The 144,179-nt window shown below is 44.2% G+C and overlaps 1 protein-coding gene across 1 annotated transcript; it reads right to left on the bottom strand.

Moving 5' to 3' along the window:
• Positions 1-78,608: 78,608 nt before the first annotated feature.
• Positions 78,609-143,707, bottom strand: DAGLB (diacylglycerol lipase beta). Its single transcript, XM_077449013.1, has 15 exons — positions 143,457-143,707; positions 128,878-129,029; positions 122,912-123,086; positions 117,029-117,290; positions 112,620-112,742; positions 99,676-99,803; positions 97,544-97,670; positions 97,339-97,422; positions 94,541-94,618; positions 92,298-92,378; positions 90,866-90,993; positions 88,126-88,194; positions 87,966-88,038; positions 82,252-82,502; positions 78,609-79,796 (listed from the first exon to the last, which is right to left on the bottom strand). Exons 1-15 carry the CDS (start codon positions 143,549-143,551, stop codon positions 79,598-79,600), a joined length of 2,025 nt encoding a protein of 674 aa, XP_077305139.1. The 5' UTR covers positions 143,552-143,707; the 3' UTR covers positions 78,609-79,597.
• Between the last annotated feature and the right edge of the window lie 472 nt (positions 143,708-144,179).

Genomic DNA, 144,179 nt, shown 5'->3' with positions numbered 1-144,179 from the left:
ACGATGCCATGCCGTGCTTGCGCTGGTATGTTTGGGGGACAGGAGCCACACTGGGGCGGATGTTTTGTCAGCTCTGCAGGGGCAGGCCGAGAGGTGGTTGACGCCACGCCAGCTTAAGCCAGGAATGGTGGTTTGTGACAATGGCACCAAGCTCCTCTCCGCCCTCCGACAGGGACAACTGACCCATGTGCCCTGTGTAGCTCACGTCCTTAACCTGGTGGTGCAGCGGTTCTTGGGCAGGTACCCCGGTTTACAGGATGTCCTGAAGCAGGCCAGGAAAGTCTGTGTGCATTTCCGCCGATCATTTAATGCCTGTGCTCGGCTGGCTGAGCTCCAAAAGGAGTTGAACCTGCCCAAGAACCGCCTTATATGTGACATGCCCACCAGATGGAACTCAACGTTGGCCATGCTGCAGCGGCTGCACACGCAGCAGAGGGCCATCAATGAGTACCTGTGCGACTACGGCACCAGGACAGGGTCAGGGGAGCTCGGTTTTTTCTCACCACGCCAGTGGGGCATGATCAGGGATGCATGCACTGTCCTGTCACCGTTTGAGGAGGCCACAAGGATGGTGAGCAGTGACAGTGCATGCATCAGTGACACTGTACCTCTTGTCCACCTCTTGGAGCATACGCTGCATGGAATAATGGACAGGGCACTTGAGGCAGAACAGAGGCAGGAAGAGGAGGACTTCCTTGCCTCTCAAGGCCCCCTTTATCCAGACAGTGTTCCTGCTGTGCCACTCATCACACAGGAAGAGGATGAGGAGGAGGAAGAGGATGATTGTGTCAGCATGGAGGTGGAGGCTGGCACTCAGCATCAGCAGCAGCAGCAGCAACAGCAGCAGCAGTCTTGTAGGGATGATTTACAGTCCCAAGAAACACATGGACTTGTACGTGGCTGGGAGGAGGTAGCTTCGGATCATGTTGTCCTTAGTGACCCAGAGGACTCCGGACCGAATGCCTCAGCTAACCTACGCTGCATGGCCTCCCTGATCCTGCAAAGCCTGCGGAAGGATCCTCGTATTCTTCGGATCAAGGAGAGGGACCATTACTGGCTGGCCACTCTCCTTGATCCACGGTACAAGGGTAAGATTGCCGACCTTATCTTGCCATCGCAGAGGGAGCAGAGGATGAGACATCTCCGGGAGGCCTTGCAGAAAGGTCTGTGCAACGCGTTCCCAGAGACTGGGAGGTTACAAACTCCTGGTCCTGGACAACGTGTTGCTGAGGCATCGGTCAGAAGGAGCGGTGGAGAAGGTGGCCGTCTGACTGATGCTTTCAGACAATTTTTTAGTCCGCAGCCCCAAGGTATGATCGGTTCCAGCACCCATCGCCAGCGTCTAATTTACATGGTGCAGGAATACCTAGGGGCAAGGTCAGACTTGGACACCTTTCCCACCGAAAATCCTCTGGCTTACTGGGTCTTGAGGATGGATCACTGGCCAGAGCTTGCACAGTATGCAATTGAGCTACTGGCCTGTCCTGCATCCAGCGTTCTTTCAGAACGCACCTTCAGTGCTGCTGGTGGCTTTGTTACCGATCACAGGGTGCGCCTGTCCACCGAATCAGTTGATCGACTGATCTTCATCAAGATGAATCAGTCTTGGATCACCCACAGCTACCAAGCACCTGAAGCTGATGTAACAGATTAATTTTTTTTGAAATATCACATCCCTTCAAGACTGCCTATGCTGATGCTGAGTGACTGTCCTGTTATGTTGATTGTCTATCCTCTTCCTCCTCCGCTGATATGTTGGAAGAACATTTCTGGTTCTGGTTGATGCCATCAGCCCAATTTTTCTGCCCCTGTTTAACAGGGGCGTTTAAGTACAATTTTTGATGCAATGCTTTGCAGCAGGGCTAATTCCTGCAATCAAACAAGAGTATATGGGAGAGGTTGCAGTGTGGTGGCACCAGCACCAGTGCCTAAGGCCCAATTTTTCTGCCCCTGTTTAACAGGGGCATTTAATTACAATTTTTGATGCAATGCTTTGCAGCAGGGCTAATTCCTGCAATAAAACTAGAGTATATGGAAGAGGTTGCAGTGTGGTGGCACCAGCACCAGTGCCTAAGGCCCATTTTTTATGCCCCTGTTTAACAGGGGCGTTTAATTACAATTTTTGATGCAATGCTTTGCAGCAGGGCTACTTCCTGCAATAAAACTAGAGTATATGGCAGAGGTTGCAGTGTGGTGGCACCAGCACCAGTGCCTAAGGCCCAATTTTTCTGCCCCTGTTTAACAAGGGCGTTTAAGTACAATTTTTGATGCAATTCTTTGCAGCAGGGCTAATTCCTGCAATAAAACTAGAGTATATAGGACAGGTTGCAGTGTGGTGGCACCAGCAGCAGTGCCTAAGGCCAAACTTTTCTGCCCCTGTTTAACAGGGACATGTAATTACAATTCTTGATATAATATTTCACAGGAGGGCCCCTTCCTGTGCCCACCCAGAGTAACGGTGAGGACTTATAGTGTTGTGGCACCAGCACCACAACCACCAAAGGTCAATTTTTCTACCACTGTTCAACAATGGCATGTAATTACAATTCTTGATATAATCGTTCACAGCAGGGCGCTCCAGCGCCCACCAAGAGTCACTTTGAGGGCTTACAATGTTGTGGCAAAACCAACACCTTGTTCCGCCATTTCTGCAGAGCATATAGGGCAGGCCCCTACTTTCAAACATCCAATTTACAAACATCTCCTACTTGCAAACGGAAGGAGACAACAGCAAGTGAGATGAAAAAAGATGGACGACAAAACAAATTATACAGGGGTGATAACCCTTCCCTATGTTTTCCAAAAAGCTTAAAAATAGTTTTTTTGACTGGAGCTACACTTTAACCACTTCCCGACCAGCGCACGACGATGTACGTCGACAGAATGGCACGGGCAGGCATATTGGCGTACATGTACGTCCAATATTCGTTGCCGCCGTGCCATCGGGAGCGCGCCGCCGGCGGCGCGCTCCCGCGCTGGTCGGGACCCCTGTGAGTCCGGTCGCGCGACCCGCGATCGTCTCACGGAGCGGCCGAATGGAGGAAATGCTGTATAAACAACATTTTTCCATTCTGCCTAGCAACTAGTGACGCTGATCTCTGCTCCATGTGATTGGAGCAGAGATCAGTGTACACTAAATGAAAGCCCAACCCCCCCACAGTTAGTAACACACCCCTAGGAACACTTAACCCCTACACTGCCACCCACTGGTTAACCCTTTCACTGCCATTGTCATTTACACAGGAATCACTGCATTTATATAGCAGTGATTACTGTATAAATGACAATGGTCCCAAAAATGTGTCAAAAATGTCCGATGGGTCCCCCACAATGTCGCAGTCACAATAAAAATCGCAGATCGCCGCCATTACTAGTAAAAAAAAAAAAAAAATTATTAATAAAAATGCTATAAAACTATCCCTATTTTGTAAACGCTATAACTTTTGCGCAAACCAATCAATAATCGCTTATTGCGATTTTTTTTACCAAAAATATGTAGAAGAATACGTATCGGCCTAAACTGAGGGAAAAAAATGTTTTTTTATATATTTTTGGGGGATATTTATTATTACAAAAAGTAAAAAAGAATGCGTTTTTTTCAAAATTATCGCTCTATTTTTGTTTATAGCGCAAAAAATAAAAAACGCAGGGGTGATCAAATACCACCAAAAGAAAGCTCTATTTGTGGGGAAAAAAAGGACGTTAATTTTGTTTGGGAGCCACGTCGCACGACCGCGCAATTGTCAGTTAAAGCGACGCAGTGCCGAATCGCAAAAAGTGGTCTGGTCTTTGACCAGCAAATTGGTCCCGGTCTGAAAGTGGTTAAAAATGTACCAGTTGAAAATTACAAACAGATTCAACTTAACACAACAAACCTACACAGTCCCTGTCTTGTTTGCACTGCCTGTATACTGCTGTTCTGAGTATATAGGGCCTGGGGGCCACACGCATTTCCTTTTTTTAATATGGGTACAGGGTTCCCCTTAATATGCGTACAAGACCCAAATAGGCTGGTAATGGGCAGGGAGGGCTACCCATGCCATTATTCTCAATGATTTTCAACCATATTGCAGGAACCAGATATAACATTAAAACCGCAAGCAGTTTTAAATGGTGTTATTTCCGTTTAATGTCATTTTGTGCAGGGACTGTTCCAAACACGGGAAACACGTGGCACTTCACAGGCATACTACAGACACCCCCCAGGCACCATATTTAAAGGAATATTTCACTTTTTTTTTTCACTTTAATCGTCATTAAAATCAGTGCTCCCGCCAAAACGGACATTTTTAAAAACATTTTAGGCATTGACCCATGTCCCCTGGGGCAGGAGCCAGGTCCCCAAACCCTTTTTAGGACAGTATCTTGCATATTAGCCGTTAAAATTAGCACTTTTAATTTCGAACGTTCGAGTCCCATAGACTTCAATGGGGTTCTAAAGTTCGTTCGAATTTGGGGTCCGTTCGAAAGTTCTGGTGCGAACCGAACCGGGGGGTGTTCGGCTCATCCCTACTGATGGCTTATATGCATGTTCTTTGCCATAAAAAGTGTTTGGAGGGTCCTGCCCCAGGGGACATGTATCAATGCAAAATAAAGTTTTAAAAACGGCTGTTTTTTCAGGAGCAGTGATTTTAATAATGCTTAAGTGAAATAATAAAAGTGAAATATTCCTTTAAATTTAATACCTGGGGGGTGTCTATAGTATGCCTGTAAAGTGGTGCATGTTTCCTGCGTTTAGAACAGTCTGACAGCAAAATGACATTTCTAAAGGGAAAAAGAGTAATTTAACCACCTCAATACAGTGCACTTACTAGACCAGACCAATTTTCAGCTTTCAGCGCTCTTACAGCTTGAATGACAATTACTCAGTCATGCAACACTGTACCCATATGAAAACTTGCGTCCTTTTTTCCACACAAATAGAGCACAAATAGAGCTTTCTTTTAGTAGTATTTAATCACTAGTGGGTTTTTTATTTTTTGTGCTATAAATAAATAAAAAACGTAAATTTTGTGAAAAAAATGCCTTTTTCTTTGTTTGTCATAAAATTTTGTTAATTAGTAATTTTTCTTCATAAATTTTGGCCAAAATTTATACTGCTACATATCTTTGGTAAAAATAACCCAGATTAGTGTATATTATTTCGTCTTTGTGAAAGTTATACAGTCTACAAACTATGGTGCCAATTACTGAAAATTGATCACATCTGATCAGGCCTTCAGTACATCAGGTGTATTTCTTGAGACACTAACAAGTCAGGAAAGTACAAATACCCCCCAAATGACCCCTTTTTAGAAAGTAGACGTTCCAAGGTATTAAGTAAATAGCATGGTGAGTTTTTTTAAGTTGTAATTTTTTCCCACAATTTTTTGCAAAAATCAAGATTTTTTTTTTTTTTACTAAATTGTCATATTATCAGGTTATTTCTCACACACAGCATATGCATACAACAAATTACACCCCAAAATACATTCTGCTACTCTTCCCAAGTATGGTGATACCACATGTGAGACTTTTACACAGCATGGCCACATACAGAGCACCAACATTGAAGTGGCACTTTCAGAGGTTCTGTGTGCAAAAATGACATATCTCATTTCACAGCCACCTATTACACCTTTGAAGGCCCTGGAGTACCAGGACAATGGAATTGCCCATAAAATGGCCCAATTTTGGAAAGCTAACACCCCAATGTATAATCTGGGAGGCATAATGAGTCTTTTGAACGGTTCATTTTTTTCCAGAAGTTTTGGAAAATGTGGAAAAAAATTAAAATGCATTTTTTTTTACACAAAGTTGTCAATTTATAAGATATTTCTAACACATAGCATGTATATAGCAAAAATTATACCCCAAAACACATTCTGCTACTCCTCCTGAGTATGGCGATACCACATGTGTAGGACTTTTACACAGCCTGGCCACATACAGAGGCCAAACATTGAAGAAGTACCTTCAGGCGTTCTAGGAGCATAAACGACACATCTCATTTCATTCCTACCCATCACACTTTTGAAGGTCCTGGAGCACCAAGACAGTGGAATTGCCTACAAAATTACCCCATTTTGGAAAGCAAACACCCCAACATATATTCTATGAGGCATGGGCTGCAAATAGGTACTCGGGTACTCTGATGGGCTGCAGATAGGTACGCTGGTACTCTGATGGGCTGGTGACAGGTACTTGTGTACTCTGTGGCCTGGTGACAAGTACTCGGGTACTCTGATGGCCTGGTGACAGGTTCTCTGATGGCCTGGTGACAGGTACTGGGGTACTCTGATGGCCTGGTGACAGGTACTGGGGTACTCTGATGGCCTGGTGACAGGTACTAGGGTACTCTGATGGCCTGGTGACTAGTATTTGGGTACTCTGAAGGGCGGTGATAGGTAATCAGGTACTCATATGGACTGTGACAGGTACTCGGGTACTCAGATGAACTGTGATAGGTATTCGGGTATTCAGATGAACTGGGACAGGTATTCGGGTGCTCAGATGAACTGTGACAGGTACTCGGTTACTCTGATGGGCTGGGACAGGTATTCGGGTACTCTGATGGGCTGTGACAGGTACTCGGGTACTCAGATGAACTGTGATAGGTATTCGGGTATTCAGATGAACTGGGACAGGTATTCGGGTGCTCTGATGAACTGTGACAGGTACTCGGTTACTCTGATGGGCTGGGACAGGTATTCGGGTACTCTGATGGGCTGTGACAGGTACTCGGGTACTCTGATGGACTGTGACAGGTACTCGGATGGGCTGTGACAGGTATTCCGGCACTCGGATGGACTGTGACAGGTACTCGGACACTCGGATGGACTGTGACAGGTACTCGAGTACTCTGATGGGGTGTGACAGGTACTCAAGTACTCTGATGGGCTGTTACAGGTACTCGGGTACTTTGATGGACTGTGACAGGTACTCGGGTACTTTGATGGGCTGTGACAGGTACTCGGGTACTCTGATGGGCTGTGACAGGTACTCGAGTACTCTGATGGGCTGGTGACAGGTACTTGAGTACTCTGAGGGCCGGGTGACAAGTACTCGGGTACTCTGATGGCCTGATGACAGGTTCTCTGATGGGCTGGTGACAGGTACTTGAGCACTCTGATGGCCTTGTTACAGGTACTGGGGTACTCTGATGGCCTGGTGACAGGTACTGGGGTACTCTGATGGCCTGGTGACTGGTATTTGGGTACTCTGAAGGGCGGTGATAGGTACTCATATGGAATTCAGATGGACTGGGTGCTCAGATGAACTGTGACAGGTACTCGGGTACTCAGATGGACTGGGACAGGTACTCGGGTACTCAGTTGGGCTGTGACAGGTACTCGGGTACTCAGATGGACTGGGACAGGTACTCGGGTACTCAGATGGACTGGGACAGGTACTCGGGTACTCAGATGGGCTGTGACAGGTATTCGGGTACTCTGATGGACTGTGACAGATACTCTGATGGACTGTGACAGGTACTCGGATGGACTGTGACAGGTACTCGGATGGACTGTGACAGGTACTCGGGTACTCTGATGGGCTGTGACAGGTACTCGGGTACTCTGATGGGCTGTGACAGGTACTCGGGTACTCTGGTGGGCTGTGACAGGTACTCGGGTACTCTGATGGGCTGTGACAGGTACCCGGGTACTCTGATGGGCTGTGACAGGTACTCGGGTACTCTGATGGGCTGTGACAGGTATTTGGGCACTCGGACTGTGACAGGTACTCGGGTACTCGGATGGACTGTGACAGGTACTCGAGTACTCTGATGGGCTGTGACAGGTACTCTGGTACTTTGATGGGCTGTGACAGGTACTCGGGTACTCTGATGGGCTGTGACAGGTATTCGGGCACTCGGATATACTGTGACAGGTACTCGGGCACTCGGATGGACTGTGACAGGTACTCGGGTACTTTGATGGGCTGTGACAGGTACTCGGGTACTCTGATGGGCTGTGACAGGTACTCGAGTACTCTGATGGGGTGTGACAGGTACTCAGTTACTTTGATGGGCTGTGACAGGTACTTGGGTACTCAGATGTACTGTGACGGGTACTCGGATGGACTGTGACAGGTACTTGGGCATTCTGATGGACTGTGACAGGTACTTGGGTACTCAGATGGACTGCGACAGGTACTCGGATGGACTGTGACAGGTACCTGTGTACTCTGATGGACTGTGAGTGACAGGTACTATGATGGGTGGTGACAGGTCCTCTTTATTGAGGAGGGGGAGCAATCAGTGTGATTGGTGTGTACACTGTAAGCGGTAACGAGATGTTACCGCAATCTCCTCCTCACACACGATTGGTGTGTGAGGAGGAGAACCGTGTAACATCTCGTTACTGTGGTTTGTTTACATTTAGTGATCGGGTGTAAAGGATCACAGCTGATCACGTGGGTAAACAGCCAGCCAATGGCTGTTTACCAGTGTCGGTGACGAGCAGTGTTCCCAGGAACATGCTGTCACTGATGTGCATGCGCAGCGCGCTCTTGATCGAGTGCACGCGCCGGGCACAGTGGGGGTGTAACCATCTGTGATCGGCCGTGACTTCATCACGGCCGATCATGTGGTAAACAGCCATGCCCAATGGCTGTTCACCCCTCCTCGGTGGCGAGCGGTGTCTCCATGACACGCCGCCACCGAAGAAACAGGGATGCGCTCGCACGATCGCGCGCATTCCCTGTTTAAATGGGAGGATGTCATATGACGCCCTCCCGCCACAAGAGATGTGCCGCCTGGCCATCATTTGACGGCTGGTGGTCAGCAACTAGTTAAACTACTTGCGGCTATAATGAATTGTCGGGCTACCCCAAAGCACCCTCCCAATGTTGGGGGGGCGCTCTTTTGTTCCCCCTCTTTTCCTGTGGCCTACCAGGTTGCATGCTCAGATAAGGATCTGGTATGGATCTTTGGGGGGACCCCACACCGTTTTTTGGGGGTTTTTTGGCACGGGGTACCCCTTTGGGGGAATCCCATGCCATTTTTATCAATGAACTTTTATGTGTATTGCTGGAACGACATTTCATTATAGCTGCAAGTAGTTTTAAATTACTTTTTTCCTATAAATTTCATTTTGCTGTCAGACTGTTCTAAACACAGGAAACATGCGCCACTTTACAGGCATACGATAGACATCCCCCAGGTACAAAATTTAAAGGAACATTACACTTTTATTGTTTCACTTTAACCTCCTCCCACCCGCCTGGCCGTCCCTGGATGGCCTGGTGTTTACTTCCGCAATGCGCGCCGCCGGGGGTGCGCATCGCGGAAGTATTGTATTCGCCGTGTCTCCCGGAGACAGGCAAATACAGATCGCCGTGAACGGCCAATCAAAGCGGCCGTTCACAGCGCGATCGCAGCTGCCAATGGGAGATGATCTCATATGTAAACATATGAGATCATCTCCCATTGCAGTGTCTCTCCCTCCTCACACAGAGACAGCGTGTGTCAGCCCCAGTGCCAGTGTCAGCCCCAGTGCCAGTGTCAGCCCCAGTGCCAGTGTCAGCCCCAGTGTCAGCCCCAGTGCCAGTGTCAGCCCCAGTGCCAGTGCCATCTGTCAGCCCAGTGCCATCTGTCAGCCCCAGTGCCAGTGCCATCTGTCAGCCCAGTGCCATCTGTCAGCCCAGTGCCATCTGCCAGTAGTGCCAGTGCCGCCAGTGCCACTTGCCAGCGCCAGTGCCTGCTGTCAGCCCCAGTGCCGTCAGCCCCAGTGCCGCCAACGCCAGTGCCACCTGCCAGTGCCACCTGCCAGCGCCACCTGCCAGCGCCAGTGCCACCCGTCAGCCCCAGTGCCGTCCGTCAGCCCCAGTGCCGTCCGTCAGCACCAGTGCCGTCAGTGCCGTCAGCCCCAGTGCCGCCAGTGCTGTCAGCCCCAGTGCCACCTGCCAGTGCCACCTGCCAGTGCCACCTGCCAGCACCAGTGCCACCTGCCAGTGCCATCTGCCAGCGCCAGTGCCATCCGTCAGCCCCAGTGCCGTCAGCCGCCAGTGCCAGTGCCACCTGCCAGTGCCACCTGCCAGTGCCACCTGCCAGTGCCACCTGCCAGCGCCAGTGCCATCCGTCAGCCCCAGTGCCAGTGCCGCCAGTGCCACCTGCCAGTGCCACCTGCCTCCACCAGTGCCGCCAGTGCCGCCAGTGCCACTTGCTAGTGCCACCTGCCAGCGCCAGTGCCACCTACCAGCGCCAGTGCCATCCGTCAGCCCCAGTGCCGCCAGCCCCAGTGCTGCCAGTGCCAGTGCCAGTGCCACCTGCCAGTGCCACCTGCCAGTGCCACCTGCCAGCGCCAGTGCCATCCGTCAGCCCCAGTGCCGTCAGCCACAGTGCCGTCAGCCCCAGTGCCGCCACCTGCCAGTGCCACCTGCCAGTGCCACCTGCCAGCGCCACCTGCCAGCGCCAGTGCCATCTGCCAGCCGCAGTGCCATCTGCCAGCCCCATTTGCCAGAGCAATTAGCCAGAGCAAATAGCCAGCACCATCTGCCAGTGCCATCTGCCAGTGCCATCTGCCAGTGCCAGCCCCAGTGCCAGCCCCAGCCCCATCTGCCAGCCCCATCTGTCAGCCCTATCTGCCTCCAGTGCCATCTGCCTCCAGTGCCATCTGTCAGTGCCACGTGTCGTCAGTGCCACGTGGGGTCACTTTGTGGGCATTTCCATTGTCCTGGTGCTCCAGGGCCTTCAAAACTGTAATAGGTGGTTGAGAAATAAGATGTGTAATTTATGCTCCTAGAACGCCTGATGGTGCTATTTCAATATTGGGCCTCTGTATGTGGTCAGGCTGTGTAAAAGTCTCACACATTTGGTATCGTTATACTCAGGAGGAGTAGTAGAACGTATTTTGGGGTGTCATGCTATGTACATGCTATGTGTTGGAAATTTCTTATAAATGGACAACTTTGCGTAAAACAAATGCGTTTTCATTTTTTTTCCACATTTTCCCAAAACTTCTGGAAAAAAAATGAACCATTCAAACGACTCATTATGCCTCATAGATTATACGTTGGGGTGTTAGCTTTCCAAAATGGGGTCACTTTGTGGGCATTTCCATTGTTCTGATGCTCCAGGGCCTTCAAAAATGTAATAGGTGGTTGAGAAATGAAATGTGTAATTTATGCTCCTAGAACGCCTGATGGTGCTATTTCAATATTGGGCCTCTGTATGTGGCCAGGCTGTGTAAAAGTCTCACACATTTGGTATCGTAATACTCAGAAGGAGTAGCAGAATGTATTTTGGGGTGTCATTTGTGGTATACACATGCCATGTGAGAGAAATAACCTATTACATTGAAAATTTTGTGAGAAAAAAATAAAATAAAAAAATCTTCATTTTGCAAAGAATTGTGGGAAAAAGATGACAACATCAAAAACCTTACCATGCATCTTAGTAAATACCTTGGAATGTCTACTTTCAAAAATGGGGTCATTTGGGGGGTATTTGTACTTTCCTGACTTGTTCGGGTCGCAAGAAATGAGATAGGCCACCAGTACATCAGGTGTGATCAATTTTGTGCGATTCGCACCACAGCTTGTAGACTCTCTAACTTTCACAAAGACCAAATAATATCCACTAATTTGGGTTATTTTTACCAAAGATATGTAGCAGTATAAATTGTGGCCAAAATTTATGGAAAAAAAATTATAATTTGCAAAATTTTATCACAGAAACAAAGAAATATGTGTTTTTTTTCAAAATTTTCGGTCTTTTTTCATTTATAGCGCAAAAAATAAAAACCCCAGAGGTGATCAAATACCACCAAAAGAAAGCTCTATTTGTGGGAAAAAAAGGACACAAAATTCATTTGGGTACAGTGTTGCATGACTGAGTAATTGTCATTCAAAGTGTGAGAGCACCAAAAGCTGAAAATTGGTCTGGTCAGGAAGGGTGTTTAAGTGCCCAGTAAGCAAGTGGTTAAGCAATATTAAAATCATTGCTCCTGAAAAAAATGGCTGTTTTTGAAACTTTTGTTTTGCATTGATACATGTCCCCTGGGGCAGGACCTGAGTCCCCAAACACTTTTTATGACAATAACTTATTAACCTTTAAAATTAGCACTTTTGCTTTCTCCCATAGACTTTTAAAGGGTGTTCCGCAGTGTTCAAATTTGCTGCAAACACCCCAAATTGTTCGCTATTTGGCGAACGGACAAACAGCCAATGTTCGAGTCAAATTCATGTTCAACCCGAACATAAAGCCCATCCCTAACAGGGAGCAGTAGATCAGTGTCCTGTCACAAGGCAGAACAGGGAAATGCCTTGTTTACAAAGGCATCTCTCCGTTCTGCAGCTCCGTGACATGATCGCGGGACACCGGTGGACATAGTCTGCAGGTCCTATGGGCACGGAGCTCATGGCGTGTACATCCCTTTGCGCAGCCGTACCATTGTGCCAACGTAAATGTTCATGCGGCGGTCGGTAAGTGGTTAAATGGACTGTAGAGTGGTTCTGCAAAATGCAAAATGCAATAAAAAAAATGGCTAGGTGTGAACCTAGGGTCAGGGCCAGTTCATACTGTGGCGTTGCAGGAATGTGGGTTCCCGCATCGCATACAACTCGTAGGCAGTTCCCACTGCCATATGGTCCCTAACGCCACGCAGCGATACACTAAGGGAACCAATAAGCTCATAACCATCCTCAAATATCAAAAAAAAATCATATTACATACAGTAATCACTTTTTTTTTTTTTAAATAACAAACATGTTATACTTCCACTGTGCAGCTCGTTTTGCACAGAGTGGCCCCAAACCTGCTCTTCTGGGGTCTCTCGGCGGCTGTCTCTGCTTCCTCCCGGAGGTACTTCTCACATTCATCCGAGCTCCCTCGCATGGTGAGAAGCACCTGCGGGCACGCTCCCGTGTATCACGCGGCCACGCCCCCCGGCACGCCGCGTCATTGGATGTGATTGACAGCAGCGCGAGCCAATGGCTGCGCTGCTTTCAATCCATCCACTCCAGCCAATCAGTGGCCAGGCTGAGCGGTGAAGAGGACGGCGGGGTGAGCATGGGAATGCATTAAGGTGAAAAAACATTTACCTTTACAACCCCTTTAAGTCTAATAAATCTGATAACCCTATATACCTACATTAATAAATAATTATAAATCAAGGATACCCAAACCGGAAGAGGTGCATTATATTATAAACTCTGGTCATAATATTAAAAATCCTTCTACGAATTAATTAATTAGAATACCTCTACATTCTCTTGAAGAGATGATAATAATAATGGGGCCTAATATCCACACATCATTACAAAGGATAATATCCATATCAACCAGGGCACATACTTAGAGTGCGTGCGAATCGCACATCTCTAACTTCAGACCGTGGTGTCCACACACATCGCAACCCGTGTATGAGATTCGCAGACACTCTGTTTTTGCCTACACAATCCCTGCATTATGCGGCTAAAAATAAAACCATACATCATTTGGAACACAAAAAAAAATTATAAAAAATCAAAAATAAAATAATAAATAGTAAACCAAAAATGAATGAATTAATAATCACTAATGAAACAATTTAGGTCAAGTTCTATATTCATTCCATTCGGACTTAAAGTATTAGTGAGAAAGATCCATTCTGTCTCATGTTTTGACCGCTCTCGTATGATATTACTACCCCTCCAGGCCTCGTGAATCTTATCGATTCCCCATAATTTCAGACCACTAGGGTCCCTGCCATGCTTTTGTCTGAAATGGAGGGAGACACTATGATCCTTATAGCCAATTAAAATGTTATAGATGTGCTCAGAGACCTTCTTTGTAAGAGTTCTTTTAGTTCTGCCAATGTACATTAACCCACATGGGCACTCCAAAGCGTACACAACATGGCTGGACATGCACAAAATAAATTCCTTTATCTCAAATTCTCTTGCATTGGCTGTGCATCTAAATAGACTTAAACCCCTCAGGTGGGTATGGACTTGCCGGCAAGATTTACATTTACGGCACGCATAAAAACCTGCTCGGTCCCACAACATCTGTGTGGAGGAGGGTCTGATACTTTTTTTTTTTAATGTTTCTTTTTTGGTACCTTTTTAAAGTCCGCTCCAATGGTCATATACTTTTTAATACGTACAGGGTTGTTATTTTTAGGTTTGTGCAAAAATAAGAGTGTTTGCCTATTATGTAATGATGCTTGTTGATAGGCCCTTTTGAAGGAGGCATGAGAGTAGCCCCTCTGCAAAAGTCTATCACGGAGTTGTTGAGCTTGAAATTTGAAATTCTCCTCATCAGAGCAATTTCACCTTATCCGTAGGTACTGGCTAAAAGATATCAATCTTATCAGTGTCTGGGGGTGAAAACTTGCTGCATGCAAAATGCTATTGCCTACCGTGGGTTTCCTGTAAAGGTTCCTACTTAGATTGCCATCGCTATCACCAGGCTCCAGAAGACGTCGCTCTGACGAAACGCGTAGGGAGTGGCCAGGGACGTGCACCTTCACACTGTCAGCAGCAGCAGCGGGCGGCGTAGCTGTTATACACACGCGATTGAATTTTAACTGTATTGTGAGTAATTTTCTTTTATATGAAAAAAAAAGGTTACAAAACGGTTTTGCACTATGGATATACTTTTATCTCCTCCTTCATGTACCTAACCATGGAACACACTTGGAAGTGAAGGGCGAACCTTCCCCCAGCACATCAGTAGCAGAGTCCAAAAAGCAGCACAGTGGCTTATACTGTGAAGGCTCGGCTAACCCTCTGAGGGTGTTTTATCTGGTGAGCGCAAATATATTCCCTCAGCACTGAGTGGCGCACCGGGGAGGAATGTTCTTAGTCTTCCTGCACTAGTCACCTTATCCCACTACCAGCTCTAGAAATACTGCAACATGCGATTTTCTAGCAACTTCTGGATGCGATTTTGGAAAAACTTTTATGCATATTAAAGGACATTCTTCTTGTGTTTTTGCACAATTACTCCGCACTATTTTTTCTTGCACAAGTAGTTGCACGACACTTGTTTAAGACTGTTAATCAGCACTTTTATTAGAGTATTTTTTGCACAATTGTAAAATTTGTTGTTTATTTTATTGTTTATCTGGTACCTGTGTGTATTTTAGCAGAAAACATATATACAGTATCACACAGTAATATATATGGTAAACCAGCACCCACACTGATATATAATATGTAATATGTAAACCAGCACCCACACTAGATATATAAGTAACTTTTTTGTTAAACACGAACAGTTTTTCTAATAATTTTAAAGCACTCATTTGTACGCACTTAGATGCACAAAAATAGGGTTCTGGCGTCAAAGCTTAATTTTAATTTTCTATCCTTTGCCCCCTCCTTTATGTAAAGGAGGAGGATCTAGGCATAGGCAGCTTTAACCCTCTAAGAATTTGCTCAGGAATTTCCTTTCTTTCTTGTTTGTAACAGTCACAGAATCAGTCCGTAGCGCAACTTTATTGATTTATTCGTAGGCCTGAGGTACTTGTTTATCCTCTCAGGTGTGCCGTCCTGGAAGATGACTTGAGAAAGGTACCAGTTACTTACCGGTAGCTGTCTTTCTGGGAAATCTTCCAGGACGGCAGGTCTACTTCCCGCCCGTTGGAGGAGGGAAAATTGTAGAACACTAGAAGGTGAGTACCTATGAGGAATGATTTCCCTTGTGAACCGGGTTCAGGAGTTACTTCTCTACAAACTGAGGATCAAGGGGAAGGGTGGGGACTTAAAACAGCTGTCGATTGATTGTGTTTCCTGTAGGGAGGAGCCTCTCATCTCTCAGGTGTGCCGTCCTGGAAGATTTCCCAGAAAGACAGCTACCGATAAGTAACTGGTACCTTTCACACACTTTAACCACTTGTCGACCACCTTATGACAATATACGTTGGCAGAATGGCACGGGCAGGCAAAGTAATGTACCAGTACATTACTTGCCTCCCGCGGGCATCGCACCCCCCCCCCCAGTGCCTGAGGTGGTTGGCATAGTTCCGGGAGCGATCTGTGCTGAGGGGGAGTCCACTGATTCATGGCCACCCCCTTGCGATCGCCCCCGGCGAATGAGAAACTTCCCCTGCTTCTGTAATGTAAACAGAAGCAGCGGAAATGATGTAATCTCTCCTCGTGGAGCCTTTTCGTTCCGGCTCCCGAAGAGAGAAGACATCAATGTGAGTTGCACCAACACTACACTAACAGTAGAACACGCAGGCACACTTTTCACTCCCCAATCACCCCCACGATCAACCCCTTGCACCCCCTGTCACAGCGACACCAATAGCATTTTTTTGTTTTGTTTTTTACTGATTACTGCATTGTTGCATTGTGACTGTTATAAGTGGTAGGGCAGTTAGGGTTAGCCCCCTTTAGGTCTAGGGTACCCCCCTAACCAAGGTTTAACCCTGTGATCACCCCCGTCCCCAGTGTCACTTAACGATCGTTTTTCTGATCGCTGTATTAGTGTCACAGGTGACTCTAGTTAGGCAGGTAAGTATTTAGGTTCGCCGTCAGCTTTGTATAGCATCAGGTACCCCCATATACTACCTAATAAAGGTTTTAACCCCCTATTTGCCCCCAAGTTAACCTTTTCACCAGTGATCAGGGCACCTGCCGTTTATTACCTAATAAAGGTTTAACCCCCTGATCACCCGGCAGGTGATATAAGTTAGGTTTTAGGGTTTGCGTCACCCCAGGTAGCGTCAGGTTAGTGACAGTACCGCTAACACCCCTGCACACAGTATACACCTCCCTTAGTGGTATAGTATCTGAACGGATCGATATCTGATCTGATTAGATCTATACTAGCGTCTCCATAAGTTTAGGGTTCCCAAAAATGCAGTGTTAGCAGGATCAGTCCAGATACCTGATAGCACCTGCGTTTTTCCCCTCTGCCCAGCCCAGCCCACCTAAGTGCAGTATCGATCGATCACTGTCACTTACAAAACACTAAACACACATAACTGCAGTGTTCGCAGAGTCCGGCCTGATCCCTGCGATCGCTAACAGTTTTTTTTACCTGTGAGTCTCACTAGTGTACCACTAAATTGAGAGCCCAAAATGGCAAATCGAAAGTACACTAGTGAAGAGGCCTACGCGTTTCTGAGCATGACAGATAGTGAAGAGGAAGTCTCTCATCTGTCAGATTCAGGCTCAGAATACGATCCTGTAGATGACAGCGGCTCCATGACAGATAGCTCTGACGATGGAGTTGTGGTCCCTGCCAAGGTCAGGTGTACCAGACCCCGATCTTCTTCTTCTGTCATTGAGGTGCAAGAACCTCAGGTCACTCGTATGGAGCAGAGCAGTACTAGTGCTGCTTATCCTTCTGGTAAACTGGCAAGCACCAGCAGCCTAGTACACCCTGGACTTAGCCAAACCAGCACTGCAGTATCACGTGGTGATGTGGCGAGTCCCATAAGTGCAATTCAAGCTGGTGAGGTGGCAAGCACAAGTAGTGTCCCGCTGCCACCAAGAAGACGAACACAGGCCCGTTGTGCCCATAGTGCTCTTCCTGCTGCATTTGTGAATCCTAATTTGGAACCCACCACTTCTGCAGCACCCGTACTTCCCACATTCTCTGGCCAACCCGGTATTCAGATGGAAACAGTTGAATTTACCTCACTTGATTTTTATTTGCTGTTTTTCTCTACAGATCTATTGTGGACCAAAGCAATTTGTACGCAGGTCAACACTGTACGCTGGTCAACACATCGCCACTTTTCCCCAGTCCTCCCTTGCCAGAGAGAGTGGAAACCAATTACGGTTTCCGAATTTAAGCTCTTTCTGGGTCTTTCCCTCAACATGGGCATAACCAAAAAGAGTGAGTTGCAGTCATATTGGTCCACTGACCCAATTCACCATATGCCCTTGTTCTCTGCTTCCATGACCAGGGCACGATACAAACAGATCTTGTGGTTCATGCATTTCAATGACAATGAACTCAGCCGTCCTTGTGGAGACCCTGGATATGATCGGCTCTACAAAATTCGCCCCCTCGTAAACCACTTTAACCAACGTTTTGCAGACTTGTTTACTCTCCATCAAGTTGTCTGTGTTGAGTCCCTGTTTACGTTTTCTGGCCGTTGTCATTCAAACAATACTTTCCCAGCAAGTGTGCCAGATATGGGGTCAAGATATATAAGCTCTGTGACAGGGCCACAGACTATAACTGACTGCCCTGACTACATAGGAAGATCTGGCAAGATTGTGTGGGACTTGGTGTCACCCTTATTCGGAAAGGGTGAATTATTATACCACTTTTTAGTCAGTTGTTTGATCAGCAGATTGGAGCATGTGGCACCGTGCAACCTAATCGCTAGGGCTTTCCACAGCGGCTTGTCGATTCCTGACTTAGGCTGGGAAAGAGAGTCTGCTTCAAGTGTAATAATTTGCTCGCTGTGAAGTGGAGGATAATAAGAATGTTTTCGCTCTTACCTCCCTTCATGCAGACACGAAGGTCCAAATTCCTACGGAGACTGGTGTTGTGGAGAAACCCCTCTGTGTCCACGAATATAACCAAAATATGGGAGGGGTGGACCTCAACGACCAGTTGTTGGTTCCGTACCCAGTTGCCCGTAAGGCCAGATGCTGGTACAAAAAAGTGTTTGTTTATTTCAATTGGCTTTGCTGAATGCTTATGTGCTATACAGAGCTTCAGGACGGACTGGATCCTTCCTTAAATTCCAGGAAGAGATCGTCAACCCTTTTGTTTCCAGACGGTGCTCCACCTCACCTTCCCCAAACAAATGCAGTAAGCCTGGGTGCATGAGAGGCATTTTACTTATGTTTTCCTGAGTACCCCTACCCAAGGAACCCCCCAAAGAAGATGTCGTGTCTGCAGCAAGCGCGTGACACCTGCTATTTTTTTCCTCCTGTCCTGACAATCCTGGTCTTTGCATTGGTGAATGTTTTCAACGCTACCATACACTATTGAGTTTTAGCGTAGGGTACAACACCGCACAGACTAGGCACACTTTCACATGGTCTCCCAAGATGCCTTTGGATTTTGAGAGACCCAAACTGCTGGAACCGCTGCAACCTTTACAACTGTTTTAGTTACAAAAAAAAGTGTAAATCTTTTTAAAAAAAAAGTAAAAAAAAAAAAAAAAAACACAAAAAAATATATAAAAAAAAAAAAAAAAAATAGTTGTCGTTTTATTGTTCTCTCTCTCTCTCTATTCTCTCTCTATTGTTCTGCTCTTTTTTACTGTATTATATTCTGCAATGTTTTATTGTTATTATGTTTTATCATGTTTGTTTTTCAGGTATGCAATTTTTTATACTTTACTGTTTACTGTGTTTTATTGTTAACCATTTTTTTATTTTCAGGTACGCCATTCAGCTGCAGAGCAGATTTATTTATCTTGACAGCAACAGCGTTTGCTCCCATGATACATAAAGCCGTGACTCCAGTGCTGTCGGAGGAGATTTCACCACCACAGTTAAAAAAAAAATAGCATATATGCTGAAGCATGGGGGCAGCAGGGGCGAAGGAGCGATTTGCTCTTACCTTTTGGGGCGGATGCCCCCATGCTTCGGCATATATAGATTTTAGGCACAGATTGTGCTAAAAAATTTGTTATTTTTTACTATTTGTATTTGCAAATATGGTAAGTCTTACTGTTATACTGTAATGTTAATGTTTTATTGTTAACTATCATTTGCTTAGCAGGTACACCATTCAGTTGCAGTGCAGATTTATTTCAACAACGATACATAAAGCTGTGACTCCAGCGCTGTAGGAGGTGATTTCACCAACACAGTTAAAAAAAAGAGCATATATGCCTAAGCCTGGGGGCAGCAGGGGTGGAGGAGCGGTCTGCTCCTACCTTTTGGGGGGGATGCCCCATGCTTTGGCATATATAAATGGTGCATGTATGCCCAACATTAGAAGTGGGTGGATGAAGGGAGGTATTCTAATGGTGGGTATACCCACCGATCAATCTCTTTTTTTCGTTCAGCCCACAGGCTGCATAAAAAAAAAAAAAGATTACAATATATGCCCAACAAGGACCAGCAACATACTGGTATGTTGCTGGACTTTGAGTGGTTATACCAGAATGATACCTGCAGATTCAGGTATTATCTTGGTATGATTCTTTTCAGCCAGCAGTCGGCTTTCATGTAAAAGCAATCCTAGTGGCTAATTAGCCTCTAGACTGCTTTTACAAGCAGTGGGAGGGAATGTCCCCCCCCACCGTCTTCCATGTTTTTCTCTGGCTCGCCTCTGTGCGATAAAATGCTTTCCCAATGGCGCTGTTTATATCCGGAAAGTCATGAAATGCTCGTAGATTCGGGTTTCTTAGGCCATAGAGATGATTGGAGCCATTCTGGTCTCTGATCAGCTCTATAGTCAGCTGGCGGAACCACCAGCTGCATTCTCGGGTTCCCTGTTGGGACATGGGAGCCAGAGAAAACCATGGAAGATGGTGAGGGGGGGGGCATTCCCTCCCACTGCTTGTAAAAGCAGTCTAGAGGCTAATTAGCCACTAGGATTGTTTTTTCATGAAAGCCGATCGCTGGCTGAAAAGAATGATACCAAGATGATAACTAAACCTGCAGGCATCATTCTGGTATAACCACTCAAAATCCAGCAACATACCAGTACATTGCTTGTCCTTGTCGGGCATATATTCCAATGTTCTTTTTTTCATGCAGCCTGTGGGCTGAACAAAAAAAAGAGATTGATTGGTAGGTATGCCCACCATTAGAATACTGCTGTTTATTCACCCACTTCTAATGATGGGCATACATGCACCTTTTTTTTTTTTTTTTTTTTTTTTTTTTTTATGTATTGGTTTAAGCACCTCCTACAGCGCTGGAGTTGCTGATTTACGTATAGTGATATCAAACTCTGTTGCTGTCAAGATAAATAAATCAGTGCTGCAGCTGGGTAGCATACCTGAAAAGCAAACAATGGTAACAATAAAACATTAACTCAATAAAACAACTTGATTTTTTAATGCAGTCTGTGCCTAAAAATATATGCCAAAGCATGGGGGCAATCCGCCCCTAATGTTAGGAGCAAATTGCTCCTCCACTCCTGCCCCCATGCTTCAGCATACAGTATCTCACAAAAGTGAGTACACCCCTCACATTTTTGTAAATATTGTATTCTCTTTTCATGTGACAACACTGAAGAAATTAAACTTTACTACAATGTAAAGTAGTGAGTGTACAGCTTGTATAACAGTGTAAATTTGCTGTCCCCTCAAAATATCTCAACACACAGCCATTAATGTCTAAACCACTGGCAACAAAAGTGAGTACATCCCTAAGTGAAAATGTCCAAATTGGGCCCAATTAGCCATTTTCCTTCCCTGGTCTCATGTGACTCGTTAGTGTTACAAGGTCTCAGGTGTGGGGGGAGGAGCCACACGACGGTGCCAACTATTAACTTGCTGTGAGGCTCCATGCAGCACCTCGAGCGGGGATGTTTGTAAGCCCCATTATACACAAATTTCAGCCTGCTTATGTGGCTGTATTGCTAAAACCCTATGCTGCTGCTGCTGCTGCTGTGTATGCTGACCTGGCCGCTATGACTTGATACACGCCATTGGATATCAAGACTGAGACTGAAACTTGCTACTTGCCATTTCCTTTGAGATCTCTGGCTGGATCCCCCCCCCCTCGCTTTGGACTTGTTATCCGCGATGTGTGCTGCGGGGGGCGTGCTGGTCCGGAAGGAGAGAGGAGAGGCAAGGACATTCAGGCAGCTGTGGCAATGATCCTGGCTCCCTGCCTGTGAGAGAGGCCAGGGGGCGGGTGCGCCTGAGGGTGGTCAGACTGTCAGCCGGAGCCCGTGCTTCTTGGCTTGGCTGTGCTGTGCCTGTGCTTGGAAGGAAGCTGTCAGGATGCCTGAGGGAGTCGGCGGATGCCGTCCTCCTGTCTTGCTTATGAGAGAAGCTAGGTGGGCGACCGAACCTGACACCAGTGGGTGTAGCGTGGAAGTTGTGGTGTGTGTCAGTGTGGTGCAAAGGGAGAGCCAGTCCTACAAAGAAGCCCCAGAGGATTGGAAGAGCTTGGTCGAGGAGGAAGCAAATCATAAAGCAGGGATCAAGACATGGATTGGAGGAGGTCTGAGGTCTGAAGAGGGGCTGTTGCAGTATTTCTCAATCAAGATCTACAGAGGGGACCCGTCAGAAGCACTGACAAGAGGAGTCCTGTGAATTGTTTAGGAACGGTTAATAAAACTTGCTAAAAATAAATAACTTTAGCGGATATACATACAGACCGCCCCTCTCATTCATTACTCTGCATTAAGCGGCGTAGAGACCTGCAATGCATACCACATACTACGAACGCTGACGCACAATCGAAGTACAACCCACAGCATTATAATTACAGGACCTCTTCCACCGATCAATCGAACAGAAGAATTTCAGTGCAACCAAGCACAACCTTTGTTTAGGTCTATTTCTCACTTGTCTTGTTTTTTCCCCCAAACAAGTCAGCAAACACCCCCTAAAAGGCTTATACTAATATAGTATTTCTTTGAACATAAGAGGCAAAATGTATATCAATATAATATACAATAATATACAATATATATATTGGTATAGATCTGAGTTGCTAACCTCTACTCCCTTAATTGCTTAATTGCTAATGTTTCTTGTAACTGTGCATGAATTAGAATAGTGCACGCAAGGGGAACTGTAGGATGGAAGTAGTAGCGAAGGTATTTTGAAGAATAGTATAAATAGATAAGGTGGGGTACTATATATAGACCATCAGTATAGTCACTACTGTTACTGCCGACTTCCTTAGTATCAGCTACCTGTTGATCCCCCTATATCTACCATGTATCATTCAGTCTCTACAATTTGATAATAAAATCCATTTCTTGAGATAGTGAATGAATAGAAGGAATAATAATCCGGGAAAAGAAAACATGGGGAGAAAGGGGGCAAAAATGAATCAAGTAGAGAGTCAGAACTGTAACTCTATAAAAACATATATGGTACAGGATAAAGCTGATCAAAAAACGGAACAAATAGCTGGAAACACAATTGAAAATATAATTGAAAATCTTGAGACAATAACCTCATCCCCAGAAGATCAAAGGAACAAAAGCCCTGGGCCTAGGGAAGATGTAAGTAGGCCGAAGGATCAACAACAGAAGATGGCAGGAGATAAAGATGCAGATAGCTTCCCACAAAGCAAGATATGGCTGAAATGATGTCTCGTTTAGAGCATATGAATAAAGGTGAACTGAATGCTACTAGAAGGGACATACAAAATGTATTGCAAAGGGTTGAAGAATCTGAAGAACACCTTGATGAACATAAAAAAGCAATTTTGGATTTCCGGGCAAGAACAGAATCGGATTGGCTGCAAATGAGGAACATACGTTACAGATTAGAGGATCAAGAGAACCGCAGTAGAAGGAATAACTTGAGGATACGGGGTCTACCTGAGTCCGTGAAAAACAGTGATCTTGAAAAAATGCTCCGTGAGGTGTTCAATAAAATACTAAATAAAGAAATATAATCCCCTATACATTTTGATAGAGTTCACCGGATACAAAAAGCAAATATGCTACCAATGGATGGAGTAAGATTTTTTATTTCATAGTAAGTAAATCTTGCTATTACAACAAGTCTCATGCGGCATTTTTCAAATCCAAGTTAACAATAACAGGGACATGATCCGAGAGGGTGATTGACTTCACCTCTGCCTTTAGTAACCCCTCTAACAATTGATTGACCAGAAATTTATAGTTGATTCTCGAATACGAGGAGTGTATCTGAGAGTGATATGTATAATCCCTCCCCCTAGGATGCACAATTCTCCAAGCCTCCACAAGTTGCTGCCGGTGTAGCTTATGTTTTACTTCCTTAAGATGTTTACCCTCTGAGCGTAGGGATAGGGGCTGGGTAACAAGGGTTGGATCAAGCACAAAATTAAAATTAAAATCCCCTGCCATAATTACCTTCCTTTCTTAAAAATTATCTAGCTTATTCATTACTTTACTGAAAAAGGAACATGGGTGGATATTAGGACAGTATATGTTTACCAAAGTATAATCAATATTAAACATAGAACCCTTGATGAACAGATACCTTCCTTCAGAATCGGATTCCATAGCATTTAAATTAAACAATGTATTTTTGTAAAAACCTATTGCAATTCCTTTAGACCTTGAAAGATTATTGCTCATTATACCATTTGATATTTATTATATCATGTGTTATTGATTTAGTGATCTTTTGTACTGTATTACCATCATACCTTTGTTACATGTTTATATCCATGTTTACCTAGTTGTATCTTGCGGCTATCAATAAAAATCCAAGGATGTTCACCAAACTACTCTTTTGCAATCTCGTGCCTCATATAAAGTCTCACCTCCTTGTTCTTTTTTCTTTTGATCTTTCTAGAAGAGATTAATTTTAAATGGTCATCCAAGGTCGGATTGAACTCTAAAAATTTCTCAGTCTAGTTTTATGGATATTCCCCTGATAAGAGATCTAAAGAAATAGCAATAGGTTTTTACAAAAATACATTGTTTAATTTAAATGCTATAGAATCCGATTCCGAAGGAAGGTATCTGTTCATCAAGGGTTCTATGTTTAATATTGATTATACTTTGGTGAACATATACTGTCCTAATATCCACCCATGTTTGTATTGGGGATCCTGTGCTTGGATGTTCACTCCGCGTGCTGTGTAGCCTCCTCAGCTCCGGGGACAGAAAGCCCACATTAATGGCTCCTTCCAACTCCAGCAGTACATCAGTACATACCCCTCAATCCCAGCTCCATATGAGCTATTTAGCCTCAAAATCTTCCTTCTTTCTCCTTTCTTTGTAGTTGGAGTTCCAACTAGAGCTTAGTATTTTTTCATAATTATTACAGAATAGTGGATGCACCTGCTCCTGATGAAGTGTCTTAGTAACACGTAACGTGTTGAGCATTGATAGGATGCACCATGTTTTTATTTAATTCAACAATCATTGCTACATGTACTCTATAAATATCTGCTATTTTCTAATCCATATACAGAGTAATTACTCCATACATGGGTTACTAGAATGTGCTGCTATTTTGCTTTTATAATGTGTTTATATTTATATGAACTGTTTGGAATATGTAGTCATATCCTTATTTCTATGTATTCATGAACTGCATTTTATCCATTTGTGTGTATATATTCAATGGCCTTGCTATATATTTCATACTGAGTGAGATTGTATACCCTCTTTATGACAAATATACAAATGGTAAGCCATTTGTACGTGTATTACCCTATTTGGTTGCCACCTGCCTCACACAAAGTCACGTCTCCCTCCTTATGTTCATCTGGGCATACTCCCAGGGATTGGCTGTGTCAGGTCACCTTGAGGCGAGGTGACAGATGCACACCGTAGGGATCAGGAGTGCAACGCAAGGTTGTGGACCCTATGGCTGACTGCTGCAGACGGGAGACAGATCCCACTGGGGTTAGAGCGTAATATTCCCTGGGGCGCGGAGTCTAAGAGCCAGCATGTGTTCACCAGAGCCTCTAGTGGTGAGGATGGACTTGGCTGCAACTGGCTCCAGGTCGCGACCCCCAGGGTCCCCCAGCTCACACCCACAGTAGGCAACAGGAGGATAGGGATAGTGAGAGACAAAGCCAAGGTCGGGGCCACAAGCAGACAGGAATAGTTAGGGACACGCCAAAAGGTCAGGATCACAGGCAAACAGGGATAGTCAAGGACATGCCAAAGTCGGTAACGGAACAACAGAAGAGCACACGGCAGGTAACAGGAAGCTAACACACAAAGGTTGATCAGCAGCGTTGGCCTGCAGTGCACAGGTTAATATAGAGCTCTCTGATAGGAGCTAGGGTGGAGCCATGCCAGAGGATGGATTACAAAAGCAGACAGGTGAGGGTCGGCTGGTCTCTAGATGAACACCTGGAAACAGGTAAGCAGATAAACTATTGCATAACCATGACAGGCTGGTGCCATATAAATATTCACACTGCTCATTTTACTCTCCCACTCCCACTGCATTCTGGAATCCTCCAGAACACAAGGGGGAGAAATCAAACTCGCAGCCTGTAGAGCCCAGAGCAGCCAAAATCAAACATATGCTGCTATGCTGATTACAGAAGAGTCACAAAAACCAAATTTGCCTAACCTTACTAGCAGCCTATTTGGGAAGGTGCTACATAAAGGATAAGATCATCTGTATTTAGACCAATTTTATCTGTCCTGTCTCAAAATGTGATCTATTTATTTTTTTTTATTTAATATTTTCATGAAATAAAATAAATGAGGTAAAATAGGTAAAATTATGTAAATAGCTGGAGGAACATATGGGACTGCAATAGCATTATATGATATCACAAAAACCAACAAAATCATATTAAACATATTATTCTACTAAATTGTTTTATTTAAATAAACAGCAGCACATTATATCACACTGCAGCAGGAATGACAAAGAAGCTTTCCCTACTCATGTGCAGCCATCAATTCCTCTGGTCCCTTTTTCTCAGCCATCACCATTTTCCTCATATGTTGTACCTACAAATCCAGTAATGTGTAGGCCACTCTTTCAGCCAATACAAGCCTTCCCTATTGTAAACCCTACTCATATTTCGGCCATCACCAACACCTATAATGTAATGTAATCCTAATATTCAGCCAACAGCCTCCTATAATATAACACTAACACTAACACCACCCTCTTTCTGTTATTGATTTTGATGTGTGGATAATTTGGTGCATTTTGATAAATTGAAAAAAATTACTTTTAAAGTTTCTTAGCAAGGGCAATGTAAAGGGATATGGAAAATTGTAGACTCACACAATCAGGTTGAACTGGATGGACTGGTTTCTTTATTTAACCTTATCAACTATGTAACTATGTAACTATGTGACCCTTCCTTGAATGACAAACTGAGAAAAACACCCATTCTTCTTTTCTGCTGTCATGTGTGATGTCAGGAAATCCCCTTCTGTAAATTACAGATTTCTGAAATCTGACTTCAGAGACCATGTATGCAAATTCAGGGAAAACAAGCTTTATATATGAGAGGTAGGGATGAGCCGAACACCCCCCAGTTTGGTTCGCACCAGAACTTTCGAACGGACCGAAAATTTGTGCGAACTTTAGAACCCCATTGATGTCTATAGGATTCAAACGTTTGAAATAAAAAGTGCTAATTTTAATGGCTAATATGCAAGATATTGTCCTAAAAAGGGTTTGGGGACCCGGCTCCTGCCCCAGGGGACATGGGTCAATGCCAATTTTTTTTTTAAAACAGCAGTTTTTTTCGGGAGCACAGATTTTAATGACGATTAAAGTGAATAAAAAAGGAAAATATTCCTTTAAATATCATGCCTGGGGGGTGTCTATAGTATGCGTGTGAAGTGGCACGTGTTTCCTGTGTTTAGAACAGTCCCTGCACAAAATGTCATTTAACTGAAAAAAAGTCATTTAAAACTGCTTGCGGTTTTAATGTCATGTCTGGTTCTGGCAATACGGATGAAAATCATTGAAAAAAAATGGCATGGGTAGCCCCCCTGCCCATTACCAGCCCCTTTGAGTCTTGTACAGATATTAAGGGGAACCCCGTACCCAAATTTAAAAAAAGAAAGGCGTGGGGCCCCCAGGCCCTATATACTCAGAACAGCAGTATACAGGCAGTGCAAACAAGACAGGGACTGTAGGTTTGTTTTGATAAGTAGAATCTGTTTGTAATTTTAAACTGGTACATTTTTAAAGTGTAGCTCCAGTCAAAAAATCTATTTTTAAGCTTTTTGGAAAACATAGGGAAGGGTTATCACCCCTGTACAATTTTTTTTGGCCGTCTGTCTTTTTTATCTCACTTCCTGTTGTCTTCCATTTGCAAGTAGGAGACGTTTGTAAGTTGGATGTTTGAAAGTAGGGGCCTGCCCTATATGCTCACGAGAAATGGGGTCCTAAGGTGTTGGTGTTGCCACAACACCGTAAGCCCTCAAAGTGACTCTTGGTGGGTGCTGTAGCACCCTGCTGTGAATGATTATATCAAGAATTGTAATTACATGCCATTGTTGAACAGTGGTAGAAAAATTGGGCTTTTGGTGGTTGTGGTGGTGGTGCCACAACACTATAAGTCCTCACAGTTACTCTTGGTGGGCGCAGGAATGGGCCCTGCTTTGAAATATTATATCAAGAATTGTAATTACAAGCCCCTGTTGAACAGGGGCTGAAAAATTGGGCCTTAGCCCCCGTACACACAGTCAGACATTCCCGGCAACCAAATCCGTCAGATAAATTCAGACGGATTTAGTCAGGAAATGGTCCGGAAGTGGTGTTGCATACACACAGTCGGACTAAGTTGTCGGAAGTTCCGGCTGCCAAGAACGTGGTGACGTAAGCCACGTACGAAGGGACTAGAAAGGGGAAGTTCAGCACCACGTCCGGCACCCTTTGGGCTCCTTCTGCTGATCTCGTGTTTATCGTGTGTTAGTAGAAGTTTGGTGAGAGACGATTCGCGCTTTTCAGATTTGTGCTTCAGTTCATTACTGCTCTTCAGTTTGTGCTTGTCGGTGCGTATCTTATTATCAGTGCGTGTAGTCAGTAAGCATTTGTTGCTCATTGTGGACTATATCTTGGTATAGTACGCTTTGATTTGCATTGCTTATTGTCTGCTTGTTTCTGCTTTTCAGGTCGTTCTTTCAGGCATTGCTGTTTATCGGTGCTTTCTGTTGTCCGTTCTGACCAGCCGACCGTTTTAAACCATGTTTCTTGTACGTACTCGTCGTAGAGTTTCTGCTGTGCAGGGGCTTGGTGTTGGGCTTTTAGCTTTGACATAAGCCTGGTCCATGAACAGGACGAGGAGGAGTTTGTGGACCAAGAATTGGTTGCGCCAGCGTGACCAGTTCTCGCACATGCCTTTGCTCTGTGAGATCCGGGAGAATAATCCTGATGATTTCAGGAATTATCTCCGGATGACGGACCCCGTTTTTCACCGTCTGCTGGCTTTGCTGTCCCCTTATATCACCAGGCAGGATAACTGCATGCAGCAAGCCATCATTCCGGAGCAGAGGCTCATCGCCACATTGCGCTACTTGGGGACAGGGAGAAGCCTTCAGGACCTAAAGTTCTCCACAGGCATCTCCCCCCAGGCTCTGGGGATCATTATTCCAGAGACCTGTTCTGCCATCATTCAGGTCCTGCAGAAGGACTATATGGAGGTAAGTTTTATCCTTTAACATCACATTCTATGTATTTAATGACTGCTAATGTCTTGTATTTCTTTCCTCATTCCCTAATTACCATGATTGCAATATGCTCTAATTGATATGCTGTGCCCCTTTGTCCTCATGCATGCTAGAAGCTTTCCAAGTTCCTTTTTTGTCCTTCATGCATATTTGCCTTCACTAACTTCCCCACCATTCTCTTCTGGGCCCATAGTCTAGTCACTTAGCAATGTCTTTTGTCAGCTCCATAGTATAACTTTCCCCTAAACACCCCCTAAAATGTGTACAAATGTTATGTGTGTGCTTAAATTAATGCAGAGTGCCATTTTTATTTTTTTTGGTTGGGCCAAACTCATTAGGAACCCCCCTCCCCCCAACTGCTAGGTCAGCTGATAGCAATCCTCTATCTGCTGACTTTGCCAAACCCAATACACACGCTACCTACCTTTTTTCTGGTCAGATTTATGGACGAATTCACCAAAGCATGTAGCGTAAGGGCCTGCCTCAATACTTTCAAATGCTACATTTTCTTGTTTTTTTCTCCTATTATTATCTTTATAGGTAATAGCAGAATGTCAAAATGTGCTTCCATTTTTATTTTATTTTTGTTTTTGGTATTATGACACTTCTTACCTGTCCGGTGGGCTGCCAATAGTGTAAGTAAGGAGGGGCTGCCCAAAGTATCACACATTATTTATGCATTCAGCTCTCAATGAAGTTGAGAGGGTTACCTTTCCAAAACATCCCCCCCCCCATTTTTTTTGCAAGGGCCCATCAGATGGGGGGGATGGGGGGGGGTGATGACTCTAATAATAAGGGGACCTTATACTTTAGGCTTTAAATACTAATTTCCCAAAATGTTATACTGATCTTGGCCAAAAATGTTTGTGTCTAATCTGCTTGCAATGTTGATGTGCAAAATTACAAATTTTTTGTCTTGTTTCACTCCACAGTTTCCTTCAACGCCACAGGAATGGCAGACTGTGGCCTCCCACTTTGCCAGCCGTTGGGACTTTCCAAATTGTGGAGGTGCAATTGATGGGAAACACGTCCGCATCGTCCCACCCCCAACTCAGGGTCGTACTATTATAATTACAAGGGGTTTAATAGTATTGTGATGTTGGCGGTGGTGTCAGCGACCTATGACTTCCTTTATGTGGACGTGGGGCAAAATGGCCGGATGTCGGATGGTGGAGTGTTCACACAGACGGAATTCTACTGGTGTCTCCAGAGTGGCAGTCTGGGCTTGCCACCCCCCAGAGGAGAATGTAGAAGAACTCCCGTTCGTTTTCGTCGCGGATGAGGCGTTTGCCCTGGCAAACCACCTGATGCGGCCTTTCCCGATGAGGACCCTCACCCCGGATCAGAGGATCTTTAATTTCCGGCTGGCCAGAGCCAGAAGAGTCATGGAGAACACTTTTGGAATACTGGCCAGCCGGTTCCGCCTATTTTTGACGCCAATCCACATGGCGGAATATAAACTAAATCACATTGTGCTGGCCTGCTGTGTTCTGCACAATTTTTTGAAAAAACATTCAGCTAACTATGTGGTCTCAGTTGGCCCAGATGCAGACTTGCCTGAAAATGAGAATCTCAAGGCCCTGGAAGCTGCTCATCCTGGCTTGCCCCCCCAAAGCGCCCACAAGGTCAGAACCCAATACATGGAGTACTTTGTGAGTAGAGGGGCCATTGATATGCCAGACAATGTCAGAGAGGCATTTTTTTAAATACATTTTTCTTTGAAACCACAATAATCTTTGTTTTCATTTACTGCTTGGCTTTGTTTTAGGTGTCTCATAGGTATTTTTGCTTTTTTTTGTTGGGCCCAAGTTCTGAGCGAGATGAGGTGACAGTCTCTTCTTCAGATAATCTTATTATGTTGTGGGTCTGCTACACACACACCTTGTTTTTGTTGCTAATGTATGTAGTGCATTACTGACAAAAATATTGCTAATTTTCAGCACCATGGCAGAAATATGTGGGGTCAGGAAAATGGCGTGATTGGGGAAATGTTAACATCACTGTGGGTGTTATTTACTAAAGGCACATCCACTATGCACTACAAGTGCACTGCAAAAGTGCACCGGAAACTACACTTGGAGTGAAAAGTGGATTTGCCTTTAGTAAATAACACCCATTGCTACAGAAAACAACAACTTTACTCTAAATACTGCTTTTGCGCATTGAAAAAGGAAGCCACACATTGTTGATAATTTCACTTTTTAATCAAAGCACATTCACATGTGCGTTTAGAAAAGGGTTTTACAACAAACCAACATATTTGGTGTATAGAAACCATTATTTTCGGTAACATTTTTGTAACTTGGCATTTTTGTGTAAACAGGCATGTATCAAAGCATAACATACAGAACACAGGAACTTACAAAGATCAACTTTGAAAAGTGAAGACAATATCAGACATGAGTATGTACAAACTGGGCTGATATTGCCTTTATCAGATGGGGTGTCACCCCTGGAAAAGCCAAATTTGAAAGATGCACACACATTGAGAATACAAAAGTGGCCATTTTCCTCCTGATCCCATGCCTAATGTCAACATGTGCTATCTCCCATCATAGGGTATCAATGTACATGTTTTGGGGGTGCAACCCCTTCATCTCAGCCACTTTCCACAAATGTACATTGATCCCCCATGATGGGAGATAGTACATGTTGACACACTGTGTGCATCTTCCAAATTTGGCTTTTTGTAAAATACAAAAGTTGTTAAAAAAAAAAAAAAAAAAAACGTAGCTAGTTTGGGGTGTTTCAGACTCTCCCCAAAACATCAATGATGTTCTTCATTTTCTGTTGAACATCATTGATGTTTTTCTGTATATTTTCTAAATCGCGATTGCACCCCATTATCTCCCCAATCAGGATCTGGGCACTTTCACTGGTAAAATGTGATTCTTCTTCCACATCACCTAAAAAAAAATAAAAAATAAAACACACCATGCATTATAAATATGCCGACATACATTGATTAGCTTACCGTAAGCTGTGGTCTCTGACACTCACCTGTTGTGGTGACAATTTGTCCAACTTCAACAATCTCTCCTTCCTCCTCCTCCTCTGCTTCTGGTGTTGGAATTTTGCCTTCTTTGGGAGAGGGCAGAAATAGGAATATGAAACATTGCTTGGAAGTGTCGTACAATTGTGTTTTTTGGCCGAGTTCAAAGGTGACAACATTATTTTGGACACTTTCTAAAGCTGGAATACTTACCTACAGTGTGAAGAAATGTAGTGAAATGTAATTTGGGAAAAACATCGTTTTGGGAGTGGGCTAACGAACGATGTTTATTACGAACGAATTAACCCATGAACTTGAAAGTTGCCATTTTAAACTGTACAACATTAAATCAAAGCACATGGATCAGTATGCTAGCAATAATAATAATATGAACACACGACAACTACTTACTTTTTTTGAAGAACTCGCTTGATCCTTCTGTACTGATCGTGCTCCCTCAGTTTCAGGTCTGTCCAGCGTTTTCTCAGTTGATCCTTGGATCGTCGTACCCCAAAATTCTTCTGAAGACTCTTCACAACTTTAGTCATGATCTTGGCCTGATATTTGGGTTTGGGTAAGGTCCATACTTCTCATCATAGTCGTTCCTGTTCAATATGTCCACCATCTCCAACATCTCTCCAAAAGATATATTTGAGGCCTTAAATCTTCTCCTCCAGGATCGGGACATTTCAGGCTCTGGGCTTTCCTCGCCCTCCTCCTCGTTAGTGGAACTATTAGTGCGCACCTGCTGTGTCTCCACCATGTGCTCTCCCCACTGCGCCGAAAGAGAAGGGGTGGGGAATAGTCTAGAAAGAACGTCAGGGGTGGGCGGAGTTTCACACATGCGCACTGTATATAAAACGCAACACGCGTGTGTCGTACGTACAATCTGTGAGTAGAGGAAGGAGGAACTGAAACTCGTATCGTTCAAACGAAGGTACAATTTTAACTTGGTACATCACTAGCCTATACTGCTTCTAGATTAAGGCCTATATTGGCACAAGATTATAGAGAGTTTAGCCTGAAATTATTAGGTTTTGTCTTGTGTTGTGTCTTGCAGACAAGATGGATCCCTTCAAGGAACCTCATTTTCTAGAAATAATCATTGATATGCTAAGGGAGCTGCCCTGCCTGTGGCAAATGAAAAACCCCCTTTCTAAGGACCGAAGAAAGAGGAAGGCAGCGCTGGAGAAAGTGCTTGGTTTGGTTAAGATCATGCTTCCCACGGCAGACATGACCTATGTGATGGCCAAAATTGGTGCCCTGAGGAATAATTATCTCAGGGAGCACAAGAAGTTCCAGGATTCCCTGAGATCAGGAGATCCAGATGCCATTTATATCCCCAGGATGTTGTACTACGAGAGGCTGAATTTTCTGGCAGACCAGGGGGAACCCAGGCCACCACTCTCCAGTCTTCCTTCAAGGCTTCGTTCACCCCCAGCTGAGGCTTCCGATGTCCAACCTGGGCCTTCCAGGCAACAACATCTGGAAGGGCCCAGCTTGAGACAGGTACAGTGATGTTAACTAGATGTTATTATTGATTAGTAAGTTGTGATTTAACAAAGTGGTTTACATCTCAATAGACAGTAGTGACCAAAAATGATTGGGACAAGAATGAAAAATGCTGGGCTCAGAATGATAGTCTGTTCTATTTGGTAACATTCAATTTGCAACAGTCATGAGCACAAAATTGTGTGATTGATGACCAAAAAACTAAAACTATGTCCCATTTTCATACACAGGAAGACCTCAGCCGGGAGGAGGCTGTGGCAAGTGGCAGCCGGGAGGAGGCTGTGGCAAGTGGCAGCCGGGAGATCCACCATCACCCTCCTCTTCCTCTCACAACTATAGGAGCCGAGCCACAGCCTGGAAGGAAGCCTGGTGGGAAGTGCCTAAGGAAGACTAGAGAGTGATGACCTGGGTTCAGTTTGGTCTGACAGAAGATACAGCCTCTTGTACAACCACAGCCTGGGGACATAGATGGCATCTGCTCTTCCTGATCTCTAGGACTTCTGGACCAGACTGCTCTCCCTGAGGTATTTACTCCTCAGGCCACCAATGTATCATTTTCTAATTAGTTCATGTCTGCCCTGGGGGCCAAAGGCTTCGCCAAATTGACAATTTTCTCCAGCGTTGCCTACCTGTTTATTTGTTTGACACCTAAATAAAGGTTTTTTTTGGTTGAAGAAATACTTGCGTATGTGTTTTACTTCAAAAAGGACAGTTTATTTGTGAGTAGGCAGGTACATTTCAAAAATACAAAGTCAAATTAAGAACAAGGGGCACCAACACCATACAACCTCCTGTAGATTAAAAAAGAAAACAATAAATTAAAAAGATAATAATGGTGTTGTGGTAAGCTGACACACAAAACACACCAAAAAAATGCAAAGATGAGCAAACTGTCAAAAAAGGAGATGCTGATTAAAAAAAACAACCTCAAAATTAAAAAAATTAAATAAATTGGGTAGATGTGACGAATTAAAATATTGTATTGCTGAAATGAGTAAAAAGAATAAATAAATAAGTTTGGGAGAAGTAGCATTGTAAAGAAAAAGGGAATGCGCTGCATGAAAGAATTTTTAACATTGCAGTGTGACGAATCTGCTATATCGATTACGAGTGGTAGTTTTACCTGAGCAAGCGATTCCATCTCAGAATTTTATTGTGAGCATGCGTGGCACCTTGTCCGTCGGACTAGGCTACACACGATCGGAACTGATGTGATTGGATCATGTTGTCGGAAAATTTTATAGTCCAGCTGTAAAACTTGGTCCGTCAGATGTTCCGACAGAAACAGTCCGATGGAGCCCACACACTGTCGGATTATCCGACAACACGGCCCTATCGGACATTGTCCATCAGAATATCCGACCCTGTGTACAAGGGCTTAGGCACTGCTTGCTGGTGCCATGACACTGCAACCTCTCCCAGATACTATAGTTGGAGTGCAGGAATGAGCCCTACTGCAAAGCACTGCATCAAAAATTGTAATTAAACGCCCCTGTTAAACATGGGCTGAAAAATTGGGTCTTAGGCACTGGTGCTGGTGCCACGACACTGCAACCTCTCCCATATACTCTAGTTGGAGTGCAGGAATGAGCCCTGCTGCAAAGTATTGCATCCAAAATTGTAATTACACGCCCCTGTTAAACAGGGGCTGAAAAATTGGGCTGGTGGCATCACCCAGAACCAAAAATGTTCTTCCAAGCTAGGATCATTGAGGAGGAAGAGGATAGTCGGTCAACATAACAGGACAGTCACTCATCATCAGCATAGACAGTCTTGAAGGGATGTGACATTTAAAAAAAAAGTATTCAGTTACATCAGCTTCAGGTGCTTGGTAGCTGGTGGTGATCCAAGACTGATTCATCTTTATGAAGGTCAGTCGATCAACCGAGTCGGTGGACAGGCGCACACTGTGATTGGTTACAAAGCCTCCAGCAGCACTGAAGGTGTGTTCCGAAAGAACGCTGGATGCAGGACAGGCCAGTAGCTCAATTGCATACTGTGCCAGCTCTGGCCAGTGATCCATCCTCAAGACCCAGTAAGCCAGAGGATTTTTGGTGGGAAAGGTGTCCAAGTCTGACCTTGCCCCTAGGTATTCCTGCACCATGTAAATCAGATGCTGGTGATGGTTGCTGGAACCAATCATACCTTGGGCTGTGGACTAAAAAATTGTCTGAACGCATCAGTCCAATGGCCACCTTCTCCATTGCTCCTTCTGTGACTGACCGAAGCCTCGCAACACGTTGTCCAGGACCAGGAGTTTGTAACCTCCCAGTCTCTGGGAACACGTTGCACAGACCTTTCTGCAAAGCCTCCCGGAGATGTCTCATCCTCTGCTCCCTCTGCGACGGCAAGATAAGGTCCGTAACCTTACCCTTGTACCATGGATCAAGGAGAGTGGCCAGCCAGTAATGGTCCCTCTCCTTGATCCGAAGAATACGTGGATCCTTCCGCAGGCTTTGCAGGATCAGGGAGGCCATGCAGAGTAGGTTTGCTGAGGCATTCGGTCTGGAGTCCTCTGGGTCAATAAGGACAACATTATGTGCAGCCGCCTCCTGCCAGCCACGTACAAGTCCACAGGTTTCTTGGGACTGTAAATCCTCCCTAAAAGACTGCTGCTGCTGCTGCTGCTGCTGCTGAGTGCCAGGCTCCACCTCCATGCTGACACAAGCCTCCTCCTGCTCCTCCTTGTCCTCTTCCTGTGTGATGGGTGGGACAGCAGGAACACTGTCTGGATAAAGGGGGCCTTGAAAGGCAAGGAAGTCCTCCTCTTCCTGCCTCTGTTCTGCCTCAAGTGCCCTGTCCATTATTCCACACAGCGTGTGCTCCAACAGGTGGACAAGAGGTACAGTGTCACTGATGCATGCACTGTCACTGCTCACCATCCTTGTGGCCTCCTCAAATGGTGACAGGACAGTGCATGCATCCCTGATCATGCCCCACTGGTGTGGTGAAAAAAAAACTAGCTCCCCTGACCCTGTCCTGGTGCCGTAGTCGCACAGGTACTCATTGATGGCACTCTGCTACGTGTGAAGCTGCTGCAGCATGGCCAACGTTGAGTTCCACCTGGTGGGCATGTCACATATAAGGCGGTTCTTGGGCAGGTTCAACTCCTTTTGGAGCTCAGCCAGCCGAGCACTGGCATTAAATCATTGGCGGAAATGGACATAGACTTTCCTGGCCTGCCACAGGACATCCTGTAAGCCCGGGTACCTGCTCAAGAACCACTGCACCACCAGGTTAAGGACATGAGCCACACAGGGCACATGGGTCAGTTGTCCTTGTCGGAGGGCAGAGAGGAGGTTGGTGCCATTGTTGCAAACCACCATTCCTGGCTTAAGCTGGCATGGCGTCAACCACCTCTCGGCCTGCCCCAAACCAGCGCAAGCACGGCATGACATCTTTTTGCCTGCGTACTTGCATAGCCCCTTCAACGCCTATGGAAGAAGCCATGGAGGAAGAAGAAGAGGAGGGGGTGGAGAGAGAGGTGTACTGCTAGCAGAGTGCCCGCAAGTACTTGGCTGTGACACACCTAATTCTACACCTTCATTCCTCTCAGTGCAAGTTTCAGAGAGAACTGAAAGTCTAGTGGGGTTGGAGATCCCAGTTGATGAGGAGCAAGGAGAGGTCTGCTTTGTTCTTTGGTGTGGGTCTTTAAGGTACGCTTGCCAACGAGCTGCATGTCAGGTCAACATATGTCTGGTCAAGCATGTGGTGCCCAAGCAGCTGATGTTTTGGCCACACAAGATACGCTTGAGACATATGTTGCAAATAGCAGCGGTGCGATCTGATGCACTCGTCTCAAAAAAGCCCACACCAAAGAACTTTTGGAATAACGCACAGAGGCAGCGCCCTGCACAGGCGGAGCTCTGCGGTGTAATTCAGTCGGTGTGCTGCCCCTAAGCTGGCCCCGGAGGGCATCCTGCCTCATTGAAGATGTGCCTCCTCCTCCTCTCTCCTATCAGGCACCCTCGTGGAGTCAGTGTCCTCATCATTCCCTCCCTCTTCATCCCTGGAGCAAACCTGGCAGTATGCTGCAGCTGATGGAACATGACTGCCAGATTGCTGTCCTTCTTGAGCATCCCCTCTCTCTGCGCTCATGCTACTGCCTTCCTCTAGCTGGGTATCATCCTCAGAGCCTTCAAAACGCTGGGCATCCTCCTGGAGCATGTACCCAACACTGTGCTCAAATAGTTCAGGGGACTTCTTAGGAGAACATGGTAGGTCTAGGGAAGGAGTGACTGATGACATTTAGACGAGGGAAGAGGATGCATTGGCAGCTGCTTTGCTAGTACCCTGAGCCTGGGTGAGAGGATGAGGAGGGCTTGGTCATCCACTCTACCAAGTCTTCGGCATGATGTGGCTCAACACGTCCAGCTGCCAAAAATAGGGCAAACGTGTCCCATGGCCACGTGCTGATGATGATGCACCGCGTCCACGACCAGCAATGTTGTCTCTAGACACAGAGCCTGCTTGCCCTCTTTTATTGGCTTGTGACTGTCTGCCTCTCCTTGTTGGCCTTCCAGACATAGTAATGGCCTGCAGGGAGATGGGAAAACCAGCAATTGGGTAGCTTTAGGTGCACACTGAGCAAATGACACAGTACACCGACTGTAATTACTGCAGCTGCCTGCCTGTGTTACAGAAACAGAACAACACAAGGGGTATCTTCAGGTGTATACTGTGCTGGAGGCACACATCACTCACTTTAACTCGTGCAGATGCCTGCATTACAGAACACCAGTAATAAAGGGTAGCTTCAGGTGTATATTGTGCTGGAGGCACACAACACCCACTGTAAATGCTGCAGATGCCTGTATTACAGAATAGTGATGGACGAACTTCAGACGGGACGTAACGCGAACCGTGAACATGGCCAAAAGTTTGCGAACTGCAAAAATCGCGCGCGGACCCCCTTGACTTTAATGCCAGGCGAACCTTAAAAACCTACAGGTCATGGTTTTTGGGGTCCTATACACAGCCAGGCTCCCAAAAAGCTCTCACACATGTGGTATAGTGATGGACGAACTTCCGACGGGACGTTTTGCGAGCGCGGCCGATAGTTCGGGAACCGTAACGTTCGCGGCGGGCCCCATTGACTTCAATGGGAGGCGAACTTTGCAAACCTACAGGTCCAATTTGCAACCACAAAATACTTACTAGCTGTGCACACATAGTCCCCCAACATGGACACTGACATAACAAAAGTATTAAGTGAATCTGGGATCGACAACGACAAGCATTCTTTTTTTATCTGTGAAATTTTGACAATTCAGGAGCACATGAAGGCCATGGATGAGAGGCAAGGTCAGGCCAGGCTATGAAGGGGGTGCAGGAGATGATCAGTGCCACAGTCAAGGCAGCGCAGTCCTGTGCCAGTGTGCCAACCTGTGCTTGAGCCCCTCCATCTGCCTGGCCCTTACCCCCACCTATGCAGGGCTCCACTGCGGTGGTCCGGAGATGCCAGTCCAGTGCTGATCCTCAGCCATGGTGCTGGCACTGCCTGCTGATTGGCTTCTCCGCTGCTATCTTCCTCACTGTCTGAAACCAGCACTGTGATAGAGACTGAGCACTGACACCAGCACCGTGATAGAGACTGAGCACTGACACCAGCACCGAGATAGAGAGCACTGACACCAGCACCAAGATAGAGAGCACTGACACCAGCACCGAGATAGAGAACACTGACACCAGCACCATGATAGAGAGCACTGACACCAGCACCGTGATAGAGAGCACTGACACCATCACCGTGATAGAGAGCACTGACACCATCACCGAGATAGAGAGCACTGACACCAGCACCGAGATAGAGAGCACTGACACCAGCACCGAGATAGAGAGCACTGAAACCAGCACAGAGATAGAGAGCACTGAAACCAGCACCGTGATAGCACCGTGATAGAGAGCACTGACACCGGCACCATTATGGAGAGCACTGACACCAGCACCGTGATAGAGAGCACTGACACCGGCACCGTGATAGAGAGCACTGACACCAGCACAAGGATGGTGGGAGCCCCTCATAATGAGCATAGCACAGGGATGGTGGGAGCCCCTCATAATGAGCATAGCACAGGGATGGTGGGAGCCCCTCATAATTAGCATAGCACAGGGATGGTGGGAGCCCCTCATAATATGCACAGCAGAGGTACAGCCCCAGTAGGAAGTCAGCACAGCACAGGGATGGTGGGAGCCCCTCATAATAAGCCGCCCCAGTAGAAATATGACACCGCTCAACCTCTTCAAACAGGAGGGTACGGGCATATAGTACGGTGTGCTTTTTTTGGACAAGGAAGTGAGCCAAATGAAGAAAGAAGGTCTGTGTGCTCGATTAAAAAAGTCGTTTATAGACATATACATGGTCTACTGGTCACATGTGTTGAATTCCTTCGAGATCCATGCCTCATTCATTTTTAGAAATGTGAGGTAGTTAACACTGTCGTGAGTTAGGCGCGTACGCTTATCGGTCACGATCCCCCCTGCTGCGCTGAACGTCCTTTCGGACAGGACATCTTTTACCTTAAAGCAAAAGTAAACTCTTAAGAAAAAAAAAAAGTTTCCACCTGCAAGGCAATATCATAATGTGCTAGTATGCACCGCATACTAGCATACAGGACCCCGAAAACCAGGCACCGTCTTCAGGCTTTCTAAGGGCATACATTCTTGATTTCACTCCTCACTACCTAGGAGGAGAAGCAGTAGAATGTATTTTGGGGTGTAATTTTACATATGTCCATGGCATGTCTGAGCAATATATCATTTAGTGACAACTTTTTGAAAAAAAAAAAAATGTATTGCCATTTTCCTGAAACTTGTGGCAAAATATTAAATATTCCATGTACTGAGCATGCCTCACAGCAAATAGTTTGGGGGTGTCTACTTTCCAAAATGGGGTCATTGGGGGGGGGGCAGTTGTGCTATCTGGGCATTTCATGGTCTCCGAAACTGTGTAAGGCCTGATTTACACCTATGCATTTTTTGTGCTTTTTGCATTTTGCAGATTTGCACTACAGAACATATTCCATAGGGAACCATATTAAATGGGCTGTAGTGCAAATCTGAAAAATGCAAAAAGCACTAAAAATGCATAGGTGTGATTTAGGCCTAAGGTAGTGAAGGGTTGAAATCAAAAATTTACACCCTTAGGCCGCGTACACACGCGCGGACTGTTGGCCCAACTTTGTCCGTCCAACAGTTTGAGCGAACAGTCCGCTCAAACTTAGCATGGACGGACATGGCCACACACGACGGACGAACAGTTTGCTGAAACCGTGCGCGATGACGTGAACGGCACGTACGACGGGACGAAAAATACGACGTCCTATACACTGCAATGCAACCTTCCGACGTGGAAATCCTTTCTGAGCATGCGCGAGACTTAGTTGGCCGAACAAGCCTACACACGAGCGAACAGTCCGCTGAAACCTTGTTTCAGCGGACAGTTTTTCGGAATTTCCGTAAGACCTTGTTCGGCCAACTGTCCGCTGAAACTGTCCGCTGAAGCCCCACACACGAGCGGACTGTCCGCCCAAACACTGTTCAGCGGACAAGGTTGGGCGAACAGTCCGCGCGTGTGTACGCGGCCTTAGAAATTCTGAAGGCGGTGATTGGTTTTTGGGGTCCTATACACAGCCAGGCTCCCAAAAAGCTCTCACACATGTGGTATAGTGATGGACGAACTTCCGACGGGACGTTTCGCGAACGCGGCCGATAGTTCGGGAACCGTAACGTTTGCGGCGGGCCCCATTGACTTCAATGGGAGGCGAACTTTGCAAACATACAGGTCAAATTTGCAGCCACAAAATAATTACTAGCTGTGCAAACATAGTCCCACCACATGGCCAATGACATAACACATGTATGAGGTGAATCTGGGATCGACAACTACAAGCATTCTTTTTTTATTTGTGAAATTGGGACAATTCAGGACTGTAGAGCGCATGAAGGCAATGGAGGAGAGGGAAGGTCAGGGTAGGCAAAGAAGAGGGTGCAGGAGATGATCACCAGCAGCGTGACATACAGCAATGACACCTGCATCGTGATAGAGTGATCTGACACCAGCACCGTGATAGAGAGGACTGACATCAGCAGCGTGACATACAGCAATGACACTTGCACCGTGATAGAATAATCTGACACCAGCACCGTGATAGAGAGCACTGACATCAGCAGAGTGACATAAAGCACTGACACCAGCACCGTGATAGAGAGCACTGACATTAGCAGCGTGACATACAGCAATGACACCTGCACCGTGATAGAGTGATCTGACACCAGCACCGTGATAGAGAGCACTGACATCAGCAGCGTGACATAAAGCACTGACACCAGCACAGTGATATACAGCACTGACACCAGCACTGTGATAGAGAGCACTGACATCAGCAGCGTGACATACAGCAATGACACTTGCCCTGTGATAGAGTAATCTGACACCAGCACCGTGATAGAGAGCACTGACATCAGCAGCGTGACATAAAGCACTGACAAGCACTGACACCAGCACCGTGATAGAGAGCACTGACATCAGCAGCGTGACATACAGCAATGACACCTGCACCGTGATAGAGTGATCTGACACCAGCACCGTGATAGAGAGCACTGACATCAGCAGCGTGACATAAAGCACTGACACCAGCACCGTGATATACAGCACTGACACCAGCACCGTGATAGAGAGCACTGACATCAGCAGCGTGACATACAGCAATGACACCTGCACCGTGATAGAGTGATCTGACACCAGCACCGTGATAGAGAGCACTGACATCAGCAGCGTGACATAAAGCACTGACACCAGCACCGTGATATACAGCACTGACACCAGCACCGTGATAGAGAGCACTGACATCAGCAGCGTGACATACAGCAATGACACCTGCACCGGGATAGAGTGATCTGACACCAGCACCGTGATAGAGAGCACTGACACCTGCACCGTAAGCAGCCCCAGGAGGAAGTCAGCATAGCACAGGGATGGTGGGAGCCCCTCATAATGAGCATAGCACAGGGATGGTGGGAGCCCCTCATAATATGCACAGCAGAGGTACAGCCCCAGGAGGAAGTCAGCACAGCACAGGGATGGTGGGAGCCCCTCATAATAAGCAGCCCCAGGAGGATGTCAGCATAGCACAGGGATGGTGGGAGCCCCTCATAATAAGCAGCCCCAGGAGGAAGTCAGCACAGCACAGGGATGGTGGGAGCCCCTCATAATGAGCATAGCACAGGGATGGTGGAAGCCCCTCATAATGAGCATAGCACAGGGATGGTGGGAGCCCCTCATAATTAGCATAGCACAGGGATGGTGGGAGCCCCTCATAATATGCACAGCAGAGGTACAGCCCCAGGAGGAAGTCAGCACAGCACAGGGATGGTGGGAGCCCCTCATAATAAGCAGCCCCAGTAGAAATATGACACCGCTCAACCTCTTCAAACAGGAGGGTACGGGCATATAGTACGGTGTGCTTTTTTTGGACAAGGAAGTGAGCCAAATGAAGAAAGAAGGTCTGTGTGCTCGATTAAAAAAGTCGTTTATAGACATATACATGGTCTACTGGTCACATGTGTTGAATTCCTCCGAGATCCATGCCTCATTCATTTTTAGAAATGTGAGGTAGTTAACACTGTCGTGAGCTAGGCGCGTACGTGTCAGGTCACCTAGAGGCGAGGTGACAGGTGCACCCCGTAGGGATCCGGAGTGCACCGCAAGGTAGTGGACCCTACGGCTGACTGCTGCAGACGGGGGACAGATCCCACTGGGGTGTGAGCGTAAGATTCCCCGGGGCGCGGAGTCTAAGAGCCAGCTGGTGTTCACCAGAGCTTCGAGTGGTGAAGATGGTCTTGGCTGCAACTGGCTCCAGGTCGCGACCCCCAGGGTCCCCCAGCTCACACCCACAGTAGGGAACAGGAGGATAGGAATGGTGAGGGACAAAGCCAAAGTCGGGGCCACAAGCAGAACAGAATAGTCGGGTACACGCCAATAGGTCAGGGTCACAGGCAAGCAGGGATGGTCAGAACACGCCAAGGTCGGTAACGGAAATCAGTAGCAGAGCACACAACAGGAAACAGGAAGCTAATACACAAAGGAATACACAATGGTTGATCAGCACTGAGCCCTGCAGTGCACAGGTTTATATAGGCTCCCTGATAGGGCCTGGGGTGGAGCCATGCTTAGAGGAGAGGTTATAAAAACCACCAGGTGGAAGTAGCTGGCTTCTTAGTCTGAAGACATGAGGGAAGGTAAGCAAACACAGGAAGATCACTGCATAACCATGACAGTACCCTCCCTCTTACGAGGCCTCCCCCTTCCCTGCCTGGGTCCAGGCTTAAAGGGAAACTCCAGATGGAACCTCCTTAACAGACAGGGAGCAAAGACCTCAGATGCAGTGATCCAAGACCTCTCCTCAGAACCCAACCCTTTCCAAAGTACGAGGTATTGAAGAATGCCTTTACGGAGCCGGGAATCCAAAACTTGACTAACCTCATATTTTAGATTATCCTCAGAAACCAAAGCAGAGGTAGGGAGAGGACGAGAGGACTTGAGGACTAAAGGCTTTTTAGGAATGGGTAAGGGCATGAGAAGATCAGGAGTCTGAGCAGGGACCCCCAAACCCTTAAAGTTGAGTTGGGCATCCATCACAGGACCACCAAACTGGGCAGAGGTCAGTGGATCCCTGAGGTCAGGTTGGTTAGAGGGTGACATGTCGCAAGATTTAAGCTGGATAGCAGAAACACAAACAGAACCCAGAGAAAAAGATTGAAAACCCCTCTTGGCCGAATGAGGTATCCAAAGGATGGATTGAGCCTCTTAAATGGGTTTGAATGGACATAGTAGTAGTAGGGTGAGACTGGGACACAGAAGGTCCTGAACAAGAAGCAGGAAGCTCATAGGGCATGGGCTGGACTGGCATAAGTGGTGTGGAGGCCGACTGATTAGTATAGTCAGATGTAGCGACCATCGCATCACAAGGCATAGCGACTCTGGAACTTGCAGACAAGTTAACCTGGCTGTGTGTCCAAGGGAGATTAGGGACAGGCAAAGGTAAATGGTTATGCGAACTGGAGTGAATGATCGACTCAGGTTCATAGGTGGGCTCCTCATCCAGAGTACCACATGACCTAGCGACTGCTCCAGTCCGACTATTGCAGGACGTATCGCAGGGATCGCTATATACAGCAGGAAAAGCAGAAGATACTGGAATGGTGGAAACAGGAAGTCTCTCCTTTGGGGTACCCTTGAGTAGGCAGGAAGAGGAACAGGAGGAACCCCAAGCCAGGATCTGTCCAGCAGACCAGTCAACGTGTGGAGAATGGAGCCGAAACCAAGGAAGACCTAATATGATAGGAGATGAAGCCTTAGGTAAGACAAGGAAGGAAATCCACTCCTGATGGAGGGTCCCTACTGACATCTTAACAGGAATAGTCTGGAAGCGGATAGGGCCCTCTGGGAGGACCGTGCCATCAATCGCCAAGACCACCAATGGTGTTGTAAGGGGCAAAAGGGTAAGTCTCATGGAGGATGCAGTTTCCCAATCCATGAAATTGGCAGCGGCTCCGGAATCCAGATGTGCTGAGACCGAACGAGAGGAAGCACCGACATGAAGCAACACAGAAAGGAGAAAACGAGAAGGTGAAGGTGATATTTCAGGGTCTAATACTCCACCTTCCAGATGTATTAGCCCTGAGCGTTTTTCCGGACGAAGAGAACAAGTGTCACGGAAATGACCTTTGGCCCCACAATAGAGGCATAGGCCCAGAGTTCTGCGCCTAGCGCGTTCTTCGGGAGATAACTTAGTCCAGCCCAACTGCATAGGTTCCTCGGTAGGCAGGGGGTGCTCCTCGGATCGAGGAGAAGGGACTGGGGACTCAGGCTGCCTAAAGAACGGGGAGTGCTGGCGTCTTTTTTCCAGGGCCCTCTCCTGAAAGCGAATATCGATCTGGTTACACAAGGTGATGACACTATCCAGATCAGCAGGCAGGGATCTTCCTGCTAATTCATCCTTCACTCTATCAGAGAGGCCATGTAAAAAGGTTGCAACTAGGGCCTCATTATTCCAGCTCAATTCAGCTGTGAGGATACGGAACTGAAGAGCATACTGTCCCACAGAAGCGGACTCTTGACGGAGACGTAAAAGAGCGCTAGCCGCTGAGGAGACACGACCCGGTTCCTCAAAGATATTCCGAAAAAGTTTCAAGAAATCAGACAGGTTAGAAACCACTGGATCATTCAGTTCCCACAGAGGAGCGGCCCAGGCTAACGCCTCGCCGGACAGGAGGGATATGATATATGCGACTTTTGCCCGATCGGACAGGAAGTTTTGGGGCAGAAGTTCAAAATGAATTGTGCATTGGCTGAGGAAGCCCCTGCAGGCCTTGGAGTCCCCAGAGAAACGGGACGGAGCTGGCAGTACTAATGAATGCGTGGATGCGACTGGTGCAATAGGTGCAGTCGCAGATAGCGGTTGAGGTTGTTGAACTGGGGGTCCTAATGAGGCCTGAACCTGTTCAAAACGGGATGCCAAATCCTGAAGGAATTGCATCACCTGCGTCTGATGCGATTCTTGGGTCTCTAGTCGCCGAACTAAGCTCTGCAATGGATCATCTGCAGGAAGCGGCACGTCAGCTGGGTCCATGGCTGATCAAACTGTCAGGTCACCTAGAGGCGAGGTGACAGGTGCACCCCGTAGGGATCCGGAGTGCACCGCAAGGTAGTGGACCCTACGGCTGACTGCTGCAGACGGGGGACAGATCCCACTGGGGTGTGAGCGTAAGATTCCCCGGGGCGCGGAGTCTAAGAGCCAGTTGGTGTTCACCAGAGCTTCGAGTGGTGAAGATGGTCTTGGCTGCAACTGGCTCCAGGTCGCGACCCCCAGGGTCCCCCAGCTCACACCCACAGTAGGGAACAGGAGGATAGGAATGGTGAGGGACAAAGCCAAAGTCGGGGCCACAAGCAGAACAGAATAGTCGGGTACACGCCAATAGGTCAGGGTCACAGGCAAGCAGGGATGGTCAGAACACGCCAAGGTCGGTAACGGAAATCAGTAGCAGAGCACACAACAGGAAACAGGAAGCTAATACACAAAGGAATACACAATGGTTGATCAGCACTGAGCCCTGCAGTGCACAGGTTTATATAGGCTCCCTGATAGGGCCTGGGGTGGAGCCATGCTTAGAGGAGAGGTTATAAAAACCACCAGGTGGAAGTAGCTGGCTTCTTAGTCTGAAGACATGAGGTAAGGTAAGCAAACACAGGAAGATCACTGCATAACCATGACAGTACGCTTATCGGTCACGATCCCCCCTGCTGCGCTGAACTTCCTTTCGGACAGGACACTGGACGAGGGGCAAGCCAACAGTTTGATTGCAAATTGGGCAAGCTCTGGCCAGAGGTCAAGCCTGCCCACCCAGTAGTCCAGGGGTTCATCACTCCTCAGAGCGTCCACATCGGCCGTTAACCCGATGTAGTCGGACACCTGGCGGTCTAGGCGTTCCCTGATGCTTGATCCGGATGACACCTGTCGATGGGTCGGCTGAAAGAATGACCTCATATCCGAAGTCACCAACACATCTTCAAACCAGCCTCTTCTTGCAGGCACTGTTGGATTGGTACCCGCAACTCCTTCTCTGGGAGTGGGAATTGCTCCTCTGCCAGCGCACGCAAAAGCAGAATGCAGCATTTCTCGACGCAAGGCCTGGAAGTGCTCCATTCTGACAGCCCTCTGTGACGGCGGTAACATTTCATTTCATTTCAGCCATTTTGTGTTTGTACCGGGGGTCTAAGTACGTTGCCACCCAGTACTGGTTCTTGACCCTTATGATTTTTATACGGGGGTCCCTATTAAAACACTGGAGCATGAAGGCCCCCCATTTGCACTAAACTGGAAGCTGTGTGGTGGCCTGGCTCCTGCTCATCATCCAGGATAATGTCATCCTCTTCATTCTCTCCCCATCCACGCACAACAACAGGAATCCCAGAAAGGTTTAAAGCATGCTCTTCTTGCTCCTCCTCATCCGCCCCAGCACCATCCGCCTCTAACTCCTCTTCAGACTCCTGTTGTTCACTTGTCTCAGATAGAGTAGCCCCCCCTGGGAATTCATCCAGCATTGCGACTTCCTCATCTTCCTGCTCCTGCTCCTCCACAGCTTGATCAATGACACGACGCAATGCACGCTCCATAAAGAAGGCATAAGGTACCATGTCACTGATGGTGCCATGGCTGCGACTGACCAGTTTGGTGATCTCCTCAAATGGGCGTAGAAGTCTGCATGCGTCGCGCATGAACAGCCACTGGCGCGGTGAAAAAAAACCCAGCGCCCCAGAACCTGTTCTGCCGCAGAGTTCATACAGGTAGACGTTAACTGCACGTTTCTGCTGGAGCAGCCTATCAAGCATATAGAAGGTTGAGTTCCATCGCGTCGGGCAATCGCAAATAAGACATCTGACCGGCAGATTGTGTCGCCGCTGAATGTCAGCAAGGCGAGCCATGGCCGTGTAAGATCTTCTGAAATGGGCCGAGATTTTCCTTGCCTGCCGCAAGATGTCCTGGACCCCAGGGTATTTGACAACGAATCGCTGCACGACCAAGTTTAAGACCTGTGCCATGCATGGCACTCGCGTAATTTTGCCCTGTTTCAATGCGCTAAGCAGATTGGCACCGTTGTCGCACACCACTTTACCAACTGTCAAATTAAGCGGTGTTAGCCACTGATCTGTCTGTGAACGCAAAGCTGAAAGGAGTGCCGGGCCAGTGTGGCTCTTGGCTTCCAGGCACAACAGACGCAGCACGGCATGGCAACATCTCACCTGGCATGTCGAATAGGTTCTGGGCAGCTTGGGCGGCGCAGCAGAAGAGACGCTGGCAGCGGAAAAGGAGGAGTCAGCCGAGGAGGAGAGGGAGGAGGATGGAGTAGGAGGAGGAGGAGGAGAAGAAGAGCCAGGCCTGCATGCAATCCATGGCGGTAAAACCAAATCTACACGGGTGCCACGGGTTACATGCTTGACGGCCGTCAGAAGGTTCACCCAGTGGGCAGTAAAAGTGATATACCTTCCCTGCCCGTGTTTGCTAGACCACGTGTCTGTGGTCAGATGTATCTTGGCACCGACACTGTGTGCCAGAGATACTTTCACTTGCCGCTGAACATGGCCATATAGCTCTGGGATGCCCTTCTCTGAGAACTACTTCCTTCCTGGGACCTTCCATTGTGGTGTTCCAATGGCCACAAATTTGCGAAAGGCCTCCGAGTCCACCAGTTTATATGGCAGTAGTTGGTGGGCTATCAGTTCTGACAAGCCAGCCGTCAACCGTTGGGCAAGAGGGTTATCCGGCGTCATCATTTTTTTACGCTCGAACATTAGGCCCACGGAAGCCTGCCTTTTTGCAGAAAAACTTGAGCTTGGCGTGATGGAAGGTGGAGTGCAGGACAATTGTGAGGAGAGAGGAGAAGGAGAAGTAGAAGACGAGGCTGGACAGTAAGAGCCTGGAGTGTGGCTTTGTGTGTTCCGTTGCTCCCACTGGGCTCGGTAATGGCTGCTCATGTGCCTTCTTAAGGCGGTCGTCCCTTGGTGAGTGTTGGGCTTACCGCGACTAATGCGTTGACTGCAAAGATTGCAGATGGCAACGCTATTGTCACCAGCGGACACGTTAAAAAAAAAGCCCACACTGCGGAGCCATGTGCCGGCGTCCTGGGAGCGCCAGATGTGACCGTACATGGTCGATGACTCGCTCCTGATACATTTGCAGTCTGCTTTGTCCCTCCTGTGCAATGTAAGTTATTCCTGCTTCTCCTCCCTATCTGCTGGTCCATATCTCCCTCTGAACTCCCCTCCTCTTCCTCTCTTGTGGGCACCCACGTGACATCACTAGACACGTCATCATCAACGTCACCTTCCCCACCGCTATAAGTAGAGATCTCGGAGTAGGCAGCAACACCGGGGACCAACCTCCTCCTTGGGCTGATCTGGGTACTGTCGTCAGACTGCTGAGTGGCGGTTGTTGCTACCTCCTCTTACTGATCCAATGCCAAGAGTGGCTGCACATCAGAAATGTCTTGATATGGATCGGAAAATAATTCCTGTGACTCAAGCGGAAGGTATGTGGTGGTGGTGGTGTTGTTGGTGGTAGTGTCTTTGGGGGTGCACATAGCAGAGAGTGAAGAAGAGGGTGCAGATCGAGAGGATGAGGAGGGTGCAGAAGAGTAAGGCTGAGTGAGCCACTCAACCAAGTCTGGTGCGTCCTTTAAAGTAATTGAACGCACCTTCTGCAACTTCCCACTTTGGCTCAAGCCTGTTGCTCCTGCCCTACCCCTACCACCCCTGCGGAAGGGCCTGCCTCTTCCTCTGCCTGTCATTTTTTAAATGACCCTGTGACAAAACTCTCAGTCCCTATACTGATAAAAGACTGCTGCAGTATAGGGCAACAGTCAGCAGTAGTGCACCTCAACCCTATGTATTGTGGACCTATACCAGTCCTTAAGGAATAGCAGACTGTACCTCACTCAACCCTATGTACTGTAGTACCCTATACCTTACCAGTCCTTATAAGAACCTTTGTGGAACAAGTAGGTTGTGAATGATTAGCAGACTGTACCTCAGTCCCTATACTGATAAAGGACTACTGCAGCAGAAGGGCAGCAGTCAGCAGTAGTGCACCTCAACCCTATGTATTGTGGACCTATACCAGTCCTTAAGGAATAGCAGACTGTACCTCACTCAACCCTATATACTGTAGTACCCTATACCTTACCAGTCCTTATAAGGACCTTTGTGGAACAAGTAGGTTGTGAATGATTAGCAGACTGTACCTCCGTCCCTATACTGATAAAGGACTACTGCAGCAGAAGGGCAGCAGTCAAGTATAATATTCTTTCTATATTTGGAAGAAAGAATATTATATGTGTACAAGCCTATTACCATACCAGTCCTGAAAAGAACCTTTGTGGACCTAATAGTAACAGCTACTGATTAAACTGACTGTCCCTCACTGCCTCACACACAGCTTCCTGCCTGTCCCTATTTAAACTGACAAAACAGAGGCTGCTGGAACAATAACTTGAATAGCACTTTTGTGGACCTAATAGTAACAGCTAATGATTAAACTGACTGTCCCTGCAGCACACAGCGTCCTGTCCCTCTCTCTACACTGACAAAAGACAGGCTGCTGCAAAAATCAGTAGCACAGCAGTGCCTCAAACCTATATCCTGAACTACACCTAACACCTATACCAGTCCTGAAAAGAACTTTTGTGGACCAAATAGCTAGCGATTTGGGTCACTGCAATCTCTCCCTGCTCCACACAGCAACCTCTCCCTATAGTGACAGAAGAAAGAATGTAAAATGGCCGCCGGATCGGGTCTATTTATAAGTTAGGGGGAATGTCCAAGTGTCCATGTGCTGTAATGTCTCAATTGGCTGTCCTGTACCCTATGATGGATGTGTCATCATAGGTCAAAGTTCTTTTACACAGTAAACACAGAAGTCCGCCGGGCGAACGGCGGCAATAGTCTGCCGATCGGGCGGGCGGTGAACAGCCGAAATTTGCAGCGAAACGACCGCCGGGTGAACCGTTAGGCCATCCCTAATGTGGTATCCCCATACTCGGGAGAAGCAGCAGAATGTATTTTGGTATGTAATTTCACATATGCCTATGGCATGTTTGAGCAATATATCATTTAGTGACAACTTTGTGAAAAAAAAAAAGCATGGTCATTTTCCAGAAACTTGTGGCAAAATTTAAAAGTTTCCATGGACTCAACATGCCCATCAGCAAATAGCTTGGACAGTCTACTTTCCAAAAATGGGTCATTTGGGGGGGTTTTGAACTGTCCTGATATTTTATGCACAACATTAGAAGCTTATGCCACACATCACCCACTCTACTAACCACATAAAGACAAAGCCCTTTCTGACTTTTTGTTTACATGAAAAAATATTTTTCTTTTGTTAGAAAATTACTTTGAACTCCCAAACATTATTCATTTTTTTTAAAGCAAAGGTCCTTTGCTCCTTTTAAAATGGTGGGTTTTTTCCATACTGTATTTGCGCAGCTATTTGTGACCTTCCCACCCATTGAAATATGAAAGTGCATTATCACACCAATGAAAATACTTGCTGCCGACTTCTTAACTCTCTGACTTTGAGAAAGTGTCACATCCAGTGGATCAGGGTGAGTTCCAGGCAACCAGCATTTTTACAAGTAGGCTAACAATTGTCGTCTCTGTCTCCCTGTCATGTCGGTTTTAGTTATTGTACCTGGCACTGAAGTTTTCAACTTTTCTCTCCATAATTTGATGATGATAAATAAAAAATTTATCAAATATAGGTGAAGTTGCTAAATCGAATTCTTTTTTATTGCAGATGGAGGTGGTATTTACCACAGACGTAGCAGGCCTGCCTCAGTGAGTGAGGCCGAATATGAATTCTACATTGAGACTCCACCAAAATGTGACATTCACATTGGAACTTCACTAACAAGCGATATTCATTTATACCAATATAATGCTGCCCTATCCAAATGTAATCAAATGATAATCGTACTAAATCCTATAATTACTGACTGCAGTTAAATATCGGTGGTGAGATATTCCATTCCTATGTAAAAAATCTAGTGAACATAATAATGAAATATTATGCGATTAAAATTGCGATCATAAACAATTAAAAATTGCAATCCTATGAGATACTCCCAATGTCAATCTGTGTAGCATACACACCTCTATATACACATGTTGCATTCATATGCAATAGAGAAATGTTCAACCACATGCAATCATAGCGAGAAATTTGATAATTGCAGTGACAACCTGTAATCTACATAAATCTATATAAAAGTGCATCAATATACATGCGATACTCCCAATGTCAACCTATATAGCATACACACCTCTATATAAACATGTAGCATTCATATGCAACAGAGAAATATGTAACCCTGTGCGATAATTGCGACAAATGCGATAATTTCAGTGACAACCTGTATTTTACATAAATCTATATAAAAGTGAAACAATATACAATAATAGAAATAAAGTGAACCATGTTTAAAGTGCTCTTGTGCCAAATTAATTCATGGATTCATTTATGTCCACAAAATCGCAACATAAGTCCATTCACAACTACTCCATTCTTCTGATACTTGCAGATGATAAAACAATAAAGTGCTCGTGTTCACTCTTGTGCTCCCCCTTTTGGTGTATGCGCTCACCTTAGAGCGTGTGACCTTGCTTTTAAACCACCTCTGGGTTTATGGTCAGCATTCAGATCCTTGGAAGGTTGCTAAGCAATAATATTTATATGGAAAACAGAAGAAACTGGATAGTGTATTTTAATTTTAAAAGTTTTATTCAAAATGACAATATTCCCTATATTAGGGTACTCACATTTAATAGGTGCTATGAGCGCACCACACTGTAACAAGCCAATCAAATATAAAGACGCTGTATTGGTGTGTCCTCTCCCGCTCTAAGAACACTACACTGTCTCACAAACCATCCTGTCCCCTCACAAACCATCCTGTCCCCTCCCCAACATGTGTCGACATTGGGGAATCTTCCTCAGGAGGAATTCTTTTGGATGGTTGAGATGTCAATCATTTTATAGTGTCATCGCAGCAATTTTGTTGAAGACCGCAGCCATTATATAGTTTATTGTATGCTCACGGCCATTTTCTGATAGATCAGAACACTACACACTACCCATACTACATGCCATGTATTGTGGCCAAGCACAGCAACACACAGCGGCATCAGTTTATGATGGCTTATAAGGCGCTTATCAGCCCAAAATTGGCCTATATATCCCTGTACAAGTTACATTCAAGACGGTATCTTCACAGCGTCACTAACATAAAATATATATATAAAAAAAAAATTCAAAACAGTATCATTAAAAACAAAAAACATGTGTTGGAGATGTGGCACGCAGAATGGTACCTTGCTGCACATCTTTTGGGAGTGCCCAACCCTGGCTCCTTATTGGAGACAAGTTCTAAAGATTACACATAAGCTTACTGGTGTCACCCTCCAGGACAACCCGGCAGCAGTACTCCTAAATTTGACTCCCCTGTCTGGAAAGAAGTTTCGCAAGTCTCTCCTGAGACACCTCCTGAGTGCGGCCAGGGCATGCATCCCCAGCGCGTGGAAGCAACAGTCCCCACCAGCAGTGTCACAGTGGTTTGGGAGGATATGCGACATCTACCGAATGGAGCAACTCACGGCTGCCATGGGAGATAGGGAGGAGGAACACAACACCCGCTGGATGCAGTGGAATCTCTTCCGTTTTTCGGAAGAATATAAGGACTATATGTGAATATTCCATTTGGAGACCGTCTGCCCTGCTGGAGTCCCACACCCTTCCCTCCTGGTCCCCCTGTTATGTCCGTCTCTGTCTGCCCCCTTCCTTTTCTCTGCTCTACAAATTTCCTTCATCTCCCCCCCCCCCCCTTTTTTTTTTCTTCTTTCTTGTTCCTTCTACCCTTCTACTTTTCGTATTAATGGAAAAATTCTTGTGATTGCCGGAACCTTCTGATAATAGTCCCAAATCTCCCTTAACAATCCATGGATGCCATTTGGAATACTCTGAGGGTACCCTACTCGTATGGGGGAGAGCCTCCCTTTACGGATACTACCGCCTACTTTCCCCAAGTAGTTTAGGAATTGCCACAGAGGTTGGCTGTGAGAAGAGATAAGCCAGTATCTTGGGGCTTCATTAGGGTGTTTCAGTAGATTTTAAGATGCAGCTTACTTATGTATTAGTATAGCTTGATTAGCTTTGTGCTCTGTACAAACTTGAGAGAACTTGGGATACTTGTATGTTTTCAGACTTTCTGTATTTCCTGCAATCCTTAAATTAAAAAATAAATAAATAAATAAAAACATCCTACCCAACTCTTATGCCTGTAAATAGCACTTAATAATACACTAATCGACCACTATATCCTACATCATTATGCAAAGTGTCATTAGTTCATACTGTATTTATTAACCACATTCTCTAAAGAACATCATTATTACCTATAGGACAACGCATATACGTGTACATGTGTAGAAACAACCTACATGCCCAGGTATGAAAGCAGGAAACAGCCTAATACCAACCTACAGGCACATAACAACCCAGTACCTAGTGCTCATATGCTACTATACAATAGGCCCTGCATAGCTATAAGAACATCATAACATGTTATGTACAAATTCCATATAAGAAAATATAGAGACATATATTAAAAAGACTATCAACACACCTTGCCACCCCTCGTTAACCCCATATAACATCCTCCAAAGTATAACAATGAAAGGCAATATAGGGAAAAGATGATGGCCGTTTGCACATATGGATATGTACCAACCCTATACCAGGTACACATCACACTAGCTTTGCTGATCTCGCTTATATAATTGGACCCCTTCCAGTGCCTCTTGGGGGTTTCTATGCCTCAAAATTGCATCCCTGCTGTATTCTGATTGTGGACATCCTGAAAATATACAGAAAAATTATGTTTCTGGAAACCCTTGCAGATATTTCTAATATGCTCTTCCATCCGAACTTTTAGCACCCTTTTGGTTCTTCCTACATACAGCAAGTTGCATGGGCATTTTATAATGTATACTGCCCCAATCATATCACATGAGATGAAGTCTCTAAGTAGGCTCTGTGTAGGTGCTGGGTTTTTTGTGTTAACAAAACTTTTAACTTTTCTAATGTTATTTGGAACCCTAATACAACTATAACACCTACCACACCCTTAAAAGCCTTTAACATCCCAAAACATCTTAGGTATAAGTGTGGGTGGCTCAACAATGTTGTGTACCAGCTTATCTCTCAGGTCCGGTGCATGCTTGTAGACAATCCTTGGTTTATCTGACAGACTATCCTTTGAGTGTATATCCTGCTTCAGTACCAACCAATATTTAATAATAAGCAATATTCACATTGGAACGCCAAAAAAAATGCGATTCACATTGGGACTCCTCCAAAATATGATGTTCAAATGGCCATTTTGAGCATTCAAAAGCTGAGTGAAGATGTGATCTCGGAACAGCGCCTCACAGCGGAATCTTCGGAGATTACAACCATAGCTCTGATCGCAGTGAGATATAAACAACTATGGAATAACATTGAGTAATAAGACCTGTGTGGAAACTATGGAAATAGAAAATATCAACCGTGGGGGCCAGCACTTACCTGCCAGGAAAGGGGATACAATCCCTGGATTTTTCTATTGGGCTGTTCTGCTGTTTACCTTACAGCAGTAAGGTAAGGGGCCACTTCACCTGATGTGCTGTGAAAACACTCAGAATAAGGATTAGACATGTTTTCTGGCAACCCCTTGGAGAAGCACTGAACTAATCACTGGTCACTTTATTCACCCCAAGTTCACATATAGACTCTATCTTTTGAGCTACTTTCTTTTTTGATTGCTTTTTTCTTTTTGCTGATTTTGCACGGTGTGTGCCACGTTTGGAATTAAACAGTTCTTTGATTGAATTATCTTAGAGATGTTTTGTATGCACAAGACACTTTGATATTTATTGCTGCTATTTAATTTAAGCACTGGACACTTTATATTTATTTATTCGATTATTCACAATTGCATTTGTTTAAGGCACTTTATATAGTTGGAACTATTTTGATACACTGTACAATATATAACTGTTTAATTTAAGGTATATTATACCTATTTAATAGGCAGAAATTGCATCTTTGGTAGCACAATTTTTATTATTTTTTGGTATAAGAGATTATAGTATAGTTTGATCTTATGAGGTAGCGCAACACCATTTGTTTGATTTTTATACAATCATTTTTGATAAACTTAGTTTGTAAAAAAAAACTGTACAATCACATTTTAATCATATTTGGATACCTTTACTATCATAAAAAAAAATTGTGAGAATTTGCAAAGTGTATTAGCTACATATTTTTTTTAAGTGTGTTGGATCAGTTTAAAGGGTAGGTTGGGGCTGTTACTTTTTTAGACATGTGTTGGACCAGTCATATGGGGAGGTTGGAGGCTGATACTTTTTTTTTTTTTTTAGGTGTGTGTTGGACTGGCTGTAAGGGGAGGTGGGAGGCAAGTTTTTTTTCCACAATAAATGATGAAAATAATCCTTTTGAGTGCTAGTGACTTTCTAAACTTAACGCCAATATCACTAGAGCACCCAAGGCAACAATGGTAACAGGTATTCACCCTGAAAATATTTTTTTCAAAGGACACAGAAATCCTAATCATGCGAGATTTCACTGTGACCAAACACATGCCATAAGGAAGATCCAGTGGGATGTCTATGTAGCTTCACTAATAATTGCAAATATATGTATATCCAGTATATGCAAATATATATCTCAATTTGTAAATGTTAGAGTTAGGGACCGTGCTTTGCAAAGGGGCCTTGATGTGGCAGTGCAGCTTCACGTATATTTGCAAATGTTTCCAAAGTAAATCTAACACGAATTGTGGAAACATTTTAGCCTTTTTTTTGCTGGCTAGCTGGTAAATATGTTGAGAATATTGTGTATTGTATTGTTCTGTGAACTGCCATGCTCAAGTGCCAAATAGGGAACAGCGAACAATTTGGGGTGTTTGTGGCAAATTTGAAAGCCACAGAACACCCTTTAAAAGTCTATGGGAGAAATTAAAAGTGCTACATTTTAAAGGCTTATATGCATGGTATTGTCATAAAAAGTGTTTGAGGACCTGGGTCCTGCCCCAGGGGACATGTGTCAATGCAAAAAAATATGGCTGTTTTTTCGGGAGCAGTGATTTTAATAATGCTTAAAGTGAAACAATAGAAGTGTAATAAAATGGGGGGGAACTAATGCACAAGCCTTACGGGAAAAAAATATATAGAAATAAACCTAGCAATGTAGCTGCCAACATAAAAGTGTTCTCACACCAGATAGTAATGGAAAAAAATAATGTGGCGCTTACTAAAAATGACATAAAAACTAATTATAAACTAACTGGCAAAGTATGAAATCTTTGGAGATTCCAGAAGGATAAATCCAAGGAGATAAAGCGTCTGTATGTTAACACGTTACATGCATTAGCAGCCCCCCACAGTGCAGATTGAGCTACCATACATCCTAATAAACAAAATGGTGTGTGTCCGATTTGTTCTAAATGCAACGCACTGGAATGTACTAGTGTAAACCAAACCATGTAGCATCTAGTTAGAGCAGGTGCAACTCCTATGACTCTTATCTTACAGAGATGGTTCTATAATTGATTGTTTCCCGTATTTCTTTCATTTGAGTACCACCGCCATATCCTGTTTGCCACACCTGATCTCTGGGCTGGTAACACATTGTTGGATGTCAACACTGGACCGATAATACACAGTAAATTATGCCACCTGTGCACATGGGCCTGTTGTGCCTGTGGTAACACACAGGTTATCCTGAGGGGCATACTAAAGCCAGCCATACATGGATCCAAATTTGGCTGGTCCAGCAGGAACCAGCTGAATTCCGATCCATGTATGGCCACTGTGATTGTACAGAAATTAATCTACCAGTTGACCTCTGTACAACCACCACGTTAAATTTTCCCTGGTCAATCAGTGCTGCAGGCTATAGCCCACAACATCTCCCTAGAATGCAATAGCTCAGCAGGGAGAATTCTTTCATCCACATCAAATATGTGGAAGGGGGAATAGAGACAGTTTTTGGGTTGAATGAAAAAAAAAACTGACTCATCAATAGGCTCTCCTGGTGGCCTCTTTAGGGTGTTCTCCTGGTCCTGCGAGGAAATATTGAGACTGGGGGCAGCCAGACAGATAGCATTTTCAGCAGGCAGTAAGCAATGACAGCGTTTTCTTTCACCCTTTTACTCCCAAGGCTGCTTTTTGCACACATTTATTGGCCTTAATATGTCTATGTATGAATGTGAATTAGGGATCTTAGATTGTATGCTTCTTGTGAGCAGGGCCTGATGTGAATGTAAAATCTATATGTAAAGTGTTGCGTAAATTGACAGCGCTATACAAGTACCTGTAATAATATAATAAATAATAAAATATATTTTCGGAAAGCAGACACCCTGGAGAATTAAATAGTGGCAGTTGCATTTTTTTTAGGTCACACTATATTAGCTCAATGGTTTATAAAATGCTAAATTTCAGTAGAAAAAAAAGTTAATTTTAGGACACACAAATGCAATATTTTACTTAATTTTTTTGGTAATATTTAAAAGACGAGGTTGTGCTGAGTAAATAGATATCCAAAATGTCAAGGAGACAAACTTTGATACCCTATATTTTAACACTTTAAAAGCCTCTACAGGTCCCTTAGATGCTCCCTGAGGATGTCCTACTGTAGACAAAATGCATGTGGGAGCAGGGTGAGTTTGTGGCCAGTGAGTTTAGCCTTTCGGTTTACAACATTGTGGCGTTTGATGTTTTTTTTTTTGCTTTTCTTCCTATTATTCCTAAGGAGAGCTGTGCGCCCTAGAGTTTTGGCTGGGTTCCACACCGAGAAATACTTGGAAGCATACAGCAGATGCCGTGGGGTTTAACCCTTTTCACAAGTGCATTTGAACTATTTTATAGAGATCTTGTATTTCTGGTAAGAAGCTGGCACTTTTGGTGGTTTGGGAATGTGGGAGCACCGACTGCTCAAAGACTTAGGGGGCACACCCTAACTATGCATTACATTAAAGATGGTACTGCCATAAGACCATACAAACAGAACAGAAGATTATAGCCCACACATATAAAAATGGCATTTAAATCCTACAAGGCTATTTAACCGGTTCCCGACAAGCGCGCGCCGATGTACGTCGGCAGAATGGCACGGGCAGGCATATTGCCATTCAGGTACGTCCAATCTCTAATACCACAGGCATACCCGCGATCGTCTCACGGGGCGGCTGAACGGAGAGATGCCGTTGTAAACAGCATCTCCCCGTTCTGCCTAGCAACTAGTGACGCTGATCTCTGCTCCATGTGATTGGAGCAGAGATCAGTGTTCCCTAAATGAAAGCCCAGCCCCCAACAGTTATTAACACACCCCTAGGAACACTTAACCCCTACACTGCCACCCACTGGTTAACCCCTTAACTGCCAGTGTCATTTACACAGGAATCACTGCATTTATATAGCAGTGATTGCTGTATAAATGACAATGGTCCCAAAAATGTGTAAAAAATGTCCGATGTGTCCGCCATAATGTCGCAGTCACAATAAAAATTGCTGATCGCCGCCATTACTAGTAAAAAAAAAATTATTAATAATTAATTAATGCCATAAAACTATCCCCTATTTTGTAAATGCTATAGCTTTTGCGTAAACCAATCAATATTCGCTTATTGCGATTTTTTTTTACAAAAAATATGTAGAAGAATACGTATCGGCCTAAACTGAGGGAATTTTTTATTTTTTTTTAATATATATTTTTGGGGGATATTTATTATAACAAAAAGTAAAAAATAATGCGTGTGATCCTGGTAATCAACCAAGCATACAAAAGAAAAAGGTGAAAAAGAGAGCCTCAACTGCAGTAATTACTAGGTATCATGCAGCTTATAGATAAGGGAACTTTATTAAACAAAAATATCAGCTGGTAATACAAAAAACACCGGATAAAAATGCCATCACCAGCACCTCACCTTAAAAAATAGACAACGTTGTCTGATCAAGATGCAGCTGCATCATAAAAATCCACACACATATGTCAACATAACATCCTTGGGGTAATAAAGCACCTGACAATATGGTGAAGTGAAATCGCAGTTAATACACCATAGATGAGGAATATTTCCACAGTGTGCAGGATGGTTGAGCAAAAATTGGAGGCACTGTGAGTGCAGTGGGGGGGGGGGGGGGGGAGTACGTTTTTCCTATGACCACCATGGATAGCAACTCCAGGCACTAACATGCCATATGTAATGCAAGTATGTATTCCAAGTCCAACATTTTTCCACAGGAGGGTTAGGATATCAGTCCAGTCATCACTTGCGTGGATACTGGCTGTAGCTTTCCCGCCTACACATCTGTTGGATTTGGATCAGGGATGTGGCCATGTTGCCAGTCAGGCACTGGGTCAGCAGCAGGTGCAGTTTAATGTGGTCCGGTCCCATAGCAGTCTCAATGCCCCTTAGTTAAGATGAATGCAGCGGTACTCGCAGATTCCCGTGAGCATGTGCAGGCTAGCAAGCCGGCATCGATGGTGATGTCAGAGCGTCATTCATGCAGTGTCGTATGAACCGACTAGTTTCGCCCAATCAGATTAAGCTTCTTCTGGGATGGGGGGCTAGTGGTGGGCTTTTATTTATACTCTCCAAAAAGCAGGGAAGGAAGTTCAATTATTTGCTTCCACCACTAGAGGCCATCTTAACCATCAGTACCGCATACAATTCATCCGCAGCTGGCTTTCATCAATCAAGTTTAACCTCATATTATGCCCTAAGTTTAGAGCTTTATTTTATCTATGTAATATCTATAACAAGGGCATTCCAACATGTAGACTACCCTTGAAGTGGCAAAGTTAATGGCATTTCTAATCTGGTACTCTACAGTGTGGCCAGCGTCCGTGAACACAGCAGTCCTATTGACATGTCTACACATTTGGCAGTGGCCACATGCATACATTCCCTTAAGGGGGTTAAATCTGTTAGCCAGTTACTGGTTGTTTCTTGCTTGTACTGCGAACTCTACACGCCACTAATTGTGAGCTTGGGCCAACAATCCCTGCCAGCATTGGAGATTTAGTCAAAATGTTCCAATCTTTGGTGAAAACATTACTGACCTGTTTCCATTGCGCCACATAGGCTGTGATTATCTTTAGGGGTATGTCACTGCCTATATTAGTAGTCGGCTTGGGTTTGGCCTGAAGTAGGGTCCTCCTATCCCGCAGCCAGGCTTTTTTATGTGCTTTCTTGAGGGCTCTATGGGGGTAACCCCCTACCTTGAATCTCAGAAACATATCGGTCCCCTCCACCTTGAAGTCTTGATCCCGTGAGCAGTACCTGCAAATTTGCTGGAACTGACCCACTGGGATCCCCTTAATTAGGGGTGCAGGATGGTGGTATTTGCTGCAGTAGGTTTCCTGTATTTACAGGTATTGATTTTTCTCCTTATTATGGATATTTGTATATCCAAGAAAGGGATAGTGTCCCGATCCGCTGTGTATGTTAGTTTTGTATTCCCATCATTTCAGTTCAGGGTATGGATGAATTCATCAAGCTGTTCCTAATCCCCTTTTCACAGCATCAGGACATATCGTCGATGTACCTCAGCCAGGCGGACGCATGGCCGAGGTACATTGGCAATTCATACACCATCTCAGTCTCCCATAAGCCAAGGTGTAGGCATACGTACATCGGGGCCCAAGGGGCCCCCATAGCTGTGGCCCTAGTATGCTGGTAGTAGCCACTGAGAAATTTTAAAAAATTGTTATTCAAAGCAAACTCCAGGAGCTCAATGATAAACTTGTTTTGAGCTCCGAATTCAAGATGTTTTAATTCTAGGAAGTGAGAGACTGCCCTGAGACCCCACTTGTAGGGAATCAACATATAAAGGGATTCCACATCGATCCCCACCAGAAGGGCCCCAGGGGGAACCTCAAGTCGCTCTGTAGTCTCATAAGTACATTACGAGCTTTGGGATAATATAGAAGGTGGGATTATTCAATTCAGCCACCTTCAAATATTCCCATTCCCTTTTAGTCAATAGGTTTGCCTCAAGGGCAAGAAACTATTTCTGATTTAAAGTGTCAGCCAATGCTGGAAAGGGATTGTCCGACAGTTTGGTACATGTGGATGAGTCACTCAGCTGTCAAAATACCTCCTTTTTGTACATCTCATTAAACATCAACACGGTAAGTGCGTTATCCCCGGACTCCAGGAAGATAGGTTGTGGTGTTCAGCAGGCTCCAGACCAGCTAAAGCATGTCCACACGCTGTCGTACTGCTGCACTCCCGCCTGGTGGTGGTGAAAAGAGCCAGACCTATCTCGGTCAGTTTGGCAGTGGTCTGAGGGCTTGGCCATGAAAGTGGCGTAGTGTGGGGGGCATACAATTATTACTGTGCTGTGCCAAGTGTGCTGTGGCCATGTTGTTCATCCCTTCTAATGCCAATAACACTGATCCAAAAAAAGTTAAAAGGTACAGTGTTAAAAAAAAAGTAAGTATCGGTAATTGGTATTGGCGAGTACTTGAGAAAAAGTATTGGTACTGGTACTCAGTCTTAAAAAAAAATAGTATTGGTGCAACCCTAATTAAAAGGTTCAGTTTTTTTTATATAACAAGCAATACTTACCTTCTCTGTGCAATGCTTTTTCACTTCTTCTTGAGAAACCTGCAGGTGCTCCCTGCTCTTCCCCCTTTACCAGTGTCCCCATTAGCAAGCTACTTGCTATGGGGGCACTAGTGTGGGGCTCAGCTCCGCCCCTGCTCTCTCCTCATTGGTTCACTGTCTGTGAATGATTGTCTCAGCCAATGAGGAGAGGGATTCCTAGGACAGCCAAGGCTCTCTTGCACATCGCTGATGGTGCTTAAAAAATATGCAAGCATAGTTACATTGTAGGCGAGGTTGAAAACAGACACCAAGTCCAACCTATGTGTGTGATTTTATGTTAGTATTAGCATTAGTATTATGACTTCTCCCCTACAAACGGGCTTAGAGCTTACCTTCTGGCACAGAGTCTGGGATCCTGGGAGTGCAATTAAAAGAACCCCGGTTCAGGAGAGAAGGAAGTTTGGCTCCCCTGATCTGAGGGAAGAACTGGGGAAGGTCGGATGTGATCCCCCCGTACAGGGCCGAGGAGTGACAGGCTTTGAAAGGGGTGTTGCAGCACATGGCTATGCAACCCTGGAAAGGGATCTCCCAGGAGAAGGGAGACACCTCGGTTCATGCCGGTGGAACAGAGGGTCAGGTGGGGGGTGTATTGGAGGGGACCCAAGTCTTCAGGAGGTGGAAGGAATCCCAGGAAGGACGGTTGAATCCCTGGAAGTTGAAAGTCGTGGTACTATAAAACCCAGCAGTGAATCAGCAAAGGACTTGTGATGAATCCAGAGACAGCCTCTACAGGGCAGGTGCAGTATGTTAACCCTTTGTATGGTGATCTTAATAATGAACTATGTGCATCTCAATCAGAGTTAATAGTGGATTGGGATTTAAGAGAACATTTGAGAGCATTTCCTACAAAGAAAGGCATTCAATTACTTATAACTGCTGTTGAATAATTCTGCAAACAGGCCGTGGGGTGGTTAAGGGAGGAAATAGGGGCACTGGAACACAGAGTAGAGAAAATGGAGATGGGCCAGGATGATATTATACAAGGAGTGGCTGATATCCAAGATATGACAAAACATCATGAGGAAGTGTTGAATTCTCTGTCAGATCAAATGGATAATCAACAAAATAGAGATCGTAGGCAAAATATATGTATAAGGGGCCTGCCTGAAATAAAACAACATTCTGAATTGCTTCCATAGTGATCAGTCTGTTCCAGTTAATTCTAGGTCCATCTACACCGGATAAGATTGAAATAGACAGAGTCCATTGTTCCCTTGCCCCTATCCCCAAAATACAGAAAAAAAACAACAAGAGATGTAGTGAAAGTAGCCATCATGAAAGCAGCCCGTAATAAATCCATGGTTGATTTTTAAGGTGCACAAATAGCCTTTTTTCCAGATTTATTTTATTCAACGCAGAATGATTAAACCCTTGCTGGAAGTTCTACAAGCAACTGATGTTAAATATCACTGGGGATAGCCCTTTAAGGTTGTAGCAACCTGGAATTGGAAAACAGCAACACTTAAAACGAAAGATGATTTGCAACACTTCATAGAGGTGCTGGAGAGCCCCCTGCTGGACTTTTTTTGGATTGGAACTTGAATAATTATAAAGCATCACTACAATGACCAAAATGATGACAACAAGTGCCAGTTAAAGGTCGACGCACAATTGATGTGGATAAGACAGGACTAGAATCTGGTCATAGAAAGATATGCCTGAGTAAAGTGAAAAAGGCTAATAGGAAAGGAGCAGATTACCTACAGTTGAATGGGGGGAGAGAGATTGTTTTTTCCCCTCTGTACTCTCTTAATCCCCCACCACCCTCCCTTTTTGCTACCCCCCCTTTTTATTTTTTTGGGGGGGATGTTTTTTTTCCCCTCTGTCCCTCACCAAACCCCCCTTTTTTCTTACCCCCCTAAATACTTTTTTGTTTTCTCCCCTTTGGTGGGGACTTTTGAGACAATATGCTGAAATAACAAAAGAAAAAAAATGATACAAGATTATAAATGGAAGCCCAGGGTTCATGAGGTACGTATGTTTTTATTCATCTTTTCCCCAATAGGTCAGCCCCGAGACAAGGGACTTTGTTTTCTGCCAAAAGGCAGAAGGGGGGGGGGGGGGACTCCAGGCACAGGTGGTGCACCTCTGCCCGGATTCACCCTCCCTTTAGGGGGATGTGCCATGGAAAATGGCACAGTAGGTTACGGTTTTTAGATGGTTTTGTGTTTTTTTTTATTTTTTTTTCCTCCTCCCTCCTTCTCATCAGATGCATCCAGGGTGAGAGAGCTCAGAACGCTGGGCGCAAACACCGATCAGGTACAGCAGTACAATAAGGTACTTATAGGAGTAATGAGAAAATGGCAGGTAGAATGAAGATTGTATCATATAATGTGAGAGGGCCCTAAAAAAACAGTACTTTTTATTTTCTGGTGTAAAAGATCCAATAAAATAATTAAAAAAAAATCTAATTTCATAAATTTAGGCCAATATGTACTCTGCTAAATGTTTTTTGGTTAAAAACAAATCCCAATTTAAAAAAAAATTAGTGAATAGCTGCATTTCATGGGCACAGCGGCTGCACAGTGACTGCTCTTGATGTACACAGTGGTAGCTTTTGATGGGCACAGTGGCTGCGTTTGATGAGCACAGTGGCTGCGTTTGATGAGCACAGTGGTAGCTTTTGATGGGCACAGTGGCTGCATTTGATGGGCACAGTGGCTGCGTTTGATGGGCACAGTGGCTGTGTTTGATGGGTGCAGTGGCGGCATTTGATGGCACAGTGGTTGTGTTTGATAGCACAGTGACTACTTTTGAGGGCACAGTGGCTTCGTTTGATGGGCACAGTGGCTGCATTTGATGGGCACAGTGGCTGCGTTTGATGGGCACAGTGGCTGCAATTTGTTTGTTTTTTCAGCTTGTTTGCGCCCCTCCAAAAATTTTGAGCACCAGCTGCCATCCTAGTGGATTTGATGCACAAATTATTTGATCTTCTAAAGTTGGAGGGCTCTTCCTCTTGATCTAGTTGCTCATCAAGGAGTGCTATCAAATTATCCAAGGCTTCTTTTTCATCCCTATCCTCAGGGGACAGAGACACAAATTCAACCCTGTCACTCCGCCCATTGTTAGTGTTGTGGGTGGTGTGCCAGTGTCGGAAGATAACCTTCTATAAAAATAAATATATGTCTTTGAAAACAGTAAATCCATCCATTGATTCAGCTGGAGAAAAAGACCTCTGCTCAAGAGGTTAACATGCCTAAGTGGAAAGCTAGACAAGTTGCTAACATTCAAATTCTTGTCTAGACGGGTGGCTAATATGGGCTTCTATGTTTAAGTGGTTAAAGAATGTTTGGGGATTTTTTTTTTGCTCTCCTCCGCTATGTCTTTCGTGTTCTCTCTTAGCTGCCTAATTGCACCTTTAAATTCTTGTTGCATTCTTTATAAAGTCTGAATGCTGATGATGATCCCTTCAACCTTGTATTTTTTGAAGGCCTTCTCCTTTACTTTTTATATGCATTTTTACATTGGAGTTAAGCCGACCAGAACTTTTGATCACTCTTTTAAATGTATTACCCAGTGGGGTGCATTGGCTAATGCCCTTATTTAATATGCTCTTAAAGCAAACCCATCTCTCTGTGTTCTTTGTTCCTAAGATTTTATCCCAATTCATGCCTTCTAGCAAGGTTTGTGGTTTAGGGAAGTTGGCTCTTTTGAAATTCAGTGTCTATGTTTCCTATTTGTGTGATTTATACAGAAGCCAATTGACCTGTAATCACTGTTTCCTAAATTGCCCTGTATTTCCACATCCGTGATCAGGTTTGTATTGTTGGTAATCAGTATATACAATAATTCTTTATTTCTAGATTGGTGCGTCTACCATCTGATCCATGAAATTGTCCCGCAAGACATTTAGGAACTGGTGAGCCTTAGACGAATGTGTGGTTGCCTCTGCCCAGTCTATTTCTGGATAATTTAAAATTCCCCATTATGAGAACACTTCCCATTGTTGCTGCTAATCCAACTTGCGATAGGAGATCCATCTCCCCTCCTCCCTCAGGGCCTATAGCATGCTTCCAGTAATATTTTCCCCTTAGCTTCATCCCTTTGGAGCTCTACCCATAAGGATTCCACCTCCTCCCTAGCTCCCTTAGTGATGTCATCTCTCACATTCACTTGTACATTATTCTTGATATATAGGCATACCCCTCCCCCTTTTTTACCCTCTCTATCCCTGGGATAAAGGTTATACCCTTAAATGGTTGCCAGCCAATCATGAAAGCTGTTGAACCAGGTCTCTGAAATTCCCACAAAATCCAAATCCTCCTTGTACAACAGTATTTCTAGTTCACCCATCTTGTCCGCCAGGCTCCTGGCATTGGTGAATATGCCACAGTTTAGACCAGTGACATACTGTCCTCTTATTTGGTGTTCCAAGATTGCAACTAGTTGTTACTACACTTACCTTGGGTTTATGTGCTTTAGTCAAACTACCACTAATGCCCCCAATACTACCCTCTGGAATACGTTCTGTGCTGACTATCTCTACCTCTGGGCCCTCCGCCCCGTCGCTTTTTTAAAAATCCCTCTAACTTTTTGGCCATCTTTACTCCCAACTAATCTGCATCCTCCTTATTTAGGTGCAGTCCATCCCTTCTATAGTACTGATGATCGACTGAGAAGTCAGCCCAGTCCTCCAAGAACCCAAACCCCTCCTTAATACACCAGCTCCTCAGCCACTTGTTTACTTCCCTAATCTCCCTTTGCCTTTCTGGTGTGGTTTAACGTACTGGTAGTATTCCTGAGAATGCTACCTTGGAGGTCCTTTTCCTCAATTTAGCTCCCAAGTCCCTAAAATCGTTCTTTAGGACACTCCATCTGCCTGTTAGTGCCTCCCTGGCACTTCCCCTTCCTGACTGTCACCCACCTACTTTTTCCTACTGCCTCCATGCTTGCCCCTTCCGTGTACATTCCTGGCTCTCCTTTATTATGAAGTGTCTTCTCAGTGCTGACAGTTGCTTTCCCAGATTCAGAACAGTGGTGGTGGCACAGTGGTGTAGTGGTTAGCACTCTCACCTAGCAGTAAGAAGGGTCACTGGTTCAAATCCCAACCACGACACTACCTGCCTGGAGTTTGCATGTTCTCCCTGTGCCTGCGTGGGTTTCCTCTGAGTACTCCGGTTTCCTTCCACAATCCAAAGCCATGCAGGTAGGTTAATTGGCTTCTGTCCAAAATTGGCCCTAGTATATGAATGGGGACCTTGGATTGTGGGTTCCTTGACAGTAGGGACCGATGTGAGTGTGCAATGTACAGGGATAGGGACAATTGTAGACACTCACTCAGGTTGAACTGGATGGACTGCTGTCTTTATTCAACCTCACGAACTATGAAGAACCTGGGCTTCCAGGGAAACAATATGCTTACATTTTGCACAGCAGTATTCGCCCTCAAACGGATGATCAAGGAACGCATACATGCCACAAGATGTACACCATGTTGCATATTTGCACCCACCTGCTAATTTAATGAGGATCGGGGATTATACCCTGTCCAAAATTACCTAATAATTAGCTTCCTTACACCAATACTCAACAAGAAAATACGCAGGTACTAACGATCCACACACACTACTCAGACAACACTCAGGTGCTCACAATACACAGGTACTACCTGACACTAATACTCAATACAGCCCACGTGCACTCACAGCACTCATGTACTTACAATACATAGGTACACACTCACCCTACACAGGTACTTGACCCCTGTTATAATCTAATTTTCAACTCAGTTTTTTTTTTAACTCACCACTTCCAGCAAGCTCAAAGATGAGCAGGCTCACAATGAAGTCTACAGAACATTATATAGGCCTCAAGCACCTGAGATCAATTAACCACTCCCTTAATTAGTAGGCTTTCTAATTTTCTTGTTCTTCTCTCTGCCATATGGCCTCACCACCTCCTCTCCCTTCCTAATATGGTTTAAACTTAATGTCTTGCCATTTAAGAAAAATGCTTCCCTGCTTCTCTCCTGCTACCTATTTTCTTTTTCATTTTCACTCTAGGCTTCCTCAATATAGGGGTAAACTTGATTGATGAAAGCCAGCTGCAGATAAATTGTATGTGGTGTTGATGGTTAAGGTGGCCTCTAGTGGAGAAAGCAAATAATTGCACTTCCTTACATGCTTTTTGGAGAGTATAAATAAAATCCCAGCACTAGCCCCCCCCCCCATCCCAGAAGAAGCTCTGGCTGATTGGGCAAAACTAGTCGGTAGTAACGACACCACATCACCATCGATGTCGGCTTGGTAGCCCGCACATGCTCATGGGAATCTGAGTACCACGGCATTCATCTTAACCAAGGGACGCTGAGACTGCTACAGGACCAGACCACATCAAACTGCACCCGCTGCTGACCTAGTGCCTGACCGGCAACACGGCCACATCCCTGATCCAATTTCAACGGATGTGCAGGCGATAAAGCTACAGCCAGTATCCACGCAAGTTCACACTGCTTCCGGGCTGGGTGAGTGGACCTGTTGGTCCATGCACTATACTCTTATGCTGTCTTTTTGCACTGCAGTGAACACTGGTCACATTGAGAACAATATCCCATGCTATACGTTGGACTGATATCCTAACCACTGTTACAGTGTTAATTATATATTATTATTATTGAGGATTTATATAGCACCAACAGTTTGCGCAGCGCTTTACAATATGAGGGCAGACAGTACACTTACAATACAAATCAATACAGGAGGGATCAGAGGGCCCTGCTCGTTAGAGCTTACAATCTAGAAGACCTTACTACATCACTACTTCCCAGCTTCACCCTCCTGTGGAAAAACTTTGGACTTGTAATACAAGTGCCTGGAGTTACTATCCTTGGTCGTTATAGTAAAAACTTGCTTCCCCCCCCCCCCCACTTGCTGCACTCGCAGAGCCCCCAATTTTTGCTCAATGATCTTGCACACTGTGGGAATATTTCTTATCCTTGGTGTATTAAGTAGCTTTCAGTGTTAAATGCCTGGGGTTAAAGCAGGGAGATTAACCCAGATAGTGTATTCATCCGCCAACCAGACAAAAGGGAACTCAAGTAATTTGTCACCACAGTGAATGCAAAAACTTTCTTTTGCATTCAGGAAGTGTCTGGCGCCCAATAACTTTAACTACACTGCACCCACCATGCCTCACAACCCACTACATACAGAAGGATGTCAGCTATCCTTGGCCCTGAAGGTTCTCATTAGATTGGAGATAGAGGCCTGGGACCTTGCTACACAAGCATAACCATTAACATAAGGGCGGGAACCAGGCTGTCCTTGAAGGCTCCTGAAAACAGTTACCAGTAAGTCTAACTCCGGTTTTCCCCAGTCGTCTTCCAGGACAGCCCATAAGAGGATTAGCAAGAACTTACTATATTAGGGAGGGTCATTAAAAGTCCAAAGACCTTTACCCCTCTTGGAAATAACATACTGTATTTATTGGCGTATAACACTCACTTTTTCACCATGAAAATCGGGTGCAAATAGCGTGTGCGTGTTATACATCAACACTTCAATTTTAGCTGCCTCGAAGGAGACAGGGAGGGGGGCGGGATGAGCGCTGTCAGATTACATACAGTGAGAATCTCATGTTTACTTGGCGGCCTCTGTAATAGGAAGTCCCATCTCCTGGGTCACCATTAGATCACTGTTCTGTCTATCATAAGAGATTCTCACTGTATGTAATCTGTCGGTGCTCATCCCACCCTCCTCCTCCCTGCCCCCTCTAAGGTGCAGGTGGGCATTGATGACAATGGTGTGGCTGCTGCATTGAAGGCAATGGTGAGGCTGCAGATGGGCATTGCTCAGGCTGCATTGATGGCAATGGTGAGGCTGAAGATGAGCAATGACCCTTATTTTGCTTCAAAGTTCCTTATTTAAATAATTTCTGCTAATAACATCTATATATACACACACACACACAACAGCTTTGTTATCTGCAGACAGCACTGATATTCCAAGCAATGCCGATACCCCAAGCTACAGTGCATCCATTGCCACCTGAAAAGACTAAGCAGTAAGGGGTTTGCCTAAAATGCCGACCTGACTACTGTACTTTAGATTATGGGATGCCAAATGGAGCACATACATGCCTAATTGCACATGCACGCATTTATTCATACCTGCAACCACCTCACTTATTGTAATCATTGCTGAAGATGAGGAGACACTGCTGCTGGCTGTTTGTCAGAGCCTTATGAGAAGTTGCTGCCCTTATGTTCTGCCTTTGCCAGCCACAGCTTTTAGCTCCACTTGCATACTTGAAAACATGCAGGACTCTGATGGCATGGTTGGATCTGAACTGATAATCCCAGGGCCGCCAGGTAGAAGCCCCAGCCACCAAGCCACTGCATTACCTATGCAAAATATGGTTATACCTCTGAGCCAACATTTTTTTTGGCACAAGGACACACACTAAACAAACGCAGCAATATAAACTGTTATATACCTCTTCCATGGCCTCATGTGTAGAGGATAACATTTTGATACAGAATAAACACCACCCCAAAAATGCATAAGTACAAGGCATGACCTGCAGACTTAGGGTTGCAACACTCTACACTAAGTTGTACTCATACATTTACATACCCTGGCAGAATTTATGATTTCTTCATTTTTCAGAGAATATGAATAACACATTTTTCTTTCATGGTTAGTATTTGGCTAAAGTCATGTATTATCACTCAACTGTTTACTCTTTTTTTAAATCATAATGGCACCAAAAACTACCCAAATAACCCTGATCAAATGTTTACATACACCAGTTCTTAATACCGTGCATTACCCCCCTTTACCATCAATGGCAGCTTAAAAGTCTTTTGTGGTATTTGCGGATGAGGCTCTTTATCTTCTCAGATGGTAAAGCTGCCCATTCCTCTTGGCAAAAAGCCTTCAGTTCCTGTAAATTTTTGGGCTGTCTTGCATGAACTGCATGTTTGTGATCTCCCCAGAGTGGCTCAATGATATTGAGGTCAGGAGACTGAGATGGCCACTCCAGAACCTTAACTTTATTTTGCTGTAGCCAGTGACAGGTTTACTTGGCCTTGTGTTTTGGATCATTGTCATGTTGGAATATCCAAGTGCATCCCATTCACAGGTTCCGGGTTGATGAATGCAAATGTTCCTACCGTATTTTTTTTTTATAACATACTGTATTCATTTTGCCATCAATTTTGATCAACATTTCTGTGCCTTTGTAGCTCACACATCCCCAAAACATCAGCAATCCACCTCTATGTTTCACAGTAGGAATGGTGCACCTTTCATCATAGGCCTGGTTGGCACCTCTCCAAATGGAGCCTTTATGGTTCGGGCCAAAAAGCTCAATTTTGGTCTCATCACTCCAAATGACTTTGTACCAGAAGATTTGATGCTGGTCTCTGTGTTGTTTGGCATATTGTAAGCAGGATACTTTGTGGTATTTGCATAGTATTGGCTTTCTTTTGGCAACTCGACCATGCAGCCCACCTTTCTGTGCCTCCTTATTGTGCATCTTGAAAAAGCCACACCACATGTTTTCAGAGACCTGTATTTTATTTTTGGGTTCTTCTTTGCATCCCAAACAATTTTCTTGGTAGTTGTGGCTGAAATTGTAGTTGGGCTACCTGACCATGGTTTGGTTTCAACAGAACCCCTCGTTTTCCACTTCTTGATTAGAGTTTGAACAATGCTGATTGACATTCTTAATTCCTTGGATATCTTTTTATATCCCTTTCCTGTTTTATACAGTTCAACTTTTCCCGCATATCCTTTGACAATTCTTTTGCTTTCCCCATGACTCAGAATCCAGAAACATCAGTGCAGCACTGGATGGAAGATGCAAGGGTCTATCAGGAGTCCAGAAACTCATTGACCCTTTTATACACACACGCACACACTAATTACAAGCAAATAGATCACAGGTGAGGATGGTTATCTTTATTAGCCATTCAATCCCCTTTGTGTCAACTTCTGTGCATATTATGCCAAAATCATTAGGGTATGTAAACTTTTGATCAGGGTAATTTGGGTAGTTTCTGTTGCCATTATGATTTAAAAAGATTAAAAACACAGTTGATTGATAATAAATGGCTTAAGCCAAATACTAACCATGAGTGAATTAAACATTTATATACATTTTCTGAAAAATGGCCCAGAAATCAAATTCTGCCAGGTTATGTAAACTTATAAGCACAACTGTACACAGACAGAGGCTAATATGGGGATGAAAAAAAGTTAAATATCTACTGCTGACACTTAAAAGCCCTGCAGGAGACCCCTGCTGTGCCCTACTGAAGACAGAAGTCTCTTCTGCTGCCTTAGCTACAACAGGATTACCCAGAGAAACATCCAACCTTTGGAGTACCTCTAAAGGCTAAAGGTTGGCAGTAAGCAGGGCTGCTGATAAGGCAGTACAACCAGCCCTCTTGTACTGGGCCTGGGCCCCCTCAGTTCAAATGAGGGGCCCAGGCATCGGTTGAGCAGGTCCCACTGTACTGTCCTATTGCAGACACTGATCCTCTTTTGTCTTCCAATGCAGTGCTGCCAGTTTCTCCTTCTCTCCCTCACTCCAGCAGCATTGCAAGGGGATTGGTTCTAGCACATGTACCCCTTTCCCCTGCAGAACTGCCAGTTCTCCTTCCCTCTCGCCGGCAGCTGCTGTGAGCACAGAGAGGGATGTCATTTACTAGGCCCTTCCTTTCCTGAATGAACACAGTGAGCGATCAGCGCCGATCACTGCTATGTCCATTCATCACTGAAGCATAGCAAACTGTGTCTCCTTTGCTCGAGTTTGTGAATGAGCTGGAAGCCTCAGAGGGCTTCTTATCCATTCATCTGTGCAGCTGTAGAGAAAGACATTGTGTTCTGACAATGGGACACTCCACTGTCAGAATATGCTGATCAGCGACTGCAGAAAATTTGTCCAATATTCCCGTTCTACAGAAGTTGATCTAACGATTGATTTCTATCAAACAAGGATGGCCACGCATGGATGGAAATTCAGCCAGTCCCTATTGAACCAAACACATTTCGATCCATCTATTACCAGATTTAGATGTAGTGTCTGCATTAGTTTTCTTCTTTTTTTCCCTTAGGCCTCATGCACATGGACACTTAGCAGCTCCTGCGCTGAGGCGCCTGGGAAGCTGCACATACCACGTACAGCCACCAATGCAAATGAACTGTCGTATGCAGGGCCGCTGATAAGGCAGTACAGCCAGCCCTCCTGTACAGGGCCAAGGCCCCATCAGTTGAAAAGGGGGGCCTGGGCACCTGCTGAGCAGAAGAACCAGCTGTACTGCCCTATTGCTGACACTTGTGGATCCAGTGCAGATGAGGCTGCAGAGAAAGGGACTGATAAAGCTCTGTCCTCAGTCTCTACTTGTGTCTAAAATGTGAGGTCTGTTTATACCCCGGATATTTCATCAAAGTCCCCCAATTCAACAGTTAAAAATTAAAAAGTTAAATAAATACAATTATAAACAAATGTAAAAAAATTGTAACATTGTTTTTTAAAAAATAAAGATTTGTTTTAATCCGTTTGTGGAGCGTTTGCGGAGCACTTGCAGAGCAGCACTATTCAATTGAATGGGTATTTTTGAGGAGGGTATCGTTTCTGCCATGGCTGTGAAGCATGGCATCACAGCCAGGGCATTTTAGCAGAAATATAATTTGATATTTTCAGAGGTGGAGGGGTGGCCTATCCAATAGACTGTATGGGGCCCCATGATTTCTAACAGCAGCCCTGGCAGTAAGCAGGGGTGAAATACAGCAGCCAGATGTATCAATAAACCCTGGATCTGAACAACTTAAGGTCCTGGCCAGAGTCTAAGCATAAGAATGCCATGTAAACATAATGTGACTCCACGTACAAACTGGTAGCACAAAAATGGTTACCACACATGAGATATAAAGTACAATATAAAATCTTAGGCCCAAAAGACAGACTTGTGCTAAAGCTGTACATTTACCCTGACACAGATTTCTATCACAGAGAATGTGTAGGACAAGATAAACCCCACATAACTACTGAGTCTTGTATGGTCAAATCCCAAGTGAGTGGAGGCATAGTAAAGCAGGTGACAAGTCCTTCATCAAAAATCTCGAGTTTAAACTTCCTCCTTCCCAGCTCTGCACTAGTGGGGACTGGAGGACTCTGTAAGGCAAGTGGAGATTAAACTTTTGCCAGTTGTTAATCAACTTCAGATTGAACCATGTGTAGGAAGGCAAACCAAAATACCTTTGAGGCAGCCACACCCAAATAAAAGACACAAATGCAACGCCAGATGCAAACGCAGTAGTAGCACCAAAATGGTTACCACACAGAACATCCAAAGATGCAAATATATAAACCTTAGGCCTAAAAGACTGTCTTGTGCTAAAACTGTAAATTCTCCATGAGACCGACCTCTCCACTGAGGCTTGTATTGTCAGATCCCAGGTGAGCGAGGAGTCCTCGATCAAGAGCTTTAAGAGTTTACACTTTATCCTTCCCAGTTCTAATGGGAATGAAAAGCTCAGAGACAGGTGGAGCAAAAACAATTACTACTCAGACCCTTGTGAAGTAGAAAATTAAACCTTAGGCTCAAAAGACAGGCTTGAGCTAAGGCTGTAAATTGACCATGAGAAAAAAAAATAAAAAATAAAACTTTCCTCTCTTAAGCTCTACACATACTACTATGCAAACATGCTAGTATAACTAGCATGCAAAAACAGTGACACTTTCCCCTAAATGTCAAGCCTACTAGATAACTCAAAAAAAGAAAAAGACATCTATGTCTTCTAGGGATAATAACCCCTGAAGATTTACTGTACTGTGTTCCCTTACTGCCAGGGAATTTAGCAACTATACAGAAAGAATCATCCTCTCCGCTTAAAGCAGAGGAAGATGTCCTTGTACTTGACCTATTGCATGAATCCAGCTGAGGAGTAGTGGGGCCAGTAATACCCCACCCAATGCACCTTTTAGGGATCTCCTATGGCCCATCCCACAGGGGTAGGGGATCGTGGCACTAGTCATGTTTATTATCCTACCTGGTAAATAGTGGGAGTCTAACAGTGCCCTGTAACATTAACCCCAACTCAAGGAGCCCCAGGTGACAAATTACAGGCTAGGTGAAAACCTAGGAGCAAGCACAAGTGAAAGTAGGTAGGTACAGAAACCTCCATTTTACCTGTGTCCTGCTGGTGCCAAGGGCATCTGTATCCGCCTGAGCTGTAGTCTACATTGAGCCCAAAATGCAATATTAGCTCCTCAACCTGTAGCTTCCTGACAGCCTGTGCTTGAAGGAAATGCTATTTAAAAAAAAGCACCAGCTAGCCCTTCCACTAGTCCTGCACCAAAAAAAGAGGCTTGGAACCAGAGCCTCCAGCACCTGGAAATTACTTTTCCCCTACCAGGTTTACTGCCCCTGCATCATATGGTCACACAGGAACACAGGCCACAACCCAGCATAGCTACTGAGCAAGCCGCCGCCCAAAAATGTCCTATAGAGCAGACAACCACACACTTGGACTGGCAACCCACGCTGCCTGTGCCGATTCCTGTCAAGGGGGGTATGCCACTTCCAGTCATGGCCTTGCCAGGCACAGGAGAAAGGGAACTTGGAGGGACATCTTGCAGACAATCCTACCAGCTGCTCCCAGTGGAGCCAAGTAGGTTAAGCTGTTGGGTGGAACAAAAAGAAAACCAGAGAACAGAGGCTTCCCTCACCCAGGTTCCAGGTGATGCATCTCCTCCATCCAGCGGAAACATGAAAAACTGACCAGTTCAGCAGAGAGACTGCCTTTCTAAAGTGTACTGGTGATGCGTTTCCTGTTCCTGTTGGAGTAGGGGCTTTTCTCATAGGCTGTCCTGGAAGATGACTGGGGAAAATTGCTTGCTGATCCCCCGAAAGGCAATCGGCTATTCCCTGGATCAACTTTACCTAGAACTGTTAATAACCAGTTTTAATATGTACATTTAGGAAAGAATCCGGTCCTTTTTTTTTTAAAGCGATCTACTGAGCTAGCCAGAACGAGCTCTTAAGGGAGTCTATTCCACATTTTGATAGCTCTTAAAGTAAAGAACCCTTTCCATGTTTGGAGATTAAATCTCTTTTCCTCCAGACCTAGAGTACCCCCTTGGCATATGTGATGACTTTAAAGTGAATCATAATACCAAGTTCACTATATGGACAATATATGTATTTATACACATTGATCATATCTCTCTTAAGAGAAAAGAAATTCAGTTCTTCCAATCTTTCCTCATAGCTTATCAGTTTCGCTGCTCTTTTCTGCACTTTCTCCAAAATCCATTTTGTGAACGGGTGACCAAAACTGAACTGCATATTCCCATTGAGGTCTTACTGATGATTTGTATAGTGACAAATTTATATCTTTCTTTCTGGGGTCCATACCTCTCTTAATACAAGACAAGAACCATGCTAGCTTTGGAAGCCGCAGCTTGGCATTGCATGCTATTATTAAGCTTATGATCTAACAGAACAGCCAGATCCTTCTCCAATATGGATCGCCCCAGTTGTACTCCCCCTAGTATGTATGATGCATGTATATTCTTACCCCCAAGTCCATAACTTTACATGTATCAACAATAAACCTCATTTTCCACATGGTTGCCTAATAAACAGTGCATTGAGGTTAGCTTGTAAGTTGGAGACATCCTGTAACGATGTTATGCCGCATAGCTTGGTGTAATCTGCAAAAACTGAAACAGTACTTAAATTTTTTCCTGACCTGTAGACTTAACCTTACATATTAGCCACGTGTGGGGAACTGTGTCAAACGCTTCTTAAAAATCTAAGTATACCACAGCTACAGCCACCCCTCTGTCCAAGGTTTTACTTACCGTCTCATAAAAAGAAATCAGATTTGTCTGACAACTTCTGTCTTTCATGACTCCATACTATATGTTGCTTAAAATACTTTTCTCCAGCAAGAACTCATCTATGTGGTAATTTATTAAACTCTGCAGCATCTTCCCAACTATTACTTGGTAAAGACTTTGATCGCTTTTTAAATAGGGGCACCACCTTGGCCTTACGCTAGTCCAGTGGTACCATTTTAGTCTTTAAAGAGTCCATAAATATTAGCATCAATGGCTGTGAAATAACAGCTCAACTCTTTTAGGATCCGTGGGTGGATGCCTTCTGGTTCAGGTGCTTTATCTACCTTTATTCTGTCTAAATATTTTTGGACCATATAACTTTCAAGCCATTGTGGATCATTTTGGGCTGTGTCAATACCACCCCCATTATAGCTATAAGTCCCCCCCATGCTCCTTTGTACACACAGAGCTGAAGACGGTATTTAATACATTTGCCTTCTCTGTGTCCCCAGTCACACACTCACGATTATTTTGTAAAGGGCCTACATGCTCAGATCTGACCCTTTTAGGCTGGATTCACACCTATGCATTTTTTGTGCTTTTTGCATATTTGCACTCCAAATCGTGTTCCATAGCAAACAATGTTAAATGGACTGTAGTGCAAATCTGCAAAATGCAAAAAGCACTAAAACTGCATAGGTGTGAATTGAGCCTATTAATATATTTAAAGACTTTCTGGGGGTTTGTCCTACTATATTTTGCAATTTATAAAACTGCCATAACATGGTGAGCAAAGAGGATGGCATAAGTTTATCACCCCTCTGAGCACATCATCAGGAAAAATTTCTCATAATTGAGAAGAAAAAAAAACAACAACATTGAAACTGGTTAGTGATGAGATATCAAAGTTTCATGTCAAAGCGATATTGAACCTGGTCATGTAGAAGGTAAATACACAAACTGTAAAATGTCAAACTGTATACAGACATCCCTGTCACAAATATTTGGCTTACTTACAAAACAATGAAATACATTATGTACACACATACAATAAAAATTACAGAGTTCATTGCTTTTTAGACCACATTTCATAGGCAGCTGAATGACAATAAATCACACCAGCAAACTGCAATCTAGCTGTGCTTAGATTTGATGATCTCGTGTTGGTTTGTAAGCCAATTCACTCATCTCTTAAAAGAAAATAAAAAAAACATAATAAAGCACTGAATATTGCATAGCAGACAGGAATAGGCCACTTACAGAGAATGCCAAACTATTTGAGCTGGAGTAGTATTTGGTGTACAACACCTAAAATTAGGTACTTTCTGCTTTCTTCTTGGCCAAAAGAACCCTTGTGCATTTAACTCCACCCTACTCTGCTTGTGCTAAAAAAAAAAAAAAAAAAAAAAAAAAGAGAGACAGAAGGATTTCCACATGACATAAAGCCTGAACAGACAGCGCAAACTGGAGGCGACAATGCTCAGAGCAGGACAATACACACTGGATGCCAGGCATGAAATCTGGTACTGTATACACCTTCATATCTCAACTCTAAACAAAATACTTTTATGAAGTTCTTCTTTAAATACATAAAAGCACACATTGCGTAAGGTTTTAACATTGGTTTTGTTCATTACTCTTTCATTTTCTCATTCTTAAAATAAGCAATATTTACTGAAATGCAATTTGCATATTGAAAGAAAAAAAGTCTGCAAAAGCCAGAATGGCTGGAGTTCCTTCTCCTAGCCCGATGCCTCTGAGGACTATTATATTTGAAGATGAGATCCAGATTTTATAAGGTCACAGTGTAAAACATCTTCATTGCTTCTGTATATCAGGACAGTTAAAAGTGTCTTTGCGGACATAAGCAGCACAGCCTAGATCTGATTGTTGTACAGAGTCTGCTGGGGAGTGTGGCAGGAAGAACATCCGACCCGCTCCTGACGGAGGCTATTTAGTGCATTCAGTACAATGTCCGGCATGTGGTCTGTGATCATTCTGGGGCTGATATAAATACTACTAAATGAAGTCTCCTTTGACCATCTTGCGCTATATTTGACATCAGAGAAACACAACCTGAAAAAGATAAAAACACATTTACCCATTAACTGTGTACCAACCCAGAAAAAACTATGTTAACACATAACAGTGCATATCTATCTTCAGATGTGCAATCCTCATTTACACTCGTCTGTAAGCAGATGTCTTCTTTTTTCCAGCATTTATATAGTGGCAATATAGAATGCACAACTCAACAGAGCATGAAGATCCTTTAGGGAACAATGATTTAAGTGAATTTATCTAACATAATTCGTAACAACGCAGACAGATGGTCCAGTTTTGGGAAGCCAATCAACTGACTAATCTATTTTTTTTATTATTGTGGTATAAAAACTTAAGCACCTAGAACAGGGGTCTCAAACTGGCGGCCCTCCAGTTGTTAAGAAATTACAAGTCCCATGAGGCATTAAAAGGCTGACAAGTTACAACCATGACTCCCACAGGCAGAGGCATGATGGGACTTGTAGTTTCGCAACAGCTAGAGCGCTGCCAGTTTGAGACCCCTGACCTAGAGGAAACATATGCAAAAAAACAAAAAAAAAAAAACAGACCACATAAAAATTGTATGTGGATTGTGTTTCTGGATCAGTTTGATCTCAAGACCCATATCAGTAGGGTAATAACCACTTAGACACTGTATTTGCAAGATATGGACAAGTCAAGCTGTCTATGGATTTTGATGACTGGGGTTTTTAATCAGTCTACTGACTGGGTGTGGAAAATTAAGTTCATAAGTTGTTTTTTGCACTAAAGACCAGATCACATGCAAGCATAAAGAAACACAAGCCTATTGTGTTAGGTGAAAAACAAATCTTCCAGTTTGGACCACTACATAACATCTGAACACTAGCTAAATTGTATGTGCAACTTAACTGGTGCTCTTTTTCAGTTGGTAATTTTGGCCTAGTTCACACATGTGCAGAAAGAAATCCATTGTTCTCTATGTGCCCTATTCACACCTAAACACTTATGTGCAAATTTTTTCTGCGCAGAAATCTGCAACATGTATGCAGTTTACAGCACAGAAAAAACCTGATGTTACCTCATCTTTGTATAGACCTTATGCAAGTCAAAACTACATTTTTACATCTGTTTTTATGCAGGTATGGTGTGAACAAGGCCTAAATGCACATATTTGACTTGCACCTCATCCTTTTTTTTAAAGCATCCTCCCAAGTTACATGTATGACATTGGTTATTAACATGTTAAAGTGTCCATACCAGATATTAATGCTCTATAAATGGGATAAAAGAAGGCTAATGGTGGCCATATATGATTTGAACATCCGATTGATGCACGATTTAATCCAAATGATCAAATCTGGAAACAATTGAATAGCCATGACTTTCTTTCCATTTAAATCAGATTAGAGAAAACTGAGCCTATCGGTTAGGAAAGAAAATGACGTGATTGTTCTGCATTGATCAGCAACACTGTCGATAATTCTGTTCATAAATACAATTATATTTCAAGCGATCAGATTATGAAAGTACATGGGGAAAACAGAGATGTGATCGATAGGATTGTAAGCTACAATTTTACCTTAACTATCAATTGAAATCAACTCCCCCATTTGTGGCATATCGATCAAATGGGTTGCAGACTATAGATTGCTTTTTCCTAATGGGGGGGGATTGAGTGGAACAGAAATCAATCATTTATTGAAGTACATATGGCCACCAAGCCATTTATATAAAGATGCTTAGATGTCAGCGCTTTGATTACCCCTCAACCTTAAACACTTACCTGGCTCCTGTTACCACTCCAGCACCACTTTGCTCACTTCCTGCTTTCGCAGGAGAAACTGAATGCAGCAGAGCCATATGCTTCTGTTGCTGTCAGTCAAATTCTTGTTAGGATGCTCAGCCTGGCTTGGGAGTGCACATGCATGGGTGCCTCTTTAGCACCCAGCTTGCTAAGGAAGCAAGGAGATGCAGATAGCACCGGCAGGGTACAGACAGAAGAGCAGAGGGTGCTTTCTGTGCAATATCATTGTACAGAGCAGGCAAGTATAACGTATTTTATCTCGATTAAAAAAAAAAAAAAAAAAAAAAAAAGAAGACTTTAATATTACTTGAACATGGAAAAGAAGACCCTTCCTTAGAAGTGCCCCTATTGGGTTGGCCACAACTTATAGCCAAAAGCACTGCTCCTCTGTTTATTAAACAGGGCCATGGTGTTTCACATAGAATTTGAAGGATAGAAAGAATGTATTACCCATCCATGCCACTTATGGGTCATTTTAAAAAGGCACCAGGGAATCCTGAAGGTGAGTAAATAAAAAAAATTGAATAATCAAGTATGTCAGACTTTGTTTTCCTTTGACGATCTGGGCTTGTTTGTATCACCAATTAGATCTTTCAAAGACTGACAACATGCTTTAACATTTCAATTGATCTTGAGCTGAATCAATTCAGTTATTAAAGTGCTAGATCCTGTAAACCTGCATAATCAGTAACATCTACGTACCATCCTGATCTGCTTTCTTCTGTAATGTGGATAATTTTTCCTGGAAGGTACAGAAGAGGGTGTCGTGGGGAATCTAGAGGGGAACCATCAGTCAGAGTATTATATGAAGATGACTTCTGGACCAAAAAGCTCTGTTCAGCCAGTAGAGGCTGTGACAAGGAGGCCAAGTTTCTTCCATCCAGTTCTGTTGGGAAGTTGTCTGGATCGCCTCCAAATAATTCATACCAACAACCACGCAGTAGGATCTGGTACTGAGGATAGATAAGCCCATTAATAATTGTAATAATTAGACCACCACAATCACACAATGCGTTTTCTGGCTCGACAGGGGTTCAGAATTATCTATACAATTTTTTTTTTTTTTTTTTTTGGTACAGCATGTACATTTCCTTATCTAACAGAATACAGTGAAAGGGTATTTTCAAGTAGTCCTGTCCAATAGCTAGCAATAAATGCTATAATGTATCAATACCCCATGTTATGTGGCTTTACCCTCAAATCCTGTCTATACAGAATAGTCGATTATAATCTTGCCAGAATGCAGTTAGCCTGGGACCCAGACTCCAAGGGGGCCCTTGGGGATTTAAATAAGAAAAAAGCTCAACGTCTGTACCTGGAAGCATTATTTCAATATTTGCCACCCTCAGGCAGCTAATTTGCACAGTTCTTTATAAGCTCCAAGAGAATGATTCGGACCACTATCAGGTTTTACAGCTATCAGGGGCTCTGTTATAAGACCTATAGCTCCATAACAGAGCAGTGATAGAGAGACTTCCTGTCCTGGTGATGCCTATTTTACCAGACAGAAAGTGCAGGTAACTCTCCAACAGCAACACAGACCGAAAAATAAATAGTATTTGTTTTTTATTTTTATATACACAGGTTCTGCGTATATAAAAGCTAGAGGTTCTAATAGCTTTTCACTGCTGTCTGTGTTCCGGTTGCACATTTACCCTCATTTACTGTCAGGTAAAACCACTGACACATGGACAAAAAGTGATGAAAAGTCTGTAAAGAGAACCCACTGCTGGGTGCGTTTCTATGCTATACAAACACTTCATCACTCCATCTGATAAGCTTTTACCAGGTGGCATGGGAAAGGGATCTGGGCATAGCTCCTGAGGCGGAGGACGTTCTTGGAGTACCCATATGCACAAAGGCATGCTGAATGCTACTTTGATTGAAGCAGGGTATAAAGTTTGCGCCAGGTGGTACCCTGGCTCATCGGCTTCCTGCTTCAGGGTTTGTGGCAAGGTGGGACACAACTTTGCACATATAAGGGACTTGACCTAAAGTTAACAAACAACAAGACTTTAGTATCATTTTAAGTATTGACCGTGCCCTATGCGTGATGGGCCTTTCATCATTTATAGTTGGAACTGTAATGTAATTCCGTTAGAAGGGCCCTGCACATTTTATAGCTGGTGTGAGCTGCTCTAATTTTGCCATCTGATCTCCCAATTGAAATAATGTGATGATCACTAATATGTTGCCGTTTTTTTATCATGACCAGACTATTCATTACCATACCATTGGTCTCTGATGCGTTTTTTTTTTTTTTTTTTAATGTTTTACATCCTATGCTTTCTCTTTCTATTAAATGCAACCAAAATAGACCCATTGGATAGTCCAAGCCCGTTATGATTTTCGGGTGTACCTATGTTACTATGTGTACGCAACATTATGCAAGGCTTATATTATCGTTATGCTTTGCATTTCTTTTTTTACTTTGAAAGAAAACATAATAAAAACTATTGAAACAGAAAAGTCTCTGTAAAGTATCCCTGGATAAGAGTAAGAGGAGTTTTTATCCTTACCCACTGGAAAAAAAATAAAAAAATAAAAAAACACACAAGGTGGCTGCACATGCACTTTAATGAAACAAAGAGAAATTGGACTCTGCATCCTTCCACCCAGCTATTCTTCTCCATCTCACCTTAGCGCTGCACAGTCAAGCGCAGGCATGCTCACCAGAATGAAGGAATAAAGGCTTACGCCTCTCGAGTCATATGGGCCTGAAAGGTTAGCAAACCAGACAATCATACATCTAGTGTGTAATCTCCCACAAGTCTTCAGGTCATGAAATCATCCGTAGCTATCCTCCTATAGTGCTCATCCCACGAAAATAGGGGGCTCAGGTATCAAAGACCATGGAAGTAGAAAACTAGCATAGCGTGATAGCGTTTTAACATCCAATTTATTAAAAAATTATAATAAAATTACACTCACATTTGGTTCAATCGTAATAACATAGTTAGAAAGTAGCGATGTCTGTAAGGGGGTCCACCCGACGCGTTTCAACTAAACAATCATCCTCTGGGGCGATAATTTTTTCAGAAATTGGATGTTAACCACTTCAGCCCCGGACCAATAAACACCTTAAGGACCAGAGGTCTTTTTCCAATTTCGCACTGCGCTGCTTTAACTGGTAATTGCGCGGTCATGCAATATTGCACCCAAACGAAATTTGCGTCCTTTTCTTCCCACAAATAGAGCTTTCTTTTGATGGTATTTGATTGCCTCTGCGATTTTTATTTTTTGTGATATAAATGGAAAAAGAGCGAAAATTTTGAAAAAAATATATATTTTCTTCTTTTTGTTATAAGAAAAAAATCGAATAAACTAAATTTTAGTCATACATTGAGGGCAAAATGTATTCAGCCACATGTCTTTAGTAAAAAAAAATGTCAATAAGCGTATATTTTTTGGTTTGCGCAAAAGTTATAGCGTCTACAAACTAGAGTACATTTTCTGGAATTTACACAGCTTTTAATTTATGACTGCCTATCTCATTTCTTGAGGTGCTAAAATGGCAGGGCAGTACAAACCCCCCCCCAAATGACCCCATTTTGGAAAGTAGACACCCCAAGGAAATTGCTGATGGGTATGTTGAGCCCATTGAATATTTATTTTTTTTGTCCTAAGGGATTGAATAATGACAAAAAAAAAAAAAAATATTTTACAAAAAGTTGTCACTAAAGGATATATTGCTCACACATGCCATGGTTATATGTGGAATTGCACCCCAAAATATATTCCGCTACTTCTCCCGAGTATGGGGATACCACATGTGTGGGACTTTTTGGGAGTCTAGTCGCGCACGGCACCCCGAAAACCAATCACCACCTTCAGGATTTCTAAGGGTGCAAATTTTTGATTTCACTCCTCACTACCTATCACAGTTTCGAAGGCCATAAAATGTGAAAATAGCACAAAACCCCCCAAAATGACCCCATTTTGGAAAGTAGACACCCCAAGCTATTTACTGAGAGGCATGTTGAGTCCATGGAATATTTTATATTTTGCACAAAGTTGTCACTAAATGATATATTGCTCACACATGCTATGGGCATAAGTCAAATTACACCCTAAAATAAATTCTGCTGCTTCTCCCGAGTACGGGGATAACACATGTGGGGGACTTTTTGGGAGCCTAGCCACGTACGGGACCCCGAAAACCCAAGCACTGCCTTCCGGATTTAAATATAAAATGCTACCAAAAAAAACTTAGCGATCGCAGGGATCAGGCCTGACTCTGCGATCGCTGCAGTTATGTGTTTAGTGTTTTGTAAGTGAAAAATGATCGATCGATACTGCACTTGGGTGGGCTGGGCAGAGGGGCAAAACACAGGTGCTAGCAGGTATCTGGGCTGATCCCGCTCAATGCGTTTTTTTGGAACCCTAAACTGCTGGGGACGCTAGTATAGATCTGATCAGATCAGATATTGATCTGTTCAGATTCTATACCACTACAGGAGGTTTATGCTTTGCGTGTGGGTGTTAGCGGTACTGGCACTAACCTAGCACTGCCTGGGGCGACGCAGACCCTGACCCTAAAACCTAATTGATATCACCCGCCGGGTGATCAGGGGGTTAAACCTTTATTGGGTAATAAATGGTGGGTGCCCTGATGCTATAAAAAGCAAACTAACCAGAGTCACCCGTAACACTTATACGGTGATCACTGGTGAAAGGGTTAACTAGGGGCAATCAGGGGGTTCAAATTTTTATTAGGTAGTATATGGGGGTCCCTGGCGCTATATAAAAACCTGAATAACCAACTGGCTAACCAGCGTCACCAGTGACACTTATACTGTGCTCGCTGGTGAAAGGGTTAACTAGGGTCAATCAGGGGGTTAAAACCAATATTGGGTAGTATATCGGGGTACCTAGCGCTATAAAAACCTGGCGGTGAACCTAAAAAAATAACTAGCTACCTAGCGATACTAATGCAGCGATCAGAAAAATGATCGCTTAGTGACACTGGCAAAAGGGGGTGAAAGGGTTAACTAGGGGCAATCAGGGGGTTAAAACCATTATTGGGTAGTATATCGGGGTACCTAGCGCTATAAAAACCTGGCGGTGAACCTAAAAAAATAACTAGCTACCTAGCGACAATAGCGACACTAATGCAGCGATCAGAAAAATGATCGCTTAGTGACACTGGCAAAAGGGGGTGAAAGGGTTAACTCTAGGGGCAATCAGGGGGTTAAACCTTTATTGGGGGGTGATAGGGGGCTACCCTGGACCTAACACTAACTGCCCTGACAGTTTTTACTTTTACAACTGACACTGAATGCAGTGATCAGTAAATAAATGATCAATGCAATCAGTGACACTGTGACTGGGGGGGGGGGGGGGGGGGGGGAATAGTGTAGTGTTGGTGCACACTTACTTTTTGTCTTCTCCTCGTAGTCCGGTCAAAAAGACCGCCCCGAGGAGAATGACATCACTTCCCCCTTCCTGTGTATACAATACACAGTGGGAGGAAGCTTGTCATTGGCCAGGAGCGATCGAGAGGGGATGGCCAGAAACCAACGGCCATCCCCTCATCACGGATCGCTCCTGCAGCGAACCGGACCGCCGTATCCAGCGGGAGGGGGTCCGATCGGACCCCCCACCCGCTGGAAGGCAGGCACGTACATGTACGTGCTTGTGCCTGCCTGTGCCATTGTAATGACGTACAATGGCAATACCGCGGTCCTTAAGTGGTTAAAACGGTAACACGCTATGCTAGTTTTCTACTTCCATGGTCTTTGATACCTGAGCCCCCTATTTTCGTGGGATGAGCACTATAGGAGGATCACTACGGATGATTTCATGACCTGAAGACTTGTGGAAGATTACACACTAGATGTATGATTATCTGGTTTGCTAACCTACAGGCCCATATGACTGGAGAGGCGTAAGCCTTCCTCTGAGTCCACGTCATTTGGTAAGCCTCCTCTCCCCTTCTTTATCACAGTGGTGGTGGTATTATTCTACACATCAGAAGCTGAATTTCACCTTTTTTACGTCACCTCAAGTTTGGAATTGTGATTGATATTACACATTTCAAGGACGGTTAGACGTTCACTTGATGGACTGTATATGTTAAATTCATTTTATTTACTTTAACCTTTTGTGTGCATGAGGTTCATGCACTCTTCCACCTGGGAGTAAGATCTCTTGATATATAACGGAATTTACACATTTTCTCTTTTTTTTTTTTTTTTTTATTGTATGCTCACCAGAATGCTCATATGAAATTTCAGCTGGTTTGCAGAGGAAATGGAAAACGTATTCAAATAAATAACTACAGGTGATACAAAGAGAGTTTAGCCTTTTCGCTGAATATAGGCATAAAATCGCATGAGGATTTTTTTTTTTTCACCTTTTACCAAGAAATTCAGGATGCAGCGGCTTGTAAAAAGGCATAGACAAAGCTTACATACCTTGGGCCTGTTACAGTTGACCACCATCCTTAGTATTCGGTTTTTCAAGTCTTCCATGTTAGGTAAACTCAATCTGTGCAGAACAAGGTAGCAATCAATGAGGGAATCATACTACATGTGTATGGGAGTATGGAATACATATTCAGAGTTGGGTACTTACCTTGGTACAAGATCTTTACCCAGAATTATGGAGATAATGAAACTTTGTGAATATTCAGCAAGAGCTTTGCTAAAAAAGGAAAAACAAATTAGGGTTTTTTTTTTTTTTTTTTTATCACCCAGGCTTACCAGACCAGAATAAAATGGGCTCTAAACAAAACTGAAAGCACCATATAAGGAAAATATTCTACTTAAAATGGTAAGTCCACCTTCACACAAATTTCCCAAAAATTTCCCCACGCACCAGTGTCCCCAATATATTAAAATGCGTGTTCTGTTCCCCAAACAAACGCTGATATTGTCCTTCTCAATCCATCCTGCAGATAACAGGAGGTACCCAGTACCAGATACGTAACTGCAGAAATCCACGAACAAGCACTCCTTTTTTCCTAGTTCCCTCTGATATATAATCTGAAAAGGCACGCTACCGGCGCAAAAAAAAAAAAAATACATATAAATGTGAAAACAACCACCTAGTTTGCTGCAATCATAAATACGTGCCACCCTAAGACGGCTTTCACACCAAGCCTCCCATAGCGTCGGTGGTAAAACGCTGCTATTTTTAGCAGCATTTTACCGTCGGATTTGCAGCGCATTTCGGGCACTAGCGGGGAGCTTTTAGCCCCGATAGCGGCCAAGAAAGGGTTAAAACCGCCCACAATACACCACAATAGTGGCGTTTTGCCGCACTTCCCCATTGATTTCAATGGGGAGCAGCGGTGGAGGAGCGGTAAAAACACTGCTCCTTCACCACTCCAAAGAAGCTGCTGGAAGGACTTTTCCTGATGTCCTGCCAGCACACCGCTCCAGTGTGAAAGCCCTCAGACTTTCACACTGGAGACAACGGAGCAGCAGTTTAAGGGCGGATTGCAGGTGCTATTTATAATACTACAGCGCCTGCAAAAGGCCCTCGGTGTGAAAGGGGTCTAAGGGTAGAATGTTAAAGAATAGTTTGGTAGATGGACTGTGCTAACTTCTATAAAATATATTACCACTCCTAAAACATAAAATATGTAAATAAAATTATATATATATATATATATATATATAGACACACACACACCACATTTTCTTGGTTTTTATATTATATATATATATATATATATATATATATATATACACATACATACATACATACATACATACATACACACATACACACACACTTTTTTTTTCTCTGATATTTGGCACTTGCATTTTATTAATGATTAGCTACTAGCAATATTGCAAGGTATTTTCATCAGTGGTATTGTTTTCATAAGGATTAAGATGTGGTGTTAAAACTTGGACATACTTTAAGTGGCTTATAACAGACTATAACAGAATTATGATGTACAATAAAATTAGTGCAAGATATAAGCTAGCTTTTAAGAGATTTAGAATTGCCTGTGTAAAAGTACAAGAAAATAAATCTCTCTGTCTGCAATGTAAAAGCATGTGTCTCACTACCAGCAACATAAGCTGTTATCCTTCAGGTGCCTGTACATCAATTTTTATGGATTCTAGAATTTAAAAAAATGACACGATTTGCATCTTAATTTCTGTTGTAGTCATGCTATTTATTAAAACCTAGCAAGTTCGTGTGATGACTGGCAAGTCAGGTCAGGCAAGTTGTCATCACCCTGCAGATTTCTGCATTAGACATAGACAACTGGTCAATGTTTATTAAAAGGCTGAACTACATCTTTCCTTTCTGTCTTGCACAGTTATACAGACTCCTCTCCTGTATTTAAATTGCTTACTCTGACTTTGCTGCACACCGTAAGATTCTCAGTGTGCATTAGAAACTGCAGAAAATCAGAGCTCATCTCATTCCTTTCTGAATGTACATGCTGCAACAATTAGCCCTTTCCTTCCCAGTGTTAAGCCTGGTACACACTACTAGTAAAAACTGAAGAGCTCAAAAGTCACCACTGTACTATCTGATATTAACATACTGATCAGCGCACTCTGCCATTGGCTGAGAGCACTGATCGGATGTCGATCAGCAGACCTTTTTCCGTAATGCCCTTTCACCAGAAACCAGCTGAACGGCTGGATTTTAGCTTGTTCAATTATGGAGGCTCAGCATCACAATGTGGGTGTTATCCCAGCTTTCTGTTTTTAGGAAACGACAATATGTACAGCACCCTTTTGGCCCCTCCCACCAGTTGTGATTGGCCTGCATTGCACAGAGAAGCACAAAGGTCTAATGATGAAGCCACTGTGTCTAAAATAAGGTATGCAATAATAAAAAAGGTTTTGTTTAATAATTTTATTGGCATGTTGAAAAGGAAAGGGGGAACAAGGGAAGGCAAAATAAAAGCATATTAAACTTCAGCTTTAAGTATATAATTTACATGCGATTACGGCCGTGCTGCTCTCTTATAGCTTAAGCCAAGATTTTATTGGTATGGGGTACCCCTGTCCAGTTTTTAGCAATATCTAAAACCCCCAGTGGGGAATCTCCCTCTGGTTTTCCAATCAAGTAGAAACAAAATTGAATTGAAACTGAAGATCGGTCTGTGAGATTTTCTGCACTTCTGGTGACATACTAGGTATATCTGAATTTTGACAAAGTAAACGGCTGGATGCAGCACAGACGTTGCTTATTCTGGCTAATGCCCCAATTTGCCCCAAGAAAATTTGAACAATAAGCCACGAGTTATGTATTGTGTGGACAAATCCTAAGACAGATCATAGGTGCCTTAATGTACTTTTTACTCCTTACTACACAAGTCAACAGAAAAGCACATTCTTACCTCAGCAGGCCCCCTGGTGGAGAAAATGCATAGCATTTCAGGGTAGGAAATGAACTTCGAAGCATTATTGCCAATAGAGCAGCAGCTCCAGCTCCTAAGCTATGTCCTACGATGACCAACTTGTATTCCTGCAGGAAAAAGTAGTAAAAGACTTCTACAGAAGATGAAAAAAACATTATGATGTGCCCCAGATAGGAGGGGGTTCTCAGCATCAAAAAGAAAAAAGGTAATATGTAATTTTGCCCATTCAACATGGTCCCCTGCCCCTCTATCAGAGCTGTGGGTCTAAAACCATATGCAAACCATATGTCAAAGCTTACACAGGGCCATCTTCTTCCCTCCCTTAGGTGATGATGCTCTGAGCTGAAAATTGGTCAAAGCACTGGATCCTGGAAGGAAGGGAAGCTCACGCGTTTCAATCATACCCAGAAGCGCAAAAGAGGAAGAAAGAAACAGAAGAACAAATTGATGTTGGGAGCACCATTAATTTTTGCCAGACTTTGTACATAACCTTCTGATATATTCAGAGATTGCAAGGATTAATCGTTACAGAAGGAGAGCTCATTCCAATTTCTATTTTCATGGTTTGATAAAGGATCACTTATAGCAAAAGAATGTCCAATTTTGGGCTAAATTGGCTCACTGGGACTATATCGGAACTCCAGGATAACACTGCATAAGTAAAAGAAGACACAATGCATATTTCAACTCTTTTTTTTTTTTTTTTTTTATAATACAATGACCAACAATTTTTTTCTTCCACTAAACTGTGCCTACCATAACGCTATGTTACAATCAGAATTTGATTTTATACGAATGGAGAGGGGCCTTGACATAATTTGCCTTCAGCAAGTCTCAAGTTACCTATTAAAACAAATCTGATCCTTAAAGTAGAACTATAGGTAAAACTTTTTTTATCCCCATTTTGGTTAGAGCAAGGGAGTGTTCAGTCAAGTTTTTCTTTTGCCATCTGTGTCTCATTGCGGATATTTTCGGTCACTTCCTGTTCTATAATCAAACAGGAAGAAAAAAAGAGATCCCTACAAATCATGGGAATTCCTTGGGGACACTCAGGTCACCTTAACTAGTGTCCCCATTGGAAGATTTCCCCTCTTTCAATGATCATGGTAAACAGGACAAATGGAGAGGGTGAATCTCCCTAATGGGCACAGAGAACAACAAAAACTGACAAGCATTCTAATCCCTCTGCACTATAGTCAAAACAAAAAAACAAAAAAAAGTTTTGCCTTCAATATCCCAAAAGATGTTGGAATTTAGTCTACTATTGTACCATAGCCCAATTCTTCTACAGATCACACAGTCAATTTATTGCATCCTGGTGACAGGTCTGAAGCTCTAATACTGCTGACAGAGCAGAAGAAAAATAGGATTATAGACTCAGGACTTTAGTAAGGTGCAAGGAAATACTTACTGGTGCAATTGTGAAGGCTTGATTCAATATGCCATCATTTATTAATCTTCTGTATATGTAACATGCAGCTTGACATATGCCCTGGAAAAGGAAATTTTTGTATACAGTTAACAACATGCCAACATGTGGTAGAAAGTTTAGCCTGATACGATTTCAGAAATTCTCTTTAGAAATGTTAATGACCTGTTTAGAAAATAACTAACCCAAACAAGGACTCCTTTTAAGTGCTAAAATTCACATAATTCGACAAACTATACAAATTGGAAGCCCCTTAATAAACTTTTATCCCAAAACTGAAAAGTAAAGTAAACCTAAGAGGCTGTTGAGATACTAAATTCCCTGTAATACGCTGCCTGTAATTTGACCTCAAGCTCTGTGCAAAAATGTGGGACATGCAGTATGGCAGGAAACGAGAAGCTTCCATGGTAAGCACATGCAAGAACACAGATTTAAAAGTCATTCTTTTTACCCTAATGCATTCTATGTATAAAAGTGATTGTAAAGCCTTGTTTAAAACAAAACAAAAAAAGCATACATGTTATACTTACCTGCTCTATGCAGTTGGTTTGGCACGGAGCAGCCCAGATCCTCCTCTTCTTGGTCCCTCTTTGCTGCTCCTGGCCCCTCCCTCCTGATGAGTTCGCCCAGTCAGCAGCTTCCTATGGGGGCATTTGAGTAGAGTCAAAGCTCCGGGTGTCCATTCACACACAGAGCCCCGCCCACTCTCTCCCCTGATTGGCTGCCTGACTGCCACAGGAGCCGATGGCGCCGCTGCTGTGTCTCAGCCAATCAGGAGGAGTGTCCTGGATGGCTTAGGACATTTGTGGACATGGCTGGAGAGAGATAAGGCTCAGGTAAGTAATTAGGGGGGTGCTGGATGGCTGCTACACAGCCAATTTTTTTTATCTTAATGCATAAAAATGCATTAAGATAAAAAAAACTTCTGCCCTTACAACTCCTTTACCCTGGGTTCATGTTCCTGTGGAATGGCAGATCCTCAGAGTGGAGCTTGAGACACTAAGGTTACCGACACACCTGGCAGGATTGGCAATCCCAAACTTCTTTCAGCAAATGCATGTACTACCACTGAGGGGGCCATTGCGTCCTCTATGGAAACCCTTCACAATATTGTTTATAGGGGCAAAGCCCTGCCCCACCCCGACACCTCTATGCTGGTCACATCCCTTTCATTGTTCAAATACATCACCACCAAAATAATACAGCACACATGGTCGGTATCGCCGAATAACCCTCTATGGTTCAACCTCACCTTGCAGGAATTTACTCTTTACCTAACCCTAAACGTTGGTACTCCAAAGAGATTGTGAGAATGTTTCCACGGCTGCATCCAAGAAGCCAACTTCCTACAACGTTTTTGCCCATGCCCAATGGTTCAGGACCTATGGGCAGAGATGGGCTCCTTTATCTCCACAGCCCTAGGCCTCCCTAACATTATTCACCCCAAGAATTGTCTGCTGGGCATCTTTGGTGACCTGTAAATATCGACGCCTGCCAAAAGGCTACTCCGAATTCTCTACTTCTATGTTAGAAAGGTTATATTGTTGTCATGGAAGGGAACACAGGCCTCTTTAAAAACCTTATGGCAGAAGCTACTCAACGATGCTATCCCAATGTACAAACTTGCCTTTGAACTTCGGAGACTATGCAAAACATTCCACAAAATATGGGACAGGTGGCTGGCTAGCCCCCTGACCCTCCCCTCAGAATAGAAATAGATTGCCTGTAGGTCGTGCCACTCCATATACTGTATATATAGAATTTTACTGGTGCTAAGTAACCGACACCTTGATTGTATTCTACATACGAATGTATTATGCTTAAACAATGTATTATCATATCTCTCCCAAATGCACAAGCCTAATATTTTATTCTGTATACCTGTTTTTGTAAAGCATATTTTTTTTTGTTCGTCTGTCATAAAACTAATAAAAACATCTTTAAAAAAATAAATAAAATTTAAAAATCCAGCAGCCATACATGTAAAAATTGTCATGCGGTCTAATGCTTCAGCATCTACAAAAACGAAAATATTAGTTTGCTTTGACAAACCCTTTCAATACTTCAAGATAAAAGAGCTGACACAGATGACAGTATAAAATCAAACATTCTGGCTAGAGAAAATTGATGTGTGCAGTGATGAGAATAAATTAGTGTCAAGAGAAGTGCCTTAAAAAAAATAGACAAGCATTTAAACCATGTAGTGATAGATTTTCTTTTCTTACCTTATGTGAGAAGCAATCGCCTTCCACCCCCTCTGTTTGCAGATTCTCACATTCTGCTGACAGGTCAGTCAGAACATCCTGTGCAAAGAGTAAAATAATAGATATAAAACATCTAGGAGCACCTATCCCCAGGCCCAGAAGATCAACAGTAGAAAACCTAACAAAGATGACTCAGATTACATCTCCAGGCTCTACTTTGAGATTACTAACTAGTCGACAATGGCAAATCCTGGCAGTAAATAAGAAATACCTCTGCGCTGCCTCTGTGTAGAACAAATCCACAGTGTATGAACTAATGTGTAGAGTAAGAAACTCAAACTATATATATTTGCCAAGTGTGGTTGCTGCAAACACCGTAATTTGTTTCCACCAGTAATAAAATAATAAAATATGAATAAGTGTTGTGCATACCAAAAAAAAAACTGATACTGTAAAATGATCAAAATATATCAAAATTAAATCAATTCACACTCCGCAAATTCAAATAGTTCAATAAAACTAAAGTGCACTTGTGCTAAAAAAAATGCATTGTATAGATCAAAATGATAAATAAGGTGTTTCAATTTTTTCTTCAGTGGAGGCAGCTTCAGTGTGACAACATATAAACAAATTGTGTACTTCCACCCGATCGTGACACCTCAGTGCTCCCTGTATTCTCACCTCAATGAGTAATCAAATACACATTACATATCGAAATCCTCCTCCATAGATTTTCACCCACTTGTAGCCCTTTTCATATGGTTTGGATATCCTCTGGTGTTGGTCCCTTTAAGATTCCCACACATGCGCTCATCCATATGATTTGAAAAGCAGTAAACGCCTTTGGTATCATATACTAAAGCCTCATACACACTATCAGTTTTTCTGCTGAGTTTTTCCTTCAGGTTTACCAAAACCATGTAGTAGAAGGGCCTGCCTGATTGCATACACATTGAAACTCCTAAGGCTTGACCTCATATTATATGGTTTTGGTAAATCTGAAGGAAAAACTCAGCAGAAAAACTGTTAGTGTGTATGGGGCTTTAGTGTTACTAAACCCAGTAATATGAAAATAGTTCATCCACCCCCACAGCTGATAAATTATCTTTTTACATTAAAATACTGCCACTATATAAATTTTTTGGATGATCTGTATACCACGGTTACATGATAAACTGCACAGTTTCTCAGGTGCTGAGAGTTCAGGAGGGAGGAGATTTCCACTGTACACATGCCCACATGTGTGAGGTCAATATCATGTGATCTAGGTGGGATTCTATAGTATATGTCGTATTGCGTCACCGGAAACAATCACCACAGTTTGGCATTCTACTTCTTTAGCTAACTGCAGTGAACTTGCATGGTGATTTTCTTCAACCCTGATCAGAAGATGCTCTTATCAAAGTGTTAACTTCGACGGATGGCCTGGATGTCTCTGTGAGATGGTTGCAGTTCCATCTCCGTATCATATTTGCTACAGTATTTTGACTGTTAAGTAAAAATTTGCTGATCTTGTAGTCTTCACCTTTCTTATGGAAACAACTAATTTTCCTTTCTCAGGTCGGGGCATTTCTTCCATTTGGTGCAATTACTGACAGCATGAAATAGGAAGGGGTTTTCTTTTCCTTTTATAATCCACTGTATAAACATCCAGTATGGGCGGGACTGCAAGCCGAGCCAAGCTGAGTACACAGTACAGTTGGCTTGGTCTTTTTCGGCAGCGCTCGCTCCAGAAACAGCAGGGAGGCGGGACTACGAGTGGAGCCGAGCAGACTGCTCGGTCTTTTTCGGTGGCGCTCGGTCTTTTAGACTCACAGACAGTGGGGATCGGTGTATAACACGCACCCACGACTTTCCCCCGATTTTAAGGGGGGAAAAGTGCGTGTTATACGCCGATAAATACGGTATTTAGTAAGCGGCATGGTGAGATTTTTGAAGTTGTGATTTTTTGTCACTATATTTTTTGAGGAAAATTAAGAAAATGTAAGAAGTTTTTTTTTTTTTTTTTTTTTTTATTACATACTGCCACCAGTGCAGTACAGCAGCATCATATAACTGGTGTGGCGGTGAACAGGGTCACTTTTTTTTAATATACCGACCAGAGCAATAGTAACACTGTACTACTTGTGGGCAAGTGATCAGGATTACTTTTTTCACATTGATTGCTTATATCAGTGCATTACTGTTTTGATTAGCTGTGATTGGCCAGCGCTAATCACATGGTACAGGTGGGCTGTGATTGACCCTGTCTGTACAATGTGATCACTGTGACCAATCACAGCTAGCAACACAACTGTACACAATGGATGGCATGAAAGGAAGGCATACATTGTTTACAATTGTCATGTGATCTGATGTGATTGGTTACAGCAATCACATGGTATCAGCAGGGAGCCAGTACACTGATCAGTCAATGGCTGTGTTTGCTGGACACAGCTGGCAACAGATCTTACTGCAGTGCATCCCCACGGCCTTGAGAGGCACGTTCTGGAAGGATGTCATACAACGTCCACCCGGAATAGAACAACGAATGTCCTGCCCAGCCATCAATTGACAATAGGAAGTGGTTAAATGGCACCTGTGCCAAGCAGGTGACCTCTTTTGTTCAGTAGGCAGCAGTGCAGGTGCTTGGGACTGGACCTGGAAGCTAGTGGAGATCACTGTAGTGGAAATCATACCGAAAGGAACTGTAATAGTTTGCCGTACCAAAAAAAAAGTAACATGTAAAATGTAACTAACTAGTGGAATTTAAACAGCAGAAATAAAGACAGTGTAAAATCAGTTACCACAAAACATGATTAACAAATCACTGCATTTACCTCAAGGGATAATGTTCCTCTCACAGCTACTAAGATGGCTTCAGTTTTGTGATCAAGGGCAACAAAAAAGGGTATTTCGTAGATCTAAAAGTAAAAAAGATTTAGTTACACAATTACAAGAATTAAAAAAAAAAAAAAAAAAAAAAAAAAGAAGGTCAGAGAGTCATCACTGTTAAAATAGCGACGCACCTCATTACTTCCTTACCCTGTTATGGAAGCTGATGTGGATGAAATCTCTGTACTGGAGTCCTGTTGTCTGCAAGATGGAGCCAAAATGGCAGTTAAGATCATCACCCCCGACAATATCATGCTGGGCACTTCGGTTCTGGCAACTGAAATATACGATTGTTAACAGCACTAGCAACAACAAAATGAACAGGGTGCATGGATCAAGAAATTTCAGTGGGTAAATAACGAGAATACATTTTATCAGGTTTAACTACCATTTTTACTTGTTTTAACACAATATGAAGCACATCTATCTTAAAACTGAAGTTATCCACAAGCCAAGTATGCAACAAAAGGTTGCAATCTGATTAAGTCACTCCACATAAAAGCATATATTCAGCCAGAACTCACATGTGAGATCTCTATGATTAAGCCCAAGTGGGGTGAAACATGTCAGAGGAGTGGTCTTGAGAAGGGACTTTTAGCCTGCCAGTTCTAGCTGAAGACTTTGTGGGGTGATGTTATCAGAATGCAACCTTCTGTTGGAGACTTGTAGCAGTGTATTGAACAGAGACAAGCTCCTCAGGCTGGTGCAGCTCTTATTTCTTTGGATTCTACTAAGGCCTCATGCACACGAGACGCAGTTAAACGCGTGTTCAGATGCAGTTGAACACTTTTTTCAACTGCTCCTGAACTCATTCAATGTTATCCTATGTGTCCATGCACACAGTCTCGTTTTTTGCCGTTTTTATGCAGTTGCATTTAACCTCGTTTTTCCAGAAGCAAAAAAATGGGTTCAGACGCAAAAATTTGCACGTTTCAGACGCAAAACGCGGCACCCGCGTTTGCGTTTATAAGCGTTTTTAAAGGAACCCAATTTTTTGGACCTGAAAACTCAGAAATATGATCTGAGAATGACATTTTGTGACCCGACTTTCGGGGCCAATATCTTGGGGCCACTTATTGCCAGGAACCCCAAATTCGGTAAGCAGACACTGTGGAACTAGCACTACAACATATCCAAATTTGAGGTTCCAATCACCAAGTGACCCCGAGATAGGGGGCCCCAAAGTCGGGTCGCAAAATGTCATGCACTTTTCTGCATCAGAGAATGACATTTTGTAACCCGACTTGTCGGGGTAGTACGCAGCTGCACATACATGTTTGTGAAATATTCAACAGACATTCACTGTCCCATCAACGGATGGGTCCAATATCGATGAGCTCTGACTCTGGACCTCTCACGAAATTTGCGACGACGTTGCTGTCTCATCAAGAGCATTTCCTGACATATATTCAATATGGGATCCATTTCAAAATATATACCACTCTCTATGCTGCTGCTGCTCACTCTGATCAAAATAGCAGAAATAGTTCAAAAAACAAGCTTTGAGAGTTTGGGGAGGGTCTACATGATGTTATCTTTATAAACGCTTATAAAACGCAAACGCGGCTAAACACAGCTAAACGCGGCATGCAAACGCGGCTAAACGCACGTTTCAGCTTTTTTTTTTTTAGCAGAGTTTTCACCTGCGTCTCGTGTGCATGAGGCCTAACATTGAAGGTATCTGTCTCAATTAAGAAATCAAGGGGGTGTATTATTTATTATAAGAAAGTAGGCAGATCCATATAAATCATTCCTTTATGCCTCTGGGCCAACTGTGCATCCAGAACTGAAGATGTATAGTGCAGATTACAGGATAATATTATACAGTCATTTATTCCAATAAAGCTGTTTTTGGCTGGTTGGCCATCATAAACTCACTAAAATGAAACAATGGCTCTCATGGAAAAGGGCTAGTGAGGCAACAATAAAATACAACCAGATAGGTTAGGATGAGGTGGGCACAAATAAGGAACCAAAAAGCCCTTCACTGCATCTGTTAGAAGCACAACAGGCAACTGCATGTCTTACACTCTCAAATATACCCAAAAATAAGAAGATTATTCTTTCATTGTAGGACATTGGTCAGAGCCATGAAAAATTGTTAATTAAGGGCTTTGATCATTTTTTTTAAGCCACTGTTGAACCAGATGTGGCGACTTCTTTTGTACATCTCTACTTCTGTTGGCTGTGGTAGGGAGATAATAATGAAGTCTCCTAATGGTCAGGAACTGCCAGAAAAAAAATTCTTTGTAGCTTAAAAAGTGATGATGATGTACACTCACCATTCCCCGCACAGTTTGCACAGTCCAGTAAAGGGGCGGCTGTATACATAGAGTGGCCATCCATAGGCGGCAGCTGCAAACTGCATGTAGTGAGCAGCCTTATCCAACTCCACATCCAGGTCCTCTCTCTGCAATAACACAAGATGTTTTACAACACAACACTGATGGGGAAATTCAACCGTTTGTTGTATAAAAACAGACAATAAACTAAACACATGTAATGGTTTGCCACAGAGCTTGTTTTCTAGCGAGAACTGATGGGAATTCTTCCAACTTTGGAGAGATTTCTTCCCATTTCTTTGCATCTCAAGGACAGAAAGTGAAGCAAATCTCTCCAGAGGAACAGAGGCAGCAAGAAATAACTTGATAGGGGATTTTAACCCTTCCCTGCTCTAAAATAAAAAAAAATAAAGTTTGGGCTCTACATACACTAACAATGTACATTAAAGTGGTTGTAAACCCTCCCCCACAACTTTGTCCCATGTAAATCAGAGTAAAAATAAAAAACCCTAATGAACACTGCTTGTAGATATCTCCTTACTTGCTTAGTACTGTTGTAATCCTTGTTCTGTAGAATGAAGTCACTGAGCATGCCCAGATCTCCCCTGATTTAAGGCACACTCTATGTGCTTAGCTATCTGTTATCAGGACTTCCTACAGCACAACACTGAACTCTGCTAATCACTCAGAGCTTCCTCCTACACACCATGTGACCTCACATACAGTCTGAACTTAGCCATTACCGCAGTCTTATCAGCTGAAGCTGATAAGTCTGACAAAGGGAAACATTAGACATCAGCACAAGTAAATACTATGAAATAAACAAGTAAGCTATGAACAGGGAAGCATTGGATTGAGAAGGAGGCTTGGTTAACAGTACAGGAAGTTCTCAATGTAAGGGCGGAAATACACTCCACTGTGGATTCAGAAAACAATACTTAAGATGGTGCTGCCTAACCCCTGGAAACAAGTTTTTTAAAGTTTCTTTAAACAGTAAGTAATATGCGATTTGGGCAAGATTACAGAGGCTATAGTCTGATAATGACTTATTATAATGGACTAAATGAAAAGAAGCATCAGAGTGGGAGAGTTTACTTCCTCTTTAAAGGTTCACAGGCAGTTAGATGGGTGCCTGCTGTAGTCTCAGTCAATATCACAAACAACCCCATTTTCCTGACTAAGGACATCTTTTTTGCACGGGCTTATTCGGATATTATTTTAAAAAGCAAATGGTTTCAGCAACCATGAAATAATGCAATGACACAGCTATGACGTCAGCAAAAATGTCCCAAATAGACAAGCTATTAGGTAAGAACTACCCTAACCACAGGCAACATCATTTTGCCAACACCAAGAAATATAAGCGATTTATGGCCATTGCCATTTTGACTGTTCTATACATATCATTATGTATGTTCAGTACATACTCTGGATTTATTATGGAGGATATCTTGAGGGTCCAATATGCATGGATATTCATGAATATGGATAATAGAAGTAAAATTATTGCAAAGTACAGTTTGTTTTAAACAGAGTGACCCGATTTCAAACAGTTATATTTAATAATGAAAAAGTGTTTCAGTTGCATAACAAATTACAAACTATAAAGTAAGTCCTCAAGCATCACTCACCATGTTATAAATTAGGGCTGCAACTAAATGATTATTCTCATAATTGATTTGTTGGCCAATTGTTTCGATTGATCACATAAAAACCTCCAAAAAGTTTGGTGTATAATTTAGTTAATTTCTACCACAGCGACAGTAAAAATTTGAAGGAGCAGGATAGAAAACCTCTCCATTTTTGGCCAGTGTATGTGGTTTTTGTTCAGGAATTACATTCATTTTAAAACTAAATATTAAAGTGGTTGTAAACCCTTACAAACCACTTTGACCTACAGGTAAGCCTAGATTAAGGCTTACCTGTAGGTCCAAGAAATATCTCCTAAACCTATACGGTTTAGGAGATATTTGCCCGAAGACAGGCACCGCTGTCTACGGCGCATGCGCCGTAGACAGCGGCGCGCAGGCGCACTTAGCGGGGCATTTCCAACAATGGAGCTGCCGCGCGTGTCGGCTCCCGTGCGCATGCGCGGGAGTGACGTCATCGCGGCTCCGCCGAATGACAGCGGTGGAGCTGCGAGACCCCACCGAAAAGATGGATGCGCCGGACTACAGGGGACAGCGGTGACATCGCTGGCTCCTGTGTCAGGTAAGTGACACATAATGGGCTACTATGCGATGCATAGTAGTCCATTATGCGATGCATAGTAGTCCATTATGCTTTGCCTTTGCAGGGAATGAAAGAGGAAGTAAACTCATCAGGGTTTACTTCCTCTTTAAAAGCAAGTAAAATGTTTGTTGTACAAAGAATATTTGTACAAATATTCACGTCCAAATTGTGGATAAACGTATGGCCAGTAAAAGACCTTTAGTATCAGCAGCATGCTTTTTTTTGATCACGTCATTAAGGCATAAAAAAAAAAAAAAAAAAAAAAAAAACACAGCATATAATCACTACTATAAGGGGGGAAACACATACACACACACACACACACACACACACACACACACACACACACACACACACACACACACACACACACACACACACGCTCAAAAGTTTACATACTCTGGCAGAATTTATTATTTCTTGGCCATTTTTCAGAGAACATAACTGTTAAGCACAAAAACTTTTTTCCATTTATTATCAACTGTGTTTACACTCTTTAACCACTCTTGGCAGCACAGTGGTGTAGTGGTTAGCACTTTCACCTAGCAGCAATAGGGTTGCTGGTTCAAATCCCGACCACGACACTATGTGCCTGGAGTTTGCATGTTTTCCCTGTGCCTGTGTGGGTTTCCTCCGGGTACTCCGGTTTCCTCCCACACTCCAAAGACATGCTGGTAGGTTAATTAGGTTAGGTTAATTAACAAAAAAAAAAAATTGGCCATAATATATGTGTATGTCAAATGTTGTAAGTGTGTCGGGACTCTACAGGTTAAAAGGACCGCATAAATAGCTGCAGATGGACACCAGTGGCGAGAAAAGCGCCCTGAGGCGATTCAGTTCGTATAGGTAGCGCTATACAAGTCATTCATTCAATACCGGGCCTATTCTGGCACTTCTTTCCTACATGTAAAAATCATAATTTTTTTTCTAGAATATTACTCAGAACCCCCAAAAATGATATATGTTTTTTTTTTAGCTGACACCCTGGGGAATAAAATGGAGGTCATTGCAACTTTTTATCTCGCACGGTATTTGCACAATAATTTTTCAAACGCCTTTTTTTGCAGAAAAACAAACGGTTTCTTGAATTAAAAAATAAAACAGTAAAGTTAGCCCAATTTTTTTGTATAATGTGAAAGATGATGTTACGCCAAGTAAATAGACACCCAACATGTCATGCTTTAAAATTGCGCACACTCATGGAATGGCGCAGTGGAACTGCCGCTAAGATCATTCTTATGGTGCACAGAATCGCCGGCTGGAAAGAATGATATCTGAATGATGCCTCTAGCTGCAGGCATCATTCAGATATCCCTGCACAAAGTCAAGGACATCATTTGACTATGTGCAGTAGGGAAGCAGAAACTACCCAATTGACCCTGATCAAAAAAGTTTACATACCCCAATTCTTAATACCATATTGCCCCCTTTAACATCAATGACAGCTTGAAGTCTTTTGCAGCATTTGTGGATGAGGCTCTTTATCTTCTCAGATGGTAAAGCTGCCCATTCCTCTTGGCAAAAAGCCTCCAGTTCCTGTAAATTCTTGGGCTGTCTTGCGTTAACTGCACGTCCCCCAGAGTGACTCAATTATATTGAGGTCAGAAGACTGAGATGGCCGCTCCAGAACCTTCAATTTATTCTGCTGTAGCCAATGACAGGTCGGCTTGGCCTTGTGTTTTGGCTCATTGTCATGTTGGAATGTCCAAGTACGTCCCATGCGCAGCTTCCTGGCTGATGAATGCAAATATTCCTCCAGTATTTTTTGAGAACAGTAGGAATGGTATACCTTTATCATAGGCCTTGTTGACTCCTCTCCAAATAAAGTATTTATGGTTGTGGCCAAAAAGCTTAATTTTTGGTCTCATCACTCCAAATGACTGTGCCAGAAGACTTGAGGCTTGTGTCAGTGCTGTTTGGTGTATTGTAAGCGGCATACTTTGTGGCATTTGCGTAGTAATGGCTTTCTTCTGGTTACTCGACCATGCAGCATCTTTCCTCAAGTGCCTCCTTATTGGGCATCTTTAAACAGCCACACCACATTTCCAGCTATCCCTGTATTTCACCTGAAGTTATTTGTAGATTTTACTTTGCCTGCCTTTCATTTTCCTGGCAGTTGTGGCTGAAATTTTAGTTGGTCTACCTGACTGTGGTTTGGTTTCAACAGAACCCCTCATTATCCACTTCTTGATTAGAGTTTGAACACTGCTGACTGGCATTCTCAATTCCTTGCATATCTTTTTATTTCCCTTTCCTGTTTTATACAGTTCAACTACCTTTTCCCACATGACTCATGACTCAGAATCCAGAAACGTCAGTGTAGCACTGGATGAAAGATGCAAGGGTCTGTCAGGAGTCCAGAAACTCATTTGCCTTTTATACACATACACACATTCAATTACAAGCAAACAGACCACAGGTGAAGATGATTACCTTTAATAGCCATTCAAACCCCTTTGCGTCAACTTGTGTATGTTATCAGGCTAAAAACACCAAGTTATGTAAACTTTTGATCAAGGTCATTTGGGTAGGTTCTGTTGCCATTATGATTTAAAAAGAGTAAAACACAGTTGACTGATAATAAATGGCTTCAGCCAAACAATAACCATGAGTGAAAGAAAAAAAAAGTCTGTGTTATTCATATTCTCTGAAAAAGAAATCGAATTCTGCCAGGGTACATAAACTTATGAGCACAACTGTGTATATCTCTCTATCTATATATTTATTTATTTATTTTTTAGGCATTTCTGAGAGATCCAGGTGGGATGAAATCCCTAGTCCTGGGTCCCGATTTTGTCCTGAGCCAGTGCACCAAGGTGGTTGGTGAAACAGTCTGTATGAGACAGACAAGGGCCTGGAGTGTAAGGCCAGAGCAGTAGTGCTGCAAGTGAGAGCCAACTAGGCTGAATGTAATTTTGTTGATGGGAAAAGGAATGCTGAAAACCCCTGCGAGGGAAACCCATGTGAACTTTCTTTTCATAAAAATCTGTGGTAAGAATCTGTCATCTGAATCTGTCATCTAAGAGCACATGACAGAAATCTAAATGAATGCAAGCGTCATCTTAACACACACCAAACAGTCATATCAGGGATCGCATGTTCTCAGCTAGCATGATGAGCAGACTTATGCGGGCTTTGCTGAAAAGTCTCTTGAATTTGTTGCACAGTTTCCTCTGAAGTGTGTGGCAACCCACACACTGTCCATTAGATAAAACACCACGATTTTTCAAATATATACCATCGACGAATGTTCTTTGTCACTAGTGGATCAATCCTGAAAACGCTGTCAAAAAGCATGCTGCACCCTTATTACAGACTAAGTTGTTAAATTGGAGAACACAAAATACCCTCTGTTGCATAGACGCCATCTTGTTAACGGCTGGGGTTAGCATCTATTTGGACACTAGTAGTGGTATCTAACGGCCGTCATTTGAAATTTCAGACCACACCTGTTCAAGTAGTACAGATTTCATTCAATGGCAGTGCGTGATTGCACAGATATAAGGTTTTAAAATTGGGTCTGTTGAAACACACTGTATTTTAAAAGGTCACTAGAATCACCCATATCTCAATTTGGAGGGGGGAGAGGTATTGTAAGTGACAGATGTTGTTTACGGTCATTGCTACACTTATGCAACTGGAGAGAACGTGGCAAGTGTGGAGTGTTCATATGTTGTTTTTAAATTTAACTATATTAAGCCCTTGTAAATTGACAGGAAGTAAGCTGATGCCATAGCAAGGTCAAAGCTGGGTAGAAGATTATCGAGCATCAGTGATAGAGCTGGCAACATTAAAACAGGCTAATGAATATTACATATGTGAATGCAGAGGGAAGAACGCCACAAACAGATGCGTTAAGATAATATATAGATTGGTAGCAAAACAAGGTTAAGAAAAAACAAACACTTTTCATGTGCAGATACACAAGAAACTACTAAAAATTACAAAAATGTATTTGTTTACAAAAATTGGTTTAAAAACATTTATACAACCATTTGTTGCAATACACCAAAAAAATGGAAAATTGTATTCACCACACTTGTAATTCAACATGTTTCGTCATTCTGGCCTCTTTAGGAAAAAGCGTGGTGAGAATACTAATGAAATAAACATAAAAGGTCTAGAAATCAACAACATTTGTTAATTTTAATTTTATTTTAGTACAACCACAATTCCAAAAAAGTTGGGGCTCTACAAAAACAGAGTGCAATGATCTGCAAATCTTATGAACCCATATGTTTTCTATTTTCTATTGTGAATAAAATATCGAAAAGTTTAAACTGAGAAACTGTACCATTTTAAAAAGGAAGATCATTTTGAAATTAATGGCAGTGAAATGTTGAGTCAGGACAACAAAAAAAGTAAATGGTACTAACAAAGAAGAGGTGGAAGAACATTTTGCAACTAGTAAGGTTAAATCAGCAACAAGTCATTACCATGAATGGGTATAAAAAATTAAAAAAAAGCTTCTTATGCCGCGTACACACGATCAAACAATCCGGTGGAAAAGTCCGGCAAACAATCCCCCATGTGTAGCCTCCGGCATACTTTTTTGACCCGAAAGTATGGCGGACTTAGAATGCCGTGTTGCACTCCAATCTTCCCGCCGGACTCGCATTTCGGTGGACAATCCGGCCGTGTGTATGCCAGTCCGCCGTACTTTTGAAATGAGCGGACTTTTCCCGCCCGGAGAAAAGTCCGCTTATTTCGAGCGGGTCTCCAGGTAGGCGGGGCCCGCAAAGGAGACGACGCTGGCCCCGCCGCCTGGTATGAACTTAAAGGGGAACCCCAACGCCGAAAAAAAAAAAAAATCGGCGTGGGGGTCCCCCCCAAGTCCACAACAGACCCTTGTCCGAGCACGCTACCCGGCCGGCCAGGAAAGGGGGGGGCAAGCGAGCGCCCCCCCCTCCTGAGCCGTACCAGGCCGCGTGCCCTCAACATGGGGGGTGCCTTGGGGAAGGGGGGGCCGCACGACCCCCCCACCCCAAAGCACCTTGTCCCCATGTTGATGAGGACAAGGGCCTCTTCCCGACAACCCTGGCCGTTGGTTGTCGGGGTCTGCGTGCGGGGGGCTTATCGGAATCCGGGAGCCCCCTTTAATAAGGGGGCCCCCGGATACCGGCCCCCCACCCTATGTGAATGAGTATGAGGTACAATGTACCCCTACCCATTCACCTGTAAAATAAAAGTACAAAAAAAACACAACACACGAGATAAAATACTTTATTGCACAGCTCCGGGGGTCTTCTCGCCGGACTCCTCTGCTATCTTCTTGTAGCTCTTTTACTAGCGGAGGAGCCCGGCTTTCTTCCTCGCCGCCGGCCTCTTCTTCCGACTTCGGGGGTCTTGTCCCCCTCTTCGGTTCTTCTGCCGGGCCACCGCGCCTTCTTATAGCTCTTTTACAGGCGGTGGCCCGGTCTTCTGTCGCCGCCGCCTTCCGATCTTCTTCTACTTCTTCTCCAGGAGATGTTGACTTGACGATCTCTCCGGCCGCAATGCCAGGGACGCGCTGCGACTTATATAGGGACAAGGGGCGGTGTCACATGGGTTGGTCACATGGGTTGATGTCACATGGCGACAGTCCCAGCATCCTCCGGGACTGTGACATCGTAAGGGGGCGGGGTCACCATGTGACACCAACCCATGTGACAAACCCATGTGACACCGCCCCTTGTCCCTATATAAGTGGCAGCGCAGTGCATCCCTGGCATTGCGGCCGGAGAGATCGTCGAGTCAACATCTCCTGGAGAAGAAGAAGAAGAACGGAAGACGGCGGCGGCGACAGAAGACCGGGCCACCGCCTGTGAAAGAGCTATAAGAAGGTGCGGTGGCCCTGCAGAAGAACCGAAGAGGGGGACAAGACCCCCGAAGTCGGAAGAAGAGGCCGGCGGCGAGGAAGAATGCCGGGCTCCTCCGCTAGTAAAAGAGCTACAAGAAGATAGCGGAGGAGTCCGGCGAGAAGACCCCCGAAGACGGAAGACCCCCGGAGCTGTGCAATAAAGTATTTTATCTCGTGTGTTGTGTTTTTTTTGTACTTTTATTTTACAGGTGAATGGGTAGGGGTACATTGTACCCCATACTCATTCACATAGGGTGGGGGGCTGGTATCCGGGGGCCCCCTTATTAAAGGGGGCTCCAGGATTCCGATAAGCCCCCCGCCCGCAGACCCCGACAACCAACGGCCAGGGTTGTCGGGAAGAGGCCCTGGTCCTCATCAACATGGGGACAAGGTGCTTTGGGGTGGGGGGGCCGCGCGGCCCTCCCTTCCCCAAGGCACCCCCCATGTTGAGGGCACGCGGCCTGGCCCCCCTTTCCTGGCCGGCCGGGTAGCGTGCTCGGACAAGGGTCTGTTGTGGACTTGGGGGGGGGGACCCCACGCCGATTTTTTTCGGTGTTGGGGTTCCCCTTTAAGTCCATACCAGGCGGCGGGGCCAGCGACGTCTCCTTAGTGGGCTCCGCCTACCTGGAGACGTGCTCGAAATGAGCGGACTTTCCTCCGCGTGTGTGGGCGAGTCCGTTCATTTCAAAAGTAGGGCGGATAGTACGGCGGACTTAGTACGCCGTATTAGTCCGCTGAAAAAGTGCCGTGTGTGGGCAAGTAGCCCGTTCGGAAAGTCCGCCAGACTAAGTACGTCGGACATACCGCTACGTGTGTACGCGGCTTTAGAGAGTCAGACTCTCAGAAATAAAGATGAGCAGAGGTTCACCAATCTGTGAAAAGCTGCATCTAAAGTTGTCAAACAATTTCAGAATAATGTTCTCAACGTAAAAGTGCAAAGATGTTAAATATATCATCATCTATAGTACATAATAATATCAAAAGTTTCAGAGAATCTGGAGAAATCTCTGTGCACAAGGGACAAGGTTGAAACTGAATATTGGATGCCCGCGATCTTTAGGCGGTACTGCATTAAAACAAAGCATGATTCTGTGATGCACATCACTGCATGGGCTCAGAAATACTTTCAAAAATCACTGTCTGTGGACACAGACAGTTCCCCATGCCATACAAACATGCAAGATAAAGCTCTATCATGCAAAGAAGCCATATCTGAACATAATCCAGAAACACAGCAGTTTTCTCTTGGCCAAAGCTCATTTAAAAATGGTCTATGGTCAAATTAAACTTAAAACTTGACATTTTTGGCAGCCATGGGCACTGCACCCTCCAGACTAAAGAGGAGAGGGACCTACCGGCATGTTATCAGCAATCACTTGAAAAGCCTGCATCTCGCAACCTCCTAAAAATGAATACCCTTCCCAAATTTATATACCTCATTCAGGCCCTGCCCATTCATATTCCGCCCCACTTTTTCAGACAGGTGCAGTCCCTCTTTATCAGGTTTGTCTGGGCAAGTAAAAAAGCTAGACTGCACCACTCTCAACTAACACTTCCCAAACATTGGGAGGGCCTAGCACTTCCTGACTTACGTTGTTATTACCTAGCGTCCCATCTTGGACAGATAATTGATTTGAGGCACAATAAGGTGTCCAAACTCTGGGTGCAAATCGAGCAGTCCCAACTCCACATACCCTTGAACGGCGCACTGTGGGGCTACAGGGACCTCCCAACAACCCTGAAGACGCACCCCCTCATTGGTAGGACCCTGAAACAGCCACGGTGCTGCCACCCGAGCTTCCCTTTTCTCTAAGGTCTCCCTCCTGCTTCCAATCTTGGGCCACCCAAGCTTCGAACCGGGTCTACACTACGCTGAATACGCATCTCTTACCGATTCTGGCCACGACCATGCCGCCAAACTTATAACTGGTGAGCGGTGGCCCTCGATACCTGAACTCACCGACTCATCAGGAATATACCAACTCTCGTTCTGGAAAGCCTTAAATTATACCACTTCCTTCACTCTCTACCGCAACCCCGGGACTTCGCACACCAACTGACTCCATTTGAGACCCTGTGCTCAACAACTGACCCGTTAGCTCACATACTTTCCCAGACTAACGCCCTGTTATCCACGCCAAAAGACCCGCCACATCTGCCTTGCCTAACCAAATGGGAGAAAGACCTTAACCGTAAATCCTCAATGCCACAAACGCAACGTATTATCACCCTGGCCCTTAAATCCTCTCCCTGTACCAAAATACAGGAAACCAACTTCAAGGTCCTTACCCGTTGGTATCGGACACCCTCCAGGTTGAGCAGGTGCTTCCCATCGTCCTCGAATCGGTGCTGGCGCTGTGATGAGGAGGAGGGTACCCTGCTCCATACTTTCTGGTCCTGCTCTAGATTGCGGGCGTTTTGGGATGAGGTCTGTCACATCGCCGAGAAGTTCACGGATTGATGCCGCTTTCTTTCTACTTCATCTCTCAGTAACTCCCATTAAAAAATAGAACAGATCACTTGTTTGCCACCTCTTTAATGCAGCTAAAGCATGTATTCCCCTTTACTGGAAACAACGTTCCCCCCCGACCGTGGCGCATTTGCTACAGAAAGTGGAAGACGTGAGGAAAACGGAGGACCTAATCCTCACTGCACAACACAAACAGGACGTTTTTAAAAAGCCTGGGACATCTGGTGTATGTTCATATTGTCCGATGAGGGCCAATGCTTGTGGGGGATTTGACCCTCCCCCGTCCCCTCTGAGAAGAGGACGACCCGAACCGCCGTCATGTCTGTCTGTCCTTCCTTGGTCTCCCCCCCCCCCCCTTTTTTTTGCCTCTCTCCCCCTGCCCCCTCTCTTTTCCCTTCCCTCCTAAATCCTCCTCCCCCTCCCCCACACCCCTCCGGCAACTCTGGGTTTCCTTCCTTCACTTGGAGGGAGCGCAGAGATCGAACCCCGTTCCAGTACCACTTGAATGAGCTTTGACGTTCACTGTTTTTACTCCCTACAGGAGCAGTGGCCTATTATATATCCGCCTAATATACCATGACTTGTTCATTGCTTTGTTCTGTTTATTTTTATACTGTTATATGTTTTCCTCTTTTTTTTCCCCCTTTTTAAGCCACACTGATCTCTGTACTCATAGCTCTAATTGTTTTACTGCTTGTATTGTGGGGCCTTGCCCTATCCGGAGATGAATACAAATTTATATTTGAAAAGCCTGCATCTCTGATAGCATGAGGGGTGCATAGTGCATATGGAATGGGCAGCTTGCACACCTGGAAAGGCACCATCAATGCTTAACCCCTTCCCGCCGGGAAGTGGTTCCGTTATCCTGACTGGACGTCATATGACATCCAGCAGGATAACACGCCGACGCGCGAGTGTGGCGTGTAAGACTGACACGCCGCATCTCTGATCGTGGTAAGAAGCCTCTGACAGAGGCTTCTTACCATGTGATCAGCTGTGGTCAATGACAGCTGATCATTGCGTGAACCAGGAAGTGACGGTAAACGGCATTCCACGGTTCGCGCTGACAGGGAAAGCGATCGGCAACTCTCCCTGTCAGGGGGGAGGGGGGCTTGGGGGAGTCTGTGATGATAATCAGCACATTGATTATCAGCACAGGCCCATCAGATGTGCCACCACAGCTGCTAAAAAGTGCCCATAACCTGCCAGTCAGTGCCCCATTAAAAAAAAAAAAAAAATAAATAAAAAAAAAAATGGACGACAGTGCCCATCACTGCCCATATCAGTGCCAATTAGTGTCCACCACAGTGCCAATCAGTGCCCAGCAGTAAAACCTGTCAGTACCTCATCATCAGCGCTGCCCATCACATCTACCTGTCAGTGCCCATCACAGCCACCTGTGAGTGCCAACCCATCAGTGCCCGTCAGTGAAGGAGAAAACAAAATTTTATAACCGAAAAAAAAAAATTTCTCCAAAAATGTTGGTCTTTTTTAGTTTGTTTAGCAAGGAAAAAAAAAAAACGCAGAAGTGATCAAATACCACCAAACGAAAGCTCTATATGTGGGAACAAAACTATAGAAATTTTGTTTGGGTACAGTGTAGCATGACCGCGCAATTGTCATTCAAAATTAGAACGCTGAAAGCTGAAAATTGTCCTGGGTGGGAAAGGGCGAAAGTGCCTGGTATTGAAGTGGTTAAAGATATATCCAGGTTTTAGAGCAACATATGCTTAGGCAAGAATAGAACAACATTCTTCTCCCAAAACTCCAGCAATTGGTCTCTTCAGGTTCCCGATGTTTATAGAGCGTTGGTAAAAGAAGAGGGGATGCTACACCGTGATAAATATGGCCCTGTCACAACTATTTTGGGATTGCAGTTGTACTTTGCCAGCTTTTTAAAACGCCTTGCTATCCATTTCAATATTACCATTATTAAAATGGTACATTCTCTGTTTAAACCTTTAAATTTGTTTTCTAATTTTTATTGTGAATAAAATATGGGTTTATGTGATTTGCAAATCATTGCATTCTGTTTTTTTTATGTAGATTTTACCCAGCGTCCCAATATTTTTGGTATTGGGGTTGCAGAGTGAAGGATTAAAGTCTTTAACTCTTCCACTCCATTGCTTTGTGCAGGCATAGCAGAGTAACAGCCACACCCCTTATTGCCCGTGTCATCGCCCAGACTTGTACTGCAGAGAAGAAAAGCATATCTGACAAAGTCTGTGTAAATTACAGTTTTTTTTTGGTGCTTTTTAGACTACACTGGTATAAGTAGACACCTTGCACCACATCTGTAGTAGGACCACGACAATGACGTTTGAAAATACGTCTGTCTATATGAAAATAAATCATTTCTGTGACTTCATTTTGGATTTAACCAAAAAGGTGATAAGTTCTTACTGAAGAATGAGTTGGAGATTGGCAAAGCACTTCATCTGGATCCCGGCTTAGCTCTACTTTGTCCTGCTCCTGGTGAAGGAGAGTCAGTCCTGCAGCAATGTCACTAGGAACCAAATCTGTGTCCTACAAAAAGGAAAATGTTAGTTATATCAGCAAAAAGCAGATCAACAGCTTTGTTAAAAAAATAAAATAAAAAATGTATCACTTGCAGAAATGGAATTGGACAAATCGGAAGACTCAAGTCTCCTAAACAGATGTTCTTAATTAAAGTGATAGTAAAAAGTCAAATAGTTTTTTCTATAAAAATAACAAACATGTCATACTTACCTGCCCTGTGTAGTGGATTTGCACAGAAGCCTCCTCATCTCGGGTCCCTCTTCGGCTCTCCTGGCCCTGTCCTCCTGTCGAGTGCCCCCACAGCAAGCAGCTTGTTATGAGGACACCCGAACCGAGCTGCAGCTCTGTGTCCATTCAGACACGGAGCCTTGGTTCCACCCTCTCTTTCTTGGTTGGCTGACTGACAGCAGCGGGAGCCAATGGCACCACTGTGGTGTCTCAGCCAATCAGGAGGGAGAGTCACAGATGGCTAAGACATTGCTTAACCACTTCCCACCCGGCCAATGTATATATACGGCCGGGTGGGAGCCGCCTGCTCCTGATAGGACGTTCAGGAACGTCCTTTAGGAGCAGCGGGATCGCGCGCGCGCGCGCCCGCGCAGCGGCGCGATCCCGATGTGCTCGTGTCACCCGGAAACGGCACATCTCAGATCGGCAGGAGGGCTCTGTGATTGGCCCTCCTGATCACATGACGGCCGTGTCCAATCACGGCCGTCATGTGATGTAAACAAACAGCCGGTTGCTAGGCAATCGGCTCTCCTCTCCTCACACGGAAGTCACCGTTGAGGAGAGGAGAGCAGATCGCTGCAGCCGGCTGATGATCAGTGAGTATGGGCTGCTTTTCACAGCTTTTTACTCACTGATCATCAGTGTAGTGTAAACACACAACACACCACACAGTGAAAACACAGTCCCCACATATGTCCCCAAAACACACATGTCCCCAAAACATACATGTCCCCAAATAATAAAAACACATGTCCCTAATAATAAAAACTTGTCCCCCACATATGTCCCACTAAAATCACATGTCCCAATGATTATCTGCACACATATGTACGTGATCACCTGCACACATATGTACATGATCATTTGCGTACATATGTCCGTGATCACACAAACCAATTATTATACACTTAACGGAATTTTTTTTACCAAAAACATGTAGCAGAATACATTTTGGCTTAAATTTATGACAAAATTTGATTTTATTGGATTTCTTTTCAAATAGAAAAAAGAAAATATTGTTTTTTTCCCAAATTTCCGCTTTTTTTGCGCTTATATCGCAAAAAAAAAAAAACGGAGTCGTGAATAAATAACACCAAAATAAAGCTCTATTTGTGCGAACAAAATGATAACAATTTCATTTGGGTACAGTGTAGCATGACCGCGCAATTGTCACTGAAAGCGCTAGAGCGCTGAAAGCTGAAAATTGGGCTGGGAAGGAAGGGGGTGAAAGTGCCCTGTATTGAAGTGGTTAAGGAAGATGAAGCTCAGGTAAATATTTAGGGGGTGCTGGGGTGGCTGCTGCATATAGAAGGCTTTTTATCTTAACGCAGAAGTCAGCAACCTGTAGATCACGATCTGCCAGTATATCTCGGACAGGTGACTGGTAGATCGCAGTCTGGGCTTGCTGACCTGCCATTTTCCACAGCATCAAACAGTGTGCAATGCAGAGGGACTACTTGTAAAAATGCAGCTGTAATAGGGAGCAAGGGCCACATAAGCCAATGCCTCTTCTGTAGTGCAGGCTCTTGTCCCATGCGGGAGTGATACCAACTGAGCTCCACCTCTTATCCCAGCTGGCAGTCTCCAGAGTGCCACCAGTGGCAAAGAAGAAATCCTCAGGTCAGGGTTAAGCAATACACCTGGCATAATAGCAGCGTTGTGTTGCTTTCTCCCCACCTGCTTTAACCCCTTGGACCCCGAAAAAGCATGCAGTTGCGGGGCGCTTGCAGAGTGGCCCCATTTACTTGAATGGGTAATGACTGGCATGCGGTAGCATCCATTAAAAGCAACAGGGGGTTTAATTCTTGCTGCAGCATGTGTACACCAAAGGAGGTGGGTATTGGGGGCCAAAAAAACATGACTCAACCACTGGATTTTGCCACCCCCCCCACCGTGAACAAGCCCTAAAGACTGATGCTGCCGAATGCAACTAAGGGTTCATTGCCAAGTGCAGCAGGCACTGCCGCTCCTCTGAAAAGCGATCAGAGTGTGTTTGACAGGTGGCGAGGAGGTGATCTGTTGCCTCCTCACCCCCCGATTTAAACCCTTGATTGCTGTGTGTCAGGTGGCGACACTGTGCCTGGTGATCTTTGACTTCTCCCATGTTATTCATGTAGATCTCCAACTCTTTAAAAAAGGTAAAAAAACAAACAAAAAAAAGATAAAAAAAATAAAAAAAACATTCTGCCTTTACAACCCCTTTAAGCCCAACCAATTAACCCTTTTACATTAGAAAGAAGCAAATGTGCAGACCTGACACTCAAAGTATTGTCACTGTCCCTCGCTCTATATCATCATTGTGAATGACAGAAAAATGTACACTGAGAATGAAAATTTTTCCTACTAATTCATGGGAGCCATTTGTACCAGATTTATATCTGCTCAGCTAGGGTATTTCAGACACAGTATCAGTAGTAGTAATATAACAGTAGTATATTGTGAAATCTTCTGGCAGGTGCTACATCAATAAGAGCACAGCACTCATGTAGGAACCACACTGTCCAGTAGGGGGCACTCTGACACACCCAAACTCAAGTTTTTATTTTTTTTAACATAGCCAGAGGTTTGCTTGTTCCACGAGTGCTTATTCTGTACAGATATGAGAAATTTATTGTTTCTACAGAAAAGGTTATCTTGAAAAACGGTTTACATGGAAAAAGGTGTAATGCCATTTAACAACTTAAATAAAATGAGAAACGTGCAGATCAGAAGGGCTAACTACATGAGGACTTCTATATTCTGCATGTTTGTTTCAGGGCAATAAATATTAACAATGCTGAACCAGGCAGCTGGGCGATTCGTTTCAGAGAGGTAGGTCAACAATGGCAGCCCACATATTTATTTCAATATGGATTTCCTTTAATTAAAGCGATATTAAAGCTTTTTTTTTCTTTTGTAATAAACAAACATGTTTTACTTAACTGCTCTGTGCAATGGTTTTTGCACAGAGCAGCCCTGATCCTCCTCTCCTCGGGTTCCCCACTGATGTTTCTGGCTCCACAAACTCTTTAGGGAGTATCCCCATAGAAAGCTACTTTCTATGGGGACACTCATGAAGGCTCTCCCTTGAGCCACCCTGTCTGTCTATTGACATAGACAGGGAGGTTCGGACCCATTCTCCCTCACAAAATCTTATGGACAATCTGCCCAGTGAGGAGGGAGAGAGCACAGACCACCGCTGTGCTCATCACTGGATCGAGCTCTGGTGGGGGCTGGGATCTTCTTGCACAGGTTTTTTTTTTTTTACCTTAATGCATAAAATACATCAAGTTAAAAAACCTCCAGGTTTTTAATCTTTGTGCATTCTATGGTAAAAAGCATTCTGTGCAAAGCAGACCCCCCCCACCATTATTTACCTGAGCTCCTTTGCGATTCAGCAATGTGCACAAGAGCCTCGGCTCTCCGGGACTCTTCCTCCTCAGTGGCTGAGACAGCAATCACAGCCAAATGAGAAGAGATAGGGGTTGGGGGCCGAGCAGCGGCTGTGTGTAAAATGGGCATGCAGAGGTTCTTGCTCTGAGGGCACTTGGCAGGAAGGAGGGGCCAGGATCACCAGGGCTGCTTTGTGCAAAACCACTGCACAGAGCAGGTAAGAATATTTTAGTTATTTTTCTTTTCTTTTTTTTAAAGTGCCTTTAATCTCACTTTAAGAGTGAAGTTCACAAGAAAATACACAGCGACAGATTAAGAATAATTATGGACCTTTAACAGCTCTGTGCTGGTATATGCCATGCATTAAAGCATGCTGCATGTGCCAAGCGCCATACTGCTAGACTGTGCCAAGTATATTGAGAGGAATTTATCAAATCTGAAGTAGCCAGTATCTAGAGGAGCTGTACATGGCAACCAATCAACTTCTAGCTTTTATTTTTAAAGCTTAACTGAACAAATAGAACGATAGCATGTGATTGGTTACTATGCACAGCTCCAGAATCTGTCTGTTCCAGTTTTGATAAAGGTCTCCCATTGTATCTTGCACAGTTCACACATAAAATCACAAACAGCAGAATGGTATGAACAGGCCTTAATGGGAATGACAAAAATGTTTTATAAATCTCTCTTACAGAAAAGTAAGTGGTGAAGAGTTCAGCAATACTTGAGAAAGCCACTCTGTTGTCATTGTTATTGCCTACGCAGCAACACAGAAGTCGGATCCGGGTTTCCCAGACTCTTGTAGCCGCCTTCTTGACATTGTACAGTAGCTGCTGCGATTGACTACTCTCCAGGTCGTGATCTGTTTTATCCACATAATACAGAGCTTTCTTGTGGCCCAGCGGGTCAAACACAATAATGATGGCGATTGTTGTGAACAGAATGATAATCCAACTACAGTACACAGAAGAGAAAAAACAAAAAAACAAAAAACAAACACACCTATTAATAACAAAATATAAAAATAGAGATAAAGAAAAAAAAAAAGAAAAAAAGAATTCCACTTGTGTGAAAAAAGCGTCAAAATAAAAATAATATAGACTATATCCCTACTCTGTGCTTTAAACATTAAAAAATACACCAAGCAAAAAAAAAAAAAATGCACAAACCCAAGTTTTTAAACTATTACATAGATCCAAACTAATGTTGCTGCAGTATTGCCCCACCAAAATGTCACTAAATGATGAATACCGATATTAAATCACCACTGTGCAGAGCTCTAAATGCAACTAATCACATCAAACTCATACAGTGATTAGCTGTGCATATAGTCAATATAAAATGTCAAGTATTCTCAAACATAGAATAAAGTTAATAAAATAAGTCCACTTCATTGAATAAAATGAACCTTCAATCTTCACTTAGTACTAGGGTTGCCACATCATCCCTTTAAACCCAAACACATATGAATTACACAGGTTGAGGTCAATTTATTGCAGATAAGGCACCAAGTTTAATTACCATCTTCATCAGCCACAGAACCTGTATAATATGTGTTCAGTTTTAAAGGGATGAGGCGGCAACCCTACTTTGTGAGTTTAGTGATTCTTTTCCGCACTTTGACTGCTTCCCACCTGGGTCATTGTAAAATGATGTTCGTGCTGGAACCTTATTGTTCTGGGAGGAAGTCACATGACATCCTCCCAAGAACGGACCGCACTCCGGCACAATCTGTCAGCGACACCGTGAATGACTGATCAGTGTACTGGCCCACCATTGGTAACATGTGATTGCTGTGACCAATCACAGCAGATCACACGACAGTTGTAAGCAATGAATAGATTCCTTTAATGCCATTGCTTGTATACAATTGTGTTTCTAGCTGTGATCGGTCACAGTGATCACAAGGGATGAGGAGGAGGAGGAGGAGGAGGAGGAGGAGGAGGAGGAGGAGGAGGACGACGACAAATTTTCCAAAAAATTACAACTTAAAAAATAAATAAAAAAAGCCTATTGCTAAATACCTCAGATTGTTTACTTACTTTTTTGTGGGATATTTGTACTTCCTTAGAAATGAGATATCCCAACAGTACTGATCAATTTTCAGACCAATAGACACGGGCTGGATGTCGAGAGATAACTGTCAGCAAATAAATAAAATGAAAACCAGCATCCGACCAACTCCCGATTAGAGCCAAATTTCAGGGAGCACTGATCAGAGTGTTCTGGCAGGGGGGGGGGGGGGGGGGGTACTCGGGGGGTACTCCATCGCCCTGTAAGAACACAACAGTTCAGCGGGTGAGACCGGTAAACTAACCGCACATGGCTAGTACAGTGGCTCAGATCCGGCTTTAAGGCCAGATCCAGTCCCCAAGTAACATTGCCGAAACACAAAAAAAAGATATGCCCATGGGACTTTTATAGGATCCAACCAGAGAAAAAAAGAAAAATATATATTACTAAAAACAGTTGCATAGGAATATAGAACCGCTTTATTATTCACATTCAAATGTATAAAAAAATACAGATAGCTAAAGTTTTTTTAAAACAATGCATTGATATACATTGCAATACACAACATTAGATATAACTGCCCAGATACACGAGTAAAAAACAGATACTGTAGGGAGCCAAGACGGAAGCCTATAGAGCAAGCAGGGGAGCCAGGATGGATTAGAGCAAAAAAAAAAAAAAAAAAAAAAAAAAAAAACCCTGACAATCAAAATGCCTAAGGAAAAAGATGAGCAGCCCCTGTGACTCCAGCAGTAAAGGAGTAAACACATCACAATAACCCCCACTATAGTCCCCCATACCATGGAGGACTATGTAGTGGGGGTTATCATGGTGAACCTGCCGCTGGGACCACTTTATTGGTTAGAGAATCACTGGCATGTTGCTGGAGCCATAACCCCTGCATTCCGCTGCCAACAGAGGACATCATTTATCTATTGCCCGGTCTGCAATTGGTTAAGCACAGATTTAAAGTGTGGAAAAGAATCACAGCACACTGAGCGAAGACTGAATATTCCATTATTTACTGAAGTGGACTCATTTTATGAACTTTATTCTATGTTTGAGAATACTTGACATTTTATGTTGAATATATGCACAGATAATCACTGTATGACCATATACGAGTTTGATGCGATTAGTTGCATTTAGAGCTCTGCAGTGGTGATATTGGTATTCATTGTATAGTAAAAATAAATATAGTATATGCAATTTGACGTTATTAAAAATGATCTTTCCTTTTAATCTGCAGTGCTGTAATTTTCTGTAAAATTCAATGAAATATTGCTACCTGGAGGCCTTCTGTACACAAATGTTGTACAGAAAGCCCCTAGAAATGTAATTTCCTGCTTGTGTGATTGGCTTATTGATTTTCCCCAGAAGTCTGCATGATGATACAAATCTGATTTTAAGCATTCCCTGCAACAACATTTTTCTGGTGACATACTTCCGAAGGGAAATCACATCTAAAAGGGATGCAGACACTGACAATTTCCTCAGAGCCCTGCAGGTGCCAGCAGCCGATTGATAATTATAAAATCACTCCCATTCATTTTTCACATTTACACAGACAAAGAGCTATTTCTAAAGTATAAAAACACATTGGAATCTGCAACAAAGTTTGTTAAAATCCCTGTAATGTACATACAATGTACCCAGAGGACAATGTTTTTTTTTCTCAACAAAAGTGGAGTTACTCTTTGACATGCAATATTTTTTATAGAGTAGACTGCCTTCAATACATGCAAGTGGTTGTAAATCTCAGACATGAAATATGAACAAAGCATATCTACAGCGCATTCAGAAAGTATTCACAACGCTTCACTTTTTCCACATTTTGTTATTTTACAGCCTTATTCCAAAATGGATTAAATTAGTTATTTTCTTAAAAATTCTACAAACAATAACCCATAATGGCAACACGAAAGAAGCTTCCTTGAAATCTTTGCATATGCATTTAGAAAAAATAAAAATTATATAATATAATATATATATATATAATTACACCCCCAAATCGGGTCCAAGTCTGGGCTCTGGCCCATTTAAGGACATTCACAGAGTTGTCCCATAGCCACTCCTTTGTTATCTTGGCTATGTGCTTAGGATAATTGTCCTGTTGGAATATGAGCCTTCGCCCCAGTGTGAGGTCCAGAGTGCTCCGGACAGGTTTTCGTCAGGGATGTCTCTGTACATTGCCGCATTCATCTTTCCCTCGATCCTGACTAGTCTCCCAGTTTCTGCCGCTGAAAAACTTCCCCACAGCATGATGCTCTCACCACCAAGCTTCACTGTAGGGATGATATTGACAGGTGATGAGCGGTGCCCGATTACCTCCAGACATGACGTTTGCCTTTCAGGCCAAAGATTAAAATTTTTGTTTCGTTAGACCAGAGAATTTTTTTTCTCAGGAGAGTCCTTCAGGTGCCTTTTGGCAAACTCCAGGCGGGCCGTCATGTGCCTTCCGTCTGGGCACTCTACCATACAGGCCTGATTGGTGGAGTGCTGCAGAGATGGTTGTCCTTCTGGAAGGTTCTCTCTCTCCACAGAGAGAGAGAAACGCTGAAGCTCTGTCAGTATGACCATCGAGTTCTTGGTCACCTGACTAAGGCCCTTCTCCCCCCGATTGCGAAGTTTGGCCAGACGACCCGATCTAGGAATAGTCCTGGTGGTCTCAAACGTTTTCCATTTATGGATGATGAAGACCACGGTGCTCATTTAGACCTTAAATGCCGCAGAAAGTTTTCTGTACCCTTCCCCAGCTCTGTGCTTCCCTACAATCCTGTCTCGGAGGTCTACAACCAATTCCTTGGACTTCATGGCTTGGTTTGTGCTCTGACATGCAATGTTAACTGTGGGACCTTATATAGACAGGTGTGTGCCTTTCCAACTGATGTCCAATACAGTTGTATTGGACATCAGTTGGAAAGGCACACACCTGTCTATATAAGGTCCCACAGTTAACATTGCATGTCAGAGCACAAACCAAGCCATGAAGTCTAAGGAAACAGGATGCATCTGAGTTCAATTTTGAGAGTAATGACAAAGGCTGTGAATACTGAATACTTATGTACATGTGATTTTTTTTTTAAAACATTTTTAATAAACAAAGATTTGAAAACTAACTTCTTTCGTGTTGTCGTTATGGAGTATGGTTTGTAGAATTTTGAGGAAAAGGCTGTAACATAACAAAATGTGGAAAAAGTGAAGCGCTGTGAATACTTTCCAGATGCACTGTATCTATAATGTGTACTTGTCTCAATTAAAGCAACACTTCATATTCCTGATACGTGGCTGCTGTACCATGTAAGAAAGTATCCTGTTCTCTTTGCATTATTTTCTTTATATGAAATCCCTGGTGTTCCTGTCTCCCCCTCTGCTTTCGTACTTTCCCAAAAGTGCAACTTCCACTAAAATTTTCTCCTCTCCCCTCCCACAATTGGAACCATTTGGGGGGGGGGGGGGCGCTGGGGGACAGGATAGCCGCCTTTGACAGCTATCCCATTCCCACTTGTGGGAGTCCGGGCCGTGGCCCATGACATCACCACGTGGGCTCCCTCCTCCTCCCCCTGGTACCGGGCCAGTATGGGCGAGGGGCCTCGCATATGCGAAGTAGGGTTCCCGGCATTATGCCGTAAGGCTACACTGCCGGGTACCCTTACCTGCAATGGTGGCGGCAGCAGCACCTGACAGAAACATAAGCTGCAGTGCCAACATCGCTGGACTCCAGGACAGGTAAGTGTCCTATTGTTAAAAGCCAGCAGCTGCAATATGTGTATAAAAATAACTGACAGGGGTTATAACCCTCCCCATCTCTATCCAAAATGAAAATTTTACCTATAGATCTACATTACAGTAAGAGGGTCAGCATGACAGCCAGGCAACTTGCATTTTTCAAAAGTTGAATCTTCAGCAATGGCAACCTCTAGCTTCCTCTCATGTCAGGCTTATTTTAGGAAAGGAGACTGTAAAGTAGAAGGGTAGGGGAGGTATACAACAAACTTGGTTCTTCCAGTAATGAAAATTGTATGTAGAAAGATTATGGTAACCCTTTAACGAAGTCTCATTTCAATTGTATTAATGTTCTCTGTTGCCTAGGAATAAAGTACATGCAGCACCTTTCTTTGTCCATGTACTGTCTAAAGCCAGCTGTGAGGTAGGAAAGGGCACCCCTCCTCCCTCCACAATCATCCGACAACACAGCTAGCAAGGAGATGGCTACAATATTCACCCTCTCCACACACTTGCACGAGACAAACATCCCATGAGGCATGCAGGAGGATGGGGTCTTGCCATCCAAAACATTCCAATCTCTTTGAGACAGAGAAACATGCAACCTGACAAAGCAGCCTTCTCCTTGCTAGCTGTGTTGTCAGACGGCTGTGCAGGGGAGGAAGGGGCAGTGTCCTACCACGCAGCCAGTTTTAGACAGAATTTAGGAAAATGGGGCAAAGTACTACATGTACTTTGTGACTTGGGGAACAGAACACAAATTGAAAGGAGACTTATTTAAATCAACATGCAGGACAAGAAAAATACAAGTCAAAGTTGTTAAGGAGTGAAATTACCTAGCAACAACTGTAACCAAAATGACATGAACCACTGATTTGCCACACTGGACTCCATTGTCTGACACCCAGATTGCTCCCAATACTGCCCACACAAACTCTGGTACATAGAAAGCCAGGCGGATGTAAACCAGCTTGGGCATGCACTTCCTTGGTCCTGGGTTGGAGATTGTACCTGAAAAACAAAGCATCTGTAAAGAACATAGTTGTTATGCATGGTGATCACATAATGCCACAATGAAAAGTGGATGAGCTTTCAAAAATCAGCCAGAAGTCAAGCCAACAAGAATAACAGATGATACACGAAAAACAAAAGATTGATTTTTTCAATGGCTTGTTAAAATGTATGCAATACATAAAAGCCACCAACCTGGTCCCAATTCCACACAGTCAACTCTTCCAACACCTAGAAAACTGTTTTCTTTTTGTCACCTTGGTATCCTCACTTTGTATCAATTCATGAAATGGTCCAAATGGGTAGAAAGTTGTTCAATTTAAAAAATGTTAACAAAAGATTTCGCTTGGAAGAAAAAGGTTTAACCTCCACCTATGGAAGTACTATGAAAATACACAATAGTCTTCTACAAAAGCTAGTTTCAGCCAGCTTGGTAGATTGTTATTCTCCTTTTTTAAAGGTTTTATTTTTTATTTTTGTACTGGTGACAGAACCTCTTAAATTTTACCCAGTTGGAATAAAATGGGGCAAAGTTGCCAAGGGCATTTTTGCCTCTCTGTATAAACTGCAGGTTTAAAAAATTGTTTTTGTGAAGTCGTGAAGTAGCATTCTCAGGTTAGTCCAGGGCAGAGGTCAGGCCCTTGGTGACCTGGGTTCACAGGATGTGGGTTGAATGAGACTTAACTTTAAATTATTCAACCCAGAAGAGAACCAGCGCTAGATTGGTATGCAAGTCTGCAGGGGACAGCACCAGAGAGGAGGAGAGTACTGCCACCAGATTTTTAACATATGCATGTGAAAGTTTGATCATTTTTGCTCCAGCTGGACTTGGGCTTTAAGAAAAGGTTACTTTAAGCAAAAACTGCATTTCAAGACAGACAATCAGTAGTTTCCGGAGACACAGGCAACTGAAATAATATAGACATCTCAACTTTTCCTATAAAATGTGAAATTGGGTTCAACCTTTCCTGTCTTGCAAGCACCCTACTGGTCCTCATATGCGAATTGCAGCCTCCTTCACCAGACAGGCTTAAGGCTTGATTCACATCTATGTATGTTGCTTTTGAGCATTTCTGCAGTACTTTTTGCAATGCTTGCCGCGTTTTTGGACACGCGTTTTGCATTTATTTTTTATTTTTTTACAGTGTGGTTGCTTAGCAACCAGTGTACAAAAATGTACTTGCGTTTTGGATGCAGGTCCATTGACTTCTATTACATGCAAAATGCTGCATTTTGCATGAAAAAATTCCCGACCCTTTCCAAAAACGCAAAGGCACAAAAATGCATTGATGTGAACATGTTCCATAGGAACCCATGTTAAAAAATTTCATGCAAAATGCATTAAAAAAAAAAAAAAAAAAAAAAAAAATACATTAGTGTGAATCAAGCCTAAGAAGACCTTGCCAATACAATCCTGGAATGGCCAGGTAGTGTTGGCAGCTGTGGAGCAGTAAAGAGCTCTGAGGAAGCACAGGTAAGTAAATGAGGGTGGGAGGATGCCCTTTTATTTTTTTTAAAGAGAAGTATGGGGTATAAAAAAAATAAATAAAAAAAACACTTATACGCACCTAGGTGGATCTGTCCCCTGCCGCCTCTGCACTGAGAGCTAAACAATCAGACACCGCTGATTACTCAGTTCTCCCCTCCGATCAGAGCAGAGAGCTGTGACTGTCAGTCTTCGGCTTTCAGCTCCGCCTTTCCAGTGCTCACTGGAGCGCTGGGCTGGGGAAGGGAAGGAGCTGCTGGTCTCAGGCATCTGGGTGGATTCCGACAGCCTGGACCAGTTGAGTGACATCAGAACTGTACTCCAGTGATCCATTAGAGAAGTAGGGCCAAAAAAGCTTTGGCCCTACTTCTTTTAAGAAACTGAAATTTTTCTGGCATGAATAAGATGGCTCTTTAGGAGGTGAGAAAGGGCAGGACCAAGCTCCACTTTATGGGAAATGTTGAGGTTTAAAACTGATTATTAAACAGGATTTATAAAACGCCAACAGTTTCTGCAGTCTGCCTATATCTGTGGACATGTGGTTTTCAGTGACAGTAACATCTGTTTATGCCTTTTTGTCATAAATAAAAATTAATATTATATATTGTCCAGATTTACAATTGCTCATTGCCGGATTTTTAGGCTAAAAAAGAATAATGAGGTTGAGTCACGTTCTTGTGACTTCCACCCACACATTCAACCCGGAAATCAAGCCTTCACTGAGCCAGCGGCTGTATGAACTAATCAGGCGGATTTCACGGATTTACTTATACCTGCTGTTTACTCCGGGTGCCAGGACATTAGGCACTCATACATACGATTTGAATTACCTTTATATTATTTGAAATAAAAAGCTCTTTATCAACGGTTTTGCGCAATGAGGCTTTTTCTATTACAACTATTTATATGAGGAATATTCACCCCAGCTAATCATCGGAGCAGAGGACATCCACAGGGGTGTCCCCACACGCACATTTGACCTAACTAGTGATAGTTGGTCCACTCCCAGGGGTGAGTGCACATCCAACAGGGGGGCACCCTATTTAAGCACTTAAGAATCACGGAATCATCCATCTATTATTCAAGTCACAGCACTGCATACTGTTCAGCTAGCACCCTTTTTTTCACTGGGGACTGTTTTATTAATTGTTACCAGTGTATCACCTATATCTATTACCTGTATTTCATTTTTTAGCATAGTATACTTTTTATAAAAATAAAAAAAAAGAATAATCTTGTACAAAAACAAGTGACCGGGTCCATTTTATGAAAAAATATGAATACAATCTATTGTACTGTAGATTTGTATCATTCCAAAATCTCTAAGAAGAAATGTGAGACAAGTTAAAACAAGCTACAAAATTCTAGCACGATGTATGGCTTGGAGGTATTCAAAGATGCATTGAGATGCTAATGTGTAGAATATGAATGTATGCAAGTATCACATAAAACAAAAGGGCACTTTTAATATACAGCTTCAGTCATTTGTCTCTTAAATTCTTTTATTCCACAGAGCCCATGAAGAAAAAAAATCAGCTAGGTCTTAGGCCTGTGGTGGATGGATGGAATTTAGATGGGTTCAGCAGGGACCAGACGGGATCTGATCCATCTATGCACGGGCTGGTTGTACTAAAGGCGATCCATCTACTGACTTCACTAAAGCCTGTTGGAATTTTTTTTTTTGCAATCACTGCCGGTGGCTTTGGCTGCTAGCAGCGATCAATGTGTTCTGCCAGCATGAAAGGCTCCCTGCTGGCAGAACACAATAGCGCTGCAGGAGGGATCCCCCCCCCCCCCCCATCAACACTGACTGTGTTAACAGGGAAATCAAGCAATTTCTTTACTAGCACCCATGATTGCAGGAAAGAAAACTGCATTGTCTTCTATGGCTTGCTTTACTTCTCTAAAAACAAAAATCATTGTTAGAGTAGAGTAATACAAAGTAGAACTAAAAAGCTATTTATTTATTAACGGCTATAACCCCTACTAGGTTTTTTTGCCATCAGGGCCCCATTGGGGAAATTTCCCTTCAGCTTCTGTCCCATAGCCAAAACAGGAAGAGAGGAAATCCCTGGTTGTCACCAGAACTGGTGCCCCCATTAGAGGATATTCCCTCTATTACTGTTCTAGTGACAACCCAAAATTTGGGATATTCTTTTACGTTTACTTTTAGTGATAATGGCAAACAGGAGAAATGGGCCCCTTACACAGGAGGGATAGGTTCAGGTCCACCTGTCAGTTTTTAAAGGTGGACCTGATTGGATGGGCCATGTATACTTATGGACCAGTGGGTGTAAACAGACCTGTGTCCATTTACACCTGCCTACCTCTGATCCAGTCTGCTAAAAAGCAAGAGAAGAGGATCTGTCCACTTCCGTGTAGGTACATCAGATCAGAGGTAGTCGGCTCAGTCTGTGTCTGCTCTGCATAAATTGTAACCTGCCCGCTCTGCAGCAGCTAAGTGGATAGATCCCCTGCTGAGCAAAGCGGATCCGCCCTGTATGAAAGGGGTAACATTTTTTACTAAGAAAAAAACTGATGAACATGGATTCAGATTACATTAGTTAGGCCCCTTTCACACCAGTGGACAGATCAGGTCCTCCTGCCAGTTTTTCAGGCGGACTCGAACGATCCATCCATTGTTCTATATGGAGCGGCGGCATGTGTTTGCATGTGTCGCTGCTTGCATACACTTCCTCTTTCATCAGCGACAAAACACTATTCATGTATCCAGATACGCTTCTCCTTAAATGAGCCAACATACAGCAATGGTGATTATCTCCTCACCAAATGTGCCGACAGGGGATAATCACCATTGTATGCTGTATGTTGGAGCACAGAGGTGAACACCATTTAAAGATACACACGTCTGGATACACGAATAGTGTTTTGTCACCGATGAAAGAGAAAGTGTATGCAAGCAGCGATACACTTAAAAGGGGTTGTAAACCTTTGTGTTTTTTCACCTAAATGCATCCTATGCATTTAGATCAGGGGTCGGGAACCTATGGCTCGCGAGCCAGATGTGGCTCTTTTGATGGCTACATCTGGCTCTCACGTGGTGTGCGGATCCGCGGATTGAGCCCATGGGAAAGGCTGTGGCTTCGGCCTAGCTCTGGAGTGGCGGCCATCTTGGTACACCTGGCGGTGGCCTAGGTGAGCGGTGTACTGATATCATCACCACTCGCCTCAACTGCTCCTGGATCTGCCTGCTTGAAGCTCTAAGCAAGCAGAGTCAGACATAGGGAGATGTGGATATTACTGTGGGGGGGAGATGACGTGGATATTACAGTGGGGGGGAGATGACGTGGATATTACAGTGGGGGGGAGATGACGTGGATATTACAGTGGGGGGGAGATGACGTGGATATTACAGTGGGGGGGAGATGACGATGCCTGCATTAAGCTTAACCTCACCACGTATCAACCAGACTACAAAGCCATCAGCAAAACCATGCAGCACCAGAAGTCGCATTAATGGTAAGAAGTACTTTATTCATCATTGGTTAGCAACAGCATAACAATGTTATTAAAAAGAATTCAGAGGTCATGTCATGTTCGGCAACTTTGCCGTATTTCTTTGTTCTGTGATTTATCCCTTAATAAAGAACACCTGATTGTTTAATTCAGAGACTTATTGTACTTTAAAAGTGTTGGTCTTACATAAAATGCACACATTTACTTGTATTTAGTTTTAAAGATATTGTATGGCTCTCACGGAATTACATTTTAAAATATGTAGCGTTCATGACTATCTCAGCCAAAAAGGTTCCTTACCCCTGATTTAGATGAAAAAACACCTGGCAGTGACCGGCCCCCCTGTTTTACTTACCTGAGCCCTGGAACTTGACCCAACGGGGACACGTTGTCTCTCTGCCAGGGTTCTTGGCTCTTGATTGGATAGATTGATAGCAGCGCAGCCATTGGCTCTCGCTGCTAGCAATCAAATCCAATGACGCCGGTGACGATCAGCTGCTGTTTTTCCAGCATGCCCCTTTGACAGAAGCCTGACATTTGGCTGGCTTCTATCTATACCATCCAATATTCAGCCCGAGTGTACCAGGCTTAAGCCCATAAGAGGTGAAACGCATCAGTTGTGTTTGTTTGTAGGCGGGGAAGACAGCATGTTCCTGCTTTTTTTTTGTCTAAATAAAGATTTGTTGGCCAGAGACATCAAAGTATGTCTACTGATTTGCTTTAGACCATACAGAATGTCACCTGCAGCTACGCATTGACCCAGCAGGATAGAAGGCCTGAAGTCACAAAAGAAAGCAGAGTAGAAACAAGTTAATTAAAACTGCTTACCTTGCATGCTGACATAGACAATCGATGAAACTGAGCAGATTATTGCAGCCAACATAACAATAAGCACAATCAAGTAACTGCGCAGTACAGGTCCCCCGACGCAGTCAAAGTTCCCTTTATGGACAGAATAGAGCAACAATATCCCAAGCCACCTGAAAAACAAACAAACTATTTTTATATAGCCAGGCAAGAGCGTACGCAACATTTAAACAGGAATCATTTAGCCAAGAATCGGCATTTAAATAACAATTATACAAGTTTGTCATCAACTGTCCAAAAAGGCCACAGAAAGAGCAACATAAGACAGCGCCATGCAGATAGCTCTGCTGAATTTAAAGAGGAAGTAAACCCTTTCAAACCACTTTGACCTACAGGTAAGCCTAGATTAAGGCTTACCTGTAGGTCCAAGCAATATCTCCTAAACCTATATGGTTTAGGAGATATTTGCCCGAAAATGGGCACCGCTGTCTACGGCGCATGCGCCGTAGACAGCGGCGCGCAGGCGCACTAAATGCGGCAAGTCCAAGAATGGATTTGCCTAATTTGTCGACTCCCGCGCATGCGCGGGAGTGACGTCATCGCGGCTTCGCCGAATGGCAGCGGCGGAGCTGCGAGACGCGACTCCCGTGCGCATGCGCGGGAGTGACGTCATCGCGGCTTCGCTGCTGTCATTCGTCGGAGCTGCGAGACGCCACCAGCAAGATGGATGCGGCGGACTACAGGGGACAGCGGCGACTTCGCTGGCTCCTGTGTCAGGTAAGTGACACATAATGAGCTACTATGCGATGCATAGTAGTCCATTATGCTTTACCTTTGCAGGGAAAAAAAGAGGAAGTAAACCCATCAGGGTTTACTTCCTCTTTAACTGCAGTTTACTAAGGCTTTGATGCCCCTCCATCTGATAAATGACTTAAATACCCACCATAAAACAAAAAGAAACAAACCCCATTAAGCACTGTTATACAAATATCAGCCTCTTGGTCCATAAACACTTAGGCTCGGTTCACACAGGGGCGGCACGACTTGCAGCGCGACTCACAGACGCGACCTGCAAACGACTTCTGTATAGAAGTCAATGCAAGTCACCTGAAGTCGCCCCAAAAGTAGTACAGGAACCTTTTTTCTAAGTCAGAGCGACTTGAGTCGCTCCTATTAGAACGGTTCCATAGTACAGAACGGAGCGCGACTTGTCAGGTGGCCAAGTCGCCTGGACAAGTCGCCCCTGTGTAAACCTAGACTTATCCTTCATTACTAGCCCATAAGAGTAGTGGGCAGCCTATTCATCCCAGCACAGGCGTGGCCTACTTGATATTCGCATAATGCTGCCAGCTGGGTTTTTCAGCTCCCAATCACTATAGTCAAAGTTACCTTGGATTGATGGGGTGGTTCAGGGACATAATCTCCACTATAGCTTTGCATTACTTTATGTAGACCCTGAATTAAAGATAAATCTAAATCACAATGTTCCCTCACTGGATCATTTACTCTTTGGAGAAGCAACATCTCAGTCTCGGTGACATCTAGGGTTGCCCCCTGGCCAAGATTCACCTGGACAGTTCGGGTTTAGAATCATGTGCCCGGGGGGTTCAGACTGCCTGAAACCCAGACACAGATTGAACTATGGCTTCCCAGCAGGGTTGCTGGCTGCAGCTGTCTAAGCTGAGAGTGTCTGTTACACTCTTTCTCACACTGCCCAAAGCCAGCATTAACTACCCCCTTTCCCCAAACACACACACAGATGGGAGAGGAGAGAGGGCTCGATCTGCACCTCTTCCTCCTACCCCTCCCCCCCTGTGTCTGCCCACACTCCAATCCCCGGTGCTGTGCCTCAGAAAAGAAAAGGGGGAGCCTGAAATCTGGATGTCCAGAAGCCTCAGATACATCTGGATGAGAGGTGCTGACTGCCAAGGGGTGAGTGAGCTCACCATCCACCCCTGTCTGTGACTGAAGTCTCCCCCCTCCTCTCTCCTGCCTCTGAGTGAGTACACTAAAAAAGGTAAATCAGGGTTCTCAGAGCACCCCTTACATTAGAGCTCCCCTTTAAACCATCAGAGTCCTCTCTGTACATCAGAGTTCTCAGTGTATCCCCTTAAATCAGGGTTCCCAGAGCATCCCTTACATCAGAGTCTGCAGAGACCCCCCTTACAGTGAAAGCGAACGCTTTAACTATTAACTTCATATGATTAGAAATGTTATTTAATAGCAAAGTATATGTATAGTTTATACCAGGGCTCGACAAATCCCAGGCGCCAGGTCGCCATTGCGACTAGAAATGGTGCCCTGGCGCCTGGGTTTTTGTCACTGACAGGTGCCTCTGCTACAGGGCTGGCTGTGGGGTCTTGGCCGGGAAAGTGGAGGCCCTCCAGACACAAAGCACTGTCTGGTAGTCGAGATGGAGCAAGAAGAGAGCAGCTCAGCAGCCGCTGATATCCTCCTCCCTTCTCCACACACTGTTGGCAGAGCAGCACCGCAGTGTGTGATATTGTATGTGGAGAGGAACTGTCACAATTGAGGCTGAATGTCGGGGTGGGAGGGACCCAGCTATCCAACACCAGCCAATGGGATGGGATCCGGGTGGGCCGATACACCTATGTGGCCCCGCCCCTTTCTTAAGCAGCCCAATCATTGGCTGGATAGCTGCTGGGTCCCGCCCACCTCTGACATCACGCTGAATTTGTCAGCTCCTCTAACTCTCCATACAGTTTCACATGCTGCAGCACTGCAGACAGCATTCAGTTTCACAATCGGCTGTGAAACCTGCCAGTGCCAACTATTGCCACCTGCCAGTGCCATCTAGTGCCACCTGCCAGTGTCAGTTAGTGCCTAGTGCCACCTGCCACTGCCAGCCAGTGCAATCCAGTGCCACTTGCCAATCAGTGCCAACCTGTGCCACTTGCCAGTGTCACGTGCCAACCAGTGCCACCTGCCAGTGCTAACAAGTGCCACATGCCAATGCCATCTGCCACGCAGTGCCACCTACCAGTTAGTGCTACCTGCCAGTGCCATCCAGTACCACCTGCCAATGCCAGTTCGTGCCACCTGCCAATGCCATCCAGTACCACCTGCCAATGGCAGTTCGTGCCACCTGCCATTGCAATCAGTGCTAACCTGTGCCACCTGCCAGTGCCAACCATTGCCACCTGCCAGTAAAATCCAGTGCCACCTGCCAATGCCAGTTAGTGCCACCTGCCAATGCCATCTAATGTCACCTGCCAGTGCCAATTAGTGCCACTTGCCAATGCCATCTGCCAACCAGTGCCACCTGCCAATGCCAGTTAGTGCCACCTGTCGGTGCTGCCCATCAGTGCCACCTCAGTGCTGCCCATCAGTTCCAACCTCAATGCCGCCCCATCAATGCAGCCTATCAGAGCACATCAGTGAAGGAGAAAAAAAACAACTTATTTGCAAAATCTTATAACAAAACAAAAAGTTGTTTTTTTAATTATAATTTTTTTTATTTTTTATATTGTCCTTTTTTCTCTTGGCATCAGGCATGAGCAATTCTTTGCCCCAGACATGCAGTTCTGGGCGCTGGGTAGAGGATTTAAATAACTGTCTCCTAACTTTTTCAGCTGGCTCCAAGATTCTAAGCAAATTTGTCAAGCTCTGGTTTATACTATCAATAAATGCATGAACGTGAGAAGTACCTGGGGGAGGAAGCAGAGACAGCCGCCGAGGGACCTCAGAAGAGCAGGTTCGGGGCCACTCTGTGCAAAACGAGCTGCACAGTGGAGGTAAGTATAACATGTTTGTTATTTAAAAAAAAAAAAAATTACTTTACAATCCCTTTAAAGAAAAGGTGGCAAGCCTAGTGACATCACGGTACGGTTGTGTGCGTTCTGCCAGAAAAGTGCCAATAGCATTGCTCTGAGAGGATATGTGAATTACGGTAGTTTACAGCAAGCATGTATGTCCCTCTCCAGAGGGAGGAGGATCACACCCTACACGCTCTGCACCAAAATCACAGGCTGACTTACACCCTACGTTACACTTTTCAAATGCATCCAAAAAGCGTTATGACAGATGTACAATATGCATAATATGAGCAATGCATTGATCAGCTTGACATCTAAACATCGCTGTTGGCTCCTGAGAGAGAACCGCTAGAAATAAATCTATTAGATAAAATTAGATATAAATGATTTCCATTGTAAGTGATCCTGGGACTTACCTTACACTGGGTGCACCCCCACATCACAGGAACAAGTGCTCTCCTTTTAAAACCCATGCATGCACAGTGTGCCCTCTCACCATCCTGAAGCGATGACTGCATATGCATGGGTTTTCAAGAACAGTGCTGATTCCTGTGATGCCCGCAGCATGCCCAACATACGGTGCATCCAAGAACCTAGCCAGGAAGAGGCTGATCTCTTACAGTTTGTTTGGCCCGGCTGTGGGGAAGCTTCATTGGTCTACAGGTATAGCAATTTAAAGAGGAAGTAAACCCTGATGAGTTTACTTCCTTTTTCATTCCCTGCAAAGGTAAAGCATAATGGACTACTATGCATCGCATAGCAGTCCATTATGTGTCACTTACCTGACACAGGAGCCAGCGATGTCACCGCTGTCCCCTGTAGTCTGGCGCATCAATCTTTTCGGTGGGTCTCGCTGCTCCGCCGCTGTCATTCGGCAAAGCCGCACAGGAGCCGACACGCTCAGCATCTTCGTCGTTGACGGTGCCGCGCTCAGTGCGCCTGCACGCCGCTGTAGACAGCGGTGCCTGTCTTTCGGCAAATAACTCCTAAACTGTGTAGGTTTAGGAGATATTTCTTGGACCTACAGGTAAGCCTTAATCTAGGCTTACCTGTAGGTCAAAGTGTGTTGTAAGTGTTTACAGCCACTTTAACCACTTCAGCTCCGGACCAATAAATACCTTAAGGACCAGAGGTGTTTTTGCAATTTCGCACTGCGCTGCTTTAACTGGTAATTGCGCGGTCATGCAATATTGCACCCAAACGAAATTTGCGTCCTTTTCTTCCCACAAATAGAGCTTTCTTTTGATGGTATTTGATTGCCTCTGCGATTTTTATTTTTTGCGATATAAATGGAAAAAGAGCGAAAATTTTGAAAAAAAATGATATTTTCTTCTTTTTGTTATAAGAAAAATCGAATAAACTAAATTTTAGTCATACATTGAGGGCAAAATTTATTCAGCCACATGTCTTTAGTAAAAAAAATGTCAATAAGCGTATATTTTTTGGTTTGCGCAAAAGTTATAGCGTCTACAAACTAGAGTACATTTTCTGGAATTTACACAGCTTTTAATTTATGACTGCCTATCTCATTTCTTGAGGTGCTAAAATGGCAGCGCAGTACAAACCCCCCCCCAAATGACCCCATTTTGGAAAGTAGACACCCCAAGGAAACTGCTGATGGGTATGTTGAGCCCATTGAATATTTATTTTTTTTGTCCTAAGGGATTGAATAATGACTAAAAAAAAAAAAAAAAAAAAAAAATGTACAAAAAGTTGTCACTAAATGATATATTGCTCACACATGCCATGGTTATATGTGGAATTGCACCCCAAAATATATTCCGCTACTTCTCCCGAGTACGGGGATACCACATGTGTGGGACTTTTTGGGAGTATAGTCGCGCACGGCATCCCGAAAACCAATCACCACCTTCAGGATTTCTAAGGGTGCAAATTTTTGATTTCACCCCTCACTACCTATCACAGTTTCGAAGGCCATAAAAAGCCAAAATAGCACAAAACCCCCCAAAATGACCCCATTTTGGAAAGTAGACACCCCAAGCTATTTACTGAGAGGCATGTTGAGTCCATGGAATATTTTATATTTTGCCACAAGTTGCGGGAATATTACAAACTTTTTTTTTTTTGCACAAAGTTGTCACTAAATGATATATTGCTCACACATGCTATGGGCATATGTGAAATGACACCCCAAAATACATTCTGCTGCTTCTCCTGAGTACAGGGATACCACATGTGTGGGACTTTTTGGGAGCCTAGCCGCGTACGGGACCCCGAAATCCAAGCACCGCCTTCAGGATTTCTAAGGGCATAATTTTTTTATTTTACTCCTCACTACCTATCACTACCTATCACAGTTTTGACGGCCATAAAATGCCAAGATGGCACAAAACCCCCCCAAATGACCCCATTTTGGAAAGTAGACACCCCAAGGAAACTGCTGATGGGTATGTTGAGCCCATTGAATATTTATTTTTTTTGTCCTAAGGGATTGAATAATGACTAAAAAAAAAAAAAAAAAAAAAATGTACAAAAAGTTGTCACTAAATGATATATTGCTCACACATGCCATGGTTATATGTGGAATTGCACCCCAAAATATATTCAGCTACTTCTCCCGAGTATGGGGATACCACATGTGTGGGACTTTTTGGGAGTCTAGTCGCGTACGGCACCCCGAAAACCAATCACCACCTTCAGGATTTCTAAGGGTGCAAAGGCCATAAAATGCCAAAATAGCACAAAACCCCCCCAAATTACCCCATTTTGGAAAGTAGACACCCCAAGCTATTTACTGAGAGTCATGTTGTCTGAACGAAAAAAAAGAGATTGATCGGTGGGTATGCCCACCATTAGATACCTCCCTTCATCCACCCACTTCTAATGATGGACATACATGCACCATTTATATATGCCGAAGCATGGGGGCATCCTCCCGCAAAAAAGTTATGCTGCGTACATACGTTCAAACTTTTCCACGGGCAAGCCCTCCGTCGGAATTTTGACCGTATGTACGCGGCATTAGGAGCAAAATCACTCCTCCACCCCTTATGCCCCCATGCTTCGGCATATATGCTCTTTTTTAACTGTGGTGGTGAAATCACCGCCTACAGCACTGGAGTCACGGCTTTATGTATCGTGGGAGCAAACGCTGTTGCTGTCAAGATAAATAAATCCGCGCTGCAGCTGAATGGCGTACCTGCTAAGCAAATTATGGTTAACGTTAAAACAAAGTAACATCCCAGTAAAACCTTACCATACCATACCTGCAAAGCAATTGCCAAAAAAAAACTGTAAAAAATAAAACATTTTTTAACACAACCTGTGCCTAAAATATATATATGCCGAAGCATGGGGGCATCCTCCCGCAAAAAAGTTATGCTGCGTACATACGTTCAAACTTTTCCACGGGCAAGCCCTCCGTCGGAATTTTGACCGTATGTACGCGGCATTAGGAGCAAAATCGCTCCTCCACCCCTTATGCCCCCATGCTTCGGCATATATGCTCTTTTTTAACTGTGGTGGTGAAATCACCTCCTGCAGCACTGGAGTCGCAGCTTTATGTATCGTGGGAGCAAACGCTGTTGCTGTCAAGATAAATAAATCCACGCTGCAGCTGAATGGCGTACCTGAAAACATGAAAAATGGTTAACAATAACACAGTAAACAGTAAAGTATAAAAAAATTGAGAGAAGAGAGAGAGAGAGAGAGAGAGAACAATAAAACGACAACTATTTTTGGTTTTTATATTTTATATTTTTTTTTTTTTAATACACTTTTTTTTGAACTGTAAACTGTAACTGTAATGGTTCGGGTCTCTCAAAATGCGATGGCATCTTGGGAGACCCTGTGTAAGTGTGCCTAGCCTGTGAAATGCTGTACCCTACGCTAATACTTCACTAGTGTGTGGTAGCGTTCAAAACACTCACCCTGACAAAGACCAGGATTGCCAGGACAGCGTGGACAATAAGAACGGGTGTCACGCCTATATCCGCGCTTGCTACAGACACGACATCTTTTTTGGGGGGCTCGTTGGGTAGGGGTACTCGGGAGGACATAAGAATAATGCCTCTCATGCAGCCGGCTTACTGCATTTGGTTGGGAATGGTGAGGTACAGGACCCTCTGGATACAGAAGCTCTGTGACAACCTCTCTTTGGAAGAAAAGAAAGGTTAATGTTCCGCCTGAAGTTTTGTATAGCACAAAAGCATTCAGCAAAGCCAATTGAAATAAGTAAGCAGACACTTTTTTGTACCAGCGTCTGGTCTTACGGGAAGTTAGATACGGCGCCAACATCTGGTCATTGAGGTCCACCCCTCCCATATTTTTGTTATATTCGTGGACACAGAGGGGTTTCTCCACAATACCAGTCGCCGTAGAAATTTGGACCGTCGTGTCTGCATGAAGGGAGGTAAGAACGAAAACATTCTTATTATCCCTCCACTTCATAGCGAGCAAATTATTACACCGATAGCAGGCTCTCTCCCCCAGCCTAAGACGGGAATCTACAAGCCGCTGGGGAAAGCCCCGGCGATTAGGTCGCACGGTGCCACATGCTCCAATCTGATTATCAAATAAATGACTAAACAGTGGCACGCTGGTGTAATAGTTGTCCACGTACAAGTGGTACCCCTTTCCGAATAAGGGTGACACCAATTTCCACACTATCTTGCCAGCGCTTCCTATGTAATCAGGGCAGTTCTCCGGCTCTACGTAACTATCTTTACCCTCATAAACCATAAAGCTCCATGCATAGCCTGTGGCCCTGTCACAGCACTTATAGAGCTTGACCCCGTATCTGGTACGCTTGTTGGGAATGTACTGTTTGAATGACAAGCGACCAGTAAACTTAACCAGGGACTCATCAACGCAGACAACTTTTTGGGGAGTAAACAAGTCTGCAAAACGTTGGTTGAAGTGGTTTATGAGGGGCCGAATTTTGTAGAGCCGATCGTATTCAGGGTCTCCACGTGGACGACAAAGTTCATTGTCACTGAAGTGCAAGAACCGCAAGATCTGCTCGTATCGTTTCCTGGACATGGAGTTAGAGAACACGGGCATGTGGTCAGCCGGATGCGTGGACCAATAAGCCCGCATCCGCATAAATTTGTGTGTGCCCATGTTGAGGGAAAGGCCCAAAAACGTCTTAAATTCGGAAACCGTAACTGGTTTCCAATCTCTGGCAAGAGACGGCAACTGGGGATTAGCGGCGATGCGTTGACCAGCATATAAATTGGTTTGGTCCACAATAGATCTATAGAGATCTTCCGTGAGATACAGAGAATAAAAATCGAGTGGCGTAAAATCATCTGTATCCACCTGAATACCGGGTTGGGCAGTGAATGGGGGAAGTACGGGTTCTGCAGAAGTGGTGGGCACCCAATCAGGATTGGCGAATTCTGCAGGAAGGGCACTATGGGTACGACGGGCCTGTCTTTGTCTTCTTCTTGGTGGCAGCGGGACACTACTTGTGCTTGCCACCTCGCCAGCTTGAACTGCACTTATGGGACTCGCCACGTCACCACGTGATACTGCAGTGCTGGATGTACGTCCAGGGTGTACTAGGCCGCTGGTGCTTGCCAGTTCACCAAAAGGATGAGCAGCGCTAGTACTGGCTCTATACTCCATACGAGGGACTTGCGGTTCCTGCACCTCAACAACATCAGAAAATCGGGGTCGGGTACGCCTGACAATAGCAGGGACCTCTTCTTCGTCGTCAGAGCTATCTGACATGGAGGCGCTGTCCTCTACAGGTTCGTATTCTGAGCCTGAATCTGACAGATCAGTGTCTTCCTCTTCACTATCTGTCATGCTCAGAAACGTGTAGGCCTCTTCACTAGTGTACCTTCGCTTTGCCATTTTGGGCTCTAAATTTAGGGGTACAGTAGTGAGACTCACAGGTAAAAAAGCACCTAGCCTGTCAGCGACTGTATAAAACGCTACCAAAAAAAACTGTTAGCGATCGCAGGGATCAGGCCTGACTCTGCGAACGCTGCAGTTATGTGTGTTGTGTTTTGTAAGTGACAGTGATCGATCGATACTGCACTTGGGTGGGCTGGGCTGGGCTGGGCTGGGCAGAGGGGCAAAACGCAGGTGCTAGCAGGTATCTGGGCTGATCCCGCTAACAATGTGTTTTTTTAGAACCCTAAATTGCTGGGCACGCTAGTATAGATCTGATCAGATCAGATATTGATCTGTTCGGATACTATACCACTAAGGCAGGGGTTGACAAATTTGCTTGGAATCTAGGAGCCAGCTAAAAAAGTTAGGAGCCGGGTCCGTGATGGCGATCCGGACCTGTCCCTGGCCTGACATGGAGACAAGTGAGGGGAAGATAGCCCCAAGCCCCCCACCTGTCTCCAAGTCATTGCCCCCCATAGCTCTTAGAGGGACATTTTATTTTTTTTTTTCAAATGACAATTTTTTTTTTTAAATTGCATTTTAGTGTAAATATGAGATGTGAGGTCTCTCTGACCCCAGATCTCATATATAAGAGGACCTGTCATGCTTTTTTCTATTACAAGGGATTTTTACATTCCTTGTAATAGGAACAAAAGTGACACACATTTTTTTTTTTTTTTTTTTAAAGAACAGTGAAAAAAATAAAAATAAAAGTTAAAATAAAAAAAAAATATTTTAAACGCGCCCTGTCCCGCCAAGCTTGCGTGCAGAAGCGAACGCATATATGAAAGCGGTGTTCAAACCACACATGTGAGGTATCGCTGCGATCGGTAGAGTGAGAGCAATAATTCTAGCCCCAGACCTCCTCTGTAACTTAAAAAGTGCAACCTGTAGAATTTTTTAAATGTCGCCTATGGAGATTTTAAAGGGTAAAAGTTTGTCGCCATTCGATGAGCGGGCGCAATTTTGAAGCATGACATGTTTGGTATCGATTTACTCGACGCAACATTATCTTTCACAATATTAAAAAAAATTGGGCTAACTTTACTGTCTTATTTTTTTTTTTTTTTATTAAATACATTTTCCCCAAAAAGTGCGCTTGTAAGTCCGCTGTGCAAATACGGTGTGACAAACAGTATTGCAACGACCACCATTTTATTCTCTAGGGTGTTAGAATAAAATATATATATAATTTTTAGGGGTTCTGAGTAAAGGGAAGAAAGATAGGCTGGCAGACAGGGAAAATTAGCATTACATCCATTAGCATTGCTGGTTGTAATTCCAACGGCCACCACAAGAGGGCGCCAGATTACAGAAGGAACCATAGGATCGTAGAAGGCCTCAAAGCCGGGGGCTAAATTACCGGCCGGCGGCGGCGCGGCCCGACGCGATCGCGCCGGGGGGGGGCCACGGAGACAGCATACCCCCAGCTGTGCTGCCCCAGGCGCCAGGTCTGGAATTCTAGTCGCAAATGCGACCGGGCGCCCGGGTTTTGTCGAGCCCTGCACTAAGGGAGGTGTATGCTTTGCGCGTGTGTGTTAGCGGTGCTGGCACTAACCTAGCACTGCCTGGGGCGACGCAGACCCTTTCTGACCCTAAAACCAAATTTATATCACCCGCCGGGTGATCAGGGGTTAAAACCTTTATTGGGTATTTATATGGGGGTACCTGAAGCTTTATAAAAAGCTGACGGGGAACCTAAATAACTAAATAACTAACTGGCTAACCAGCGTCACCAGTGACACTTATGCAGCGATCGCTGGTGAAAGGGTTAACTCTAGGGGCAATCAAAGGGTTAAAACCTTTATTAGGTTATATATCGGGGTACCTAACGGTATAAAAACCTGGCGTTGAACCTAAAAAAAAAACTAGCTTCCTAGCGGGACCAGTGACACTATTGCAGCGATCAGAAAAACGATCGCTTAGTGACACTGGTAAAAGAGGGTGAAAGGGTTAACTGGGAGGGCAATCAAGGGGTTAAACCTTTATTAGGGGGGGTAGGGGGCTACCCTGGACCTAAAGGGGCCTAACACTAGCTGCCCTGACACTTTTTACAGTCACAACTGACACTAAATGTAGTGATCAATAAATAAATGAACACTGCATTAGTGACACTGTGACTGGGGGGGGGGCGGGGGGCCGATCGGGGGGGTGATCGGGGGGTGACTGGGGTGAAATGTGTGCCTGTGTGTACCTATGTGTCAGTGGACTGTTGGTGCACTTACTTGAAGGTCTTCACTCCTCGCTGTCCGGTTCAAAAAGACCGCCACGAGGAGTGTGACATCACTTCCTCCTCCTGTGTTTACATTTTCACAGGGGAGGAAGTTCGTCACTGGCCAGGAGCGATCGAGAGGGGATGGGCGGAAACCAACGGCCATCCCCTCATCGCCGATCGCTCCGGCACCGAAAGGGACCGCCGTATCTAGCGGGAGGGGGTCCGATCGGACCCCCCACCCGCTAGAAGGCATTCACGTACATTTACGTGATTGTGCCTGCCTGTGCCATTGTGTTGACGTACATTGGCAATACGGCGGTCCTCAAGTGGTTAAAACAAGCACTCCTTTTGAAACCTGCACAGTGAACTACCGACTACACGATTTATTTACAAAGATGCACCTTTGAACCTTTAAGCCCTCTGACAGCGCATGTATTGCAGGTCACCTTCCTCAGGTGGATCTATCAGGTGATCAGCAATGCAGTTTAGCAACGTGTATCCACTAAACCGAGAAGTCTTACGAAATCCTCCTGGTACGTGCGAGTCATTTCGTTTTTGGTAAAGTGTTTCATAAGGGTCGGCCAAGTAGTCTATTGCAACATTCAACTTTCAGCAATGAATAGAAAATTATTATATAAAAACTGTAAGACTTGATCAATATAGACTGAGCTAAAACATAAATCTGTCACAATCCCCAGTCTTTACTAAAGTGTTAAAACCAGTAAACACTGCTAGTGGCAGGCTGAATGGAAAAAAAACCCCGAAAGCTTAGCTTGGAGCCGCTGTACTAACTATCTGATGTTAGCACTGTGACCTTCCCTGCTGTTCCATTGTCTTCTGACAGGGGGACGGCCCCCCCATAAGAACACTCCGGTCAGCGCTCTCAGACACTGGCCGGTCGTCAGACATTTTTCAGTCATGCCCCTTTGACAGAAGCTGCAGTACACATGACTGTCAGCTGGTTTCTATTAAAGCGATGCCATGCGACATTCGGCCAGTGTCTACAGGGCTTTACTGCAAGGCAGGGGTCTCAAACTCAAAATTACCTGAGGGCCACAAAACAAGTTTTCATATCCCATAGGGACAAACTTTCAAACTTCAAAAACAGTACTGGTGTCAGCAGACAGACGCACCATTAACCCCCAGCACTGGTGTCAGCAGACTAGGGCCAAAACAACAAATCAATTAGTTGATTTCAGATGTCTGCAAGCCGTTCACCAGCAATAGCAGGGTTGTTTTCACCTCTTTTCTGGCACTGGGGAGTCCTTAAAGGGCAAGTTCACCTTTACAGAAAAATCTGTAAATAGGGGGTCCTGTGTAAGTACAATGTGGTTACATCATCGCTATTCTCTGCATCATTCGACTGTGCATTCATTGCCCCATTGTGACACCCCCCAGGGACCCCTGATGCCCAGCACTCACAGGAAGTGGATTGGCACTCCTGAAAGACTAGAGCAATACAGTAGCAACAAGTCATTACTGAGAGGGATATTACTGGACAAGAGGCGAGTACTCCACTTCCACACTATCCGTCCATACATGTCCGCTTCCCTCTGCCTCCTTGTTGTCCATCTAAACACCTCACCTCTACTTCATATAAACCCACACACCTCGCTCCTCCTCTCCCTCCTCGCTGTCCACCCACACACCTCGCTCCTCCTCTCCCTCCTCGCTGTCCACCCACACACCTCGCTCCTCCTCTCCCTCCTCGCTGTCCACCCACACACCTCGCTCCTCCTCTCCCTCCTCGCTGTCCACCCACACACCTCGCTCCTCCTCTCCCTCCTCGCTGTCCACCCACACACCTCGCTCCTCCTCTCCCTCCTCGCTGTCCACCCACACACCTCGCTCCTCCTCTCCCTCCTCGCTGTCCACCCACACACCTCGCTCCTCCTCTCCCTCCTCGCTGTCCACCCACACACCTCGCTCCTCCTCTCCCTCCTCGCTGTCCACCCACACACCTCGCTTCTCCTTTCCCTCCTCGCTGTCCGCCCACACACCTTGCTCCTCCTCCTCCTCCCTGTCCACACACTCACCTCTCTCCTCTCCCTCCGTCCATCAACCTCTCTCTCCGTCCATCAACCTCTCTGTCCTCCCATGTTCACTTTTGTATTTATATCACCGTGGGGAGGAGGGAGATTCACATTCTCCATTAAAAGTAAAAGAAAATCCAAATTTTTGGGTTGATACCAGAACAACAATGGAGGAGGGTGGATATCCTCCAATCTTGACACTAGTTCCGGTGACCCTGTGCTCACTTTGAAGGGATTTCCTCTCACTTCCTGTTTTGGCTAATGGACAGGAAGTGAAGGGAACTCTCCCCAATGGGGGCAAAAAAGGGGGGGGGGGCTCCAACCCTTCAGCACTCAATAATGGAAAAAAAAAAAAAAAACACGTTTCCCCTTCCACACTTTAACATGATTTGGTAAGTCTGGCGCAACACATAATAGAGAGGTGTAATGTCACTGTCAGTATGGCACAAAGTACCAATATGTTTTTTTTTGTGAAGCCCCCATTGTATTCATATATTAGGCCACCTACATTTCCCATTACAGGCCTAACCCATATAAAGCGCTACTATGGAGGGCAGAACGCAGTAACCATGGAAACCAACTGCAGAGATTCTTCCGCATACAGCGTGCCCAGCCAGCACTGTGGAACTACAAGTCCCAGGCGCCTTATCACCTAAGGCTCATAGCAGGACACTCCCCCTACAGGTGCCGGACAGCCCCCAGCCTATCACTCACCAGATGAACCTGACCAGCAGTTCAAAGGCTCCGGGGAAGACCAAGTCATCACTGGCTATGACCCAGCGGCGGCCAAACATCATGAGCCCCGGCATCGTTCCTCCTGTCCGGGCTATATCACCCTGGTGAGAAGCGGGAGAAGCAGCCTCAAGCCCCCGGTATGACTCTGACACCGGCCGCAATCCACAACCATCTCCAGTCCGTCACTACACAAGCCGAAGGACCTTCGTGATGTCAGAAACATGTGACCCCGAGTGGGCGGGGCTGTGTGTGTGTTCACTGAGTGGGGTGGGAGAGGCTCTGAGGTCTGTTGTGACAGCTCCTGCTTTGTCTTGTAGGTTGTGTCTTGGTAATGTCAGCGGTAAAACCGAAAAACATTTTTTTTTTTTTGCTGGAAAATTACTTAGATCCCCCAAACATTCTAAATTTTTTTTCTAACACCCTAGAGAATAAAATGGCGGTCGTTGCAATACTTTCTGTCACACCTTATTTGTGCAGTGATCTTTTTTTGGAAAAAATACACTTGTTTGAATTAAAAAAATAAGACAACTGTAAAGTTATCCCAATTTTTTTTAATATTGTGAAAGATAATGTTAAGCCGAGTAAATCAATACCCAACATGTCACGCTTCAAAATTGCACCCACTCGTGGAATGGCGACAAACTTTTACCATTGAAAATCTCCATAAGTGACATATAAAAATTTCTACAGATTGCATGTTTT

This window comes from Lithobates pipiens, unplaced genomic scaffold, assembly GCF_037356315.1.
Source record: "Lithobates pipiens isolate NorthernLeopardFrog02 unplaced genomic scaffold, aLitPip1_a1.2 Scaffold_22, whole genome shotgun sequence".
Taxonomy (NCBI): Eukaryota; Metazoa; Chordata; class Amphibia; order Anura; family Ranidae; genus Lithobates; species Lithobates pipiens.
This window is presented reverse-complemented; position numbering and strand designations above follow the sequence as displayed.

What these genes read in the sequence shown, in the direction of transcription:
- DAGLB (XM_077449013.1), bottom strand. Translation starts at nt 143,551, where the DNA reads ATGCCGGGGCTCATGATGTTTGGCCGCCGCTGGGTCATAGCCAGTGAT. An exon ending in CTGCTGGTCAGGTTCATCTG is followed by an intron (nt 129,030 to 143,456) that starts GTGAGTGATAGG and finishes TTTGTTTTTCAG; the next exon opens with GTGGCTTGGGATATTGTTGC. An exon ending in ACATCAGCTTCCATAACAGG is followed by an intron (nt 97,423 to 97,543) that starts GTAAGGAAGTAA and finishes TTTTACTTTTAG; the next exon opens with ATCTACGAAATACCCTTTTT.